The sequence below is a fragment of the Vidua macroura genome (assembly GCF_024509145.1).
Source record: "Vidua macroura isolate BioBank_ID:100142 chromosome W unlocalized genomic scaffold, ASM2450914v1 whyW_random_scaffold_30, whole genome shotgun sequence".
Classification (NCBI taxonomy): Eukaryota; Metazoa; Chordata; class Aves; order Passeriformes; family Viduidae; genus Vidua; species Vidua macroura.
In genome coordinates, this window is record NW_026530534.1 from 585,092 (window position 1) to 729,270 (window position 144,179).

Sequence of the window (144,179 nt, forward strand, 5' to 3'; positions counted from 1 at the left end):
AAAGAAGTTAGCCGGATTTTGGGAATTACTTGGGATCTGCATACACCTTATAGACATGAAGCAAATGGTAAAGTTGAACGTATGAATGAGACTCTCAAAACACAAATTAGCAAAATTTGTCAAGAAACATCCATGACATGGGTTCTGGCTTTGCCTATAGCTTTACTGAGAATCCGCATACAATGGGATAACGTCAGTCTCTATGAAATACTGTATGGCAGGCCATATCAGATTCCACATATTCCAGGTGAAATTCACATGAAGGGGAGACTTGATTTGCAGAAATACCTAATGGCTTTAGGTTCCACTTTGCAGAAGCTCCAGAATTACATTGTGCTATCCAGACCCATAGGACTGGACACACCTGTACATCCCTTCCAACCTGGAGAATGGGTCTATGTTAAGTGGTGGGACAGTGATCCTCTACAAGCCAAGTGGAGAGGACCATTCCAAGTTCTACTGACCACCCTCACTACAGTCAAAGTCACTGGCAAAGGACCCTGGATTCACTACTCCAGAGTTAAGAAAGCTTCTGCTCCTGAAACAACTGTAAAAACAGACACTAATGCAGATGATAACCTATTTTAAATTATTCCTTTTCTGTGCCCAAAGAACTGTTCACAATAATCATTATTCTTCTTTGCATGATACCCGACTATGCAAGATGTGGTAGATAGGGACAGGTGAATGGAAGATTTCGGGATGTAACGGAAAGCAAGACCCTTCCCCCCTCATCCTGCGATATGTAATCAATCACCCCTGAAGCATGCAGCCCCTCCTAACTCCAGTAGTTTTCCACTCCTTACTAACCCTAGCCAGACCCACCGCCCCCCTTTGACGTAGTAAAGCCCCCTTGACTATTTAACCTCACGAGATAAGGTAATAAACGCCATTTGACCACCCACCACATTGGTGTCTGTGCATGTCAGTGGCCCGAGTGACCCGGGCGAGGCCGGGTCGCCGTGCTGTGTCTTGAAACCAGGTCGCCTGCCTTCTCAGCAAAAGGCAACAGCAAGATATTACTGTTGTTAGATGTTTATCACTGTTTATTGTTGTTTATTATTAATATCACTAGATACTTACCTATTATTAGATATTTACTGTCAGATATTTATCCAGTATTAGAGGTTTATTTACTATTAGATATTTATCTGTTATTAAATGTTTATATTGTAGTATGCTTATATTATAGTTGTTTATTATTGTTAGATACTTATCTGTTATTAAATACCTATTATTAGTAAATATTTACAGTAGAGACTCGACAAGGTAAATGCCTTGTCGAGCCTCTAAAGGAGGGAAAAATGATACCTCGAGTTTTAGCTTTTTATTTTTTTCAGTTCTGTGCTGCTTTGGTGTGTGGGTCTGGGTTTCATATAAGGGGATAGTAAGCTCTCTTCACAGAGTAGGTAAACACAACAATTCCTTCTCTAGCTGGGGACCCAAGGACGGCCAATTTGCATCTCAGGCCCAAGAGTATAAAAAATGGTGGACTGAAGAGAGAAAAACAAGAAGGATGGGACTTCATGGGCTGGGGCTGTAATTGGACAATTAGCTCCAATATGCTAATGGATCAAAACTTATAAAAAATGTGAGATCTTGTGACCAAGCCCTCTTTTGCTTCCATCTTGGAGCCATCCAGGCAGAGCCATGACTGTGGCTCTGGTACTGCCAGGGTGTGGCCTTTGAAGGTTCTTCAATAAATATCCTCTTTATTCCCCTTAACTCTGTCTAGCCTCTGTTCTAGCTGCTTAAGGCATCACGGGCAGTGGTGTGAGGCATAGGGAACATCTCCATCCACCCAGGGGTTGTTTCTACCATTGTAAGCATGTAGTGCTTGCCTTGGTGAGTTTGCAGGAGTGTGATGTAATCGATCTGCCAGGCTTCCCCATACTTATATTTCAGCCATCATCCACCATGCAGAGTCTTTACCCACTTGGCCTGCTTGATCGCAGCGCATAATTCTCAGTTATGGATAACCTGGGAGATAGTCTCCATGATTAAGTTCCCCTCCTTGACCATGAGCCCATCTGTTGCATCTCTTCCCTGATGACCTGAGGAGTCATAGGTCCCCTGAATCAGAAATAATTCATGCTTATGTTGCCAGTCCAGATTCACCTGAGACACTTTAATCTTGTGTTGTGGGTTGATGCTGGCCAGATGCCAGGCACCCACAAAGGCCGTGCACTCACAACCCTCTGCAGCTGGACAGGGGAGAGAAAATTAATGAAGGGTTCATGGGTTGAGATAAGGACTGGGAGAGATCACTCATCAAATACCTTAACGGGCAAAACAGACTCAAATTAGAGATCTGAAATTAATTTATTACTAACAAAATCAGAGCAGGATAAGGAGAAATAAAATAAGCCCTTAAAAACACCTTCCCCCCACCCCTCCCTCCTTCCCAGCTCTACCTCCCCCCCCAGTGGAGCAAGTAGACAGGGAATGGGGGTTATGGTCAGTTCATCACCTGTGGTTTCTCCTGCTGCTCGTGGAGAGAAGTTGCTTCCCCTGCTGCACTGTGAATTTCGCCAACACAAGTCCATCTCATGAGCAACAGCTCTCTGCACTGTTGCAGCATGAGTCCATCCCACAGGCAACAGTACCCATCAAACTGCTGCAGTATAGGTCACTCTTCCACAGGATACAGTCCTTCAAGGACAGGCTGCTTGTCTCAGTTTAGAGACAAGTTTAGAAAACGCTCTGGAATAAGTGCTTCCTCTAAAAAAAAAGGGTTCCAACAACCCCTTTACATCAATAAGAAGTGAATACTAGTGCATGAAAGTGAATCCCACCATCCATTTATTGACCAACAGAGTGCCCACACAACACAGTAAAAGGTAAATAAATGCTTGATATTGAATTGTCAGATTGTCAGACCTTCCCCTCCCTCCCCCCCCCATTGGAACAAAACCCGAAAATGTCAGGGAAAGGAAAAAAAACCCAACCCCCCCCCCCCCTTACCACGTGGAGGGGAGGGGAGGGAGGGGGAAAGATGGTGCCGGCTCCTGTCTCAGGGTAAAAAACCTAAAGGTTCATGCAGCAGCTCTGGCAAACAGATGGGAACCTGGTGAATCTCTGGTGTTTGTCCCCTCTTCACAGCAGATGAAGCAGGTGGATTTGGTGTCCTTTCTCTTGCTGGTTCAGCTTTTTTGGAGAAGAGGGGCCGAAATAGAGTAGCCCCTCGCCTTTCCTGTCAGTTGTTCGCTCTGATCTCAGACCAAAACCAAATTGTTCAGGTCACTTTGAAAAGCCAATGAAGGATGGATCCTGCAGCCTCTCCAAGGCCAGGGAAAGAAGAAAAAAAATCCTGTCTGGGCTAACAAAAAACCCCAAGCTAGCCAAGCAAAAAACCCAGACCGCACAGCACACCAGATGCCTGGGGAATGAGGCTTTGAAAAAGAGTGACCAAGAGCCCTGGGGATCCCCCCTCCCCCCCGGACCTACCTTAAAGTTACAGTAATCATTTTTGGGCATACAACAGACTATCAGGGAATAGACTAATCATCACAAAATCACCCCAAGACACTGTTCCAGCATGGGAGCAGGGTGCATCTCTCCACAGGTCTCCCCTGGGCTCACACCCTACTCTAGGCATCCAACTGCTCCAGTGTGGAGCTCCTCCACGGGCTGCAGGTGGATCTTTGCATCCTCCATGGACCTACATGGGCTGCAGGGGGACAGCCTGCTTCACCATGGGCTGCAGAAAAATCTCGTCTCTTGTGCCTAGAGCACCTCCTCTCCCTCCTTTTTCACTGACCTTGGTGTCTGCAAGTTGTTTTTCTCACGTGTTCTCACTCCACTCTTCTCTGGTTGGAATTAAAACTGTGCCACCACTTTTTGTTTCTCTTTCTTCTCAAATATGCTATCACAGAGGCGTCATCACTATTTCTAATTGGTCCAGCCTTGACCAGCGGCACTTTCATCTTAGGAGCCACCAGGGATTGGCTCTGCTGGACATGGAAGAAGCTTCTAGCAGCTTGTCACAGGAGCCAGCCCTGTAGCCTCCCTGCTACCAAAAACCAGGTCATGCAAAAACAATACATCTTGGCAGCGTGATCCATGTGTCCATTATTGTAATGTTCTTCAGTAGCCTGACCCTTGGGTACATGTGCATCTACATGACATACTTTTACAACCAGCTTCTCTAACTGGGCAGCGATGTCTTGCCACAATTCAGCAGCCTAGATGGGTTTCCCTTGGCACTGCCAATTGGTCTTTTTCCATCAGTCTAGCCACTCCCACAGAGCATTTTCTACCATCCACAAGTCAGTGTAGAGGTAAAGCACTGGCCATTTTTTTAATTCAGTGATATCTAAAGCCAGCTGGACAACTTTCAGCTCTGCAACCCGACTCAATCCTTCTTGTCACTCAATAGCTTCTGCAACTCGCTATATACCACTCCATATGGCAGCTTTCCATTTTCTATGTATCCCTAGAATATGGCAGGAACCGTCAGTAAAGAGAGTGTATCACTTTTCATTTTCTGGTAGCTGATTATATGGTGTGGCCTCCTCAGCATGAGTCAGCTTTTCCTTTTCCTCTGATAGTCTGAATTTTTCTCCTTCAGACCAGTTCATGATGATTTCCAAGATCCCTGGGTAATTTGGGTTACCTATTCAAATTCGCTGTGTGATCAGAGCAATCCACTTACTCCATGTAGCACCAATGGCATGGTGTGTAAAAGGGACTTTCCCTTTGAACATTCAGCCCAGCACTTGAAGTCAGGGTGCCAGGAGGAGTTGTGCTTCAGTGCCAATCACTTGTGAAGCACCTCAAACCCCTTCATAAACTGCTAGGATCTCCTTTTTAGTTGGGGTGTAACAGGCCTTAGATCCTTTGTATCCCCAACTCCAGAATCCCAGGGGTTGTCCTCAAGTCTCTCCAAGTACCTTCTGCTAGAGGCTCCAGGAAGGACCATTCTCCCCAGCTGTGGTATAGTGTTTTTCTCATCTTGTCCTGTCCTGAATGGCCCAAGGGCTACGCATGAACAATCTCCTGCTTAATCCGTTCAAAGGCTTGTTGTTCAAGACCCCACTTAAAACTGTTCTTCTTCTGGGTCAGGTGAAAGAGAGGTTTTATAATCTGACTGTAATCTGGAATATGCATCCTCCGAAAACCCACAGTGCCTAGGAAAGCCTGTGTTTTCTTCTTGCTGGTCAGTGGGGACATAACTGCTATTTTGTTGACCATATTTATTGGAATCTGAATACGTCCATCTTGCCATTTTACTCTGAAAAACTGAATTTACTGGGCAGGTCCCTTGACCATACTTTGCTTTATGGAAAAAATGGCCTTCAGGACAATCTGGATTATTTTCTCCCCTTTCTCAAAGACTTCCTCTGCTGTGTTCCCCACACGATGATGTCATCAAAGTACTGCAAGTGTTCTGGAGCATCACCCTTTTCCAGTACAGTCTGGATCAGTCCATGGCAAATCATGGGGCTGTGTTTCCACCCCTGGGGCAGGGGGTTCCAGGTGTACTGGATGCCCCTCCAGGTAAAAGCAAACTGTGGCCTGCACTCTGCTGCTAAAGGAATGGAGAAAAACGCATTGGCAATGTCAGTGGTGGCACCACTTTGCTGCCTTGGATTCCAGTTCATACTGAATTTCCAGCATGTCTGGCACAGCAGCACTCAATGGTGGTGTGACTTTGTTCAGGCCACAGTAATCCACTATCAGTCTCCACTCTTCACTGGACTTATGCACTGGCCATACAGGGCTATTGAAGGGTGAGTGACTCTTGCTAACCACTCCCTGGCTCTCCAGTTCATGAATCATCTCATGGATGGGGGGTCACAAAGTCCTGGTTGGTGTGATATTGTCGACAGTGCAGCGTTGTGGTAGCAATTGGTACTTGTTGTTCTTTGACCCTCAGCAGTCCCACAGCAGAAAGGTCCTCTGAGAGACCAGGAAAGGTATTCAGTTGTCTAATTTCCTCTGTCTCCAAAGCAGCTATACAAAAAGGCCAATGATGCCTTTTCAGGCCCTTGAAATATCCTCTCCTGAGGTAATCTATGCCAAGGATGCACAGGACAAGTCACAATGGGATGTTTTTGCCATTTGTTCCCAGTCAGGCTCACTTCAGCTTCCAGTACAGTCAGTTGTTGGGATCCTCCTGTCACCCCAGAAATAGAGATGGATTCTGTCCCTACATATCTCGATGACATCAGGGTACATTGTGCACCAGTGTCAACTAAAGCCTTTTACTCTTGTGGGTCTGATGTGCCAGGCCATTAGATCCACGCAGTCCAATAGATCCGATTGTCCATTTCCTCCACCTGGCTAGAGGACTTTAGTCCTGGTTATAGTACTCGTTGCTCACTTTTTGTACATATGACCTGGATGTCTTTTCAAGAGGATCACAAGTGACATCAGCCCTCTGTATTGGGTCTGACTGAGAGTTCATTTTTCCTTAGCACTCTCCACAGTTCTGTGTTTTGCATTGGTAGTGTTTTGGCTATTGCTGAGCAGTACTGACCCTCTAACATTCCTTCCCCCCCCCCCCATCAAGGAGCTGGGAATGGGTGTGGCAGCAGATCTCTGGCCACAGAGAGAAACAGACAACTTTCCCAGGCATTGTTCTGGGGAAAAGTCTGTGAGAAGATCAGAGAAAAGAATGAGAAACAATTCTTATCTTCACTTGCTGCACCTGTTGTTGTGAACATGTGGAATGTGTTATGGAGATTTGTTTACCAAAGGGTGGTTTCTTAATTGGCCTATGGTGATGGTGTTTGGATTCAAGGACCAATTAGGTCCAGGTGTATCGTAACTGTCTATAAAAGCAATGGGTTTCTTAATAATGATAATATATAATAAAGAGATTGATCAGCCTTCTGTGAATCATGGAGTCAATGCTAATTATTACTCAGCTGGGGATGCCCTGCAGCAACAAGTGGGCAAGATTCTGGGAGGGGACGCAACCAGGTCAGCTGACCCAAGTTAACCAAAGGGATATTCTATACCATATGATGTCAGCTCAGATATAAAAGCTAAGGGAGGGAGGAGGAATGGGGATGTGGGTGTATTTGTGATTCTACAATGTTTGCCTTCCAGAGCAACTGCTGCATGTGTTGAAGCCCTGCTTTCTGGGAAGTGGCTGAACAGTGGCTCACTGATGGGAAGTAGAGATTAACTTTTCCCTTTGCTGATGTGCATGCAAACTTTCACTTGTTTATTTCTTTGCTTTTGTAAACCACCTTATCTAAACTGCCTAGCTGTTTTCCATCTTATTCTCCCTCCCGTCTCCCACTAGGAAAGGGAGTGATAGAGCAGCTTAGTGGGCACCTGGCCACGGTCAAACCACTACATCCTCCTCTTCTGTCTGAGGACTTGCCCATTGGAAACTGGAGCAGCATTTATCCTTGAAGGATTTCTTGTGGTCTGTACCCTTTCTCTTGAGCAGGGGGCACTTTCTCCCAATAGCAGAAACTCTTTGTACTAGTAGGGCATGGGATACTTCTTTAAATTGCTGGTAGTCCTCTTTAAATTGATGGAGGTCCTTGGACAGTCTTTACACAGACGAGACACACGCCCATATAGGGTAAGAGATACTTTCTTCACATTGCTGGAGTTTGGTAACCAAATTATCCACTCTTTGTTCTCTTTCCTTCATTGACATCAATGCCAATGAGTTGATGCATGACAATGGTACTCTCCATAGGCACTTCCGCTGCACGGTTTGTGTACATTTGACCATATCTGGATTTATAGGGGATTGCTCATTATTTGAATCCTTAAAGAGTACCTCCAGCACAGCTAATTCTCTCAGGTGCCGGATACCTTGCTCCATGGTGTTCCACCTGTCTTGGTGCACTACTAGATCATCCTTGAAAAGCTATCTTTCCCTCAAGCTATACAGGAGTTGCCTCCAGAGGCTGAGTTTCTATTCTTTTCACAATCTCCTGGTCAATGCTCACATCCTGGGACAGGGATCCCAGTTGCTTGGCTTCACTACCATCTAATTTCATATTGTAGGCCATGATATCCCAGCATCAGAGCAACCAGGTCACCATGGGCTCACCCAACTGGCAGTTGAAATTGTTTTGCATACCTCGCAGCTTACCCAGGAATAGGGATTGGATTATTATCTCTGGCCCTGCCTCTTCCTTCTGCTGTGAGGGCCCTACTTCTTCATCCCTAAAAGAACTGATTTTGTCTTGGCTTTCTTCTTCTGTACAGGGGCAACTGCTACCAGCACAGGTTGTACCTCTGGTTCAGCTGCAGTTTGAGTGGCCATAGTGCCTGTTGGTCTGCTTTCCTCCTCCTCCTCCCCCTGAGGGTGCTGTCTAGTAATGGACAGTGTCCAATAAATAGTAGCCAGGGCCTAGCACCTTCCATAACTTCGTGCCTCTCTAGAACTGCCACAGCATTTTTCTTTCCAATATACTGCACCATTATCAGGGTCCTGTAGTTGTTCAGGGGTGAACTTCCAAACCATTGGAGCAGAATTGTCCTTCAAAAGCTGGCTGATTTTCTCCCACCTTCCATGCCACTCATGATTATCCACCCTCAGGGCAGATCTCTGAAAGACCCTCCTAAAAATCTCTTGTAACTCTAAACATGGTGTGGACTTCACTGAGGAGACCTGGCAGACATAGCAACAAGAACATGCTTTCCTTAACACCCAAAAGGAATTCAAAATTCTCAAAACCTGTTGTAACAGGCCTGAAGGAGGAAAAGGGGATGAAAAGCTGGGGAAATTCATCCTCCCCTGTCCCCCCCACAGGCTGGGTACAATTATTAAAGGACTCTTAGAAGTAGTATGCAAGGTAAGGGCAGAAGGGAAGCACTGAAGACACATCCCAAATGACCATTGCCCTTGATGTTCTGTCATAAACCAATATCACACAGTACATCAACAAAACACTCCTGATCCCTCTCCCTGTTCTGAAAATCATCATGAGGAGCACATGTTGCATATACAGGAATATATACAGGGTTAGGTGCCACAACCACATGAACAGACCAAGCAACATTGTGACCAGTGGCTCTGAACCTAATACAACAAATGCTTAGATCAAATTTGGTTCCAACCCACTCTGGTAAGATCTGTTGTTATCTCAATCCTTTGAGCCCCAAATTGGGCGCCAAATAAGGCTGTCATGGTTTAGGAATGATATTCCCCAATTTAGTGTTCCCACTGAAACACTCCAAACCATGCACTGCTCGCTCACTCCCCCCTTTCCCCTGTGGCAGGCTGGAGAGGAGAATTGGAAGCACAAAAGGTAAAGATCATGGGTTGAGATAAGAACAATTTACTGGAAACAGCAGTGAAATAAGGAAACAAACAGTAATAGCAACAATATTAATAACAGAAGTGTATGAGGGAGATGAACGATTCACACAGGATTTGTTCACCACACAGAGCCTGGCAATATCTACCCACCCACCATGCTACATGACCCCAAAAGGACCCCTTCCTCTGTTCCCAGAAAATGACGTGAACTTGTAAAGAACAGCCTCTGTGAGCTAGCCTTGCCCCATCCTAGCTACTGCAAAAATTAACCCTGTCCTGGCCAGAACCAGGACAGGCAGATATTCCTACTTTATGCATTTAAATCAGGCACCTCAGCCAACAGCCTAGGTTCTCTACCAGAGAGCAATTCAGAGCCCCAAATTCAGACTTTACCTCTCTGTTCTGATTATACAGGTAGTCTGAAATTAAACTATTTATGCTGCTTGCCTTCAATCAGTCTCAAGGAGGTTAAGTTCTGATTAAGCACAATGAATGTCCTGAATAAGAGCAGGAAAACACCACAGCTCTCACTGCTCTAGATTTATATAACAGCACCTGAAAGCCAAAGTACTCTGCAAGATGCTAAAGTAACAGTGGAGAATTCCTGTTGCAGAGAGCTTACCACCTAGATAGGAAACATGCACTAAAGTAAAGGGGAAATACACAGAGAAAATGCTCTACTATCAGTTCTCACAATTTAAAGCCACAAGAGTCCAGGCATTTGACATTGTTCTCAAAGCCTCAGCCCTGAAACAACATCAAAATGAAATCAGGTTTTTCTTTGGAGGGAAAAGGGTACTTAAATGTTAGCTCAGCATACCCAAGTTGCCAAAAGGCAACTCAAAAATAATTTTTAGGCCTGGGTTTTTACATCAGCTATCTGATTTTTGATTACTTGGCTTTGGCAATACTATGAAAATCAAGCTCAGACAGGGCTAGTGACAAGAGAGAGATCAGAACCCAGGGTTACAGAATCACAGTCCAAACTTAAGGTACCAATTACATGCAGTTTTTCCAGCTTGACAATACAGATAAGCAGATGGCTACCCATACTTTAAGCATCTCCATTTGAGTACTTCCGGCTTGGTAACTATTTTATTTTACAAAACAGCCTCACTAAAAAAAAAAAAATCACTTTTCATATGTACTTTGGACATCAGTACTTTGGCAGAAGAGGGATGAAGTCGCATTCCTTACGTACCACAGGCATTCCACATTAAGATGCTTGAGCGGGCACTGGTCAGATTTTGAAGAGCAGAACAGCAGTGGGATAAGTCAGAAAGGCACTGGATTAAGAAACAGGAGTAGGTAAAGTTACTCAAGAACTGACAAAAGAATTTAAATGAAATACAGGCAAGCAAATGTTTCAAATGCAGATAAATTCCCTTGTGCCACTATGCTGTGGCTGAAACAGCAATCGCAGGAGACAATATCTTAGTGGTACTAATAGAAGTTAAAAAAAACGACCTACATAGACTGAGATGGCCTTGCATGCAGGTAGCACCACAGGTCCACAGATAATGTCTGCGGTGTCCTTGTCTACTTGGAAGTGCCCACCAAAAAAAGGGTACAGTCAAGGTTATTAATTACAATATTCAAGGCAAATCAAGTAATATTGCCATAACTGAAAGAACACATACAGAAATCCACAGTAAGGGGACTACAGAATTAGACCATCCAACTGATTCAAGTTGCAAACTGCTCATAAATGCAGTGGGAGTCTTTCACCCAGACAAGTCGCTCTTATCTGTTTCACAGGTGAAAGTAATCATCTGAGCTAGTAGGATGCAATTTGATTGTGGTAGGAAAAAGCAACTGGTTTAATAAATTTGATTGAGAGTAGAAATCTGTATCACTAAACACCCATAGATCCAGAACCTGCACAACAGCTGTATGAGAAGTGATTTTAACATCTAAACTATACCTTTCCAGCCACAACATGCAGGACAGTTGTGCCATTTATTTGGGTGGGTTAGAATGACTCCTAACCTTCAACAGAAAATATAGACAGCAATTAATAAAAACCCAACCATCATGAGAATTAAAAGTTTTATTAGTGTATTCACATGTTAGGCAAATGCAACACACATGCAGCTAATTTCTTAGGTTCACAAGTTCTACCAATACATTAGTCTAGTGGTAAAACTAGCATAAATTGCTAACTTCTTTGCCAATTTTTGAAAGGTGTCCGTCCCACTTTTTCAAGGCTTGATTTTTGGTATTGTTTCTATGCCCTAGTCATTTTGGCATAAAAATATCCATCACTATTGTCAATTCAGTTAACAGATTAAAAGCTGTAACACTTGCCCCATTTTTGTTCTAAAAGCTATCACTAGCTGTACTTACAAAGTACAGTACTAGTGTAATGGATGAAACAATGGGAAAGAGACAAAGACAATCCTGCTACTGCCACAATAACAAAAGAATGACAGACAGCTAGATCACAAAGCTCGTTAGTAAGATATATATTTTTCAAGTCAGAATAACCCTTCTATATAGCTTCCCAACCCATCCCCAACCCAGACTTATTTGTAGAATATATTTCAGAATATTTTTATTATGGTGCAGCTGTAGTGTCCAAGGGTTCACAATAACATGCACTGTAACAAAGAACCTAGAAGTCCTCCTTTGCTGGTCATACCTCAGCAACCACTATCCTAGAGGTTTTGCAAAAGCACTACTTTTAATAACAAGACCCATCAGGACATAATGAATGTGTATGATCTGGTATGCAAATAAGCTATACAAAGCCACACAGATCAGAAATTTAAATTCTGTTACTGATATATATTAAGAAGATGCATCTATTTAAGAAGATGCATCTATTTAAAACCTATATGAAAGAGTAGTTTACCTTGGGGAAGAGTTTTTCAAGGTATTTAGCTATAAAAACTAAAACCCACGATTTTTAGTGACATCTGTTCAATGAAAAATACAGATGTAAGGGGTAAGTCAATAACCTTGTGTACTTAATCCAGTATCCAATGCTACGATAAATTCTCATTCCATGAGAAAAAAAACACTGACTTCAATGATTCAAGGTAAACAAAAAAGTCCAAAATTACAGCATTGTCAGCAATAATGCTGGCACCAGATTCATCAACTCAGATGGGTAGAGAAAAGTAGATTCTCAGTGTGATGGATACTTGGAATTTATAATATGAATTGATTTAGGTCCCATTAAGTATATAGTGTCTTAAAATTTCACAGATGAATCTCAAAACATTTCTTTCCCTTCCAATGGAGGGTTTTTCTTTTTCTTTAAGAAGGCAGCAAAAAGTTGAGCTTTTTATGTTTAGGACAACTCAAAAATCTTCTTATATAAAAAAGTATAAAAGAATAAGGGAGTAGAGTCTTGGAATTTTATAAGAGATTTACCCAAATCAAAAAAACCCAAGCAACTATTTATGGGAACTAAAATGTAGAACAGCAGAATACTGTGATATTTGTGATCATTATGTATTACCTGTACATATACTTAGTTATTCATGTTATTGATAAACCATTAGGACACTCAATTATATACCAAATAAAAACACCATTAAGAGTCTTGAGAATGGCCCCATCTTCTTTCTGAAGAAGGCATTTCTATACACTAAATTTTCATCTAGTAGCAGAGTATAGGAAACAGAATCCACAAGGTGCTTTAATTGATAAGACCTCAAGTGCTGTTTTTCTTTTTTTTTTTAAAAACCCTTTTTAGATAGAAAACAGTTCATGGGGACCACACACAAATACTATGACAGATGAGGTGTTATATTAAGTCTGTTGATTAGCCTTGATATTTAGCCCACTGGTAACAGAGGAAGGAGTTTTACGACATGCTGGAGCAGCGTACTGAAGGGGAGCCCATCTGAGTCAATACTTTGTCCAACCATTGTAGAGGTCCATTCAGATGAAGTTCAATCCAGCAAGGAGTGCTTGTTACTGTTTGCCGCCTAGAAAATAAATAGGGAAGTCAGAAAGCAGCTTTAGCTACCATAAAGTTCTCCATAATATTATCAAATCTGTTTCCATCTATATCTCATACACAGAAAGATAAAAATCCACAACCATTACCATAACTGTTACTAAACTTTTTTCAGACAGTCTTTGAAGGAAAAAAACCCAACAAAAACTCCAAATCACTCCACATCTGTAAGACACATCAATAATTAGATGCTTGTCCATAATACATAGAGAATATTCTGCTCTGGAGAATAAGAGTTTCAGCATTTGCTTCAAGTATGCTTCAAGTACCACACCAAGAGCTTTACATCTAAAAATAAATTCAAAACTGAAGATTGTCCAACCAATGTGGTGTTCAAGTCACAGCTGTGTGCAGCTGCATCGCAACCTTCAAAGAGTCTGCATGCATAACTGGGTTTGAATTTTGTAGACAATTACTGAGAAATACAAACTAGAAACCCTTGATTCTGCATTATTAGCATGGTCAAAAAGCACAATGCTATGATGATCATAAGGTCTGGCTTTTTTGGAGCAAATGACAAGATAAATGTATAAGGAAACTGCTAGATGTCAGAAATATTGTCAAAACACAGTGTGTGGTTATACTGTGCTAACTGATGCTATCTCAAAGGAACACTAAGCTTTTATCTCAAATTTTCTGTAATCTTACATTTCTACATGTGTTTTGCACTGCAACATCCTCACAAAAACAACCAAAGTAAAAATTGTGTTTCCATTGTCTTCAATATAAACTTACCGATAATTTTTCACAATAGAAGCCCTTAATTAAACACCATATCGCAAGTCTCAGTAAAGCTGAAGGGCTGACAATCAAAAAAGTTTCATTCACTCTCCCATATATTGTTGTTTCAGAGACCTGTTGTTCAAAAATTTTCCTTTTAATCTCCAAAGTAAAAAAATCAGTATCAGACATACTGTGCCTGAAAAATCCTGTTTTTTTCACTATACCTGCTCCAGGCATGGGAATTTTCCCAAACTCTACTGCCAAGACTACTGTTGCTAAGCCAGTTTTTCCTAGTAATTGTAGCTATCCCAAAGTCAAAGCAAGAAGGCATTAAGATTCAAAGGCAGCAGATTAGACACAAACCCAGCCCTTTCATTTTTACTGTTGGCACTGCAACCCTTCGCTTTAAGTAAATCTATTTATATAAACAGATGAACTGAAAAGGCAGAAAAAGTAAGCCAGAGAGAAGATGAATTTCCAAAGTTGTTGGTGATTTCACATTTTCTAGGAAAAGAAAGCAGCTGGGGTCTGTGCACTCAGCACTCTAAAAAACATTGTTTATCTTAGCCCCAAATGCCTATGTTAAAATAAAGTGATCCAATAGAACAACCTAAATCACAGGAAATAGAATTCCATTTAGTCTCGAATCCTTTCCCAAAGAAGGAAGTTCATTATTCCAGTGTTGCTAACTCCCCTACAATGTGTTCCACAACACACTTCCTCAGAATTTTATAACTGGTTCTGTTCAACAATCCTAGCTTTGCACTACACTGGCAGAAGTTGATAAAATAGCAACAGTTGCTTTGCAGCTGTGTCAAAGCTAAAACTCAGCCTCTTCTACCCACAGATTTACAGCTCACATATCACTGTTTGCTGTAATTACATCTCTACTGAACTCTCTTCAGAAGATGATCCTAGACCTGGATAGTTCTTGTGATAACGTGAACACTTGACTGCTGATCTGAACTTCTACCACCATCCTCAATTCTAGCCAACATGTGTTGAGCAAAAAGTTGTAAACTATTTTGTCTACCAAGCTTATAAGCTTGGTAAATAAACAAAATGTATCACTTTGCCATACCTGTGCATTTACCCACATAGCATAAAATGTAAGTAATGCTCTGGCTTTGCCCAAGCCCATTGTATAAGAAACCTTTTTTGACATAATGATGAAGCACAGAAATTTTAACAAGAATGATGGATTTTACAGTGCCTCCTGGTCTATTTTGTGTCTTGGTTTGAAAGATAGGTGTCTGTTAAGGAAGGCAGGAGCCTCCCTTGGAATGGAGAGTGTAAACCCCTTCCCTCCAAATTATTATAATTTTGAAATTAAGGGGCTCTCAGTCAAAGATATGAGGATAGGGATAACAGTTCTTTACTAGTATGTAAAACAAGACAAACAAAACAACAATAACTATGGCATTAACAACAAACAGAACCAGGGACCCAGAAACAGCCTTCTCAGCCGCCGGCACTTTCCCCTTTGGTGCAGTTACTGTCACAGCCGGCAGGAATGAGCAAAAATCCCAGGGTGATGGACGAGATGTATCAAAAAGTCCACGGTGGTAGCTGGAACTCCAGGACGGTGCTAGCTACAGTGTGGAGAAACCCAGAGCAGCACCAAAGAAACAGCAGGGGCGGGGCAGTGACGGCCGTCTCTGAGAAGAGCAGGGAGAGGCGAAGTTCAGGATTTCCCAGGGCACACAAGCAGATGGTGATAGGTCCCTCAGGGCTAAGCTCCAGCAGTGCCGGTGAATTCTCCCCACAGTAAGCGACAGCCTGGCTGTCCTCCTCCGATGCCAAAGAGCAAGAGAGAGAGTCCCCAACTCCCCAGCCCTCATATTTTATCTGCCTCTATTCTCTCAGTATCTTTGTTGTCCCATCCTGTCCCCATCCCATCGTGTCCCCGTCCCCCCCTTCCCCCAGAGAAAACTCCCAAAAACCAGAGGAATTCCATTCCTGCCATCTCAAGCACTCAGTCATCAGTGTTTCTTAGCAACTCAATGGGAAAAAATTCCACAAGTAACAAGGAAAGAAAAAGAAAGGAAAGAAAAGGAAAGAAAAACCCAACCCCCAACATTTTGACAATTCAGACTGTAATGAACAAAGTTCCCAGTGTTCCTGGGGGCGCGGGCAGGGCCTTCCTAGTTCCCATGGCAACACTGGAATGGCTGCTGGCTCGAGCTGAGTACCCATATTGAAATGTTAATTAGCTAATTGTTCTGTTTGTTTTCTCTAAACTACCTGGAGATAACCTGCCTCCCCCCACCCACGCCAACATTCTGGGACTAAAATGCAAATAAAAACCCTTGGGACCATAGGAGTGTTTTTTAGGGGATAAAGACACCCATAAGTAAAGAACTAAACACAGTAGAAGGGGCTAGACAAATGCCCTAGCTGAGGAAGAGGGAAACACATCCCCTGATCGACTTTTGCCCATCACCATCACCTATAAAAGAATAGACTAGAGTAGGCTGTAGGAAGCAAAGACGAAGAGATGGAATTTCCTGGTGTTGCCACAAGGAAAGGAGAGGGGACAGCTGTTGTTCTAGACTTCAGCAACAGACTCTGCACGCCTCCTCACCCTTCGGCTACCAGTGTGCCACAAGGAAAAGAGAGGGGACAGCTGCTGCTCTGGACTTCAGCAACAGACTCTGCACGCCTCCTTCCCTTTCGGCTACCTGAATAAGCTACAACAGCGGGGGCGAGCTCTGTGTTGGGCCCCCTGCCCACCTGATCTTGTTAATAAAGAGTTTAACATTAATAAAGGCATTAGCCCTGTTCATTTCACAGACTACATTCATTTAAATTCAAGGTTGTGTTTGCAGGAGCAACCTTGTCTTGCTTTAATCACAACTGCAGCATAAGTTACAGGTTTTGTGCATCAATACTTTATTAGCAGAATTTTAAATAGAGATGCAAAGAAACTAGTTCAGCATTATGCCAGTAATCAGTTTCTGTGCTGTTCTGGCAGTGTCTGCACTGCAGCTTTTTTAATCCTATGATCTCTCAACACTTTATAGACTACTAACAACCAACATTCTTCCTCCTTAGAAAAAAATTTACCAAAAGGCTCCTCACTGTTTTAATTCAGCACTTACACTCCATTCACTTCAAGTTGTCTCCATATAATCTGACTTGTTAAGCCTCTTCTGTTCTGATTTGAATATTGTATTTAAGTATGTGTAAGTGTATACATACTTCTTTTGAGACAAATCTGAGAGGAATGAGAAATTTGTCTTTACAAACAAACTGTGGGTCTGCTTGTAGATAAAACTAGCACTGAGAGATAAAAGAAACGATGGGAAGGATTCCACTGATTGATGAATGGAAAAAGATATTTACCTTTACAAACAAACTATAGGTTTGCTGATAAATGAAATTGGATATTGAAAGACTGTGAAAAATGCATATTTTATGATTGGCTTTTCACAAATATTACAATGAATATTATATGTGTAATGTTAGAAAGTTATGCTATATTTTTTTAGGTTATAACACAATGTTAAAATAGAAACTATGCTATGTAAGATACTTTTTAACTAGCTCAAAAAGCAGATGAGATAATCAAGAAATTCTTCGCACAGAGATAACAGCAAAAGGGCACATAAGGAGTTACTGCCTCCTTATCGGAAAAGGCAAACATTCTTCCACCTTCTCTCCGTCTTTATGGAACCACCAGGATTAAGGGGAAGAAGTTGACAAAAACCAGAAAAATACTTAATTTGCAAGGAATTTATGCATCATGTATGAGATATATGAATATGCAACAGGCTACTGCTTTTAAGGGTTATTCCTTTGTTCACAAGGCATGTTTTTGGCAGCTTAGTGCCCAAAAACATCCGGACGTCCGTAATTCTTTGCTTTTTACTGTCTTGTAATTGTCCTAACTCTAAATTTTTATTACTCTAATTGTATTACTATTTTTATAACCATTTTATTATTATTAAACTTTTAAAATTTTAAATACCAAGTGATTGGCATTTTTCACATTCGTTATCAGGCGTTCTGGGAAGTCTGTACTTCTCAAGTACCTCAGCCAATGGGGAAAGAGAGAAGGGAAATGTGGCTGGGAAATTAAGATAAAAAGGAGGCTGCGTCCTCAAGAAATTTGAGAGAACCCAGGGAAATGCCCCATGGCCTCTCCCTTTATTCAAATAAAGTAAAAAGGACTCCTCTGTCTCCTTTTTGGACATAAACTTCTGATGTTTGTGGATTAATTTTCCTGACAACTGGGGGCTCGTCTGGGATCTTTCCGCCATCGGGGGCAGCGGGCAGCAAGCAGAGCTGAAGGCACGCCTCACCCAGTTTTGGTGATCAGCTCCCCTTCGTGGTGGCTGGCACTGGGCAATTGATTGGGTTCCTGAGACTGTCCAGAAGACAGATGAGTGGCGGACCACGCGGGGTCTGTGAAGAGTCCACAGGGAAGGACCACTGAAAATCTCACCAGTGAGTAAAATGGGATCTCTGGGGAGCAAACTTGGGAGGGCAACCATGGAGGGTAGCACAGGTGAAACAAGGCACCCATTGAGGGTTGCAAGGGTAAAGCTGAGAAGGGGCCCCAGAAAAGGGATGACGATCCCATAATACCCCTGGAGAGTCCCTTGGGGAGTATGCTGAGGTCTTGGAACAGATTATAAATTCACCCACAGGTGACTATGGAGATCATGGTAAAATACTGTTATTTTGTGTGGCCAGAGTATAAGTTGCCAAAGGGGCTTATATGGCCACCTTATGGAACAGATAGAATTCATTTGTGTTGAATTTTGTGGAGGTTTTTAGAGGAGAATTGGAAAGGATGGATTGAAAGGGAATGTGGATTGATATTGTTATGTGTAACAGGTATAATTCGCGTCGTTTTAGCATGATATAATATTAAATATTTGTTAGAATGTACCCTTTTGTATTAGAAGCCCCCCCACCCCCCACCCTCTCAGGCAAAACCAGGTGTGTGTTGAAACCCGATTTACAAGAAAAAGGATGTGGCTCGCCAGGAGATGGGCCTTATCTGAAGCGATAGGGAGACACCCAGGAGCTGATCATCGCATGAACGACCCGAGATGGATATCAGGAAAATCCCTCAGGCTGATACATGTGAATACTGTGTTCCCATAAATTTCATCAAGGGTCTCAATGACTCCGGACTTTGAATTGTTCTACCTTGTCGCCAAGAAGGAAATCTCATCAACTTATGGGACTTTGAATGAAACAAAGGACTGAATGCCGAAATCCTGGCCTCAGGCAAAATTTTCCCTATAAAAATCGCTTGTACCAGGATGGTGGTGTGTGGGCATAGAGGAAAACCTCCGCTGAGGCTGACTTCTGTGTCTCGCACCCAGCGCCGATCCCGGACTCGGCGCTGCCCTCTTCCTTGTGGCTGGCTATTTAGATCTCGATTGCTAAAATAAATTTTTATTTTTATTTTTAATTTGGCTGGATCATTTTTCATTTATAACAATATGGATTAGACAAGGAACAGGAGAAATCTATGTGTTAAGAAAAAAAGGGAGAAGAAGAAAATGGGAAGGAAAATGGTGAGGATTGGGATGTTTTTCAGCACCTTCTCCCATCCTGTCCTGCAGTGTTGCCAGCTGACCCAGGGCCAGCTGCAGGTCCCCTGCATCCTCAGCTCCCAGAGCAAGGGGATCAGGGAAATGCTGTTCCTACAGCCCCACCTAAGAATAATGATAGTGTAGGGGGAGGGGAGCAGCATATCGTATCTCCCCCTAGAACCAGAAGAGGAACTCAATTTAGGACATCAGAGATGTCCTAACCCAAGAGACAGGGGTACACCAGATGCCACTCTGCCAGGTTCCTTTGGAGAGTTCAAGGGGGAGAGTTTGGGTTTGTAATTGTACCACTTATTACCCAGGATATAAGAGGGTTGAAAAAAAGAATTACCCCCATATTTGGATGATCCCATAGGGGTGGGGGAAAAGATAGAGGAATATTTGGGAAATGCAGATTATACATGGAAGGACTGGGATTTCCTTTTGGGGATTTTGTTTGGGCAAGCTTTGCAGAAAATATTAAGAGAGTTTACTCCACCCTCAGGAGTTAGGTTGTTGCAGTATGTGGATGATTTGCTTTTATCAGGGGAACAGGAAAAGGCAGTTGAGGAGGCTAGTGTAAAGATGCCTAATTTTCTTGCTAAAAAAGGACTTAGAGTGTCCAAAAAGAAGGCACAGTTAGTAGGAAAAAAAACCCAAAAACAAAGAGGTCAAATATTTGGGACACATTCTGACTAGAGGGTTACGGTGCATTGATCCAGAAAGAATACAAGAGATTTTATAAGTACCATTACCCCAGAAAAAAAGGGAGCTACAGCAGTTTTTAGGGTTGGTGGGATACTGCAGAGCATGGATTGAGGATTTTTCTGTTGTGGCCAGACCTTTATATGACTTTTTAACCCAAGATAGTCCTAATGTCATGGTATAGACACCAGAAGGAGAGCAAAGCTTTAAAAAAATTAAAAGACAAATTGATTTATGCCCCAGTCTTAGCTCTTCCAGACTCAGAAAAGGAATTTGAACTATATGTGGATGTTAAACAGGGTTATGCTAAAAGAATTTTGGTGCAAGAGCATGGAGGAACAAGGCGGCCTGTTGCTTATTTTTCTAAACTTTTAGACCCTGTGGCCAGAGGCTGGCCCCATTATCCTCAGAACTGTGCAGCCACAGCTCTGATGGTGGCTGAGGCTGGAAAGCTGACAAGGGAAGGGTATTTGATAGTGAAAATTTCACAGCAGATTAAAGCTTTGTTAACTTAGAGAGCCTCTAAGTGGATGACCCCCCCCCGAGGGCGGGGCAGAAAGAAATCCATTACTACATTCAAGTGATAGATCTACAGACCCAGGCTAGGGAAGATTTATGAGATACTTCCTGGCCTGAGGGAGAAAATGTGTTTATGCTGGGTCTTCAAGGGTGGTAGAAGGGAAACTATTTACAGGATACTCTATCGTGAATGGAAAGCAATTAAAGGAAGGGGGGAGGTTACCGCCCACCTGGTCAGCTTGATAGTAAAAGGCTTCTGAAATCATAGGGAATTCAGGGATTTGGAAGGAAAGTGGGGCTTGGTAGGCCCTGGGAAAATGTTAGGCCTTGTCTTTGCTATATCATGTGAAAATGCACCTGTGTAATCATTATATTATAAATGATATGATTGTTAGATGTGATGATTGCTTAGAAAGTAGGTATAATTATTGTTTAATCGTAACAAGAATCATGAGAAATTATGTTCAGGGGTTTGGGGGGGGATCACGAGAAATCCATGCTTGGATGAGATCAATGTATACAATATAACAATATAAGTTTAATAATTAATATGTAGTTATTTAACAATGGAATATAAAACATGTTCAGCTCAAAACCATGTTGGAGTCAGATTTGGTCTGTACCCCTGATTCCCAGAGCTCTTCAAATAAAAGCACGTGCATATAATCATATCCCGTGATTATGTGTTCCTGAATGCTAATAAGCTCAAGACAGCGGAGCTATATGCGATTGTGAAAACCTGTGAATTATACCAGGACAAGACAGTGAATGTTTTTACTGCTTATAAATATGCATATGGGGTGATACATGCATTTGGGAAAATATGGGAAGAAAGGTTTATTAACCTGCAGGGGAAAGACATTAGCTCATGAGAACTTAATCTCTCGCCTATTGGAGGTGGTGAGCTTACCAAAAGAGGTTAACGATAATACACATCAAGGCGCACCAGACAGGGTGCTCGGAGGAGGTAATAGGAAACCGAGGAAACCGACTGGCTGATAAAGAAGCTCAGAAAGCTGCATTGCTGCCAGAAATCTCTAAGATCCTCCCTTTGCTCCCAGTAACTGCCCCACTAACAGAGAAACTGTCTTTTCCACCAAAGGAACTTGAGATAATTAAAAAGAGTGGGGCAGAGGAAAGAGGGGATAATTGGCTTACAAGGGATGGTAAGCAGTGGATACCAAAAGCTCTGGCCTTACAATTGTTAAAACAACTTCATGAAGGGAGTCATTGGGGCTCCCGAGGACTGGCAGAAGCCTTCCTCAAAACGTATGCTGCTGTGGGTCTTTTTATTCTGGCTAAATGAGCTATTGAGGGTTGTTTGATTTGTGCTAAAACCAATAACAGAGTTACAAAGAAACTTGCCAGGGGAGGGAGGCCTTGGGCTGTACATCCCTTCCAGAGATGCCAGGTGGATTTTACTGAAATGCCCTGAGTGGCAAGATTTAAATATCTTCTGGTAATAATATGTCAGTTAACAGGGTGGCCGGAAGCATTTCCAGCTGTTTCAGCAACTACAGGATCAGTTATTAAAGTATTTTTAGAACAAATCATTCTAAGATAATGGATTGTGGAAGCAATAGACTCAGGGGAATTCATTTTACAGGAAAAATTCTTCAAGGAGTTGTTGTAGATGCTGACAGTCTGGTCAGAGAGGAAGTCAGATAAACTTTCCCAGGCATTGCTCTGGGGAGTTTTGAGAAAGCTCAGAGAAAGAATTAAAACAATCCTTAATCTTTGCAGCTGGTGTTGTTTACTTGTAAGATGTTTACAAGAAGGGTGTTGTTCCTAATTAGCCAATGATGTGAGGGGTGTTGATTGAGGACCAATCAGGTCCAGCTTTGTCGGAACTGTCTATAAAATAATGTGATGGCTAATAAACTCCGCATTTGCCTTCTGAGAACATAGGAGTCTATGTTGCTTCATTCATCCATCCCAAATACAACAGCGACATCTGGTGGACCTATTACATTCACTGCAGCCAAGACTGACGAACAGGAGTCTGGTAACCTCCGAAGACATTCATTGCAGCCAAGACTGATGACTCGGAGTTGCCCTCTGATAAGAGAGGTATGGTGATTTTCCCCACGCCCTCCCAGAGGGAGCTGGTCCTTTGTGACCAATTGGTAGTGGAACCGGCCTAGTAGCTGGTTGGGACGGGTCCCCAGCACGCAAGAGTTTGTATTCCAGAGCAAACCACTGCTTTGGCAGGCTGCTGGGGAAAGGTTCCCTACAAGATGGGGAATCAAACCTCTATAGAGGAACAAATCATGCTTTCTGTATGGAAGGATGCATTAGCGCCCATGGGAATTGCTATATCAGATCATTCCACGTGTGCCCTGCTCTGCTGGGCAAAGGGTCATGCATTTTTGGTAGACGCCGGGACCGCTTTTAGCCTAGACACTTGGCAGTCGCTAGGAGACCGGCTGTGGCAAGAAATCTCCAGCGAAGATAAGGATGCATTTGAATTAGCAGTTACCTGGGGCACTCTTTTTAAAGCATTACAGAACGGGACACCCGAAGAGGGTGAAACGGATGTTGAGGACGCAGAGGGTGAGGACAATCCTTCTATAGACACTGATGTGCCAGAAGGCGAGGAGGCTCAGGGAGCTGCTGATGGCTTTCCCTCGGCTCCACCTGGACCCCTGAGAGACACCGAAGTTGCTCGTAAAATCTATCCCTCACCGTGAGATTATGTCCCCTCGATATATCCCTCTCCCTGTGACTTTGTAATGCCAAAGTATCCGTCACCAGTGACGCAGCTCGCAGACGCTTCGTTAGCCAAGCCCCAGTTGGAAATTGTCAAGTGTCCTCCCCCTTTTGCCCCCCCATGCCCTCCTCTCTCTGTGTCTCAAGTGATGGCAGCAGAGCCTTTGCGGCACACAGCTTTGTTTCCCCCCTCGGACCCTCCTTCCTCTGCATCGCAGAGGGCGGTGGGAGTGCCTCCACTGCAGACAGGTGATGCAGTCAGAGCCGTTGTCCCTTCAGCCCCTCCGTTCCCAACTGCAGGGTCGGCGCAAGTGTCTGCACCAGTGTCTGCACCACCTCCTCCCCTAGCCTCATGCGGACCCTGTGGGTGCTGTGCCTTCTACTTCTGCTGTATCGGCGCCACCACCCGCACCATCTGCTATGGCTGCCCCCCCTGCCTCGGTGCTTCAAGCCGGTCCACCCTCCTCTGCTTCCTTCAGTTTGTCCCACGTGCCACTGCCCCGGGACACGGACAGTGACACGGATGGAGACCGACAGCTTGTCCTGCAGTGGGGGAGTGGCCTGGTAGCTGAGTCAGCACTGATGTGCTGCGAGAACGCCCCAAAGCCACCTGTGGACATTGCCAATGTGTCAGGTGACCGTGCGACCAAAGCACCCGGGATGTTTTTGGGAATTGGGACTTGCTAGAGAAGATGGGGATGCCCAGGGGTGGCATTATCAAGATTGTAGATGAAGGGGGGGAGACACAGGGAGACATCAAGTAGTTGTTCCAGCATCTAAAGAAGGTATGCAGGTGAATCAGGGAGGCAGTGTAACCCCACAAGGGGGTGTCCAAGCCTTTCCTGTGTTTAAGGCTATTCCAAATATGTGACAAGTCAACAAGCATGATGTCATCACATGGAAAGTCGTACAGGATTTGCAAGATAAAGTAGCAAAATATGGGCTTGGTTCTTCAGAAGTTATGCAAGTTATCAGGGTGTTAAACACTGATCTGCTTGCCCCATTTGATATTAAACATCTGGGTCAAGTATTGTTCCAACCTGTACAATTTAGAGTTTTTGAGGACAACTGGAGGCAGGTGCCTGATAAAACTGCAGCAGATAACATGCGATAACAGATATGGTCCAAGCATGCTCTAAAGTGGGCTCTGTAGACTACAAAATGTCAGTTTTGGCTGCTACTATACAGCCAGCCCAGTCAGCCGGCAGGTGTGGACAACAGAGACAGGTGAATAATAAGTGCAAGCAAAAACAGGTAACACAGAAGCAGAAAGGAAATAAGGGTCATTTCTTGTGTGCTAGATGCGCGAGGCCAGGTCATTATGCAAACCAATGTAAGTCTAAATACCATGCCAATAGTCAGCTTTTGGCAGGCTCGGGAAACAGGAGGAAGAGCACAAAGGAGAGCTGCGCTCTGACACAAATGATTCCCCAGGGCGTGGTACCGGCACAGGCTTACTCAGCCAGCTTAGGGGTAGTACCCAAGGAGCAGCCAGGGTGGATGTATACACCGCAGCAACAGTCATCTTAGAATCTTGTTGTGTAGATAAGGTTCCTCTGGATGCATTTGGACCTTTGGGTCAAGGATTGAATGCACTGCTTGTGGGGAGATCTAGTGCGACCCTTCAAGGACTCTTTGTGCATCCAGGAGTCATTGATGCTGACTTTACAGGCCAAATTTCTGCCATGGTTTCCACACCCACCCCCGTGTCACTATCCCTGCAGGGACTCACATTGCTCAACTTGTGCCTTTTCAGTCATGCGTCCTCAGGACTGACCAGCGGAGTCATGGGGATGGCAGCTTCGGATCTACAGGACTGCCACAAGTTTTCTGGACTGCAGATATTTCTACTCAGCAACCACAGATGACGTGTACCCTGATTCTACTGGATGCCAGCCCACCTCAGATCCAGCTTCGAGGTTTGATCGACACAGGAACTGACGTAACAATCATCTCCTTCTCTACGTGGCCTCCTACGTGGCCTTTGGCTTCCACGGGTTCAGCCATCAAAGGGTTGGGAGGAACTACACAGACCTTTGTAAGCCAACGGTCTGTGCTGGTCAAAAATGCAGAGGGGCAGACGGCTACAGTTCGGCCCCATGTCACTGCAGCTCCAATCAACCTCTGGAGGCAGGATGTATTAGCAGCCTGAGGGGTACGGAATGGGCACACATTTTTGATGGAGGCCACTGTGCTGAAGGGTGCACAGTATCCCACGCTGCCTTTGCAGCGGCTAGTAAACACACCCATCTGCCAAAACCAGTGGCCCCTGACAAAAGAAAAGTTGGTTGCCCTTCGTGAATTAGTTCGGGAACAATTGCAACAGGGACACATTGAGTCTTCTACTAGTCCCTGGAATACTCCTGTCTTTGTAATTAAGAAAAAATCTGGGACATGGAGGCTGTTACAGGACCTCCGGAAAATCAGTGCAGTGATGGAAAGCACAGGGGCATTGCAGCCTGGTATGCCCTCACTCACCATGCTCCCTAGGGGGTGGAAATTTTTGATCATTGATTTGAAGGATTGTTTTTTCACAATTCCTTTGCATTCTGATGACAAGCCAAAATTTGCCTTTACGGTACCTGCAATTAATAATGCAGAACCTGTGCAGAGGTATCAATGGAAATTTTTGCCGCAGGGCTGCAAGAACAGTCTGACTATTTGACAATGGTATGTGGCTCAGGCCTTGTCTGGAGTCTGTGAGCAGTTTCCTGAAGCATATTGCTATGACTATATGGACGATATCCTGGAGGCAGCATCCACCCAAGATGAGCTGCTGAGGATACAGCCTCAACTGTTCTGCATTCTTATGGGCTGCAAGTAGCTCTGGAGAAGGTTCAACAGCATCCTCATTAAAAATATTTAGGAGTAAAAATTTTGGATCGCACCATTCAACATCAAGAGGCACAATTAATAGATTCTATTAAGGCTCTGAATAATGCCCAGAAATTGCTGGGTACCATCAGTTGATTACGTCCTTATTTGTGGCTAACCACGACACAATTGTCCCCGCTGTTTAACATTTTAAAGGGGGACCCTGATCTGAATTCACCTTGGAAATTGACTCCTGAGGCACGACAAGCGCTGGAGGAAGTCCAACAAGCTATTTCTACTCGTCAGGTTTATCAAGTAGATCCCTCCACTGATATCACTGTTTTCATTACTGATCCAGATTTTCATCCTACAGATATCATTGGCCAATGGAGTGAAAAATGGTCCGATCCTTTGCACATTTTTGAATGGGTCTTCTTGCCCCATCAACCTAAAAAGCACCCATGTTGTTTGAATTGATCGCTCATTTGATAATCAAATGCAATCAACGGTATTTGCAATTAATGGCAGCTGATCCTGCAAAAATTATTCTTCCAGTAGAGTGGGAAGACTTTGAATGGAGCTTTGTTAACAGCGCTCCTTTGCAAAGTGCACTGCAAAACTATTCAGGTCAGATTGCTTATCATCTGCCCAGTCATAAGTTATTGCAGTTGGCAAAATCAACCAATTTGTCTTTGTGCCCAAAAAATAGTTGGGTGGCAGTGCAAGGGCTCACCATCTTCACTGATGGCTCAGGAAAAACAGGGAAAGCCATTATTACTTGGAAGGATAAATCTGAGTGGCAGGTGGGGAAGGCCACGAGTCAGGCTTGGACCAGTTGGTTGAATTGAAGGCTGTTGCCATGACATTCCAGTGATTTTCTCAGGTACCTCTGAAATCTGGTCATTGATTCTGCTTATGTAGCAGACATAACCAAACGTTTGGATTGTTCACTTCTGAAAGAAGTCAATAATGCAGCTTTGTTTCACTTATTGAAAACGTTGTGGTGTGCAATTCAGGCCTGAGTTCATCCATATTACATCCTGCACATTTGGAATCACACCAATTTACCAGGTTTCATAACAGAAGGTAATGCCGGGGCTGACAGGTCAGCTAACTCTGCATGGGTAGCGCCTCAGCCTGACAAAATTGTGCAAGCCAAAGCATCGCATGATTTTTTCCATCAAAGTGCACATACTTTGCAGAAACAATTTCAGTTAACACCAACTGAGGCTCGTGACACTGTCAGTTTGTTGGAATCCTGGATGCTAAGAATTTTAGACTTTCTGTGCTGAAAAGCACAGACCCACAAGAGAACACTGCATTTGACCTGAGGCTGTAGAGAAGACTTTAAACGTTGATTGATAGTACTGGGATTACTGGATATGTAGTTGCTTAGAAGTGTGTAATATCACAGGGTGGAAAACTTAAGAGTTTGGGATTTTAGAATATAGAAATAAATATGAAGCAAGATGGAGGTTTTAGGGTGGAGGCAGGTTGTTCTTCTTTACCTTCTTCTTCCTTCTTCTTCATGGGTTTGGGTGATGCTTTGTGATTGGACAGAAAAGTCCGCATTGCGGACTTCAAGGGATCAGTTATTGGGTTAAAAGGGAAAATAATCTAGGTGTCATTTCTTAATTGGATAGTTTAGTTTTAAAAGACCTTGTAACAAGAGTTAGTTAGCCATTTTGTGCTTTGCTAATGAAAAAGCTGCTGACCTCACGGTAGTGAGACTGTAACATTGTCATGGTTTGACATGGAAGTGAATTTTTTCCAGGAAGTCGGGTCAAACCAATCAGTGGTCAGGTTTGGATATTGGCACCTGGAGTGACCACTGAAAGTATGGACACGCCTCTGAGAACACAGGGGGTTAAAAGCAAGAACTCCCAGGAGAACTCTCTCTTTTTGGTTCCGGTCGTCAGAGAGTGCAGACTCCCCCCTGCCCAGCCTTAGGCTGGGTGGGGGAGGGGAAGCCACGCGGCCTTGTCCAGGTAGGCCGAGGGGCTGAGGGTCTGGAACCGAGCCAGCTCCTGTGGACGGAAGGGTGGAGAGAAGTGGAGATGCCTTTGTTCCCCCCCCCCCCAAGAGGGAAAGAGACAGAGAGCCTGGCGGCACCTGGAAATTTGCCGGCAGAAGAGAAGGAGAAGGGGGGGGAATGTCCAGCGTGGGAGACGGAACACCGGACCGAGATATCAGCCATCCAGGGAGTCTGAACGTTTAACCCTTTCTAAGAAATGAGGGCTTTTTAAAAGTATTACTGCTCCTTGATTTGTAGTAGAAGAGAGATAGTCTGGGACCTGAGATGTTAGAAGAAGAAATATTTAGGTGGGAGGAGATGATGAAGTAGCTTTTGGCTGGACTTTTCTTATTAGCCATGGACTGAACCAAAATCTCCTGCAATAGAGACTGCATTTTAGGGGGATGCAGTGGTGACCCAGAGAGACCTGTTTCAGCTTCGAACAGCACAAGAATGGCGAGAAACGAAGAAAGCTGAAGAGGGAATGGTGATACCCTCTGTCTTCGGGAAGAAGATTAGTCCTGTTTTTGGACCCCTCGGTCCCAGGGGAAAATGGGGGGGACTGTAGTCCCAAGATGAGAAACTGAACTGTTGTATCTTTAGGTCCGTGGCAAAGCATCCTTAAAAGAACCCTATGAGCAATCTGTCCATGTACGGTAGTGAGAACACTGTGACATAGAATAGAGAGTGTCACACTGGCAGATTTTTTTTTCCGGGAGGTTGCCATGTGTGTCAGGGAAACACAGGGTGGCAGCTGTGTTTCCTGGGGAGTCTGTAGTGCAAGAGAGACTTCTCTCTCCCTTGATAGTTTGAGTATAGATTACCTGAAGGGTGGTAATTTGATCAAGAATCCCGGGTGATGTTTCATAGCTGGGTGTTTTTGGAAATTAGGAGGAGGAGGGGTGTTTTAGAAGGTCTTCATCCTAGATTTAGTTTATGTGTTTTCTGTATTAGTAGTAGTTTAATAAAGTTTTTTTCCTTTGTTATTAAGCTTGGGCCTGCTCTACTCTGTTCTGGATAACATCTCACAGCATTTATTTAGAGAAGGTGCATTTTCATGGGGGCGCTGGCATTGCGCCAGTGTCCAACCATGACAAACATAGATAAGAAATAATAAACACCTGAGTCCGAACATGAAATACCGTCTCAAGTGCCTTTCAATCCCAACCTCGAGAAACCGATAGTTCTTGTTCTGACTGTCATGGACTTGCTGCACCTTTACCAGTGGGGGTAAACCCCAGAGGCCTAAAAGTCTTGCAGCTTTGGCAAACAGATGTCACTCATATTGCCAAATTTGGCCGACTTAAGTATGTGCACGTGTCTATTGACACCTTCTCCTCTGCCATGTGGGCATCTGGTCACACTGGAGAAAAGGGTCGTGATGTTATTGCCCACCGGAGGATGGCTTTTGCGATCTTAGGTATACCTTCTTCTGTGAAAACTGATAATAGTCCCAGCTACGTCTCGCAGAAGACATGGCAGTTTTTACGTTTATGGGGACTGTCACATGAATTTGATATTCCGCATTCTCCAACTGGTCAAGCTATTGTTGAACGCGCTCATGGCACTTTAAAGCCTGTTCTGGAAAAACAAAAAGGGGGGATGCCTGGAGAAACCCCGCACAGTCAATTGGAAAAGGCTCTATATACAATTAATCACCTTATAGTGCCACAAAATTCAAACAATCCTGTCATTTTAAATCACTTTCTTTCATTGCAGTCTTCAGACAAGATGCACCTGCCTTGAGTGAAAGTCTGGGTACAGGATCTAACCACTAATAAGTGGTTATCACTTGGGGTTGTGGGTATGCATGCATTTCCACAGATGCTAGGGTACGGTGGATACCTGCAAGGTGTGTTCACCCTGATTTGCGACACCAAAAGCAGAGTGTAGCCAACAGGCAACCTTCGAGTGATCATCAGGATGCCAATCATCAATCGGCTGGTCTCTACAAGTAGAGAATGAGCATTCTATCTTTTACTTTGTTTCTGGAGTAGTGAATGTTGACAAGTTAGACTTCCACTTCTTTGAGCAGACTAACGATGTTCTGTTTACTGTATTAGAATTAGTAACTGACTTCTTACAAGAAACAACAAGACTTGATGTTGGTGCATGGACGTGATTGTGAAGAATTCGATGGCATGTGCTAGAGAATCTCCCAGACCATTCTAATTTAGTGTCTGGTTGAGGTTCTAGTTGGTAACTGGCAAATTACTAAAGGGACCTCTTGAGCTGTGTTTGTTCTCCTTCCTGCAAAGGTCCCTGCACGGGATTACAAACACCGCCTTCTTTTTCAAAACAAAAAGGAGGAATTGTGGACACTGACAGTCTGGTCAGAGAGAAAGATAAACTTTCCCAGGCATTGCTCTGGTGTAGCATCCCATGAGCTCTCTCCCCTCAGCCAATTCCCAAGCACATTGCCTTGGAAAGACTTATCATAGATTTCATTCCACCTGTGGGAAAAGACAAGATTCCCCCATGGAACTCAGTCTCACTGATCCCTATGTTTCACAACCTACCCTGGTTTCTCCTTTCCCTGTTTCCTCATTGGTTGAGTACCCCTGGTGGCTGCCCCCTCTCCCCTGGAGACCAATCGCCTTTGCCCTGCCCTTAGCTCCGCCCCCTCCATCCCTTCCCCTTCTTAAGCCATCCAGAGCATGTGCTCTCACTCTTTTGCCTGGGTTTCCTTCAGCCACTACATGTAATTAACCTCGCTGGAATAAAATGCTGCAACGAGCCTTCTGCCTCTCTTGCTGAGCCAGCTGTGGTGAGTGTTGTGGGTGGATCTGACTGTGTTGCCTGAATGTTAACTCAACCTGCTTTTCTACAGGAGAGGTTTGTTGGGAACAGATAATAGGCAGCAGCACCCACAATCCTACTCCCCCATTTTTAATTGGTGCACAACTGGGCCCTGACCTTGAGGCTTCTAGTTAGCCTTTTGAAAGCGTCTCTACTGGATCTCCACTGGATTTTAAGTTGCAGTCACCATTCCAGTTCCCTGAGAGAAAAACCCCCAATTTTCTAGGCAATTTCTCTGGGGGCGGCTGACAACCCTCGAGGCTTCGAGGACCGGCTGAATCAGCGAAACTTCTTCTGAGATTTTTTTTTTTCTGACACACCAAGGTGGTGAGTATAGCCCAGATACAGTCACCTTTTTTTTTTTTTCCCTTTTTTTTAATCTCTTAGGAGAAAGAGGGTTCAATGGGTATGAAACTAACCATTAAGGAGAAAGAAGTTTACTCTCAAGTTTCTAATGCCCTATTTAAATATAATGTTAAATTCTCTAAGGGTGATCTGAGGGTTATTTTTCTTTAGGTTTTCAAATTCTTTCTGGGTGCTACAGCTGAGTCAGTTTTGTCTGTTGAGTCCTGGGATAATGTAGGAAAAAAAATGTATCAGCTACAAACTGAAGGAGATTTTTGGGTTGGGAAGTTCTATCCACTTTTTCACTCTATTTGTAAGGTAATTCAAGCTTTAGGAGAGGGTTCTAAAGATTCTAAAAGTTCTATATCCCAGTTGTTGTGTCCCAACCCCCCTGTCCCTGTTCCTCTGTCCCCTCGGGATAGGTCTAGATATGGAAACTGCCTAAAACAGGCACAGGAGAGCCTCTAGTCCTCTCTCGTCCCCTTTCCCGACTAGTACTGGGCATGCTAGTCTGGGCTCTTTCCAAACCCTTTCTCCTAAATGCCTCTAGGCTTGACTCCCATTCACTGCTATGGAACAAGATGGCACCAGTCACATGGCCGATTCCTCCATTTTAAAATACCCGCCCTTGGCACTCAGGATGGTGTCTGAGATCCTCCTCCTCCCTTCCCTTCCCCCACCCCACCTTGAATCCCCATCCCCGCAGCAGGTGCCACTCCCGCGCTGGGCGCTCACCCCAGAGCGGACGCTGCCCCCGTTGCTGCCCCTGTGCCGAGTTTCCCCACCCCCACGATTCCCCCTCCCCCTGCGACGGCCCCTCCTCCCGTCACCTCCCTGATCTCCCCGCCCCCGTGTCGGGTTCCCCCGTCCCCACGGTCGCTCCTCCCCCTGCGGCTGCCCCTCCTTGCGTCCCCGCCCCTACATCTGGCTTTCCTATCCCCTCTCCCTATCCTTCCCCGTCCGCGCCTGATTCAGTTTCCGTGCAGGGCACCCCGTTCTCGGCAGCAGTTTCCATGGTCCCAGGGCCCCCCCCATTCCCCGCGGCTGCGCCTCCCGTGGTCCACGTGCTCCCCCCCCTCCCTTTCGGCAGCAGTTTCTGTGGTCCATGTGCCCCCCTTCCCCGGTCCCGTTGTTCCCTCCCTCCCTTCCGGCTGCGGTTTCCACAGTAACCCAAACACACCCCACCCCCCCCCCCCCCCCCCCCGCGGGACCGGCCGTGCCATTGCTGCGCTGGCGGCAGCCACGCCCATCCCACCGGGTACCCTCGCACCCTTCCCGCCCCTGCCAGCAGAGGCACTTCCCCCCGCGCCTGCGGCGGCGGCTCCGCCGGCACCAACCCCCCCCCGCCGTGGCCCCGGGTCTCCTCCTTGTGGCTCCGAGTCTCGCCCCTACCCCAGCTCCGAATGTCCCCCCGGCAGTAGCAGCCTCCGCCCCGTCTACCCACTCGCACCAGCTGTCCCGGCAGCGGGGATTCCCTTCCCCCCATGTCTCCTGAGGGACCCCCTCCCCTCTGGGTCCTTCTCCCCCTCCCGCTGGCTTTCTCCTCCCCTCCGCTGGGTCCCGCGGTTGCTCCCGCGGGTCCCCCTCCACACCTTACCAGGAGGGAAGCTAATCACAAAAACCCCTCCTGTTTACACACCAAAGGCTTCAAGCATGAAGTGTACCTCGGCTGGAGCTCTGGTGCAGATTCTAGGAGATCTGCCTCTACCTCAGATGACAGTGATTCCTCAGATTCAGACGATGAATTTGAGGATCCCTGGGTTCAAATCAAAAGAGAAGCAGCTCTGGATAAGAACTGTGAGTTCACTGAAAAATTAAAAGTCCTTGCTGCCCCAGTTAGATAGAAAAGGGGGTTCCCCCCCAAATGGAAAGCCATTCCTTATAGTGAGCTCAGAGAGCTTTGCAGAGCCTCCAAAGATTTTGACTGCTATTCTCCATATTTTAAAAATCTCGTACAAGTAACCTTCTCAACTCATGTGCTTGTCCCCCATGATCTCCGACATGTTATATCTCTCCTCCTATCACCCACAGAGCTACTTCTGTGGGAATCAATTTGGAAAAAACAATTAAAAACATTGATACAAAATTACCAATTGGAGGCCAGCCGAGCTTATCTCACTGTAGACCACCTGAGCGTGGAAGGAGAATATGAAAATGCACAAGCCCGAAATCTATCCGAAGCTGTTTTAGAGGACATTAAAAATCCTGCCCGGAATGCTTTATTCCAAACACCTGATGGTATCACTCCACAACAAAGTTTTGCTGACATTCGTCAGAGCACTGATGAAACATATTAAATTCATTGACAGATTAAAAGACACTATTGATAAGCAGGTCAATTGCTCAAGGGCCAGAGAAGAGCTGCTCAATAAACTAGCAGTGTCCAACGTGAATGAAAATTGCAAAAAAATTATAAGGGCACTCCCTCCAGACCCTGAACCCACCATTCATCAAATGGTGGAAGCCTGTTCCCATCTCACAACCACTGAACATATAGTAGCCATGGCAGTCAGCAAAGGAGTAGCTGAAGCCTTTGTAGCACAAAACAAACAAAATATGTGATGCTACAAGTGTAATGAACTTGGTCACCTCAAGGTGGAATGTGATAAGGACTTTGTGCAGAGACACCCCTCCACTGGTTGTTCCTCTGCTGCATGCTTAGACTGTAAAGAACATTTTAAATACTGTCCCCAGTTTCGGTATCACCAGCAGATCCAGCATCAGCCCTCTCAACAGCAGCACCAGGGAAACTTCCCGCGAAGCACAGGACAGACCTGCGCGATGACACCAAATGCCAAGCTGTTCTGTAGCCCTTTCCCCACCATCCTGGAAAACCAGAGCACCAACAGACCATTTGTGACAACAAGGAAGAGCTCCAATTCTCCGAGGTCTACCAATACATTCAGACAGGGACACGACGCACGCTGGTAAGCACCCTTTCCATCCAGCTTGAGGATAAGGAGATCTACCAAATTCCAACTAGTAAATTTGGACCCTCTAATGGACCAAGGGACATTTTAATCATAGGGGACTCTAGTATTGGACCAGACAATTTGCAAGTATTACCAGAAGTCCAAACTGTGGGACCAAGGGACAAAATTACTGTGACTGTCTCATGTGTACACCCACCTTGGTATTTGTCTAAGGGTACACCCATTGCCCAAGCCTTCCTCATGCCCACCTGGACTGACATTTTGCCAGAAAACCCTACAGTCTTGTGGGCAGAGACTGTGGGCTCAGACAGACCTATTATAGTGTGGTTTGTTTAACAAAGGGGACAAAGTTTATCTTCCAGGTGTAGCAGACACTGGAGCGGACATGACCATCATTTCCCGCTCCGAGTGGCCACAGGGCTGGGAACTAGTGCCAGCCAATGGAGTCATCAATGGGATTGGAGGAGCTGCCACCTCTATGCGAAGTAAACAAACAATCCTTATTCAAGGACCTGAGGGTCAGGTAGCCACAGTAAGACCTTTCGTGGTAAGGGCACCTATCACCTTATGGGGCAGAGACCTATTGTCTCAATGGGGAGCAAGGCTAGAAATCCCCTCACCACCGCAGGATTTTCAATCGGGGCCACTGTAGATGTAGAGCACCCAACCACACTGCTCACCTGGAAAACTGATGAACCAGTGTGGGTTGATCAGTGGCCCCTCTCAGATGAAAAGTTAAGGGCGCTCGAATCCCTAGTGGAGGAGCAATTGTCCAAGGGCCACACAGTACCATCCATTAGCCCTTGGAATACCCCTGTCTTTGTCATTCATAAACCAGGCAAAGACAAGTGGAGGCTCCTGCAAGACCTCAGAAAGATCAATGAGGTCATTAAGGACATAGGCCCTCTGCAGTCTGGCCTACCCTCACCCTCAATGCTCCCCCGAGATTGGAAATTAACAGTCATTGATATCAGAGACTGCTTTTTTAACATCTCGCCCCATCCCAGAGATGCCCCAAGGTTTGCATTTTCTGTACCATCAATTAATAGACAAGCTCCTCTCAAAAGGTATCAATGGAGAACTCTTCCTCAAGGCATGAAAAATTCCCTGGCTATCTGCCAAATGTTTGTTGCCCACGTTCTCTTGCCCATTCAAGAGAAATTCCCTTATGCGATAATTTTTCACTACATGGATGATATTCTAATTTGCACTGAGACTGACTATTATTTAGAGACTGTTCTCAAAAAGAGCATTCAGGCCATCGAAGGAGCAGGATTTGAAATTGCCACCAAGAAGATTCAACGGACTTGCCTGTGGACCTACCTAGGACTCCGGATCAGTGGAAGGACCATCGTACCCCAGCAGCTCACCATCAAGGACAACCCGAGAACTCTGAGGGACCTACATCAGCTATGTGGGAGCATCAACTGGGTTCGTTCACTGCTAGGGATCACAACCAAGGACCTCGCGCCCCTCTTCAACCTCCTGCAAGGCTGCGATGACCTCGATTCAGCACAGACAATCACGCCAGAAGCCCGGGTAGCGATCCAAAAGGTATCAGAGGCACTGTCCACGAGACAAGCCCACCACGCTGATCCCACCTTGCCCTTTCAATTTGTCATTTTAGGTGAGGCACCAAAGTTTCATAGTCTCATTTTCCAGTGGGACCCCACTCTGAAAGATCAGCTGTTAATTATAGAGTGGATGTTCCAATCACATCAACCACATAAGACTATCACTACACCCCAGGAGCTGATGGCTCAGCTCATCATAAAAGCCAGATTATGCCTCAAAACCTTAGTAGGGTGTGAGTTCACACATTTACCTCCCAGTGAAATCAGGCAAGCTGGAAGCTCTGCTCCAGACCAATGAAAACCTTCAGTTTGCTCTTGACAGCTACCCAGGTCAAATCTCTATCCACCTACCAAAACATAAACTATTTAATGAGTGTTTTAATATGGTCCCAAAATCATTAAAAAGTAGAACTCCTCTAAAGGCACTAACTGTTTTTAATGATGGCTCTGGAAAATCTCACAAGTCAGTTATGACATGGAAAAATCCTGATGCTCAGGAGTGGGAGTCTGATGTTCAGATTGTTCAGGGGTCCTCACAAATCACAGAATTAGCAGGCATTGTCAGAGCCTTTGAGAAGTTCAAACAACCCTTGAATCTGGTTACTGATTCGGCCTATGTTGCTGGGATAGCTGAAAGAGCAGAACATTCTTTGTTAAAGGAACTCCCAAATCCAGATCTATATAGTTTGCTTTCGAAGTTAATGTACCTCCTCTCCCACCGAGAACAACCATATCACATTATGCATGTGAGGTCACACACTGACCTCCCAGGACCAATTACAGAAGGCAACTGGAGAGCAGATCTCCTAGCCATGGCAGTGCAGACCACCCTACCTGACATTTTCAATCAGGCCAAATTGAGCCATCAGTTTTTCCACCAAAATCTGCCAGCCCTTATCCGGATGTTTAAAATCACAAAGGAACAGGCAAGAGCAATCGTGGGCTCCTGCCCCAATTGCCAGGATTTTGCTTTACCCTCCTGCTATAGGTTGATAGGGAGGTGAGTTTTTTTGGGAAGTTGTAGTTAAACTAATTAGTAGTTCGTTTTAAATATTGATATTTGGTGTAACTATGAAAGACTTAGATACGCTTTTGAGAATATACAGAGTTAAAAGTAGAGAATTTTTAGAGGATTTTTTTTGTTTGTTTTAGTTAGTGAAGAGTTTAGATTTTTTTAAATTTAATTATAAGTTAGGTGGGGGAGGGGAAGTTATGTGGTTTAAATTAAAGTAAGTTAGGAGTTATAGACAGAGAAGGGTGTGAAGAGACTAGAATTGAGTTGGTTTTTATAGGATGGAAGGGTAGAGAAAAATTGAAATGTTTTTCTTTTTTTTTTAGAGGGAGAGAGAAAGTTTGTATTACTTAAAAATTTGATATTATGTGTTAGTAATATGTTGGTAGAGGAGAAAGAGAAGGGCGGGGAAGGTGTTTAGTTGTGGGAGTTTTGGGTAGTTGAGATTTTAGGTTTTTTTGGAGTTTGAGATTTTAAATTTTGTTTTAGGTAAAGAAAGTTTTGTGAAATATTATTTTTCTTTGATTTAAAAAAGAAGATAAACAATTTAAGACTTGAAATATTAAAAGAAGATAGAAAAGAAATTTTAAGTAAGAAGAAATTATAAAGTATCTTTTAGTTAAACTTTTTTTGTATAACTATAAACTAAACTAATTCTCCTCATTACAGAGATTACATTTAAGAGAATGTAATGACTTAAACTAAAAAGTACAAGAGTAAAAGTAGCCTGCTTCAGTGAGTGACGTCATGTACAAGAATAAACAGAGAAAGGTTAAAGAAGCTATAGTAGTACTCTGTCTTTAAAGAAGATCTCTATTCTGAAAACCCTTAACCCTAGAAGAAAAGAAAATAGGGGGGCTGTTGTCCTAAAATAAGAAACTTATTCTTTAGTACTTAGCAAAGCATCCTTAAAAGAACCCTATAAGCAGTTTCAGTCCATAAACAGTAGTAAGAGAACTGTACATAGAAAAAAGATATCACAATAACAAATTTTCTCCAAATAGTAACCATGTGTAACATAAAAACATTACAAAGTTTCAACTGTTTCCTGTAAAAAACTATAATACAAGAGAGACTCCTCTCTCCCTTAATAAACTAAAAATTAATTATTTAAGTAGTAGTAACTTAATCAAGAATCCAAAGTTTTGTCTCACAGTGTTTTAGTAGAAATTGAGTAGAGGGAGGAGGAATGTTTCAGAAAGTTTTCATTCTAAATTCTGTGTGTTCCTTTTATTATAGTTGTAAGTTAATAAAGTTGTTTTTCCTTTATTTCTAAGCTTAAACCTACCCTGCTCTGTTTCTAATCACATCTCACAACACTCATTTGAGAAAAATATATTTTCATAGGTACACTGGCATTAGGCCAACATCAAACTATGACATTTTTGGTTCCCTGACTGGGAATCAAACCTTAAGCAAGTAATAAAATGAAAACTGTGAGATAAGATCAAAGAAGAATAAGAGCAAAGCATGTATTAAGTTATAAAGTTAAGGTAGATTAATAGTGAAAATCCAGGGGTAGAGGTTTAGTGTAAGTTATTGTTTTAAGTAGAAGTGTGTTAAATGTAATTTTGATAATAATTTTAGAAATGTGTGTTCTCAGAGGCGAAGGGTAGAGTGTCATAGGTTGACAGGGAGGTGAGTTTTCTCGGGAAGTTGTGGTCAAACCAATCAGTAGTCAGCTTTAAATATTGACACCTGGTGTAACCACTAAAGACCTAGACATGCCTCTGAGAACACATAGAGTTAAAAGCAGAGAACTCCCAGAGGGACACTCTCCTTTTGTTCCAGTCAGTGAAGAGTTCAGACCTCCCCTACCCAACCACAAGCTAGGTGGGGGAGGGGAAGCCATGCGGCCTAAACTAAAGTAAGCCAGGAGCCCCACACAGAGAAGGGGGTGAAGAGAATAGAACCGAGCCAGCCCCTACAGGACAGAAGGGTAGAGAAAAACTGAAATGTCTTTGTTCCCCCCCCAGAGGGAGAGAGAGAGACAGAAAGCATGTACCACCTAAAAATTTGATATCATGTGCCAACAATACACCGGCAGAGGAGAAAGAGAAGGGGGAGGGGGGGAAGGTGCCCAGCTGTGGGAGTCCTGGGCAGCCAAGATTTCAGTCGTCCTGGGAGCCTGAGACTTTTAACCCTGTCTTAGGTAAAGAAAGCTTTGCGAAACACTACTCCTCCTTGATTTAAAAAAGAAGAGAAACAGTCTAAGACCTGAAATACCAAAAGAAGATAGAAAAGAAATCCTAGGTAAGAAGAAATGATAAAGTAGCCTTTAGCTAAACTTTTCTTGTATAACCATAAACTAAACATCAAACCATAACACCTCCATGGGGGCCGGGGTTAATCCCCGAGGGCTCAAAAGTTTACAGCTGTGGCAAACAGATGTCACACACTACGCACCTTTTGGGAGACAAAAATACATTAATGTGTTCATAGTTACATTCTCTGGGCTGTATTCGCATCTGCCCACTCAGGAGAAAAGGCCAAAGACGTTGCCAAACATTTTTTTCTAGCCTTTTCCACACTAGGCATCCCCCAAGCCATCAAAACAGATAATGGTCCTGCTTACATCTCCAAAAATTTCAAACAGTTCCTAGATCAATGGGGGGTGAAACACACCACTGGCATTCCTCACTCTCCAACAGGGCAATCTATTGTAGAGAGGGCTCACTGTACACTCAAGAGAATCCTTGATCAGCAGCGCGGGGGAGTTGAAACACTACCAAATGTAGAAAGATTATGTAAGGCTCTCTATATTATCAACTTTCTTAATGATTCATTCACAGAGCCAAACCCCCCCATTATCAGGCACTTCTCCAACACTAGCAGAGCTCAACTTACTGATAAACCCCTGATCAAAGACCCAGAAATCAAGCAAATAATGGGTCCATTTCCATTAGTTACTTGGGGCAGAGGCTATGCTTGCGTGTCTACAGAATCTGGCCACAGGTGGATCCCCGGAAAGAATTTCAAGCCTTTTATCGAATCGCCAAGTGCAGCTCCCAGAGACACTTCCCTAGAACCTCAGAGACAGGAAAGAGACCAAACTCGGGCAGCGTGGAGGAGGAGAAGGAAAAAGACTGTAAACACAAAGGTCCCTCACAGAAGAAGATGACCCTCCACTGCTCCTGAAGACAAAAGACTCTGTTGAATTTTATTCACTCATTGTTTGAACTGTTACCTCTCTTTAGTTTGCTACACTGTTATCCCCCCTTGTTTTCCCACCCCTTTTCTGCTCAGTAAAAACTGAGGGGATAAGAAGGGAAGGTAGGAGGGGCTGTTAAGGTTATACAAATCTAAAAAAAATCCATTTTCTCAAACTCACTGATCAACTCATCACCCCCAAGCATCATGATATGTCTCCGGCAGCAGGGAACCTCCAACTGTTCCAGATAGGATTTTGGATGCTCCTCACCTTTCCATCAGTTTGTGCGTGGATCGTCCCTCAGCCCAGTCAGAACATCTGGGTCACACTAGCCAAGACTTTACAGCAAGACAATCTTTGCCTGTCTATGGGCAGCGTGGGCAACCCGCTGTCCACGTGTCTAGTAGGGATTCCCTTGGTAGCAGATGACTGGCCTATCACTAACTCAGATCTCTTCCGCACCACAGGCAAGAGGCCAAATCCAGTAGACACTTGGGATGAGTGGACAAAGATTCTGCCAAATGCTATAGAGGAACCCCAAGAATTGGACTTGCTGGGGTCCTCCAAAGCAACTTACTGTGTCAAATTTTACTTTAGATGACCGAGTCAACATTGGCCAGAAATTGACCCAGCAAAAAACACATACAGAAAAGACATATCACCAGTTAACAAAGGCTATAATAATCGAAATTGGTGTAATTACACCAGTCACATACTCTGTGTCCTCACTCCACCCCAAAGTGTTACCCCGGGGAATGTTTTTTATCTGTGGTGACCGAGTGTGGGCTGGGATCCCCTCACGTCTCCAGGAGGGGTCCCTGTAGCCTTGGCAGGCTTTCTACCCTCACTCCAAACATTACATTATTACATAACTGGAAACAAAAAAGCAAATTAGCACGCCAAAAGAGATCCTATTCTGAATTCAATGAAAATTGCAATAGCCAAATTTATGATTGGAACAAAGGAAAGAGAGTCGCAGTCTCACTTTTCTTACCTTGGGTGGCTGCAGCTAAGGCTCTTGGTGAGCTTTCTCACCTGGAGTGTTTACTTAGTAACCAGGCAAACGCTACCACCACTGCACTGTGACCTGCTTAGTGACAGTGAGGCTACCAGGCATGCACCATTGCAAAACAGAGCCGCCACAGACTTTTTACTGCTTGCCAATGGACATGGCTGTCAAGACATTGAAGGGATGTGCTGCCTCAACATCTCTTCACACTCAGAATCCATCCACACAAGCATCCAGAAGCTGAGGGAGCAAATAAAGGACTTAAAGGTGGAAAAATACCCAGATTGGATCAATGAACTTTTCGGAAAGTGGGGTTTCACAGGATGGGTTGCATCTTTTGTTAAAGGAATTTTTTGGATTGTGATAATTGTTTTTATCATTTTAGTCATGTTTCCCTGTCTAGTTAAGTGTATGCAGAAATCCACTGGGAAGGTCTTTTTAGTAAGAAAAAACAGGGGAGTTGTAGCATCCCATGAACTCTCTCCCCTCAGCCAATTCCCAAGCACATTGCCTTGGAAAGACTTATCATAGATTTCATTCCACCTGTGGGAAAAGACAAGACTCCCCCATGGAACTCAGTCTCACTGATCCCTATATTTCGCAACCTACCCTGGTTTCTCCTTTCCCTGTTTCCTCATTGGTTGAGTACCCCTGGTGGCTGCCCCCTCTCCCCTGGAGACCAATCGCCTTTGCCCTGCCCTTAGCTCCGCCCTCCCCCATCCCTTCCCCTTCTTAAGCCATCCAGAGCACATGCTCTCAACTCTTTTGCCTGGGTTTCCTTCAGCCACCACATGTAATTAACCTTGCTGGAATAAAATGCTGCAAAGAGCCTTCTGCCTCTCTCACTGAGCCAGCTGTGATGAGTGTTGTGTGTGGATCTGACTGCAGTGCCAAAATGCTAACCCAACCTGCTTTTCTACAGGAGAGGTTTGTTGGGAACAGATAATAGGCAGCAGCACCCACCATCCTACTCCCCCATTTTTATTCTGGGGAGTTCTGAGAAAGCTCAGAGAAAGAATTAAAACAATCCTTAATCTTTGCAGCTGGTGTTATTTACTTGTAAGATGTTTACAGGAAGGGTGTTGTTCCTAATTACCAATGATGTGAGGGATGTTGATTGAGGACCAATCAGGTCCAGCTTTGTCGGAATGGTCTATAAGAGAATGTGATGTCTAATAAACTCCACATTTGCCTTCTGAGAACATAGGAGTCTATGCCACTTCATTCATCCGTCCCTAATACAACAGCAACAAGTTGTGACTGCTTTAGGGATACAATGGAACCTCCATACCCCCTGGTACCCCCAGAGTTCGGGCCGGGTTGAAAAGATCAATAGAGAAATAAAGAAACACCTCCTGAAGCTGGTGACAGAAATTAAGATGCCATGGGTACGGCTCTTGCCACTGGCTTTGGCAAGAATAAGGGCCAGACCCAGGGGAGAGATTAAATTATCTCCCTTTGAATTGATGTTTGAAATTCCTTACCCTTGTAATTCTCAGCCTAGTGGGGGGGTAGAGATAAGTGATGTATATTTGAAACAATATGTGGCATGGATTCTTTCTCTTGTGAAATCTCTTCAACAGGAAGCTTGGCTGGCACAGACCCAGCCTTTGGACTTTGCTGTTCACAACATCCAGCCAGGAGATTGGGTCCTAGTTAAGGATTGGAAAGAAGCACCACTGGTGACCAAGTGAAGTGGACCTTTCCAAGTGTTGCTGACCACAGAAACAGCTGTCAAGACAGCTGAACATGGGTGGACCCATCACACTCGGGTCAAGGTGTCTGAGGCCCTGGAGATTTGGACATCTCAGCTGGAGGAGAAGGATGGGAAGCAGCGACTGACACTCTGCAGGAGTGGACTGGAGCAGCAGCCAGTGCGTCGACATGGGGGGAAGCCCTATGTGCCTACCCACAGACTGTCTGCTGAAATAGTCTGTGTGGGCATCCCTCCTCTCGGATCTCCAGTCATTGGGGGCCAATCCTCGCTGCCATTGTTTTCTTTATGTTAAGCTGTTTCTGTGCCTTCTCTCACCACAGGTGGTGCGGAAGACAACGTGAAAGTGAAAATTAGGTTAGGAGATTAGATTACACCGTTAGAATGTTTCTCTTAATATAATCTTACCCTTATATTCTCAGTTAGGTTGGGGCCAAAAGTGGGAAAATAATTTTTTAACCTTGGGAGAAGAAGTAGCAAAAACCTTTAACCTTAGGAATTGTTGGGTCTGCGGAGGGACAGGGGGATCTGAAAGCTGGCCATGAGTGACCAGCCCAGTTGAGCCTAAATGGTGGGTTAGCATCCTGAGTGAGGTCCATAATGGAACAGGATTTTGGGATGAAGAAGGAAGTCCATGGCAGCTTCATTCTTCTGAAAGGGGCATTTATTGTCTAAATAGAACAGGAAACATATATGTGGGAAAAAGCATTTGTGACTGGACTTTATCTCTGGGTTTAGATTGTTGGACCCCCAACTGTTCTCCTTATGATTGTTCCATATATCAAGGCAGATGGAATCAAACGCATGTTAAGCTCACCAGTGGTAGCTGGGTACGGTGTTCCTTCCATAATTACCAAAAAGATTTTGAAGGCTGTAAAGCAGTGGGGAAGGATACGTTTTTTGACCCCTTATTTTTAAGCTGCCCCCAAGATAATTCCACAAGTAGGACACGTGTTGTCCGTGACTATCAGTGGAAGTGGCAACACCGGAATGGAACTCGAGCCCTTTTTAATAGGTTCTGGTCCAGATCTAACAAAACAGATCTAGGATGTAACTGCAGGTGGAAACCTCATGTGGGAGCTTGGAAATGCAAATACTGTGATTCTTATGGCAGGGCAACCATTGTCAGGGGACCACTAGGCCCAGGAAGCAAGCTGTATTTTGACCCACCAATTGATGATGAAAATTGGAAAGGTCCCTTTGCCAATGGGACCTGGGCTTTAAAAGGGCATTACTGGATTTGTGGCCAATATGCTTACTGCGGGTTACCTCCAAACTGGTCATGGATATGTTATGTAGGGTATATTAGACCATTGTTCTTTCTGCTACCACAAGTTCAGGGAAATCAGTTAAGAATCAAGGTATATGATAATCTAATTAGAAAAAAGCAGTCAATTGATGTATCCCTGGCTGGAGGGAGCATGCAAAAGTGGGGTGAAGATGAATGGCCACTTGAACTAATTATACAACACTATGGACCAGCCACATGGAATCCTAATGAATTAATATCAGGTGCCAGAGAACTCATTCATAATTTAAATCAGATAATTAGGTTACAAGCTGTCTTTGAAGTAATAATGAACCAGACATGTGCAGCTATTGACCTCCTTGCTGACCAATCTACTCAGATGAGAAATGCAATATTTCAACATTGGATGGTATTAGACTATTTATTAGCAGAAGAAGGGGGAGTGTGTGGCAAATTAAATGATTCAAACTGCTGTTTACAAATGGATGACAATGGAAAGGTGGTGAAACAAATAAAAAAAAAGAATAAGAAAGTTATCTCATGTATCGGTCCAAACATGGAAAGGATGGGAATGGGACATGTTTTCGTGGTTACCTGGTGGACTATGGGTTAAACAAATGCTTTTCTTCCTCTTATATGCTGTAGCAACTCTAATCTTTTTACCATGTATGATCCCTTGCTTAATACAACTTATTCAACATAGGGATTCAAAGGGATGAAGGTAGTAGCCATGCCTAATGATCCAGAGATGGCTACAAAAGGACAGAAATTGATGTCACTGCAAATAATTGCAAAACCAAAAAGACCCAGGAACAGGAAATTAAGTCAATGATAACTAAAGTTTGTAAAGACATTTAAAAAAAATAAAAGACGAGGGATTGAGAGGAATGAGGGATTTGTCTTTACAAACAAGCTGTGTGTCTGCTGGTAGATAAAACTAGCACTGAGAGATAAAAGAAACAATGGAAAGCATTCCACTGATTGATGAATGGAAAAATATATTTGCCTTTACAAACTGTAGGCTTGCTGATAAATTAAACTAGATATTGAAAGATGAAAGAAACAATGGGGAAAACCCCTAAATTCCATAAGAATTAAAAATTAAAAAAGGAGGGTTATACATTAGAGGGAAATCTTCGGTATCAGGTGTTTCGGGAAGTCTGTACCTCTCAAGTACCTCAGCCAATGGGGAAAGAGAGAAGGGAAATGTGGCTGGGAAATTAGGATAAAAAGGAGGCTGCGTCCTCCAAAAATTTGAGAGACCCTAGGGGAATGCCCCATGGCCTCTCTCTTTATTCAAGTTCCAAAATATTTGTCAACCCTTAAATGCATGTTCTCCAGCTGTTTCATTTTGCAAAATGCACTCCAAATTACTTCAGTTCTTTCTGTCAGATACTATCAACTGCATCCCTCACCACAACCTAATGAACTCATTATACTCCACACAGAACAGGACAGAGACCAAAATTACTGTACATCTAACAAACAGCAAATAATCTCACAGCACAAACTGTGAAACTTCTAGGTATTGTCAATGATTTTGCCATAATAAGCAAGCAAGCAGAACCAAGTGAGGAAACAACTTTGACAACATTCCTTGCTCAACAGCTGACTGTAATACTAAAATCAATTTCTGGTCTTTATAACTTAAAAACTCAATAGCTGAGAAGGGAGAAAAAGGAAAATATGGGGTTCAACTTGCAGACAGCATGTCTACAGTAGCACTAAGAAGACTGTAGGTACAGCTTTCAAACCAGACAGAAACAGTGCATTAGTGAAAGAAGAAAAATTAACTTTAAAATGAAAACCAAAAGTTTTTTACCTGTATTCAGCTCCCCATCCTTTAACAAAACTCATTCTTATGGTACACATTCTAGTAAGCTGATAAACTGCTTCAAAACCTTGATTCACAGATTGAGCCAGAAGAGCAGCAAATTCTTGGTTATTAAAGATTTTTAGGTTGCATCCTATAAAGAAAAAAGTCCAAAGAGTACAATCAATCAATGAATATTTGTGTTTGCTACACAGAAACCCAAAACTATGAAGAAACTATGAAAAGGAAAGCAAATGTCCAGTGAATACATTCACTGAATATTTTTACACAAGACCTTGAGTAAGCTACTAACCTGGTGGAATTTTGCACACAGTTGCAGGATGCCAGCCATATCTTTGATTACAGTTGGGGCTCTGAACAAAAATTGCGCTATCACTTAAGCACTCAGCAAAAACTTCTCCACCAATGTAATAGAGACGTACTCCCCTTCCTGTAGCAAAATTCAATAGAACTCTAGTTATGATATGACCCAACAAGATTAACAAACAAGAGAGGATTTTGTTTCAGAGAAGGCCAAGGTTTTTCTTTATAACAGAAACAGAAATCAGTTATCTACAGAACAACACTGCTGGGCTGACAGCTGTAGCAGGAGCAGAACACAATTAACTTGCATTTTTCCTCCCACAAACTCAAAATATTTGAAGGAGAAGTAGAATAATTTTTGGTCAAGAGTGAGATAGAATTTTCTAGCCATGTAATGGCTTATAACCAAATCAAAATTATAAAGCCGTGTTCATTACCAAATAATTTTTTACTTAAAGAAATACCAGAATCAAAATTAAAATATTAGGTTCAAGAGAGTGCTAGTATTAAGGTGTTGTATATGAAGCAGCACAGGCCACTATGGCAAAAAAGGAAAACACAGTGTACCACTTCACTCTTTGCTTACATGCACCCATACTATTTCACAACCCACTGCATACCCCTTTCTCTGTAGTACTTGAACAAAATCAACAGGACTTAATTCAGCCCTATTACGAAAAAAACCCCATAAGAAATATTATTGTTCACTTTTAAAGTGTGGTTTTGTTCTCTCTCTCCGAGTGGAAAAAAACTTGTATGGCTTATTTCTAGCAGAAGATAAGTAATGTACAATTGAGCTCTCAAAGGAAGCTCTTTATAATTAACAGGTTCTTTAAAGGCCATAGTTTCTATTTTCCCTTTTCTTTAAAATAATTTTTCAAACAAAATGTGAATTGCTCCATTAAAAAAAAAAGTGAGAGTTCCTTACATTTTTGCTTTTCCTCATCATTGATCATTTTGATTAGTTAGCACAGGTATAGCCTGGGCTTCTGCACATCTAAATTTTTATTAGACAAGCATTTGGATTTGGCATAGAGGCACTCAGAAGATTCTATTAAAGAAGTTGAAATTTTTACTAAAAATCAAACCAAAAAACCTCATAAATGTTGCTAAATAAAATAATCCAGAAAAAAAGGCTAGTTTATTGAAGAACCTAAAGCCAAGACACTGCATTGTTGTTGGGATGTTGGGGGACACGAGACAGATGATGGACTTTGGACCTTATTAGTATAAGAGATTTGATAAACAAAATACCTTGGCAAAAGCAAACGAAACTTTGAAAATTAGATCTAGATTGCAAGAAGATTAAATCAGACAGGTTTACCGGAAAAAGAAAATCTGATTAAACTCTGCAAGCAAGAGATGTTGTAATATGCATAAGTTTGTGTATGTGATTTTAACCTAATCATTGTACGACACATTACTAGTCTCCCTAAAATAGTATATATGCATTTGTATCCCACAATAAATCGGATTCTGATCACCGAATCAGTCTTCCCCATCTCTCTTCATCGCCAAAACATTGTAGAAAACAATATTCTTTGCTAACCATTACAAAGGAAATCTTAATAATGTCAAAACAGCATGTTATCTCAACTGCAGCTTTTCCCATTTCAGAAAAGCATTCAAGTGCTACCAATGTTCATTCTGCATTTTATAAATTAGAATAAACTAAGCAACACGCTAATATTTTGCAATTAAAGCTAAAATTTCAATTATAAGCAACTCTGAATATAAATGCTACTTAGGGCAGAGCAGTCCAATGAGGAGCCTGAAAGCCAAAAACCTGCCCCTTGGGATACTTTGATGCATCATCTTTTTCCAGAAGGCAGAGAACAGCAACATAAGCAACAGAAATCCCCTAGAGTTGAGTGGCTTCCTCCTGTGCCACTTGCATCCTGACAGTTGTGTGACTGCTGCTGCCATCAGCTTAGTGACTACTGATTGAGGAAAGGGAGATCCTTTCAGCTGTAGCTATCACTACATCTCTTCCCAATTGCAACAGGCTGTGGTAACAGAAGCAGCTATATTTCTCCTCAATTTCAGAGGCAGCGACCTCTCTACCTTTCGACTTCTGTCCTTAGCAAGAGAGATCAAGCTCCTCTTGGCAGGCCCCAAGAGAGAAGTTCTATGGCTGGCTGCACAAGGGGGAAAGGAACCCAAAACACAGATCTGCCCATCCTACCTGGATCATTCCAGATAATTTAATGTCTAAAATGAAATTAAAGATCAGAGATCTTTACCTATGTGTCGCCTTGTCATTTCCACTGTAGCATTTCTGTTTACGTTGGAAAGCAAACCTAGACAAAATCGTTCTGAATTTGATGGATCTGTAAAGCCATCTACAGTCAGGGAAGGCTGGGATGCATGGAAGGTTTCTCCCACTCTCTGATTCAATTCATAATATGCTATTGAACACCAAAACGCAGGCTCCGAGTAAGTAACTGGTTGCAAGTCTATAAAAAAAAATTTAAAACAAGCTTAATACAGAATTCAAGGCTGAAAAGAAATCTATCTGCCCTGCTACTTGTCTCTCCCAGAAACAACAGCTGTTAGTCTCCACAAATTATATTTTACTTGCTGTCATTTTTACCTACTCCAGTAAACATAATGGAATTTAGATTTTCACACAAAGGAAGAAGGAGGGGAAGAGGGGGTGATCTAATCTGACCACAGCTCATTTAGTTCAGTACTTGCATTTTGCTTGGCAAAATTATTAAACTAATGCTGCTGTGAGTGCCAGATGTTGAGACATTTCTGTTGCTTTTCTATAACTTACAAACATTTTGGCAATGTTAAAAAAAAGATTAAACTATCAAACACTGAACCACACAAAGGAAAAAATATTAATATGAAAATGATATTTTCTTATATTACACTAGATCTTATACCATCTCTATCTAAAAGTTGTTCTAAGGTCCTTTTACTCTCCCCTATGAGAGCTCAATATCTTCCCTGTGCATCTTCAGCTTTTCCTGAGCTGCTTCCCCTTTTTACCTACCCTCATTACTTACTAAGTGTTCTGAACAGCATTTTTCTATCATCATTCCTTAAACAAACCCAGGGGAATCTGATCTTCCTGAGGCATTTATACAAATACACAGCAATAGCACCTGATCGAAGCAGGTGGGCAACTAATGTGGGAGCAATGATTGTGTTGCGGTTACAGGTGAAGCAGTACAAGAGAAGAGTAGCAGAACAAGGGAGTCAGCAAGTCTAGGCAGCACTATGGATTGGCTAACATCCTTTAAACTATTTATTTTATAAATGCTAGTCCTGCACACACAACCATATTATTCTTTCTCTTTGCTAGGAACTCAACAGTTACAGAAATAGAGTAGTAGTTAAGAAGTTATTTACCCAGCCCTATTATGTTTATCATCAGGAAGCCAACCCAATAGTCTCCTCCTAATACAGTTCTTAATTTTTTTAAAGTACGTTTTCAGTTTTAATGTAATATATACATAAAGAAGAGTCATCACACAGAGAAACAATTACAAGAATTTCCAGCTTACCCAGGCTATGATTAACTGGAGAAAGACTACTAGGAGACAGCTCTGCTGGAGATCCTGTTGAAGCAATACAGATTGTTTCAGAGCAAATGACTCTCATTATTTCAGATAAGTAGGAATAACCATTATCTAGATATAGTTTTACATTGAAATTCTTCGGAATAAGAAACCTCAGAAATACTAACACCACTTTTCCAGCATATCACACACTTATTGTGAATTAAGACTGCATTTAATTTTCCAGACTCATGGGACCCTACTCCTCCTCATAAACCTAATTAACATCTTAGTGTTGTATTTGGCAGAGCTTTCACTTCATGCACACTCTATGAACATAACTTTATGTGCTTGTCACAGAATCACAGAATGGTTTGAATTGGAAGGGACCTTCAAGATCATCTAGTTCCAATCCCTCTGCCATGGGCAGGGACATCTTCCACTAGACCAGGTTACTTAAAGCCCCATCCAACCTGGCCTTGAACACTTCCAGGGATGGGGCAGACACAACTTTTCCGGACAACCTGTGCCAGTACCTCACCACATTCACAGGAAAGAATTTCTTCCCAATATTCCATCTAACCCTACTCTCTATCAGTCTGAAGCCATTCCCCCTTGTCCTATCACTCCATGCCCTTGTCCAAAGTCCCCCTCCAGCTCTCCTGTAGCCCCTTTAGGTACTGGAAGGTGCCCTAAGGTCTCCCTGGAGCCTTCTCTTCTCCAGGCTGGACAACCCCAACTCTCTCAGCCTGTCTTCATAAGAGAGGTGCTTCAGCCCAGTGAGAAGGTAGTGACTTCTTCCCAAATTCAGTGGAAAAAAAGCTAAGAAAAAGTGGATGAGACAAGCAAGATATTGCTTCTATTCTCAATGGAGAGTGTTTATCTCTAGAAGAACAACCTGGATTTCCTCATTTGAGATTATTCTTTCCTGGAAGAAGGAAGGAAAAAATTTAGAAAAACATGAACTCTCCAACACAATTTGTGCACTTGTAGACAAGATACAAAGAGGCTTTGCACAGAATCATTCCTACAATATTTGCTGATATCAGGCTTTTTAAATTAAGGTAGCCATTATCACACAGTGGGAAAATATTGCAGTTCTTTTGGAAACTGGTGCAGTTGATTCCAACTAACTGAAAAAGATTGCTAACATTAGCTAACCAAATATATTCAAGTCTGCCAGCAGATAGTAGGATGTTCTTATCCAGCACATTAACTGTTTTTTGACAGTCTAAAGCCAACCACATTCTCTAGAAATTCTTTCATACAAAGGCACAGATGCTTCATATTTCTACTACTCTTTCAATAGACCTTTCTATATAAGAATTGTTTTGAAACATGGCAGAAGTGATAAGGTGCCAGAGGTAAGAGACAGGTTCTCAAAATTCAGAGTCTGAAACTTGTTTAGGCAAACAGACACATTGCTTCAACGAACCTGTTTCCAGAAGGTAAAGTTGGGGATGTTTAAAACAAATCAGCTATTAAAATCTGATGAAGACTTAATTAGACCTGTATGTTTTTATTACAAAACAAATGTAATGTACTTAATATGGCACAGAATGTTTTAAAAGCATTCCCCTAACAAAATATTAATTTGTTCACTAAAGACTGAAAGTGATATTTTAAGCAGAAAACACCAGGTTGTACAGAGGAAAACTGCCATAATCTTTTAGGCTGAATTCATGCTGCTATTCAGAGGGATCACAGCTAGTGATCCCAAGTTTCGAAAGTAGTTACCTGTATCCATGCTTTGGTTCAACTGCTGGTCATTTGTTTCTCCATCTTCACTGATATATCCTGGAGGTGGTGTTTCTGTCAAAAAAAAAAAACCAACAAAACACCTAATGGTTCAATGACTGAAGAAATTAAAATACTCCTCATGAGCTCCATTCAATACTTAAATACTTTATTAGAATGTCATTTTGCCATCCATTTCTCCTTCCAGTAGGTCTTCAAACACATTACCTGCCTTAACTGTCTATGCAAAATGTATAATCTCTTTTATGCCAGTCAACTGTTCAAATGTGTTATATAATTAACAGATAATACTTGTCTTTTCCATTTAAGACAAGATACTTTAACTAGAATAAGTAACAGTTTTGTAATTGTGATCAACAGCTTTCACATTTAGTAGAATTACAAATGAAAAAAACCCCACATCTGGTGACTTGCACAAAAAAAAATATCATGTGAGCTGTCTTAACGTACTATAATGTACTATAACCATCAGATCCAATACCCTCCCATGCCTTATAGATTTGAAGGTTACTTTTCAGTTCAATTCCCAAATCCATTTTCCTTCATTATCTAAAAATTTCACTCAATAATAACCATATTATTTAACTAGTTACACTGCACAAGCTCTATTATCATTATTACTTCCAAGCTCTATTAAAACAATCATCTATTCTTTTAACTAGCTTTCTTTAAAGATGGAGTTTCAGTAACCAAAGCAAATTCAGAAAGAAGTTTGAAGCATTCTGATACTAGAAACTTTGCCTAATTCAACAGAATTGTCTTCAAAACCCAGAAGAGTATGCATGTTCCTTTTCTCCATTCAAAAGGTACTTTGTAATCCAGATAAGTTAACCAATTGCCTTTCAGGAAATAATTTTCTTTGAACTGGGCAAATGTCTTTTCCTATATGGAGTCAGACTTCGATGATCCTTGTGGGTCCGTTCCAACTCAGGATATTCTATGATTCTATATATTAAAGGCAAAACCTGGATTGCTTTAGTGAAAGTGTTTGAAGCTAACTATGTCTACAATTGCCTTAGAATTGTCTCTGAGACATCTGAGGGATTAAGTACATTTAATTACATTATTATCAAATAGCAGAAATTTAAAGCTTTTTGCCTAAGAATTAAAATCAAATTATATCAAATATCATGTCTGAGATTTACAGCCATATATTAAGGTCAGAAGGAAGTCAGTGACAGGAAACTAGATTAAGTCAGTTGATTAAAAAAAATTAACCAAAAGAATTATCGTTCATTCACTGTAAAACTAGTGAGCTAAATATAGATGTGACAAAATTCAAACGAGAATTTAAAAGGGTGATTAAAGGAAATCTTCACTATCAAGAATTATGATAACAAAAATCATACTAATTTTGAACATTTTTATTGAATTCATTGTGATAAAGTGGACTCCACCCTTCTCCAAATTATTCATTATAGTTAAGGCCACAGCCATGGTAAAAGGTCAAAAACCATTTCCAATCCAACCCACGCCTCCTGTTTCCAGTTGCTAATCTAGAGTCTTTGGCACAGATTATTTTCCATAACTAATCTCTGTCTGAATAGAAATTTCCTCCACGTAGTAGTATTAATTGAACATACAGCCCCAACAGGCATCCTGCACCTTCACGACTGCCATCTTCCCAGTTATAAGTGAAACCAACCTCTCTGTAGACCATGTACTGAGACAGTATTGTGGTGCAAAGCTACCATGGTCTTAGTTTGGCCTACTGCTAAAGAAAATGCTTCTCTGAAGCAGGCTGTCAAGATACACAAGACTTATCAGAACCTAGCTAAGTGTTCAAGATTAAGTCAGCAAGGTCAAATAAAGTAAGATGCCATGAATACAACAGGAGGGTGTCAGTGACAAAGGAGGCAAGGTGTGGTTAGCTGCATAAACATTTGAAAATCATGTGAATACCCACAATCACCATGAACAAACTTCCTGCAAATAACTACCTAGCTACTTTAGCTCATTTCCATAGCACTGGATTTGCAAATGGTAGCTTTCCAGTAAGTTGTTAGGAAATGGTATCAAAAGCCCTCAGACTGAGTCAAAAAAGGCATACATCAGTTAGGAAAGCAGCACCAATTTCTATCCCCTTAAATTGCTCTTTAAAGATCTGCTGTCCCTAGGTGGCCCAGATTAAACAGATGAGAACAAATTTATTGCATTTTTTAATGCCATTTCAATTCTTGGATACATTTAAAGAAAACACAAGCAATGACCTGCTTAAGACACACTGATACAATTTCTATATTGCACATATTTGAGTTTCAAGTAATTTTATTCTTCAAGAGAGTCTAGATCTGAATTTTCAGCTTGTTCATAACATAGCTGCATGAAACATTTATGAGAAAACTTCAGCTTTACTTGGTTTTACACTCCAGGCAACTTCCCAAAGGGACAGGAAACACAAAGTTGGGGCAGGAAACAAAGTTCACTGATTTTATGTTTCAGTAATAGTGCCAGGTTTTGGGTGCACTGTAGGAGGTTAGTCTTGGGGTAGGGAAGGGGCAAAGAAGAGAAAGAAGGAATTCTTTGATTTCAATATTGTTAGGTTGCTCTTTCATACTAAAAAGACAAAACTGTGCACACAATAGTAACAAACACACAAAGCAGACCTTGATCAATTGTGGACTACAGATCAAAACACTAAGTCACTGATTTGCAACTTAAAGTTTCTCCACAAACTACATGTGGTGAGATTGAGTAGTGAACTGCTGCTCAATCTCCAACACACAGCATTTGGCAACCCCTATATGCTTGTAAAACAGATTGAAAGCATAATACAAAGGTCTATTTTTCACTCATTAGCATTCTGAATCTTAAATAAGCTACTGAAACCAAGTAAGCAATATAGTTTCACACAAGATCGTGTTCTGCAAACAGCAATGTTCAGGTATTTCCATTGGAACTAATACACAAAATCAACTAGATCTAACTTATTGTCACATCTTGCAATTAATTTGATCACTTAGGAGCATAAAATTACCATCTTTGTTTCAGCGGCACAATGTCAAACATACTGTTTACAGTGAAAGTTAAGAAAATACCTGGTATGTAATTGCTCTGTGGTTCAATTCCAGCTGGAAAGTTAGTGTTTTCAGGAATGGAATGGGTATAGTCATCAAGAGGCGGCAGTTCTGTTAGAATCTCAGTGTGCCGTGGCACTAGTACAGGAGGCAAGACTGGAAAAGCAAAATTCGAAGCATTGGTAAGACCCTCAAAATGCACGCTTCTGTGAGCTAAAAGGAAAAAATATCTATCTAGACCATCTAACAATTTCTTCAGATGTTTTGAAATTTTCTGAATCTCAGTACTGCTAGTATTACGATTGTACTGCTAGTGGTAGAAACAGATTCCTGAAGTGCCTCTTGAGTAAGACTATTCCACATTAGCAAAGGTGAGTCATCTCTGTTCTCCTTTTAAGTCTGGGTCATATTTAGCCATCTGGAAACCACTAGTGGTCCTGGAAATGTTTATCGGGATAAAGGTATCTCCACATTCATAAAGATTTTTCAGTAATTTTACTATTAAAAACTATCAGGTGGTTTTCTCAAAAGCTGTATCCCTAAGAATCTTGTACTTTTGGCAAGAGAAAGCATTTTTCTCTTCTTCACTTATAACATGCTGATCAAGTACGTACAGATGCTATACAAAGTCAGAAGTATTCTTCCTACCTGGCGTCTCCACCCTCTGGTAGTGGTAAGGGTTTACACATACTTCATCCTTTTTAAGATTAAAAGCATATTCACAGTTTTCAATTGCTTTAAGTTCATGGTGACTGTGAAGATCTGGCCAGCGCCACAAACGACAGTAAATAACATGTGGCAATCCTTTACGATGAGATACCTGTAGACGGCCATCGAGAGATCTGGAGGGAAAATATGTTAAAAAGTTTTTACAGACTGCATGTTCTTAGCCACTTAAGCAAGAGTGTACACACATGGGATGGGTAGTTTATTCATTCTCAGAATTCAGTAGATTGATACTGCTAGTGACATTTATACTCTTGTTGAAAGGCTTCAAATGTGATAAAAATGATCATATCAGTAGTCTCTTAACTTGTATTTGAGTTGCTCTAATCAAGTGGCAGTTAAATTTAGAATTCATTACAAGCCACTTTACCTCCAACCAAGTATTTAGGATGATTGCTTCATATATTTTTTAAATGCAGAAGAGAGTTGTTAAAAAAAAATCACACACTTAATGGTCCCTTCCACTACTAAACCTCAAAGCTTTGCTGTGGCATAGATGCTTTATGGCTTTAAGAATTCCAACAGGACTGTAAATAAGCCTATAAGCAGTCAGCTGCCCAAGTGATCCACATGGCAGTATAACTGCAATGCAAAATGCATGAATGCACATCTTTTAAGGACTGTACAGTTTATCTTCTTGACTTCGTCTGCCTTACTACCAGCTGAAATAATTTTGCTAGTTTTAAGACAGACTGCATATGCTTACACAAATGCAGATGTTTATGATTGTTATGGGATGGGAGACAAACCTCAATACATAAATCAAGTAATGTGACATGAAAAAATAAAGACCCTGTTTAGAATTTGCCTGCCATTAACTACTGAAGAATTTACAAACAATTCTTTAGTAGCTCATATCTGAGCCAATTAGCAAGATTTAACTGAAAGCTTGTGACATACAAAGCAGTTTAAATACTTTGTAAGATTAGGCCTAAAGAATCAAGCTTCCCAACGTTGTTAATATAAATACCAAATCATATTAGAGCTTGCATTTAACAAGTCTTCCCATTCTTTCAATAGCACTGTCATGAAAAATCAATATTGCAGAATTAGAATTTCATTGGTCAAAACATCAGCTGATAACACTTGGATTTCTACACTGGCAAGCAAATATCTTAAGATGCTGTACCATGAAAGGCCTAGGAAGTATTTTAGTCTATTTTACAGCTAAAGCATCCCATTACAGACCCTCCAAAGCCAATCCCTCCCACAATATTTCTATGATGCAAGAGGGCAGAATATTCACCTGGTTTGTTCAGAGAAGCTGTAAATGCCTGTTGTATCCCACTGATCTATCGTGTTTGGTGTACTCAGTCCCCAAATTTCAGAACAAGTGCTGTGCATAATAAATTGAAAACAAAAACAAAAAATTGATATGAATATGGAACATGGTTATTCAAAACACTATGGTGTCAAACATGGAAAAACATACAGAATACTTCCTTTCACATAGAAGATAGAGCATTGTTAGACTTGCATTTAGACTGACATCTCATGCTGTATTTTCTATATGAAGGAGGCTATCAAAATGGAACAAGTGATTCAAGGTAAATGATAAATGTTTTTAAAAGTTGAACAAGTTCTCCGCTTTTAAGTAGTCAGTACAGTTGTAACATTACTTAAAATAGGCTAAACTTCTTCAGCCTAGCTCTTAAAAAATTCAGTTTTAAAGGGTAGTTTCTGGGATTGTTTCTTGGGGGTTTTTTGTTTGTTTTTAAACATAAGCTTCCCTAAGACTTCAAACAAATGCCATGTATATCTGAAACTGAACATCACAATCTAACTTTCAGATACCACCACTTAAGCACTAATCTCATTCTCCATGCACATACTAATTTCCTGCTTTCCCCAAAAGAGGAAAATTCAGACTTTAAAGAAAAGCACATCGTAGCTAATACGTCTCATTGTTTTCTGTACTCTCCTTGATTAAACAACTAAATATTCTTTTCCACAGTATACAAAACACAGAATGCTTAACACAGTTTTACAGTATAGCATTTTAGGATTCAACTACAGGATAACAAACCTTTAATTGCTAAATCAAGAAGGAGGAAAAGAGAGACAACTAAGTTTTTACCAAACTGGTTCAAGGACAAGATCACAACAGCAAAGAAAAAGAAGCCTTCAGTCAGAGGCACAAACTAAAAGAAGCATCAGATTTAAACAAAGCAAGAAAACAGCATGGGTTCGTAAACAGAAAGCAGACTCAGAAGCATAAATCCAGCTCAGCTCTATCACAGACTTGCTCTGTGATCACTAAAAATGGACAGTTTATTTTTATATGTGACATACAACTAGACTTCGCACCTCAGAAATTATGAGAATTTGGTTCACAAGCAACTTACATCTCTATTTCCTAATTACAGAGCCTGAAGTTTGACTGTCTGCTACAGTCCCTTTAAAATAAATAGCCTCTGAAAAGTTGCAAGAGAAAGAAAATAATCCAAGTTCACCAAACTCCTGGTTTTAAATATAGGTGTTTTGATTTAAACTACTAAACTTAGCTGATGCAGTCGAAAGTTTGTATTGAGTGCTTAAGGGAAGAGAAGTGGGTATTTTTATTTCCCCTCCCTACACAGGGAAAATTCAGTAGTGTTATGAAACAAGAAGACATAAACATAAGTGTGGGCTACTGATGAAGGGAATTAATGGTTCTTGTCCCCTTCTTGCCTGTCCCAAACACCTCACTTTTAGTGCCATTCCAGGGAGGCTGAAATGTTCATGCAATTGAGCGGCAACCCAAATCAATCAACTGGCTATCTGACCACAGAACATACATGGCAGAAAATTTAACTTTTGAGAGTTACTTTTCATCTAGATCACTTCTATTCACTGTAGAGCTACACGAACACTACAAATCAGGAATAAGACTATAATTGTGGACAGCAACCTGCATTTATCACAAATAAAATCGTCACATAAAATATGGCCTTTGACATTTTACTGATTACGGACACAAATAAAATCTTGTAGTAGAGAACATTTGTCTAGTAGAGCACAGCAGAGTGTCAGACGAGAAGGCCCATTCTCTGATTTAGATCCAGCTCTTCAAAAGAGCCAACTCTCCTGAACAAGTTACATCTATCTCAGACACAGGCAGCATCACAGATCTCTAGAAAGTGGGCAAAGAGGGATCCTGAGCATCACTATATCAGCAGAGCATACAGCCTCTTTTTCACATTCCTAAGATGTCTCTAGGATGGTAGACTGCCAGAAGCTGCGTAATGATTAAAATAGTTGCCCTGAAGACACATAAGGTGCCTGTGGGATGCCAGGGAGCATTCCAACACTGTACTGTGTCCTTAAATAGTCACCACTGCTGCTTGTAAGACAGACCATCACATACATTAAATCAGAAGAACAATCAGCAGACACAAAGCCTGCTGCATATTAATTGACACAGTCAGCTCATCACCTTTGAGCAATGGATCCTTTATACAAAGCAGTGCTCCAAAGCTGACACTGTTACAGATTACACATTCCCAAAATTGTTGGGTGCATCACTGGTGAAAGCATGGCATGCCACACATTTGCTGCACAAGACTTAAGATAGCACATGCAAAAGTAAAATTTCACAGTTCCTGACAAAGCATGATGAATAGGAATAGTATTTTATATTGCTAACCTCTTATCTCTATAAATATTCAAACTATCAAAGCCGACAGCATATTTCATAACCTACAGAAAGACAAACAGTATCCTGAAGTGACTGCAACAGTCATAGGTTACAATGAAGCTCAGGACAACATGGAGGGAAGGCAGGCCAGGAGGTACAGAAAAAGTGAACAGTTAGAAGTTAGAGCAAAACTGCTCTAGCCTACAGCAGCTTACATGACATGCTATCTTCCAGAATGTGTCTGCTTGGAGTTAGGATTAACAGAAATCTTTTACTGGTTCATCGACATTATGACTATACTCAACTCCAATAATCCACAATCAAACACAGAAGAGCCTACAGGAAATCAACCCATACGAACAATAAAGTTAGCTCAAAATAGCTTTTACTGTTCACTGAAAGAAACATCTGAGGAAATAGAGTGGTCTCTCCACTCTCCTGCTCACATAAAAGATCCATTACCTGAGATGCAAGACTGTCTCCCCACTACATCACCCAGACAGTAAACAAGGCCTCTTAATATTCACACACATACACACTAAATCAGAATTAAATTCCTCACAATCCTAAAAAGCATACTTCATGCACAGCACTTCCATGAAAGACTACAATATGTTCATTCATATGCAAGCAATAGCCTGACAGAGGGCAGACACATCTATTCATCCCAGAAAGGTGGTGCTGGAAAGGTGACTGCATTCTAAAAGATGTTTAAACAACCACTGTAAACAAACACTAAAACCCTCTGAAAGGGAAACAGGAGTACAGAATTACTGTCCCAAAATAAATAGGATGCATTCTCTCCTAAACCTACCATTCTGAAGCATCCAAAACCCCTTGTGAAGAGTCCTTTCTATTCCTTATTCCATAAAGAATTTAGGAGAATCAAGGATTAACATCTGTACTCATAAGTTAGAGTCTTGTCTGGAAATATTCCCATGCCCTGGAATGTGATAATTTATGCTAGAAAGCAGCTAGGACATTCCCCAGCACTGGGCCATGCCAATTACTGTTCTTCCACACAATTTCCAGGTTTGTGAATGGCACATCATCAGAACCACTTCAAAGATATTTACATATGAAGTACCAGAAACTCTATAGAGAAGTTGCTAAATATAATTTTCTTCTTCTTCAGTCTCAGAAAGCAGAATGTAAAGGAGCTTAAAAGGCACCAAGTTCAGTTGACAGCCTCCTCTTTACCTGAAGCGGTAGCACTAGAGAAATTGCAAATAAAACCTGAAATGCAAATAGCATCACACTTGTCAAAGCCCACATTATACAGAAATCATTACAGAATGGTCTTGGATATTCAACTTTCTTATTTGTGAAATATTACACTGAGCCACTAACATTTCTACTGAATGTTTCACATCTTTTAGAATCTACAGCCACAGAAGTTTGCCAAGTCCACATTCAAGGCAATCATCTCAATTTGGTTTTTTTCCTGCATCCTATAATCACAAGTGTTTCTTCTGTTTAATCTGTCTACCCCTACATTTTCTGAGGCATTTGTAGTGCTGTGACTAAAACAAAAAAATAATTTTAGTAAACCATGACAGTACCCCATTTATTTGTTTTAAAGTAGGAGATGAAACTTTTCAAATTCTAGACTTGTTATGCAAAATCTTCCCTATAGATGTGAGCCTGACATTTGTTTTTACTCACATTTTCACTGAAAGACTAAACAAGAAAAATGCAACAAAAAATATGATCAGGTTTTCACTTGAACTGGAGAAGTTACTTAGCACAGGGACACAAACCCCTTTATACCAGCCTAACATTTACAGGACTTACTACCTTGACTTACTAACTTTGTCAGGGGGGGGTAGAAAAGTGGTGCAGAATTTGCTTTGAGAGCTACACCAAGCTATCAAAACAAGAGTTAGAGCAGTAAGAAATGACCACTAGATTTATAGAATCCAATTTTCTCACAACAAATGGGCAAATGCCAATGCATTAACGTTGCTCATGGTTGCTTGTGTAAAATTTGCCTGAGAAAACAGGTTGAAGTCTGCAGATTGAAGATCTGTACCTTGTATACTAATTAGTTTTTGTTTGTGTGGTTGAGGGTTTTTGTGGGGATTTTTTTGGTTCATCACTGGTGAAGCTCCTGTGAAGACACTGTCCCATTACACTCCACTGATACTAACTTTGAGAAAAGGATCAATGAATTGATGTATGAAAGAACAGAATCCTTCCTCTCATACCAGTTATCTTCTTTCTGATACACCTAAGGTTCAAGAACAGCTGGGAGGGAAACATACCAAACCTTTGGAACTAGTTCAGAGAGGGTCTCAAAGACAACAGTAATAGGAAAGCCTGATTTGACAAGCTTAGGTATAATACAGATGAAACAAAGCTATTAAAAAAGTTCATTGGCTTACATACAATATTGTATTCAGCACAGACAGTTCCTACCAAGTCTGCCAAATTCCACCTTGGACTTCTGGCGGGCAGTCTTTGGCCTGTTTAGGACATTTACTGACAGAGTACCTGGGGAGTCAGTCCTGAAGGGCAAAGGTGTTCAGGAAGGCTAGATGTGCTTTAAAAAGAAATTGTTAAATATTCAGGAGCAGGCTGTCCCCATGTGTAAAAAGACAAGTTGTTGGGGAAAGACCAGCCTGGTTAAACAGAAAATTTAGGCTGGAACTTAGGGGAAAAAAAAAGAATCTATCATCTCTGGAAGGAGAGACAGATAACTTGGAAGGACTATAAGGATGTCATGAGGGACATATATAGGGAGAAGATGAGAAGGACGAAAGCCCAACTAGAACTTGATTTGGCCACTGCAGTTAAAAAAAAAAAAAAAAGTTTCTATAAATACATTTGCAGCAAAAGGAGGGTCAAGGAGAGTCTCCATTTATTGAATGCAGAGGGTAGTGTAGTGTCAGGGTATGAAGAAAAGGCAGAGGTATTTGATGGCTTCTTTGTCTCAGTCTTTAATATCAAGACAAGTTGTCCGCAGGATAACCAGCTCCCTGAGCTGGAAGGTAGGGACTGGGAGCTGGGTGAAGCCCCCATAATCCAGGAGGAGATGGTTAGTGACCTGCTATGCCAATTAAATACCCACAGGTCTATAGGCCCAGAGGGGATCCACTCCGGAGTAATGAGGAAACTGGCAAAAGAACTTGCCAAACCACTCTCAATCATATACCAGCAGTCCTGGTTAACCAGAGAAGTTCTAGCTAATTGGAAATTAGTAAACGTAATTCCCATCTACAAGAAGGGTTGGAGGGATGATCCAGGGAACTACAGGCCTGTCAGCCTTACTTTGGTGCCAGGCAAGGTTATGGAAGAGATGATCCTGAGTGCCACTACATGGCACATGCAGGGCAATGAGTGGATCGGGCCCTGGCCAACATGGATTTACAAAAGGAAGGTCCTGCTTGACTAACCTGATCTCTTTTGTCCCGGGTAACCCAAAATGTGATTGTATTCCATATCTATCTGTGCCAAAAATTGTTACTGTCTCTTTAAGACCCTGCAATGCAACGGTGGGGCAGGGGGTGCCCGGGGCTTTTAAAAGTTGGAGCATGCAGGGAGCCCTGTCTTTCTTGCCATTTTGGCTCTCTCTCTTTCGCCTTGTAGCTCTTGCCCAAGGCAGAGGCTCCCTTTTGTGGTTTATTTTCTGTTTCTCTCTGGCCTCTGAAGGGGGTTGTTTCAGGCAGGTTTCTGGACTCACAAAAGTAGCAACTCAAGAAGCTGCATTTCATGATCAAAAACTGTTTGAGAGTAAAATTTGCAACACCTGTCAGCAGTGTGAAGTCTAAACTGGTCTGGGTTTGGGCTGCCATGCATCAGTGCCTGAGAGTCCATTTTCTTCCCCCTCCATGAAAGCGGGGATCCAAGACAGCAATGCCACCACTGGCAAAGTCCAGTGGGTGGCAGGCAGCAGCAAGCAGTAGCACTGACCCTCACAAACATCAGCAATTCCCATCTGCCACTAAACTGCTTCATAAGCTCCTACCTTCCTGGTTTTTTTTCTTCCAGGAGCAAGGGTGCACCAAGCGGGGTTAGTCTGCCATCTCCCTTTTGTCTCACAGACCACACAGGCACCTGAAGAGCATGTAATCTTGGAGGGAGGGCTGCCACTGTCTTTTCCCTTTGTCTCTCTACACACGTGGCGAGCACCCTCTTGGGGAAGGAGACACCTTGCCATTTGGGGTTTCTCTATTCACAGGGAGTCTGTGGGATTTCAGCAACTTTGTAACTAGTGTCTATAACTTATTTTTTGCCTGTTGCTGTTTCATTTTTTAGTAAACTTATTTTTTCACTTATATCTACTTGTATTAGTTTCTTCTTATTGGTGGGAAGGGATTCATTAAAACTAAAGAGGTAACTCATTTGCGTCCACCTTAAATTGTCTTAAAACAAGACACTTTCTATGACAAAGTGACCCACTTAGTAGATGAGGGAAAGGCTGTGGATGTAGTCTATCTAGAGTTCAGTAAAGCATCTGACACCATCTCCCACAGCACCCTCTTAGAAAAACTGGCTGCTTGTGGCTTGCATGGGTGGACCCTTAGATGGGTAAAAAACTAGCTGGATGGACAGGCCCAGAAACTTATGGTATATGGAGCTAAATCCAGTTGGTGGCCTGTGGGTATTCTCAGCTCAGTCAGAGAAAAAGAGAAAGGTTTTCTAACCAGGCAAGAGCCTGGGAAGCAGTTGGGAAAGAATGTAAATAAGTCTCTAATCTACCTTGTTATTCACATTGTTTATAGATATGTTCTGCCACTGTGCGTCATTCACTGCACACCAATGGTGTGACATGTTTTTACTCTAAGACCAATGAAATTAGTCTTCTCGATGTTCTCTATATATAGAGCGGTACATTTGAAATAAAGGAGATTTCATTTTCTTAGCCTTCTGGAGTTCTCTGTTTCCGTCCTGCTCAACGGCGTCAGTGGCCTGTCACTAGCTGTGTTCCCCAGGGCTCAGTTTTGGGGCTGGTCCTGTTTAACATCTTTATTGATGATTTGGATAAAGGGGTCAAGTGAATCCTCAGTAAATTTGCAGACAATACCAAGTTGGGTGGGAGTGCTGATCTGCTCAAGGGTAGGGAGGCTCTGCAGAGACATCTGGATAGCCTCAATCAATGGGCTGAGGACAACTGCATGAGGTTCAATAAGGCAAAGTGCTGGGTCCTGCACTTGAGTCACAGGAACCCCATGCAGCGCTACAGGCTGGAGGAAGAGTGGCTTGAGAGCTGTTTGGCAAAAACAGACCAGGGGGTGCTGGTTGGCACTTGGCTCAATATGAACCAGCAGTGTGGCCAAGAAGGCCAATGACATCCTGGCCTGTATTAGAAATAGTGTAAGCATCAAGACTAGGGCAGCGATCATTCCCCTGTACTCTGCACTGGTGAGGCCGCACCTTGATTACTGCGTTCAGTTTTGGGCCCCTCACTTCAAAAAGGACATTGAGGTGCTGGAGCATGTCCAGAGAAGGGCAACAAGGCTCGTAAAGGGTCTAGAAAACATGTCTTATGAGGAATGGCTGAGGGAGCTGGGGTTGTTTAGTCTAGAGAAGAGGAGGCTCAGGGGGACCTCATCTCTCTCTACAATTATGTGAAAGGAGGTTGTAGTGAGGTGGGGGCCAGTCTCTTCTGCCATACCTGCAGTGAGAGGACCAGAGGAAATGGCCTTAAGCTGAGACAGGGGAGATTCAGATCAGATATTAGAAAAAAAATTTCACTGTTAGGGTGGTCAGGCATTGGAATAGGTTGCCCAAGGAAGTGCAAGAGTCACCATCCCTGGAGGTGTTCAAGAGGCATCTAGATCTGGCACTGGGAGATATAGCTTAGGGGTTATATTGATGGTGCTGGGTGGTGTAAGGACTTGAAAGGCACAGTTGCCCATCTCAAACACTGTCAAGGCCACAGAAAAAACTTGCCAAAAGCCACAGGAACAGGAACTTGAGATAAGCACAGAGGGGAGGAATTTGTGACAGGAAGGTGCTAATTCCAGGCTGGGCAGAGGTGAGATCTGGCTAGCACATGCTGGTTTAATGCATCTGGACAGAAAATCCAACCATGGCAAACTGTGGTAATGTCAAGACTCTCAGTTCAGTCAAAGAGATTCTCCCAGGCTTCAGGCCTGGGAAGCTTAGAGAGAAAGAATGAAAACAATTATTATCTCTCTTCTTGTTCATGTTGCTTATAGATATGATTCTCCAGAGTGTGCTATTCATAGTTCACCAATAGTGTGAAAGGTTTTTACTTTGAGACCAATCAGGTTTCACTTTAGCAAGTCAGATTATAAAAGGACTTGCTACTTCTTAATAAACGCTCTCTCTTTTTTGCCTTCTGATCATTGGAGTCATTCCATCCTGTCCCTGACTCAACAGTGTCATGGTAAAGGAAGCAACTGCTCATACACATATCACCCCAAGTTTTAGGAATGCCATTGTGATCACCCCATAGATACCCAAAACTTGGACTGTGTAAAGTTGGTACCCCCAGAAGAATGACTCTGGGACCCCCACAACAAAGTCCAGGGTGAAGGAGAACTCAGAGGATGCTGTTAGATCCACAGGTGGTGACTGTCTTCTGCTCTCTCCTCTTTTTTCTCCCTCTTTCTACTTCTACTTTCTCTCCCTCTCTCTACTTCCACTTTTCTCTCCCTCTCCTCACGCATCCCTCTTTGTCTCTCTTTTCTCTCTCTCCTCCCTTCTCTCCCATTCCCTCTCTCCTCCTTTCTCCCTCTCTCTCCCCCTTTCTCTCTGTCCTGTCTCTCTGTCGGTCCTTTCTCTCTCCCCCTTTCTTTCGCTCTCATGAAAGACCTTTTGTTGCTCAAGGCCCCACTTGAAGAGGTTCTTTCAGGTCATTTGATAGAGGGGGCTCAGAAGCTGGCTATAAACCTAGAACATGCATTCTCCGGAACTCCACAAGGCCTAGAAAAGCTTGTGTTTCCTTCTTGTTAGCTGGTGGGAAAAGTTGCAATTTTGTTAACCACCTCTGTAGGCACATGACAGCATCCACCCTGCCATTTTATTCCCAAGGTCCCTTGGCCTTCCTTTTCTTTTTGGCAAACTCAGTTTTCCAAAGAATCTGAATTATTTTCTTCCCTTTCTAAAGCACTTCTTCTGCCTTATTGCCCCACACAATGTCATTATCAATATATTGTAGATGTTCAGGAGCATCACGTTTTTCCATTTCAGTTTGGATCAGTCCATGACAAATAGAGCTATGCTTCCACCCTTGGGTGTGTGGTGGGGCCGGCGTGGGCTCCATGGCCAAGGTGCATGGGGGTTGGAAGTTGACTCCGCAGGGGCAGCGGGACCTGCATCTCATCGCCAGGCAAGTTGCCACCGGCAGCAAGAACCACCGAGGAAGCCAAAAAATCATCCTCTAGATCTCTTATTCTTGAAGCCTGCAAGGCTTTAGAGACAATTACTGATGCTCTGCAAAACAGACAAGCACATCGCTATGTTCCAGATAAACCTTTTTTCCTTGCAGTTTTAGGAGAAACGCTGAGACTGCATGGACTCATTTTCCAATGGGACTCCTCTCAAAAATATCCTTTGTTAATAATCGAATGGATTTTTCTTTCTTACAGGCCACCAAAGACAATCTTCACATCTTCAGAGATGATATCTCGGATTATTATCAATGGCAGAGCTAGGCTTCTTTCTATAGCAGGTCGCGAATTTGCAATCATCTGTTTACCTAGGATTAAAACCTACTTTGAATGGGCAATGCAAAAGTCAGAAGATTTGCTGTATGCCTTGTTAGATTTTCCAGGTGTTTGCTCCATTCATTATCGAGCACACAAATTGATCAAAGCTAAATTATGCTACAAAGAGAAACCCCTTATCAGTGAAGAACCTTTAGATGCAGTTACTCTTTTCACTGATGGGTCAGGACAAACACACAAGGCAGTAGTTACATGGCAAAATAAAGATACTAAAGCCTGGGAACAAGATGTTAAAAAAGTTGAAGGTTCTCCTCAGATTGTTGAATTGGCAGCAGTTGTAAGAGCATTTCAGCTCTTTCCAGAACCTTTTAACCTAGTCACTGATTCAGCATATGTTGCTAATGTTGTTAAGAGAATTGAAGGGTCTGTTTTATAGGATGTTAACAATGACAAGTTGTGTCTTTGGCTTACCTGTCTTTATCAATTTTTGTTATACAGAACTAATCCTTATTTTGTTTCTCACATCAGAGCTCATTCTGGTTTCCCAGGATTTATGGCAGAAGGAAATGCACATGCTGATGCATTGGCATCAGCAGAGTCTGGGGAAAGGGTTGCAGCAGACATTGAAGATTCCACTTCAGTGCTTCCTGCAGCTACCTTGCCTAACATTACTGAACAAGCTAGATTGAGTCATGCATTTTTTCACCAAAATGCACAGGCACTCAAATGAGATTTTCACATCTCCCTAGAGCAAGCACAAGCCATTGTACAGGCTTGCCCCAACTGCCAGCTTGTCCAACCTATCCCTTCTACAGGAGCAACCAACCCATGGGGGTTGGAAAGTTTGCAGAAATGGCAAACAGATGTCACAAAGTACCCTTCTTTTGGGAAATTTAAAAATATCCATGTCTCTATTGACACATTTTCAAATGCAGTTTTTGCTTCTGTACATACAGGAGAAACAGCTAAGTATGTTTGCCAGCATTTTTCACAAGCATTTTCCTCATTGGGTGTCCCTCAAGAAATCAAAACTGATAATGGTCCTTCATATGCCTCACAAGAATTGGCCACATTTTTGAATGACTGGGATGTTCATCATACAGTTGGTATTCCCTACTCTCCCACAAGTCAGGGAATGGCAGAAAGAACACATCAAACTCTAAAATGCATTTTAGATCAGCAGAAAGGGGGAGGAGCCCAGGACACACCTCAAAGGAGGTTGAATATATGTATGTTTATAATTTTTTGAACAGTTCTGCAGAAGAGCCTGATCATCCTATTTACAGACATTTCATGAACAACAGAAAAGCAAAACTGAAAGAGCACCCCCCAGTTTTAATTAAAAATCTAGAATCAGGACAAATAGAAGGACCATATGATCTTATAACAGGGGGGAAGGGGCTTGCATATATTCCTACAGATACAGGACTCAAGTGTCTGCCAGCAAAAAAACGTGAAATCGTACCACCCATCAAAGCCCATTGACGCTTCCACATCAGCCAGTGACCCCACGAGTGGAAGTTGAGAAACAGGCACCCAAACGTGAACTACACAGAATCACCCAGAGAAAACTGTCTGCCAGAAACAGTTCAAGAAAAGAATGGAGTTGCATTATTATTTGCGTGGGTGCATGCTACTTTTACTCTTTTGTTTTTATTTTTGCAGTGAAGCTTTACCTGTAACTCAACCAAAGACAAATGTTTGGGTTTCTTTAGCCAAGTTCACAGGCTCTGACACCATCTGCTTATCCAACACTAGCTCTGATAAACCTTTTTCAACTTTAGTTGGAGTGCCTTTCCCAGAAGGTTTTGATAATGTCACTTTTGATAAATATTGGCCATATGATGATCACCACATTTCCCCAACTCCCAGTCCGAGACACCAAACTTATATTGATAATTTTAAAGTTGATAAATCTGACCTTTAAGAATTAGAAATTTTAGGCTCATTAACTATGGACACTTGTTATTTGTTTCATTTCGTGGGAAAAAACAGCCCTCATCTAAATGTTACTCCTTATCACCCAGTTTATAGTAATATGACTTCTTGGTGTCATCAAATTAAGCTTCTTACATATGATGAACCTCACACAGATTGTTTTAACAAACTTCCAATTCGATTTCCTAAAGGAATTTGGCTCATCTGTGGAGACAGGGCTTGGCAAGGTATTCCCTCAAAACTAGATGGTGGCCCTTGTGCCCTGGGACAACTTACAATAATTGCTCCCAGTGTCAAAAAAGCAATCAAAAAGAAAAAATAGAAAAATAAGATCTTCCTTGGGGCATCATTATGAGGGCAACTGCGATAGTCATTTTCACCATTGGAACTCTGGAAAATCAATTGTTACAAGCTTTTTTTTTTGCCTCAGCTAAGTTCTTCAATTGCATTGAAACAGTTAAACAAATTAGGGTGTTGGCTCAGTAAAGAAGTAAATGCCACCTCTGCTATGATTAGTGATTTGCTAACTGATGAAGAGGCAGTCAGACATGTCACTTTACAAAATAGAGCTGCTATTGACTTTCATTTACTAGCACATGGGCATGGCTGTGAAGATTTTGAAGGATTGTGTTGTATGAATTTGTCTGATCATTCTGCTTCTATTCTTAAACAGCTGCAAAACTTAAGAGATTTAGCTAACCAAATTACAACAGATGAAACATCTTGGCTACATAGTTTGATGGTTGGAGCTTTGCACCTTGGCTGAAGGAACTTTGTAAAATAGGCTTGATTGTTTTAGTGGTGATAATTGTAATTATAGTAGTGGTACCCTGTGCACTTCAGTGTGTGCAGAGAATGATGAATCTAGTTCTAGCATCTTTGTTGTTCATCAGAATGGAGGAGATGTTGGGAAGGATGAAAGTTTGACAAGAAAGTTTAACAGATATGTATGCTTGGCAGAAAGATCTTTGAATGTAGAATCTGAGAATGAAATAGAGATGGAAGCAAGTTCTGATACAGAAGAATAATAGATGTGTAGACTGAGGTTTGCTGAGCCAGTCTTGCTGGACAACTAAGAAGGCAAAGGTTATGTTGACTTGGAAAGAGGTTTTATGACTTAGAGCAAAGGATAAGCTGACCACAAACAACAGGATGTTTTTTACCAAGCAGAAAGATACCACAGGCAAATAAGACATGTCAATGTGGCAAGTAGGAAAAAGGTCTAAAAAATTTCCACTGCAAGAAAACTGAAAAACAACTTTAAGCTTAAACTGTAACATACTAACTCATGTGACTGGATAGTATTAGCCATAATATGGTAATGATAGTAGTTATGATAGGCTACAGGTAAAGGTAAAGGTTCTTATCTATTAAGATGCTCAGCAAAGAAAAGTATATAATGCAATGTAACCAAAACAAAAGTGTCTTCAGGCTTCTCTGAAGCTGGAGCTGACAGCTGCAGGCGCAGGCTCTGTCACCCACGACCCTGGACTGTCATAACATCTTGGATACAATAAACTGCATTTTGAAGAGCCGCCTGAAGTCCCGCATCTCTCGTTATGGCTCTTACACTTGAGGCAGTCAATTCCAGGTGTATTGGACACCTCTCCAAATGAAAGTAAACTGTGGCCTGCACTCTGCATCCAAAGGAATAGAGAAAAATGCATTGGCAATATCAATTGTAGCACACCGCCTGGCTGTCTTCGACTCCAGTTCATATTGGAAGTCTAATGTCTGTTACAGCAGCACTCAGTGGTGGCGTTATTTCATTTAGGCCACAATAGCCTACTGTTAACCTACACCCTGCATCAGACTTTGGCACTAGCCATATGGACTATTAAAATGCAAGTGAGTCTTGCTGATCACTCCTTGGCTTTCCAGTTGATGAATCAGCTCACGGATGAGAGCTAGGGAGTCTCAGTTTGTGCAATATTGCTGCCAGTGCAATGTCCTGGCAATTGTCTCCTGCTGGTCTTCAACCTGCAGCAATCCCAAGATGAAGGGATCTTCTGAGAGGCCTGGCAGGGTGGATAATTGTTTGACCTTCTCTGTATCCATTGTAGCTACACCAAAAGCTTATCGATACCCTTTTGGATCCTTGAAGTATCTTCTCCTGAGGTAGTCCATGCCAAGGAGACAGGGGGCCTCTGGGCCAGTCACAATGGGGTGATTTTGCCATCTGCCCCCTGTTAAGCTCACCTAAGCCTCCAATACAGATAATTCTTGGTATCCCCCTATCACTCCAGAGATCCAGATGGGTTCTGTGCCCCGTACCCTGATGGCATCAGTGTACACTGTGCACTGGTATCTACTAAAACTTTATACTTCTGTGGATCTGATGTGCCAGGCTATCGGACCCACACAGTCCAGTATACCCGGTCATCCCTTTCCTCCTCCTGGCTGAAGGCAGGGACCCTCTATTCCCGTTCCTGGTCAGAGTACTCACTGTCTGACCTTTGCAATGCCACACCAGATGTCCCCTCACCAGGGTCAAAGGAAGTGATTTCACTTGTGTCTGGGAGATGGCTGATTGTCTTCTTGTCTCTCTGCAACAACTACACTGACAGCCTTCTCGGGCGGCCCCTTCTTAACAACTCTCTTCCCTCTCAGTTCACCGACACAGGCTTCCAGCTTAGAGGTGGGTTCACCATCCAACTTCCTCATGTCCTCCTTCTGGTCACAAAGAACCAGAGTTCATTATGTGGCCTGCACTTGGGGCTTCCCTCTGACCGGGGCAGGAGAGAACTGATCTCTTGGGCTGCCCCTAAAAGCTGAGGTGCTGGCCTGTAGGGATGTGGAAGTACCCAGAGTTTCTTCTAAGTTTCAGTGTCTTCCTGGCTCCATCTCTACAGTTGGCATATCCATTTTCAGGTAATACATCGCTACCAAGTTGCTGGAATATGATGCAGGGGAACTTTGAACCACCTTCCTCCACAGGGCCATTGAGCAAGAGACATCCTCTGGATCTTTAGGGACATTATTTTTTAGATCACTATAGACAACTTCCAGCACTGCTAATTCTCTCAAGAACTGGATACCTTCATCTGTAGTGGTCCACTTCCTTGGGGATTTCACAAGATCTTCTTAAATTGATATCTTGCCCTCACGCTTGAGAGAAGCCATTTCCAAAGGTTGCAAATTGCTCCTTCCTTCCCAATTCCTCTTTCAATTTCCTGATCCTTAGCAAGGGATCCCAGCTGTTGGGCTTCATGACCTTCTAACTACTGACTGTCAGCCCATTACCCCAGCATCACAGCAGCCATGCAGAAATCCGCTCACCTGGTTGGCAGCTGTAATCTTTACACGAGCCTCGAAGTTCTGATGAGATCAGGGACCGAGTAACTTCAGTTTCCTGTTTGATTTGCCTCACTGCTTTCAATTTCTGTGTTGAAGGAGCAGCTTCTTGATCTAACCCCTCCTTTGCTGATTCTCCTTCTTCCTCCTTCGTTGGATAGATGGGCAGAGTCCAGTAAGATGAAGTTTAACAAGTCCAAGTGCCAAGGCCTGCATTTTGGTCACAATAACCCCCTGCAATGCTATAGGCTGGGGATGGTGTGGCTGGACAGTGCCCAGGCAGAAAGGGACCTGGGGGTACTGGTCGACAGCTGGCTGAACATGAGCCAACAGTGTGCCCTGGTGGCCAAGAAGGCCAATGGCATCCTGGCCCGTATCAGGAATAGTGTGGCCAGCAGGACCAGGGAGGTCATTCTTCCCCTGCACTTGGCATTGGTGAGGCCACACCTTGAGTATTGTGTCCAATTCTGGTCCAATTCTGGGCCCCTCAGTTTAGGAAGGACCTTGAAATGCTTGAACATTTCATGGGAGTTTCAAAGGCTTGAGGAACATTAGCATTCAAATAAACAGTTATATGTCTTCTTGCTGGAAGAAGAGCTGTTTAAATCCTTATTGGAATGTCTGTGGTTGTTGGTCAAAACATTGAAGGCTTCCCACATGATGAAAGACACGCTGACACTGGGCTCAAGACAGACTATTATAGCATTTTTTAAATGGCTGCCACCAATGCAGCCTGCAACAGGTACAAGGCCTTCTGTTCTCTTACTACATTCACCTAATTTTAGATGCATAGGTGACAGCAAAACATTGATTTTTCGTTACTAACTGTGTTTAGACAAGGCCTCAGTCTGTAAGACAGGTACATGGGACAAGCAGAACATTAGACACTCAAAATTTAAATCCAAAGGAACTAAAAAGGTATTTTCATTTTTAACTTTGTGGAATTCATCAATATGGACACACTTGAATTCTTTCCCTGATATGGCTGTTAAGTTTATATTCAAGTGTGTCCCCCCCCCAACAGAAGAGGAAATTTATCACAGAAAGACGGTAAAGAACTATCAATAAGCTTTGGTGATTAGAAGCTGCACTGCTGTAGGCTTATACTAACACAGCAAGGTTCAGAAGCCAATCTTGGAAAATGTAGTTGGAGTCCATGAAATCAACACTTGAGTTATGTATTAAACAGAAAAGACTTCAACCAAACACCTGAGAGTCAAACATTGTTTCAAACACAACTTTCTACAGCACAAAGCTGCAAGATTCCATGCCAGTTGTCAGCCTCTCTTCATGTTCAAAATTGCAAAACTACAGCATGAGGTACAACTATTTCAAATATCAAAGGAACATGATTCGTACCCTCCCACAAAACTAAGAGGAAGCAAAGACCAGCTCTGGGATGTAACTTGCCAATTCAACTAAAAAGTAACTTTTAAATTGCACATTTAAGCAAAACCTAGAGTATGCTTCTTTTGCATCAGGCTTTTCTCCATCCAATACCCAAGAAAAGGCAACCCAAGCATTCAAAGAAATGGTCAGTTTATCTACAATTACAGGCAGATTCTAAGTGAAAACTTTCAATTCCTGACTGATATGGGAAACATATATGTTTATGACAATTCAGAGTTTTAGAAACATAACATATTTAGACAGGTAGAGGGAAACAAGTTTGCAAAAGTACAGAACACAGCTTGTAACAGGAATGTAACTTGTTAGATAGAAACAATTTGTAACAGAACACATAGGAATTTAGTTGCTAGGTAAAAGCCATAAAAATAAAATGTATGTTGTCTAAGCTCAGTAAAGCAAGACTTAGGTATTGTTCAAACCCATAAAGCAGAACCCAAACCAGCAAGAACCAGGCTCCTGGTTTTGGCCAGGACATATTGACCTAGGAGTTGGCCAAACCTCCACGGCACATGCCCAGAAATGAAGGTCAAGTAGCGAACACCTGAGGAAGACTTCTTATTTCATTGAAAGAGCCCTGCCCATGACCCCCAGAAGGCATAGCACCACAGAAGACTAATTATAATATGAAGTGCAAGGAAGCAGAGAATGGGTGGGGAATGGTTGGACAGGGAGGTGTGGGCTTGAGGGATCAATGTGCACTGAAACCTGTCTTGACCAGGTACGCATGTATGGTGGAAATATGCCCCATGTGACCCAGCTGGAATAAAACATACCTGCTTTACAATCTTCATTGTCAAGTCCTAATTCTGCAACTCATTGACCTACTAAAATTTGCTTGTACATTTCAGAATAAAAATCCACAATTTGGGGAATCTTTTCTGAACAAATGCTCAAGTCAGATTACTGTGCAGCATTTGTTCAAGTTGATTTTCCCAACCTCATTGTTCTTCTGCCAATTTTTAAGCATATGCAGCAAGATGCAAACTTACTCCAGCTCTCGATTGTTCTGTTGTATCCTGCTGGTCAGCTTCAAATAATGCAGCATGACAGAACCCAAAGAAAGTTGTTCATTATGAGACTACAGCATTTTATACAGTAAATTTTCGTTTTCCACCAATCAGCACTGCAACTCAGAGTAAGTAAACAAAAACAAGTAGTAAACAAAACATAGGAAGTCACCTTTATTAAATTAGCAGGTATAGATTACAAGCAGGATTAAATCAGTAGGGAGCCTATTAACTAGCTATTTGTGTTCAAAGTTGTAGCAGTAAAAGAACTGCAGTATGTTGTTTATCCTAAACATTTTTGGTAAGCTAACTGCCTGAGCAACACAACCAGGAAGGGTTTTTTTCTGTAAAGTTGCTCTGGTTGTCATAAAACGTTCACATCAGTAAAAACAGCACTCAGGTGTTTTGTTACAGTACCAAGAAAACTAAATTGGCTAACTTCTGCAAAAGAAAAATATAAGGAGGAGAGGAATCTTTGTTACATTGAATAGCTGGCCTGATATAAAGGCAATTTACCACAGTAAATCAGAGAATAGTTTAGAATTGACTGAAGCCAACTAAAGTCTTGATTTAATTACTGGAGGGAAAATAAGTACTATTTATGAGATAATTTGGGGCTCATTGACAACAAAGCACAGTCAATATTTTCTTGAGTGACTAATATGTCTTCTAAATGGCAGCATGAAGGGCCAGATATAGATATTATTCTAACTAGTTAGAGCTTTATACCAGGATTCACTGAGCAGGTAAATCACTAAAGTAATCACAAGTAGCTCTTTTTTATTTGCTTAAAACTCAGCAGTCCTAGCATCAGTTGTTAACCTGACAAACAATAAATGGCATATAAAAACCAAGCAAGCTTTAACACTTATTTTTGATTCTGATTCTTCCTGCTTACTATTAAGACAATCCTAATGAGGAGCAATATTAACTTAAACTTGCACAAATTCCAACATTTTTTCACCCATAAACTTGCTTTCCACATCACTGATACTCCAATGGGAACAATACCTTAAACTTACACCCTAAACAAATAATACAGCTTATACCACTGAGGTGAAGAAATTGCATTATCCTACACCTTACAAAAAATCGTCTAAATTTATAGACTAAAAAAGGACAGCAAATTAAAAACTTGTAAGGTTACCTGAGAAAAAGCAGCAGAGCCAAAGCCAGAATCCACATCCCCTGAGCCTTTATCCAGTGCTCCAGTTAATATACAATATAGTCCCCAAAATTCAATGGTTTTTTCCTCCTGACTTGAGAGATAAGCTCCTTTGAACTATACAGCATTTTGCTACTGGCTAAGTATCTTGTACATTTATATTTTTACATGTTGATCTACCTCAAAAGACATGCTGATACTTTCTGCTTGACACATCAACTCTAACAAATTACGTGGTTAAGTTACATGGCTTTCTGAATTGCGCAAGCTTCAAACTGGTAGCCCTAAGTATCTTTAATACTCTAAGACTTCCTTTTTCAGGATGACATCATTATAAGATGCTGTAACCTGAACTATGCCTACACTAAAGCTTAACCTTAGTTATAGCAATTCAGTCCTCATCACCAGCTGTGCAACAAACCAAGTCTTCTGGTTTGAAAGCAAAACCAGTGAGAGACTCCAAGTCAGAAATACAATTTGTTGAGAAAAAAAAAAAAAAGAAGACAAAAACACATGCAATGATACAAAAGGAAGACCACTGGCAAAGTCAGAATACAACCTGACACTCCTTTGGCCAGCGTGCTGGTAGCAGTCCAAATTGGAGTGGCAGATGTGGTTGCTGTGTCTTCTCGGAAACTTGTGGAAAGGCTGCTTTTCTGTCTAGAAATGCCTGGATTTATCCAGGTGGGAATGCCTAGCTTCTCTCCCTGGGCGGAGCATCTCACAATGGGCTGATGTTATTTTGAGTCACAAGGTGTGTTCTTATTCACCTGTTAAACAGAACTGGCTCCTGGAGAGTGTTATCTCTGAGTCATGTGGCAAGACATTGATGGGCCCATTAACAGGAGATAAGGAAAACTGTCCAGATGTAACTGCTACTCGGATGGTAATAGGAAACACCTTGGTGCTCAGTCTTGGACATTATCCACCCCTTTTCCTATTTCTATCTGCATCATGATGAAACCTTACACGTAGTCCTCACTTAAGACTAAGTTTCCTTGTGGTACACAACGGGTTTCCCCATCCTTCTGTATTACCCACCAAGTATAACCGGGTCCTTGAGCAAAAACAATCCCACGGATGGGTTTGTCTTTGCCTGGGGTGGGATTAATCCAAACAGTGTTTCCTAAAATACCTTTCATATGTACTACAGGGACTTTATTCACTGTGTGCAAGGGTTCAGATTGGGCAGGACCAGCTCGATTGATGGACCCTCGGGTATTGACCATCTAGGTAGCTTTTGCTAAGTTCAATTCTCAATTCCTGAAGTTTCCCCCACCGAGTGCTTTTAGGGTGGTCTTAAGCAGTCCATTGCATCGTTCAACTTTCCCGGTAGCTGGTGCACGATAGGGGATATGATATATCCACTCAATGCCATGTTCTCTGGCCTAGGTGTTGATAAGGCTGTTCTTGAAATGGGTCCCATTGTCCGACTCAATTCTCTCAGGGGTGCCGTGTCTCCACAAGACCTGCTTTTCTAGGCTTAAGATGGTGTTCCGGGCAGTGGCATGAGGCACAGGGTAGGTTTCCAACCATCTTGTGGTTGCTTCCACCATGGTCAGTACACAGCGCTTGCCTTGGCGGGTTTGGGGAAGCATGATATAGTCAATTTGCCAGGCTTCCCCATACCTGTATTTTAGCCATCGCCCACCGTACCACAGAGGATTCATGCACTTGGCCTGTTTGATTGCAGCGCAGGTCTCGCAGTCGTGTATGACCTGTGAGATTTTGTCCATAGTAAGGTCTACCCCTCGGTCACGGGCCCATCGGTATGTTGCGTCTCTCCCCTGATGAGAGAAGCATCATGGGCTCAACAAGCTAGGAATAATTCTCCCTTATACTGCCAATTTAGGTCTACTTGTGATATTTTCACCTTGGCAGCTTGGTCTACCTGTTCGTTGTTGTGATGCTCTTCAGTAGCCTGACTTTTAGGTATGTGTGCATCTACGTGTCGGATCTTCACGGTCAGCTTCTCTACTCGGGTGGCAATGTCCTGCCAGATCTCGGTGGCCTAGATGGGTTTCCCACTGCGCTGCCAGTTGGCCTTTTTCCAGCGACTCAGCCATCCCCACAGAGCATTAGCTACCATCCATGAGTCGATGTAGAGATAGAGCCTCGGCCACTTCTCTCGCTCAGCAATATCCAAAGCCAGCTGGACAGCTTTAAGCTCTGCAAGCTGACTTGATCTACCTTGTCCCTCAGTAGCTTGTGCCACTTGTTGTATGGGGCTCCACACTGCAGCTTTCTATTTCCGACTAGTGCCTATGATTCGGCAGGAACCATCCGTAAAAAGGGCATATTGTCTTTCAGTTTCCGGTAGCTCATTATATGGTGGGGCCTCCTCGGCACGTGCCACTTGCTCTTCTTCTTCAGAAGACAATCTAAAAGTCTCCCCCTCAGGCCAGTTTGTTATACTTTCCAGAATCCCAGGGCGATTCGGATTTCCAATACGGGCACGCTGAGTGATGAGGGCAATCCATTTACTCCATGTGGTGTCTGTGGCATGATGTGTGGAAGGAACCTTTCCTTTAAACATCCACCCCAGCACTGGTAGCCGGGGTGCCAGAAGCAGCTGCGTTTCGGTGCCAATTACTTCTGAGGCAGCTTGAACTCCTTCATAGGCAGCCAAGATTTCCTTCTCTGTGGGAGTGTAGTTTGCTTCAGAGCCTTCGTAGCTCCAGCTCCAGAATCCCAGTGGTCGACCCCGAGTCTCCCCAGGCACTTTCTGCCAAAGGCTCCAGGACAAACCATTGTTCCTGGCTGCAGAGTAGAGCACGTTCTTTACCTCTGGTCCTGTCCTGACTGGGCCAAGGGCTACCGCATGAGCGATTTCTTCCTTGATCTGGGTGAAAGCTTGTTGCTGCTTAGGGCCCCAGTGGAAATCATTCTTCTTGCGGGTGACCAGGTAGAGAGGGCTCACAATCTGGCTATACGCGGGAATGTGCATCCTCCAAAAGCCTATGGCACCTAGGAAAGCTTGTGTCTCCTTCTTGTTGGTAGGTGGAGACAGCAGTGATTTTGTTGATAACTTCTGTTGGGATCTGACGACGTCCATCTTGCCACTTGACTCCTAGAAACTGAATTTCTCGAGCTGGTCCCTTAACCTTGCTTCGCTTAATGGCAAAACCAGCTTTCAGCAGAATCTGGACAATTTTTTCTCTTTTTTCAAAGACTTCCCCTGCTGTGCTCCACCACACAATGATGTCATCAATATACTGTAGATGTTCGGGAGCCTCATTCTTTTCCAGTGCAGCCTGGATCAGTCCATGGCAGATGCTGGGACTGTGCTTCCACCCTTGGGGCAGTCGGTTCCAGGTGTACTGCACGCCCCTCCAGGTGAAAGCAAACTGAGGTCTGCATTCTGCTGCCAAAGGAATGGAGAAGAAGGCGTTCGCAATATCGATGGTCGCATACCACTTTGCTGCCTTGGACTTCAGCTCGTACTGAAGCTCCAACATGTCTGGCACGGCAGCGCTCAGTGGTGGTGTGACTTCATTCAGGCCACGGTAATCCACCGTCAGTCTCCATTCTCCACTGGACTTGCGCACTGGCCATATAGGGCTGTTGAGAGGTGAATGGGCCTTGCTGACCACCCCTTGGCTCTCGAGTTTACAAATCATCTCATGGATGGGGATCACAGAGTCTCTGCTGGTACGATATTGCTGACAGTGTACTGTTGCTGTGGCAATTGGTACATGTTGTTCTTCAACTTTCAGCAGTCTCACAGCAGAGGGGTCGTCTGAAGAGATCGGGTAAAGTATTCAGCTTTCTGATGTCTTCTGCCTCTACAGCAGCTATTCCAAAAGCCCAGCGATGTCCTTTTGGGTCTTTGAAATATCCATTTCTGAGATAGTCTATGCCAAGGATGCGTGGGGCCTCTGGGCCAGTCACGATGGGGTGTTTCTGCCACCCATTCCCAGTTAAACTCACTTCAGCCTCCAATACAGTCAGCTGCTGGGATCTTCCTGTTACCCCAGAAATAGAAATGGATTCTGCTCCTACATATCTTGATGGCATCAGGGTACACTGGGCACCGGTGTCAACCAAAGCTGTATATTTTTGTGGTTCAGACGTGCCAGGCCATCGAATCTACACAGTCTAATAGATCCGATTGTCCCTGTCCTCTACCAGGCTAGAGGCAGGGCCCCTCTATTCCTGGTCATGGTACACGTTGCTCTCTTCCTGTAAATAGGTTCTTGAGGTTCCTTCAAGAGGATCAGTTATATCATCATTCCTATATTGTCTGGAATTCTGTGTGTGAGAGACTGGAGCAGAGTTGACTCTAGATGAGCTTTTTGTGTTAGGTGTTCTTTTTAGTTCACGTACTCGGGCTGCTAAAGAAGAGGTGGGTTTTCCATCCCACTTCTTCATGTCTTCTCCATGCTCCTGAAGAAAAAACCAGAGGTTTCCTCGTGGAGTGTATCCTTTCTCCTTGGCTTGGGAACGCCGGCTCCTAATGGCAGAGACTCTTGTTGGTTCTGGTGAAATATGGTAGACTTCTTCCTTAAGTTCCTTTTTTAGTTTCTGATGACTCTCTTCAATCAAGTCCCGGACTTACTCAGCTAACCTTGTTTCTACAGACGAGACATGGGTATGAAATGGGGCGGTGACAGTATCCTCGTAAATTCTTAATTTATTAGCTAAGACGCCCACCCTGTCTTCGCCTTCCCTCCACTGCAGTGTTGCCAGGTAACGGGAGTACATCTCTGGTCCGAGCCGTGCAAATCTCAACTACATTTGCGCTGTGCACTGGACACAGTCTGGACTCTTAGGAAATCTCTCGTCTTCTGAAAAAATTATTTCCAACACAGCCAATTCCCTCAGGCATCGGATACCTTGTTCCATGGTGTTCCATTTTTCTTGGTGCACCTGGAGGTCTTCTTTACAAAGGTATCTGTCCCTCACACTTGCAAGCAGTCGCCGCCAGAGGCTGAGAGTTTCTTGGGTTCTCCCGATCCCCTGGTCAATGACCACATCCCGGGACAGTGATCCCAGTTGTCTGGCCTCACTTCCATCCAGAATGGTGTCATTGGCTGCAGCATCTCAGATGCGGAGCAGCCAGGTCAGGATGGACTCATTTGTCTGGCGGGTGAATTCCCTCCGCAGGTCACGCAGCTCACCCAGGGATAGAGAGCGAGTGATGATCTCTGGTTCTGTTTCTTTTGCTGGGTGCGAAGGTCCTGCAGCGTCCTCATCAGTCACTATGTGGACTGATTTGCTCCTTGATTTCTTCTTCTGAACAGGGGCAACTACTATTGGTTCAGGCTGCTCTGGTTTGGTGATGGTTTGTGTGGAGATGCTGATGGCGCTTTCGGTTCCTTCCTCCTCTGTGTCGGTCTGTGTAGGCATAGACACCCTTGTTTTGCTTTTGGTTTCCTCTTCTGTGACAGTCTGCGTAGACACGGACACTGTTGTTTTGCTTTTGCTTCCTTCTTCCTCTGTGACAGTCTGCGTCGACATGGATGCTGTTGTGGCATTTTGTACAGACAGGGACACTGCTGCTTTGCTCCTTGTTTCTTCTTCCTTAAGAAGACGCTGCATCACACTATGTATGTTTTGCTGCATCACACTATGTAGTGTTTTGTTTCTAAGCATGTTGCAGACTGTGCAGAGAAGACAAAGTAGAACTAACAACAACATTATGCTGTCTTTGGCATCCAGAGGGAACTTAACATTTTCAAAAACTGCTGTGTCAAGCCTGAAAGGTTGAAAAAACTCAATCTTTACCCCTCCCCCCAGGGACTGGGTGTGGTTGCCGAGGCCTCAGAAATAGCAGCCTAGATTAGGACAAGCAAACAGAATTGAGTACATATTCCAAATCATGTTCATTGCCTCGGAGGTTATAATGTGATAGACATAATAGATCAAAAAAGCAATTCTTATACCATACCCTGGTTTACACATGAGCATTACAACTGCCAGATAATTCTCCACGTTTGGGAAAATATAGAGAGCTAGGTATAAGACCCAAAAAAACATGTTAAGCATCATAATGAATAGGTACCCTCTACAATACAAAATTGTAATTCTGACTTCTCTCAGTACCTTCTTGCCCCACGTTGGGCGCCAAAAAATATGTTCTGGTTTGAAAGCAAAACCAGTGAGAGACTCCAAGTCAGAAATACAATTTGTTGAGAAAAAAAAAAAAAAAGAAGACAAAAACACATGCAATGATACAAAAGGAAGATTACTGACAAAGTCAGAATACAACCTGACACTCCTTTGGCCAGCGTGCTGGTAGCAGTCCAAATTGGAGTGGCAGATGTGGTTGCTGTGTCTTCTCGGAAACTTGTGGAAAGGCTGCTTTTCTGTCTAGAAATGCCACTTTTCTGTCTAGAAATGCCTGGATTTATCCAGGTGGGAATGCCTAGCTTCTCTCCCTGGGCGGAGCATCTCACAATGGGCTGATGTTATTTTGAGTCACAAGGTGTGTTCTTATTCACCTGTTAAACAGAACTGGCTCCTGGAGAGTGTTATCTCTGAGTCATGTGGCAAGACATTGATGGGCCCATTAACAGGAGATAAGGAAAACTGTCCAGATGTAACTGCTACTCGGATGGTAATAGGAAACATCTTGGTGCTCAGTCTTGGACACCAAGTTATCAGCTATATTTTAGTATTTATACTTAAAACTCAATTACACTTGAACACAATCGCTATTCTTAACTTCAATCAACACTGTTAGAAGGCTAGAAAACGTAAATCTTCAAATTCATTTTCTAAAGAATGACTGATTTGCAAGGCCCTAACTGCTGTAATACAGAGTGTCTGGGCAGTGCCCTACTGATGCTCATACGTTCTTCTGTATACAGATATCAAAATGATTTGGGTCAAAAAGGACCTTAAGACTGTCTAGCTTGAACCCCCCCACCATGGGCAGGGACACCTTCCACTAGACCAGGTTGCTCAAAGCCCCATCCAACTTGGCCTTGAACACTTCCAGGGAGGGTGCAGCCACAACTTCTCTGGACAACCTGTGCCAGTGCCTCACCACCCTCACAGTCAAGAATTTCTTCCCAATATCTAATCTAACCCCGCCCTCTATCAATTTGAAACCATTCCCCCTTGTCCTATCACTCCATGCCCTTGTCCAAAGTCCCTCTCCAGCTCTCTTGTAGCCCCTTTTGGTACTGGAAAGTTGCTATAATGTCTCCCCAGAGAGAGGGAGATATATCAGAATATATCAGAAGGGTCCTGCTGTTAATCAGCCATTCAAGTAGGAAGTTTTGGTAAAAGAAAAATATGCTATTAGAAATCCTGCATCCTACACTACATATGAAATACACTGAAACTATGAAACAGATAGGAGAAAGCAAACCATTTAACTTTAGGCTATAATTCGGAAGTTATGTAGAAATGGTTAAGGGAACAATATTTAACTTCTTAGCTTATTCTGCTTTAACCATTCACTGCACTCTGTTACACATCCATGATGGCTCCTCTCAATGAACAAGGACCTCAAGACTGTTGACCAGTTCACAAAAAATTTTACTAGAAAATGCTTTTTACTAAGAAATTACTGTTTTCACAAAAGGCTTCAAAAAAGCATTTTTTTCAAGTCAGTTTCTGAAGACAAGCACCACAGACATCACACAGTTAGCCAACTCCTTCCCTGAATAAACATTTTTAAAAAATAACAAATCAGGAATACTACTGCCAGAAAAGGTAATATTTCCATGTGGTTAGTTTGTCTGAACAGACTTTTTTTTTTTTCACCAGCTCAAAAGAATTTGAGAGTGACCACCAGTTCTCATTTTTAAATTTAATTTGGTAATGAAACATGAACTAAATTGACTTTTAAGATATTTTTTTTAGTTAAAAGAAATGCATAAGAGTAGTTTGCAAACAGATGCAGGGAATCTCACAACACTGTCTTATTGATTGCTAACATCAAGCTTAGAAATTAAGTTTCATAGAGACTTGAAGTCAAACCTGACATGAATTTTTATTTCCCACTGTATGCCCATACAGCATCTAAAAGTGTTCTGCAACCTAGAGTTTGAACATGTCATTTTACACATATGTAATTAGGGCCAGCATCCTTGTGTCTATAACCACATCATCCTGAAAATTTAGGAACTAAGAAGAGCTGGAACCATTTATCTTTGGGTGCAAGATTGTCTTGGAAAACCAGGTGCCATCTTCTGCCACTCCAGCTCTGCAAAAGGCTCCAAGGAAATTAGTAGAATCTCTCAGAGCACTCTCATTCTCTCTACACACTAATCCAGTCTGCACTACAGAACATGGAACAGCTGAAAGTGGTCATTGTAAAATTATTGAAAGAAATGCTTAACACCGATTAAAAGACACTACAAAATGTCAGAAAAACACTCCTAAAGTCAACGGCTTCTCACTCACCACTTTCAGAAACAACAGACTGCTTGTCTCACAGGATCACCTTACATTTTATGTTCAGGCAATGCAGGTGGACTCTATTCACCAGACAAGCAGTTGCCTGGCTGTTTCCTAGGCTGGAAATTCAGGCTGCACAACACCATTTACTAAGAGGAAGTCAGGAAGTTACACAGTAAGCTGCCAAAGGAGTACATACACATAGGGCCAACTCCAAGATGAAGCAATGTCACATGCAACAGGAAGCTACTGCAAAGCACACCATCACTCTGTCCTTACTGCCCTGTGGAAACCAAAGCCTGGTGCAACACACTTAGAAAGCACCAAGAACTTTCTTTAGTCTTTTACAAAGAACATAGAGACAATGTTCAACTCCCACCATAATTACAGAACTGAGAAACGGAAGGACAATTTGATCCTCCTGCTATACCTTTCCAGTTAACACAGCCAAAGTCTTCACAGCACCAGCTATCATAAGGAGGATGAGGGGATTTTGAAGCTTGTTTTGGCCAACACTCCCCAAAATATCAACTATCTCTTGCCATATTTCCAGGAAAGATCTCTTTGGCTTTCTTCTAAAGCATTATTTTAATTGAAATTCCAACAAGAGAAAAATCACAGGGAGCTCTGCTTCATCCTCAATAATCCTGTCATAAGAAAAGGGAGTCAGTTTATAAACAATCAACTTACAAGCACATTCTTCCTGTAACCTCAGCAATAAAAATAGTATATTCTGATGCACTGTTTAAATAACTATACTTATTTTAGAAAGCTTAAGATGTTCAACTACAGTCTTCAAAAATTCATAGAACCAATTTACAGCTAAGTGAATGCATCCAGACTGAGATATGGTATATGCCATGAGAACATTCTTTATACATAGCAACTCTCAACTTGTGAGCTATGATTAAGAATCAGTGTCCATCCCCAACTTGAATAGTGAATTATCCCAGCTCTGCTACAAACTAGCAGACAGTGCCAAGTTCTGCTTCTGGGAAAATAGACTTCACCTCTGTCTGGATAGTAATGTTCTTTTAGGATCTACTGAGTCAATCCACCTGCCTGCTGTTGTCCCCTTACCTAATGCACTCATAACTCAGCAGCAGATATTGGGAACTCTCCTAAAACAGTTTCCAGAGGAACTTTCCCTTCTCCCCAGTGTAATTGTTGAAACCACCCGTTTCCTATGGCTTTAACCTGTATTGCTATACTCTAAAGCAACCTATTTTGGGGAAAGATGCTAAAGCTTAAAACAAACTATTCTAAAAGCCACATTAGCTTGACACCTCTGTCCTACTGTTGATCAAAAGCATCCCTAAAACTAGGTTATTGCATGCAGCTATGTGATCACTTTCCTGACAAATATTCCCAAGGAATTAAAGAAAACATGGTAACAAGTAGCACAGGTTATATTCAAGAAAAACTGTGCCCTTTACACCTAAATTAGAAATTATTTTTTATTCAGTTATGAGAAGAAAAGGCCTCAAAATGTCATAATTTTAAAAGATTTTTTTTTGTTCGGAAACAGCAGTTCCAAGCCAGTTATCCCATCTTTGCCTAGTTTAGCTCTGCTGTTAACTCCTTTGTAGACACTGTGATCAGCACTAAAGTTCCATGTATGGAGGCTCATATTAACTAATAAAGAGAGTGAGCCTTCAGAAAACAATTTTAACATGTACCTTAAGCTATGCCTAGGCTGCTTATCTTATCCTTAGTGCCAACTCACTGCAGGGAATGAAAAAAAGGGCTGCAGGACAAGCAAGCAAAGGAATAACATTAGTATATTAGAGAAATTCATAATTTCTTTAGAGAATTTTGACCATATAAAATGGTCTTGCTTTCACATGTTTGATGAACTTTCACCAGATTCTGCAGTTTTAGTAGTAATACTTCATACAAAATAAATCCCTAATACAGTCATCACATTATACAAATGTTTGCATGGAAGCAGAACTCAACCTGTGGTATGGATGCACTCAGTTACAGCTCAGGAAGGATACAGTCAGTTCTGCACTAGGTTTCAGACATATGCTCTAGAGGAACACAGGACATCACGAAGGAGTCTAAACTCAATGCTTCCCTTCGACTAGCTTTTTTTCAGTTTTAAAAACATAGCAGTTACAACATTCCAAGCCAACATTATCCCAAACCTGCCCCAACTAAACTCTTATTAGTTATACATTATCAGGCATTTTACAGAAGCAAGTGCATTTAGCAAGTCTATTTAAAAGAAGCAAGAAGAAGGCATGAAGCATATCTATACTCTTTTAATGACAGAAAAGCCACACAGCTGATCACACCAAAATACTGAAATGATGAAACTAGTTATTTGTTTCCCTGCTTTGGATTCCAATACTCTGTACTGTCATCATTGAAAGAACTTTTAAAATAATGAAGATAAACTATGAATATGCCATTTGACTATTCACTATGTGGCATGGTTTGGTTTGTTAAAGGCTTGGATTTTAGCTCCCACTAATTACAAAGTATTTATGGACAGGGCTTTGAGCAACCTTGCTTAGTTAGTGGAAGGTATCCCTGCCCATGGCAGGGAGGTTCAAACTAGGTGATCTTTAAGGTCCCTTCCAACTCAAACCATTCTGTGATTCTATTTCAACAGAGCAATCCATGATAATAAGGAAGAAACTGCTCCATTAGAAGACTCATATAAATGGTGAACTCACATGCCAACATTTAGTTTCAAGATACTCAGGGATTATGTGATTAAAATCCCACTGGCTTGCTGGGAGGATTCAGCAAGATAACTACAAATTACTTAGAGGGCTAGTGTCAAAAGGACCTCTGTACTTATTTAGCCTCTGCTCTAGATTACTGACCCACTTATGAAGAGCTAAGCATCCCTGCTGTGCAATGCCAACACCCACTCCATCTGTTTGCTTCTGCTTTCTCAGAACCTCTATTAGTCTGCATAAAAAGTTCTGTTAATTACAACATGAGCAGCTTTTGCATAGCACACACAGTAACAGCCTCACTCAGTATGTAGTCATCTTGACAAACAGCATAGCAATCCTAATTCAAAAGGATTATCAATGACATACAGTAATATATAATATGCAGATTTCTGAAGAGGCAATTTAATACAACCTTTGTCCAATCTGCTTTCAGTTTTGAGAAAAGCTTGTAGGTGTTTAGTTGCTTTAGGTTTCAATGATGAAAAAGTATAATAAACTACTGTATCAAACTTTCTGGAAATCTCCAAGGGGACCAGAAATTTGTGAAACCACAAATGAAACTTCGAGGAAATAATGCAACAGTGGGAAAGAGAAACATCCCACATTTGTCAATATCTACACTGAGTATTAGTAAGTAAATATAAAGGAAGTTTAAAAAACCCACACAAAACCAAACACAAAAACCTTCCCCAAGCAAAACAAGGTTTGAAAAGTTAGCCCAGCTGCCACATCAGAACTACATCACAGCATCTTGGAACCTCAAACTTTCTGTTGACTAGGAAGGAAAAAAGTTCCAAATTCAGCATTTTATTATTTATCCCGGCTGATCTGCAGATTGTTAAGACATTCATTAAATAGATCTCAATCAGCAGTGTCGTTAACTTACTAAATCCAAGAACAAGAATCCTCAGAAGTCATTATAGTACTGAGTTGACATTTGTTATTTCCTGGGAACCCAGACTCCTGCTATCAAAGTGAAATAATATCAACAATCCAAAACCTAAATATGAAACTCAAGAATTCTGGCAACCCTGAAATAATCTCACCCCTTAATACCAAAGCCATTTCTTAGTTTAAAATTAAACCTTGTACAATTGCCAACATCACTTCAAGAGCTCTCTAGCTACTAGCTTACTCCTAAGGTAGTTAAGAAAAGTAAAACCTAGGTCCAGTACTTTTAACAGCTTACTGTAGGACAGAGGAGAACAGTATATCACAGCCCAGCAAGAACTACTGGTCACAACATGGAGGCTATGCCGAGTACCATAGAGCTTTGTATTCAGTTTTAAAGAATTATTTAGTATGTCACACAAAAGATCATGCAAGGAGAAGGACATACCCAATGTAGACTAGGAAAACAATGATATATTAGCATACTGTTTAAATCCTCTAGAAAAATTAGACAACTGTTCTTTTGAAATATGAATATTTACTGCCCCAGTACCCTTGCAGGAGAGCTCTAGAAGATAGATACACACTTTATATCAAGTGAATCTCTATATGGGATATTTAGCTTCTGTCATATGAAACACCTCGCAATTAAAGCATTTTGTCTTTATCATAGTAAAGACTTGCTAAATACATAGTCATCTTATGTCAAGTCAAGAAATACATACCCCTACAGGTTCCAATCTTAGTCTACTGATATACACCAAGACAAGAAAGAGCTAATATTTTATTTCCGATTGTTTTCCAGCCAGCAAAAGGAAGAAAGCAGAAGGGAAACCCAGAGAATTTTGGAACTGCTCTAGGGAAGAAAATACAAGCAGAGGGCAACATTAGAAACAAAAGGTGGATAGAAAAGAGAAAACACAATTAAAGTAGTCATTTATTCAGAGCATACTCATGATTTTCCCAAACAGCTGTGTCAAATCTAAAAGAACACTAGAACCATTATAAGAGCTATAATACATTTGATATATGGAAATCATTAGTGACACCAGTCAAACCTAGTTTGTGCTATGATTAATACAAAGTTTAAAAGTAGTTGGGATGAACGTTTTAATACAGAAATTAGGGTCATAAACCAGATGCAGTTTCTCTCCCCTAGAAATTATTTTAAGTGTCAAGGCACTAAATGCCCAAAATATTCCCGTGTCACCAGATCTTCTTTTTCATAGAAAAACACACCTGTGAAGTGATTCGATACTTGTGTTGCACACAATGAGCTTGCACAGGCACCTTAGTGGTATTTTTGTACAACATGAATGGAAAACAGACCACATTATACTTACAAACATAACCCTTGCCCCTTGCACAGCAGTTGCGATGAATTAAGTTGAGAAAGACAAAGTGGTAGAATGCAAGTTATTTACCTAAATGTATATACATATCAAGAGTGGAAGAACAGTTCTAGAAATATTTCAAGTTATTCAATAAAAAAGCATTTACATTAACCAATAACAAAGAATTAACATGGTCTTCAGACAGTGTGCCTCCAAAGACAAAACTTCAAAAGGGAGAATGGATACAGCTTGTACAATTTAACTGAAACTACGAGACACAACAGAAAATAAATAGATGACTGAAGTGTTGACCAAGGAAAAACTAGTCTTATTTTTAAAATGAAAGTTCAAGTATGCTCCTCTGATTATAGACAGGGTTATTAAATAAAACCATAAGGCAGTGCTACAAACTAAGAACTGTGCCAGGTACCACCAGAACACACAGAATCTGAATCTAAGTAGCAATGAAAACTGAAACAAAGATATTATTAGAAATTGTAACTTTACAAAGCATGCAATTCAGTTATGAGCAAGCACTATATAAAACCAATATAGGTTTTAAAGAATTTGTAAAGAATCAAAGCATGCAACGGATTTTTTAGTCATTTGTTCAGCTAACCTAAACATCCATTTACTTATTTCCTAAGTGGTTGTAACAATTTTAAATACAACAGCACTTACCTTGGAATTGTCACACATTTTGTACTGCAATTCTGAGTGGTAATTGCCTTCTCAAGCTCATCCAGCTGTCCTGTTTTCTTTAGCTTCTTGACCAAGCTTTTCACTGCTTTTTCACACCACTTTTCATCCTGACCATTCTGCTCACTACCAGCAGCCCCTCCAGAGCCACCAGCAGATTTTTTCCACCCCAGAAGTCTCTTCACAACTGGTGGAGTGAATGGCAATATGGATGACATGGCTTTCACCAGACAGAACACTCAGCAAGCTATAAATTAAAGAGATTCCCGTCTGATCCCTAAAAACACAAACCAAAACAGACACATTAGCACTGAAGTTTCACATGAAACAAATACCTTGCTTTGAACTTTTTATTACCAAATGCCATAGGACCCTGCATCCTAGAATAAGTCAGATAAGTCTGCATAAAGGTTAGGTACTTCACCAATAAAATTCAAATGCAAGTTTGCTGCAGACTCTTCAGCAGTTAGCACAGACTAAGGTTACTGTTGGATTAGACATTTAATTTTTCCTCAAGTCTTTCCTGGCTAAATCCAGAAAAAAACCCCAAGTTAACTTTAGTCTAGCTTTGCACCTAGGCTGGCTGGATCTATTAATTTATTAAAATTTTCCGCAAGTGATATGCACATTCTGCCCATCTCCAAATTAATTTAGCAAGCAAAATTGTGTTTGAAATGTCATTTAGTCATGACAGCTTGACAGAAGTCTTCCAACAGCCAGCCATTTCACAAGCCTTTTGTCCTTGTTTGTCATGCTTTAAATAACTACCAATTTTTGGTATACTGGGGACACCAATTTGAAATTCACCTATAAATCTGGTAATAAGCTTATTCCCATCTTTCAATCTAGAGTTCAATGGCTTACAGATAATTAATCTTCTCAACTGGCAGTGCTCAAAATCATCAAGTCTTTCAAAATTTATTAAAGGATAGTTAAAATCTTAGTTTGCAGATACATGGGTAGCAGACCTGCCCATTTTCAATTTTGATAGCCTTTCAGTATCAACTACCTGATCAGGATGTTTATATGAAATGAAATATTAGAGGATATGCTGAAAGTTGGGCTATGTTTAACATTCACTACAACTTGAACTTCAAATAATTTAAAAGAAAAATTATAGCCATTTAGAAAAAAAAAATCTTGGTTTTGGAGCTTCTATTAGACTAGTTTTATGTATTAAAATATAAGCCCCAAACCAACCACATTATTTCAGGCAGACAGCTGTTAGAAATTGCTCAAGTACATAATGGTCTTATGGATAGAAGTATGGCATTGAAGTCAAGAACAATCTTATTTCCAGGCAACAAACTCCAGAAAGTTCCCTTATTTCCAAGCTGTATAAATTAGTTCAGTCAGCTGAAAAAAACTTGTTTTAGCTAAAACTTAACACTAGATTCAGTCTACTCAATTTGAGCTCTCAAGGCAGCTTACATGTCTCTACATCCTGTACAGGTACATTCCTCACTTCTATCCAGAATACACCAACTTAATCTTACTGAAGTTTCCCATCTGCAAAACAGCATGGTTGATTTGGGATACTTCAGGCTACAGTATTTATGGCTAATTTATGCCTTGTCATGTCTTTGCAGTTTCACTGAGAACCAAGTCAACAGACACTATATAATATTCTACAATAAATCATAACTTTTCAACTTCTGCAAAACAGAACATTTAGTAGGCATGACATTTCAGTTTCAACTACATTATACCTCCATAAACCAGCTTCTGAGAGCACCTCAAAACACAGGTGAAGCAAGAAATGTAGTTTTCTCAGATCTGGGAGACAGAGGTTCCAATTAACAGGGTCTCAAGATTTACACTGGGAACTTTATGCAAGTCATTCAAAATAATCTATCCTAAATAAGTGAATCATAGAAATTTTCAAATTAAACACTGACTAGGACACTCAGGGTACAGTTTCATAGGGAGGCAATCCAACCCAACAGCTTCCTGCCACAGGAAGCACAGGTCTCCTTTTCTTCCCTGTGGCACCACGACCACTACCACCTCTGCATCTGTGCTAATACTTATCCACAAAGACTCAGCTAGATAACCAAGTAAAAACTGATCCATTTAGGGGTGGCTTTTGTTTTATTTTTTGCTGAGTTATTTTTCTTTCAGGTTAACAAGATGCAGCAGCTCACACAGAGTACTGTGAGTACTCCAGCTAATGTCAGGGGAGTTACAGGAGTATGTATGGAGGACTCCAGTCCCAGCCTTCAGCAGCCATTGTAGCATTGACTGCTGAAAATGCAAATCTGGGCATGTACTTTTAAATTAGATCATTTATTTTGGTGGCAAAGCCAAATAGTCAGTCTTACACTCCCTCTTTTTCGCATGTTCTGAACTGTTCACAAGCCTCAAAGTGAAACATGTTAGTCCCCTAATGCAGTACACAGTGTAACTCCAGAGATGAAACAGGAGGCTTGCATGGCCTCTGTCTTAACAAACTCTCACACTAGGTTTCTGAAACAGGGAATAGCAGTCACTCTGAGTGTTATAAAAAGACTTCAATATTTGAGCAAGGCCAACATTAGATGCTTCAGAGGCATATGCAAGAAATTGAAAAAGACCAAATCAAAGAAGATAACCTCTTTTGCCATTTTAAATACTAGCAATTAATGATGTAATACTTGAACATTAAATTGAGTGTTGAAAGGTGTGGGCAACCAAGTACCACTATCACTGTTTATCCACACACCATTTTTTCTCCCCATCTACGGAGCTCACTGAGATATACGTATTTCCTGTTTAGCTTCAAATTTTTTACCTTTCATTGCCCCAGAATACTCCTTTGATTGTCAGTCTTATAAAACACACACTTCAGTACAGTCTCATTTAATACCAAGGTAAATTGCCTATTCTTCCAGGCCCTCTAAACATTCTCAATGCTTTTATCCAATTTTTCAGCTTTACAATACTCCTTGTGATGAGGTGTCCAATTTTGCAATATTCTCTCCCTTAAGACTGATCTATGTATCATTTTCTGTATTCCCTGGCATTCTTTTTTAACAAGATTTGCCTTTCTGCTTCAAATGCACATTTGAATAATTTAAGCCTCGCAGCAGGAAAGATTTTAGAAGTCCCATACATTTCAGTTTTTCTGTATATTTGAACTCTCACACTATTTTGACATACTCAGAGGGAAAAAAAATATAAATCATTCTTTTCCCACTTCCAAAAGACTGTAAGCTCAGACCTAACTAATTGGAAATTTCCAGATATGATACTTAGTTTTAACCAGTTCCCTTATAGATGTGTACTCACCCAGCTTCTCTAGAAGCTCTCAGTGTTTGATCTGCTACCCCAGTGAAAAGTAGCTTTAAAAATATATAAACCACAAAGGGATACACTTAAAGAGCCCTTTATTACAATGACTATTACAGCTTAGCATCTATTTAAAAAAAAAAAAAAAGACACAAAAAAACCCACAACATATACCACAGCTGCAGACTAAGTCTGGGAGGTTTAAACCAGCTTCTTCTTTCTAGCTATTGTTTTGCCATGTCAGGGATTTGCCAGGAGTATCAAAAAGAATTTCACTAAGTTATTCCAGTAGTGGCCCTGTATCTTTCAAAGGGTAAGCAGAGAAAATATGACACAAGTAGGACAGGACTTCATTCATCTTAATACTTCAGCCAATTGTGATGACTACTCACAGGAGAGCAGCACTCTGCTCCAAGTCTAGAAGAGACAGTGCAAAGTACAAGGCATGGTTAGGTTGAATTATGAGCAATTTAGATAAATGCAAATTATTCAAGGAAAAAGTAGTAATAAAGAAATTAATAAAAAATACCCTACTCTGCCAGGAATGGTACATCCAGCGTAGCACTCCATTTCCAAAGGTGGCAAAAGGACATGCTACTCAAGGAAAGCACAAGAACCTGGCTCTTTTCTGAGCCTGTTCTCATAATTCTTCAGCATCTTAAACTGTTACAGCAGTAAATTAAAGGCTACATGCCTACCCATTCCCTTTAGTAGACATTTATGGACCTCCTACCCAAAAATTCATCTAACCACTTTTTGAACCTGTCTCCACCACATTGTGGCAGACTGCACCAGAATTTAACGGCTCACTGTTTAAAGAACTACTTTTAGCTATTTTCTTTATCATCTTAGTTTCAAAAAGTGCCTCTTGGTCTACTGTTGCAAAATGTGGAATATGTAAAATTTTCTTAAGAAGGGATGTTCTTTGATCTTTATATACTATTAAGCCTAATCAACAAGAAGGGAGATTTAATCCATGAAACAGAGAGCAGCTAACAAGCTCTAAGTGATGTCCAGGTGTTACAAAGACAAACTACTTCTTGGTAGAATTGCCTTGTTAAGGTTTAGAGTGCCACATATTTCAATGATCTCAGACATAGGGGGAGGCTAACAAAGCTTGGCAAGAAAGATGCACCACTGATAGTGGACACAAAGAATGCAGAATTTACAGGCCACAAGGACGTTTGGCAGACCTCCCAAGATAGAGAAACTAACAAAGCAAATTCAGCAACTGTGCTGAATCAGCTCCAACTGGGTAAAAGGTAATTCTGGCAGGGGGGGATCACAACCACAGACTCACAAACCACTGACTCAAGAGAAAGACTGAGCATGCAAAATAATTAGCATTAGAAGCAAGGGAATCATTAACCAATAGAAGATAGAATATTAATTAATAAGAGAACTATGTAACTTGCAGCCAATGAACACTAATTCCTTTGTTTGCTAAAATGTATACATAGTAAAAAGTTTTAATTGTTGGTCAGCTTGATTTGTGGAATACCACTGAGCACCCAGGCTTGTGCAACTCTGAAATAAATAATCAATGTCTCCCTCGAGTGTGTAATTATTGGCTTGTTGTATGCCAGGTAATGAATCTGATTTTTGAGGACAACACTACCACTGCAAGCTTTGCTGAAGACCTGTTTGTATTCATCTTTCCTGCAAGCTTCATGATTCTGTACATTTGAATCACATCCCTCCCTCAAATGGAGGGCTATCATCAGCCTTTTGTCACAAAGAAAGTATCTGAACACAGCTCATACAGTTTGGGATGCTCCTCTGGAGAGATGCCAAGCCTGAAAGCTTTACTACTTCAATTAAATTACAAATGCTCAAAGACATTGCCTAAGGACTGACCTAAAGACCACAGAAAAATTGTATCAGTCTATGGTTATCTTCTCACTTATCTTTTTGGTCATATTATCCTAAAGCTCTCAACATTATAATTTAAATAAAAAGTACAAAGACAGAAATCTACACTTCATGAGGAACTGGACATAGAAGGCAGAGTGCATATGTGATGCTGAATATCTGGCAGAAGCACAAATAAAAATGAGGAGCCCTACACCTGTGTTGGGTTCTAAATATCTACCCAGTCTCAGACACTATGTTTATGGTAACAGGTTTAGGAGTCACTGTTGCAGCTTATTTTTGACCAGTAAATCCCATTTCAATTACTCAACTAACTTTTCCCTTCAAATTGATACAGTAATACAGGTTTTGATCTTTGTTCCTAAAGAATCATCCTCTTATACACTGCCACTGTTGATACGAGCCTCTTGCTAAACACATTCCTCTAGTTCTTTTGCCTTGTACATTTTCTTCATTCACAAAAAAAATATAAAATGCTTTTTCCTCAAACACACCCAGAAAACAATCTTTGCCAACAATGCAAGAAACATTTCCATGTTGCTAAATTGGCTTCAAATTAAATACATGCTAAATATGTAATACCCCCTCTTCCTTGCCATACGTTTTTTGTGATTTCCTTGTAGTCTACCACCAACCATCTCAAAAAAAAATGAGTACACATTTACAGCCTTTGCTTCTAAGGATTTTAAGTGTGCTTCACAATCACATATTTTTACTGCCTCTTTCTTTGCTCACTCTCTTCTACTGAGGCCCAACACCACAGCCCAAATCTGATTTTTAATTCCCATGTACTATTTTCAATTTCCACTACAACACACCAACATACAGGGACTCTGAGTAACTGCAGAGAGATTTTTAAGATCCCTTCCTGAGCTCAACTATAGGTGAACTATTAGTATCAAGGCAGCAGTGCAATATATAGCAGAAAACTTCCACTATTTTATCCCTTTCCACATTCTCTGGATTGTGCTTTAAAACTGCAGCATTGAATACTCAAGGTGCACTCACTGTTGCCCAGAGAGGTACAAGAGTTTCTTTAGATTGATGGAACACAGGGAACACATGCTGTTATTCCCAATAGATTAATACTGGAAAAGCTACAAACTGCCTAGCTCTGGTGATATTTATTTAATCTCTACCCCCATAGTATCTCTGCTTCTTGATGCATACGTTTCTATAGTGTGTCAAACAGTATCATAGTTGGGCAGCTTCTAAAGTCACAGCTTGAGTCACGTCTGCTATTTATTTCATTCTGCTGTGGTCCTCTGGAACAAGTATTAAGCCCATTATCCCAGCAATAACTAAGCATAAAATACAAAGTAAACCTTAAAGACAGCATGCTATCAGACTAACATCTTCAAAAGAAATTTTCCTTTCCTGAGTAACTGGAACATACTATAAACATACTGGTGTTACCAAAAGTATCAAAGTGCTTTCTGGCTAATTTATTCTAAAACCTTATGCAACATATTTCATATCAGTCTGCTTATTCATCTTAAACTTGAAAATAAAGAAATCTGATCTCTCTTAGTTTTACTAGAAGTATTCTGTCTTAGAGGAATTTCATTTGCAAGAGCTGTTCTGGAATAAAGAGTATGTAAATTAAGCTCCTAAGGAAAGAAGATCAAGGAAAATAATTAGTGGTATTTGAGAGAGAGTCTACAAGCTCATTTCCTCACAATTTTAGTCCCATTTCTGAGATTTTTTTAAGGCATTTTTTTTTTCATTACTCTTGGAATTTGGACAAAATTCTTTATCAATTTCACCAACTGCACAACGTTTCAGATCTTTCAAAAGACAAGGGTATATCCACCCTTTCCCTTCACATGTGCCCAAGTGATATTACTGGTTTCACAATAAAGTGACATTAATTGAAGCATAGTCTATTTAAGGCAGAATCAAGACCTTAGGTTAAACAATAGTGGGAGTTGAAGTTTTAAAAGGCATAGTTTATGCAGTACTTGCACATCTCCTATATTAAGTCAGTCATTAAGACTCGGAAAAACAATAAAACAAGTATTTCATCTTGCATTGAACAGAAGAAAAAACAAAACTAATTTATTGTCTGCTTCTTGATCCTTCAGGCTGTGTTATTCCATCCAAGGAGACAGTTTATTCTCTGTGGAATCTGAGAACATTAACACAGAGAACTTTCTCAACTTGCAGGAAACCTGAATTTTGCATGAACTTCAAACTAAAATCAAAGCCAGTTTTTTCCCTTTCAGATAGAATACACTCTAGTTAAATTACATAGTGTAACAGACAAGAGAAGACATTTCACTTCTATTGCAGCCACAATCCCTCCAAAGACTGCCTTTTGCAATTCCACAAGGGCTAATTCTTTCTCTACAAATGAATATTAGACACCTGGTTTTGTCATACTGGAGAAGCTCAAGCCTACTGCCACATACATACTTTTCTGAAAAACAACCACACAAGAAAATGAGATGGTGCTCATCTTCTCATATTTCAGTCATAGTAGGACAGATTTGAGTATTCCCTTACTAGGTTTTGGGTGTTAGGGTTTTAGGGTTTTTTGCTTTGGAGGAAGGGGAATGCAGCCCTACTGAGCAATGCCCTCAAATCTAACTCCCAGTTCAGCTTTTCAGCCAATTAGCCCAGCAGTGGGGAGTGGCTCTGAAGAGCTCCCTCCCGACGGGCTCCGTCTGGCCAGCTCACAGCCCTAGGTTCCAAAGAGTAAAAAGCCATGGCCCTGGTTGAGCTTTGACATGAGTCAATGAGGCAGGCTGCTTGTGATCTGGGGGGACAGGAGCAAGGAAAATTCTTGCTCTGGGTCAGCTTTAGAATGAGAATTTCAAACATGCCTACAGAGACTCAACATACTCAATTTTTAAGTATACTATGCTCTAGTATTGCAATGCATCTTGAAACTGTATAACTGTAGTACCTTTAGCTCACTGAAAACAGAATTACCCACCTACTTTGAAAGTAGACTTTTTTCCTCTCACTCTCTTCATGAAGTTTGTTTATTAATCAAATGATAAAACTCATATTTCTCATACACAGAACTAAAATAAGCACAATCATGACCTTATGAAAGCTTCAGAAGTTGGATTTTTTTTTAATTACTAAGGACTACTGCAAATGACATCCAAATGTAGTAACGAAAAGCTATATTGCTATTAGAAAATTGCACTCTATGTAACACATTCATTCATAGTATACTAAAATTGCATGCAACTGGAGACACAAGAAAGATGTTCATTTTACTAACCTTTGATGAAATTACTAATAGGACCGAGGTATTTTAGCAACTCCCCTAGAATTACAAATGAGGAAAATTACAACTGTGGTCAGCCAATTCACCTGTTTCTGCAAAGCAGCAAACTTCTTCCACTTAGTGTTATGAACAGCCTAGCAGTATTGCTCCTTAAAACTAGAAGGCCATAATAGCCCCACAAAAGCACCAAAGAAGCACTCCAAACCACAGCAGTTTAAGCCCCTACCTCATTAATTTTTACTAAAATTTTTCATGTGTAACAAAGTGTCAACTTCATTATTTTAGAAAATAAATACTCCTGGGCTAAATTTGACAGGAATAGTCACAGAACTGATTATCAGGTACCTAGGTATCTGTTTCAGTTTTTATCTGTATAGCTTAGCAGCTTCTCCACTTCACTAAACCCCAAACAATTGAATTTAACAGTTAGTTAATGCAAGATCACTTTCAATACAGGCCAAACATAAACATTTCTCAAACAATCCCCCTTGTTAAGCAGAGTTCACTTTGCATCAGCTCATATTGCTCCAGTGTAATTAAATTTAGCTTGAGTTCCAGACTAAACTGATAGGACACCCAGGAACTGCCCTCTCAGTCTCTTCTTGGTGTTACTTGACCACTTATGGCTGTCGCCCATCATAATAATAAAAAGTCATATGGAATGAAGCCTTACTGTTTGTAACAGTTTCTCTATTGAAAGTGGAGAGGAACGTTTAGGAAGGTTTTCTGCAGTAGCCCAGAGTACTGAACACAGGGCTGTCTGTACTCTCCATTCTATTACAAAAAAAAAACTAATCCCATCGCATGACCTGCAGTAATTCAGTTTAACAAATCAACAATTACAAATATTTTAGCAAAGTAAGCTTAGGTATTGTTTGCCTCAGCACACTTCACAATCAGTTAATGGCTTTATGATAAAAGTAATTAAATCCAATCTGAAAAGCAGAATTTACAGCTCACTAAGCAAGTCAGGCCCATAAATGTGCTTTCAATTACAGGGCATTTATATGCACAATCATTAAGGCAGCATTGAATACATTTGAAAGCTCAAAAACACTTTTGATAATAATTAAAACTTTTGTGCGCTGTTCTTTATACAAACAAAACTTAGGAATTCATTTCAGTCTCAAGCAGAGATCAGTCATTATCCAGGCCTGTTCTCACAGTACTTTTGTGGGAAAAGGATTACAGAGGTGGAAAGAAGTTTTTTAAAGTTCTCTTTAGTAGCAGAGAATTTTTTGGAGCTCAAATAAACTCAATTATATCAACTGATGCTCAACACTTCTGAAAGATCAAGTAGAACAGGAAAACAGAGGACCCAGAAGGGGCTTTCATTTGGAGATTCACTGTAATTATTTGATATTGTTCTGGGTGGAATAAAAGAAGAGATCGATTAAGAGATCAATGATTTTAACCGCATTTTTCCAATTGTGGTGCTCTTTTTATTCATCAAGCAGAACCTCAGGAAAGCTGACAAATTCTTCTCCAAGATTATACTACACAAACCCAGCTTCTTCCATAAAGAAAACTGGATCTTCAAACACTCTCATTCCTTTTGGTGACTGTCAGTGTAGTCTGAGTCTGACCCACACAACGGAAGAACAACTAGCAGGTTACTCTATTAAAATCACAATATGGTCTTAAGTATGTGTTTAGACTTATCTTTCATTATGATAGTGTTAAGCAAACAGGGGAAGGGACTTCACAAACCTCCTGTTTACTTCTCATTCTCCTCTAATTCACTCGTTTGTAAGCATTAAAGTTTTAAAGCTATACCTCAGAACAAACACACAGTCAATCTACTCACACAATGCAAGCTCCAACACTGCAGTGAAGCATAGGAAAGAAGAACAATGTTGCTGTATAGACTAAGGGAAGCCTTTCACTTTAACAAGAGGGGGTTTTGTTGGTTTGATTTTTTTTTTCCAGTTTGGAGAACAGAGCAAAAACTAATCAGTCTCCCACTAGAGAGTCCAGTCTCCACAGAAATAATGTCACAAATCAATCTGAAAGTACAGCTCTCCAGGCTAAGAAGAACACTTAAGACAAACCTGCTGTTATGTGCAGTTTCCTAATAAGCTATTATTATAAAGTTTTTGTTACATATGGAATCTGACTCATTTATAACCATGAACTGTGATAACATGAGCCCTACACAGGTTGCAGCATTTACTAGCGCTATTTTCAGAAATAGTTTGATGGTAAACCCAGTAAGCAAAACTTTTTCTTAATGCTATCCACTTGTTTGTAAAGGATTTGAAAAGAGCACAACACCCCCGTTGGGGTTTTTTTAGTCAAAAACTGTGACAGGCAAACAAAAATACATGGGACTAGGCTGCAGTATGAATTCCAGCTGTTCAATTCAACAGCTCCCCAAGACTATCACAAGAGCTCTTCATTCACCCACTTTTTAGCCTTCTTTTATTTCCCCAGAATGAAGACTAAAAGACTATTGTCACACTTTTTCTCTTCCCCTCCAGCCCCTACAAAAAAATTACAAATAGAAACTCCACAAAATTACAAAAAGGAACTCTGCAGTAACACCAACTACTTGCATTTATCAGAACACAACTTTTTCCATGTGCTTATCTAGGTAGATGACATACTTAACACATGATGTTTGTTTACATCTTACAATGCATGTATAGCCACTGCATTAAAACTAATACCATGAAGAAAACCACTAATCAATTCGCATGTACATGTCTCATGTAGACTGTGTATATTTCACATCCACGCCTCTGGAATACACAAAAGAGCAGTGGCTGAAGTGAAACCTTGCAATCCTAAACACTTCTTTCCAACTTGCTTCTAGCTTTCTCCACCACCCCAGCACGAAGCCTTGCACACCTAACCTCTGTAAGAAAAAAAGTCCAGGCAAGAGAGGGAGGAACAAAAAAAAAAAGAAGCATATATTCTTTTTCCCCCTTCCCCTCACCCCTCATACACACACCGAGGGCGCAGGCCAACCCTTCCCACCTTTCAACACCCCGCGTCGAGGGCTATTCCAGCGTGCGAAAAGCGGAGGAGGTGACAGCGACACCTCCCGCCCCGGCCCTACTTCCTGGGAGCAGACCCTGTGAGCAGCCAGCAGGAGCCGCCCCACACCCCCGCCGTCTCCCGCGGCAGTTTCCTTCCGCCAGGAGAGGCAATCCGAGCTGCCGCCGCCACTGGGGCCCACCGCGCCTGTTTGCCGCCCTCAGCGCCAGCAGCGCCCCACCACAACAAAGAGTGAAGAAGTGCACGGGGAGGAATCCCCGTCTCCCGCCGGGACCAGGCCGGACCTAATCAGCCCATACATCGCCGACGGGGCACTCCTTTCCCACAGCGCTCGTCGAAACCACCCCAAAACCAACCTCCTCCTCAGCAAGCAATCCTGCCGCCCTGCTCCCTCAGCGTTGCTCTCCCCTGGGCGCCCGCCCTCCCCACACCCATTGGCTCCCGCTCAGACCCGCCCCCAGCAGTGGGCGGGGAGGCGGCGCATTGGTTCGGCCATTCGTCACTTGAGAAAAAGTGGGCGAGGATTGGGCAAGGGTTGCCAAGGCCCGACCCCAGCCGCCGATTGGCGCATTTAGCCGCCAATCGAGTGCACGCGACCCGGAAAAAAAAAAAAATAAGGAAAGAGAAAAAAAAAGAAGCGAGGCGAAGAGAGATGGATCCGGCTGGGTGGGGCGGTGTGCTCCGCGCGGCGAGGGCGGGGCGGCGCTTATTGATCACTCCTCGTTCCACGAGCCCATTAAGGGTGGTTGATCAAGAAAGGACAATCAGAGCGGAAGTTTGAGCTACCCACAGGCGCGCGGGCGCACCGAGGATGAGCGCACGCGCGCCGCTGCCTTAGCATTCCGTGCCGGGCGCAGGTGGGAGCTGCAAAAAGCAATGCGCTGTTTCCCGACAGAAATTACCTCAGGAACCGCGGCGGACCCGGCACGGTGATGAAGCGATACGCGGAATAAATAAATAGACTCCGTAACCTGGGGTAGTTATGAAGTGGGTATGTATGTCAGCGCCCGGCACAAGTGAGATAGCTCTCCAAAACTTGTGCGCCGAGCCTCAGTCTGACCCACACCTTTATTCCCAAAGATGTTCCATATGCAATACATCGCACAACTTTTGCATGCATATTCAACCCCTGGCCCCGCCTGTCCTCGCCTCTCATGCTAAATAAGTCCACGCCCTTTTGGGCACGCGTGGTTTGCTGTGGTGGTCGTACGGGGGTCTCTCGGTGGTCCTGAGGCTGAAGATTCTGGTCTTCTTCATGGCTGAACTTTTGAACTTTTCCTCTCTGAGCGTGCGCTTTTGGTCCTTTGGTGCTTATCTGAGTACGCTTGTCAGTCTTGATAGGCTTGGAGACAGAGGAGCTTCTTTATCTGGGTTCTTTGCCTCTTCTGGTATTGTTCTTTATGCAAGAAGCTTCAGAAATTTGCATTTTCTTATGCTCTTTGTACTAGGCAAAGGTTTCTTAAGTAAAAGGTTAAAATTCAATACATACCTCTACAAGCTAAATTATAAATGCTTAATTCATTTTGTTAACTTAACTCCAAAAATCTCTGTTTCAGTGGCACCACCCCCCGCTCCGTTCATCCGGACCTCCTGCCCTCAAGCGGCCAATAAAGCCGTAATTAAATCGAGGTTTAAATGTTCCTTGGATAAGGGAGGGCAAAACCTCTTCCCCCAGAGTCCGGGTACGGATGGGAACCACGGTGACCCCTCAGGGGCACAATACTGCACAGTCCCCGCAGCTATGGTGAGGACAAAATGACCTGCACCCCAGCCCTCACCAGGCCCCTTTTCCCTGATCACATCCTGAATCTTTTGGTCGACAGCAGCCGAATATGAACCAGCATGTGCCCAGGTGGCCAAGAAAGCCAAGGGCATCTTGGCTTGTATCAGCAATAGTGTGGCCAGCAAGACGAGGGCAGTGACCGTGCCCCTGTACTGGTGGGGCTGCACCTGGAGTACCGTGTTCAGTTTTGGGCCCCTCACTCCAAGAAAGACATTAAGGTGCTGGAGTGTGTCCAGAGAAGGGCAATGGAGCTTGGGAAAGGGGCTGAAAAAGTCCTATGAGGAACAGCTGAGGGAGATGGGGGTGTTTAATCTCGAGGAGGCTGAGGGGAGACGTCTCTCTATAACTGCCTGAAAGGAGGTTGTAGCCAGGTAGGGGTTGGTCTTCTCTCCCATGTAACAAGTGACAGTGTCACTGAAATCGCTGGGATAAATGAGACTCCCTAACACTGTCTTTTTGATGTTGGCAAGTAAGATATTACTTTATTCTTGGCCAAGAGGTGTGTGTGGGGCTGACAGAGTTCTGGCCTCCACACAGATGCCTATACAAAATTTTTCACTTATTTATGCATTTTCAGCAAACAAATACATTAATATTTATCGGTTCTAAGTTACATAAATCTTTTCATTAATTGGTATTCTATCCTCTATTGGTTATTGATTTCTCCCTCTTCATGTTAATCTGGTGCACATTCTTTAATCCTTTTGCTATCTTTTTCTCAGGTGGGGAGTCTCCAGTTTTCCAGGCCTTAATCTCCTCTGTATCTTCTGGTGTTTTGCCAGTAGGCAGAGTCGGCACCAAAGACACAGACACAAACTTAAGGAACAAGTGTAATTTACTATAATGCAAACCTGCAAAGAATTGCAAAAGGATAAGCTAAGCAATGCACATAATCATTGCTACAAAACATTGCCTATAGTGATTAAGATACATCACCAGTTACCCTTGTAATATATGATTTAGAATAAATTCATGCTCAGGACTAAAAAATACAGTATCCTCTTTAATGGAACCAAGTGATGGGAAAGAGCAATATACACAGGATGAATTCCTGTCTCAAAAGATAGTTATTCTGAAGGATTATTCTGTCTAGAAGATACGCCTTGAACGATAAGATGAATATTCATCACCAGAGCAAGATATTCAAGGGGATTACCGACTTACAGGATTTCAGCAATCAGAGTATTCCGGGAAAACCTCTGTTTAGAAGCACCACAAGAAAAGAACATGCATGAATATGTGAAAAAGGACAAAAGGAAACAGGAGGAGCCCCCCAGAATCCCGCTAAGTCTGGAAACAGTATAAAAAAGACCCTGTGAAATCAGTACCTTGTGAACTGCTAGGGTATGGTTCTGCATTAGTCCAGTCCCAGTTCACCCAGCACCGATCGCCTGGCTCAGTGCTGATTTGCTTGTGGCTTTTCCAATTTTACATTGATTTAATTTAATAAATTCCTTTTAGTATTAATTTGACTGATTCATTTATAACAATTTGGTGACCCCCGTACGTGATCCAACTCTGAGTTTCACGGCTTCTCTCCCCATCGGGGGGGGCGCCCCACTGGTTAAAGCGGCCCCGACAGTGTGAGTGAAACCGAGAGACCCTGTTGGAAAAATCAGCCAGAAAAATCAGCCAAAGCCACAAGCAAAAGAGAAAACGAGCTCGGAAGCTCCCGAAAGACTCACAAGAGGGGAGGCCCTCTGGAACCACGGAAAATTTCACTCGTAAAACTCTAAGTCCACGACAGAATCCACATGGGAAGATGAATCATAAGTACTACATGGTTGAGTGGGGTGGTCAGGCATGTGGGATCCTAAAACCCATTGCACACGTAAAATCCAAAACTCGAGGCAGGTTTGGACGTCGACCACAGGAAGGCAAGGGGAGGAAAGGTGCGCCCTCAGGAGTCGGGGGACTGGTAAGCCTACCTTGTCTAGGACCAGGAAAGGCCCAGGGGAGAGTTGCAGGATGGAAGAAATAAAAGGGAGCTTTTACCAGATTGAACGCCGCGAAACGATTGATTCGCTGGACGCTGATCGGTAAATCTGTAAAACTGCTCAACACAGTTGAGAATAAGTGTGAGAATGCGTGAGTGATTGAGACGCAACAATAGTTGCAGAGTAAGAGAGGACCTCCAAGTAGTGCATTTCCAGCCATCCACGAGGGTTCTGGTCACGGATGGAGAGAAGTGATTGAGAAATAATACCGTAGTACCTCGTAAAATGGGACAGAGGAAAAGCAAACCTCAAAGGGAAACCCAGGAAAAACCCCTGGGAAGAAAGGAAAGCAACATACCAGATGTGATAAGTTGGAAAGGACTCTTTGTTCATCATTAAGGAAACCGCAAGACAGAAAGGAGAAGACTTGTGTAGATAACAGAAAACCGCAAGACAGAAAGGAGAAGACTTGTGTAGATAACAGAAAACTGCAAGACAGAAACTAGATAGTATGTTGATTACTTAAGCTAATTGTGCAACTAGAACTTAGGTGCATATAACTAACCTTACATGGAAAAGATCATTACAGGGCTGTGAACTTTCACCGAGGAGGAAGAGAGGAGCCTTCCTCAAACGACCACCAGAGAGTAGAAGAAGACCCCCTAGCAACAGAGGGCTCAAGCGCAGAGTACACCCAGAAATACCACGGACACAGAAGAAGAAAGAGTATAAAAGACTGTGGGAAGGGGGAAATGGTGTGAGCCGTTGGCAGAGCGCTGACTCCCCGGCTGCACCCAGCGCTGTTTGCTTGCCATTGCTTGCTGTAACCAATAAATTTCTGATTGACTCTCGAAAGGCTGAACAAATTATTCGCCTCAATTTATAACAATCTGGTGCCGTGACTCGGATAAGGGCTATCCATTGGAAGCTCCTCACGGGGAGGCGTCCTCACTGCCTTGGCAGCGGGCCCCGCTCAGGAGTCTTCCCTCTGGGACCCTTACCGACAAATGTGGATATTCTCAGCTCAGTCAGAGAGAAAGAGAAAGGTTTTTTAACTAGGCAAGAGCCTGGGAAACAGCTGGGAAAAAATGTAAATAATTCTCTAATCTATCTTGTTATTCACATTGTTTATAGATATGTTCTGCCACTGTGCGTCATTCACTGCACACCAATGGTGTGACATGGTTTTACTCTAAGACCAATTAAATTAGTCTTCTCGATGTTCTCTATATATAGAGTGGTACATTTGAAATAAAGGCAGAGTTCATTTTCTTTGCCTTCTGATCTGGAGTTCTCTGTTCCCGTCCTGCTCAACAGCGTCATCTAGTGACCCCGACGTGATTGCAGCGTCGGCTGAAGCCCCGAACCACAGCGTCTTGCGGGGGGGCTTTGCAGCGCAGCTCCACGCCAGTAGCCTGGAGGCTCTGGCCGGACACCTTTGGCCTCCTGAGAGAGGTAACGCTGAAACCGTGTGCCTTCCGGAGAAGGCTTGGTCCTGTCTGGACCGCGGGTCGGCTCTTAGAAGCCGAGAACTGAGTGGGACGGTTTTCCCTGAACTAGTGGACTGTCTGTCTCTTGAAGTGGACTTCTGCTAAGGGAGGGTTTCCTAACAATGGGGAACCAGCCATCTACGGCTGAACGGGTGGTCTTGGCCGCTTGGCAAGGCTGCGCCCCACAATTGGGGATCCAGGTCTCGGATGATGACTTCATCAAGCTCCTGGGTTGGGCTCGGGACAATGGATTTCCTGCAGATCTCAGACGCGCCTTTGATCGTAAAGTTTGGAACGATTTGGGCCGGTGCCTCCTGAAGCAAATGAGGAAAAGGGACGCTACAGCGTCTGCTCTGTTTGCAGTCTGGGGATGCATCTATACGGCCTTGCCTCGTAAGACCCCGAGGAGCAGTGACTCCGAATGGGAGCTGTCTGGAAATGAGGATGCCGCTTCGGTATGCAGCAGTGTCTCGGGAATCAGTGGGCGACAGGCGGGCGGGGCGGTGCCGAGGCCCGCCACGGCACAGAGTGGGTCTGCGAGAGACGCTGGGACGCCCTGCGGACTTTACATGTCGCCGGGAACTCATGCTAAGCCCAAGTATTCCCACCCCTCTGACTACGTTCAGCCAAGATATTCTTTGCCGACAGATCGGCCACTGATTGCGCAGCACGCCGTGCCGCCACAGCCCGCGGCTCCGCAGCCCCCCCCCCCCCCCCCGTTTCCAGAGCGCATTCGCGGGGGGTCCGGCGCAGCCCCCCTGACTCCTTCGCTGATGGAGCCTGCGCAGATGTACCGGTCCCACCCTCTGGTACTGGCACGCCCCCCGCCGCACGCGGGGGCTTCGGCTTTGCCAACGGGACAGGAGCAATTGCCTCCCGGTCTGCCTCCCTGCGCACCGAGCGGACCGAGGGATTTGATATCCTTTGAGATACCAGCGCCTGCCGTGGCGCCACACCTGCCGGCAGCGGGGTTCGCCGCCCCGCCTGCCGCTCCACCCACCGCTCTGCCTGGAGCGAGCCCGCCGCGACCGCCAGCGCCACTCTTGAGAGAGCTGCCGCCGCGGCCCCCCACCCCGGGACCGACAGCGTCGCCGACCCCGGGACCGCCAGCGACGAAAGACGCTGCTGAAGCCGCGCCGCCCGCTCCGCTTGGGCTGGCGGCGTGCCACGCCGCGGGGGAAACTACACCCCCCGCGCCGCTCGCTGCGGGCGGGGAGCGCCCGCAGGGCACAGCGGCTCCCATCGCCGCGCTGCCTGAAGCCGACTCAGCAGCGACTTCGCTCTGTGATCCACCGCCGCCGGCAGAAGCAGGCAGCCTTGTGCTGGACACCACATCCAGCCTGTTTGTTTCAGAGCCTGCATCCAGCCCACCACTCCCTCCGCTTCCCCCAGACTCCCCCGAGCTCTGTCCCACTGAGGCAGAGGCAGCGGGAGGGAACTCCGGCTTGGTCCGCAGCAGCGTCACTGCTGCTGCTACCGTGGCTGGGGATGGGGGTGGGGCCGCGATTCAGTCCATTGTATCCCGCGGCAGGACGGACACACTGAGAGCGAGGAGCAGCCCCTTGTAATGGGCAGGCATGAGTAGTGCCAAGATCCCCAAAATCAGTGTGAAAAACGCCAATCACTTGGTTTTTAAAATTTTTAAAGTTTAATAATAATAAAATGGTTATAAAAATAGTAATACAATTAGACTAATAAAAATTTAGAGTTAGGACAATTACAAGACAATAAAAAGCAAAGAATTACGGACGTCCGGATGCTCTCGGGCACTTAAGCCACGACAAGCATGCCTTGTGAACAAAGGAATAACCTTAAAAGCAATAGCCTGTTGCATATACAAAACACTTCATGATTATGCATATATTTTATTTAAAACAAGAAATTCGTCTGGTACTTGTCAAAAAGTTTCTGTTAATTCCCAGGCGCCTTCGAGTCTAAGTCAGGCTTGAAGAAGTTCGTTTCTGTTGATAAGGAAAGCCATAAATTCCTCTCCTCTGGAAAATTTAGAGGTTTCTGTAATTGTTATCTTTGTGCGAAGAATTCCTTGATTATCCCATCTCTTTCTTGAGCTAGTTATAAAGTATCTTACATAGTATAGTTTCTATTTTAACACTGTGGTATAACCTAAAAATAAATTCAAAACACTACTTGAGAGAATTAATACAGCATAACTTTCCTACATTACACATATAATATTCATTGTGACATTTGCGAAAAGCCAGTCATAAAATATGCATTTTTCACACCAGGATGGAATTTTATATTCCCGGGAAAACCTCCCCTGCCCGCGTCCCGCGCGTCCTGCTCCTGTTCGCAGAGCGGGAGAAGCGGGGTCCCGTGAAGCTGTGGCTTCATCCATGGCCAGGTGGGGTGGGGGGAGGGCGAAAAGCCGGAGGAATTGCCGGGATTCTTGCAGCCTGGTGGAGGCGTGCACGGAAATATAAAGTTAGAATAGGTCGTCCATCTGTGGGTGGCCATGGAGTGTCCCAGGGACCCCAGATTCAGGGTCCCCAAATGATACCTATGAGAAGCTGGGGGGAGGGACCGAGCCGCGTGGATCCTGGCTCGGCAGAGAGCCTGGGCTCTCCGCCCCCCCGGCCAGGTGTGGGACGCTTGGCTCGGCCCCCTGGACCGGGTCCTCCGCCTCGCAGAACACCGCAGGGTCCTAGAGCCCGCAGGTGCTGCTGGTTTTTCAAAAAAAAAAAAAAAAAAAGGGGGAAAGAGCTAACAGCTCAAAGTACTGGAAAGCCACGACAGCCTCGGCCCAAGTGATTGAGTTAAGGGCTGTGGCCATGGCATTTCAGAAATTTCATGGCATTTCATATGTCACTCAAGTGGTTCATTGAGGACATGACTGCATGGGCCAAAAGCCTTGCATGATTCTTCTATCAAGTGCACACACCTTGCAAAAGCAATTTGATGAATGCCAACCAAGGCTTGACCTGCTGCACCTTACTGGCTGGGATAAATCCCAGAGGCCTAAAGGCTTTGCAGCTGTGGCAAACAGATGTTACTCATCTTGCCAAATTCCGAATTTGGCTGATTTGGGTATGTGCACATGTTTGTTAATGCCTTCTTTTCTGTCATGTGGGCATCTGCTCACACTGGGAAATGGGTTTTGACAAGTTGGACTGCCACTCCTTTGGCAGACTGACAATGAGTTGTTACTATCTTGGAGGTGGTAACTGATTTCTTGAAATTTATACTATGAGTTTGGAATCTCTTCGACTGTTCTGAGTCAATATCCAAATTGAGGTTTTGATTGATTTGAGTTGATAAGGCTCTTGAGCTGTGTTTGTTCTCTTTCCTGCAAGGGCCCTGCAGGAGGGCACAAACACCGCCTTTTCTTTTTCCTTTTTTCTTTTTTTAAACAAAACGGAGGAAATGTGGATATTCTCAGCTCAGTCAGAGAGAAAGAGAAAGGTTTTTTAACCAGGCAAGAGCCTGGGAAACAGCTGGGAAAAAATGTAAATAATTCTCTAATCTATCTTGTTATTCACATTGTTTATAGCTATGTTCTGCTAATGTGCATCATTCACTGCACACCAATGGTGTGACATGTTTTTACCCTAAGACCGATGAAATGAGTCTTCTCGATGTTCTCTATATATAGAGTGGTACTTTTGAAATAAATGGAGAGTTCATTTTCTTAGCCTCCTGATCTGGAGTTCTCTGTTCCCGTCCTGCTCAACAGCGTCAGACAAACCCAAATTCAGTGACAAGCAAAGAATAGCCAGCAACCCCTTAATCTTTGTGCATGAAGTCCCAGGCGAAGACACAGGATTGTGTAAGTACCTTTCAGTAGTCCTTCGGGGCTACTGAGGTTGCCCCGTTTAAAGGGAACAGGGGCCGCTCGGTTGGGGTTGGGATCCCGGAGTGTGATGAGTGAGACGTCTCTGTGAGACGACGCGAGTGTGGACCTCATAGTAGTGCATTTCCCACACCCGGCGACGGGCTGGGCCACGAATTGAGGCAAGCGTGGAGGTGTATGTAAGAAGGCACTCCAGAAGATGGGACAGAGGAAAAGCAAGCCCTCTGGTCCCATGGGTGGGGGAACCCCTGTAAAGCTTCCCCAAATATAGCCCATTAGGACTAATGATTAAAAATTGGGATGCCTTCCCCTCCAGGAAAGGAAAGGACAAGGTGAAAATGGTGCACTACTGCATGGAGGTTTGGGGAGGGAAACAAATAAGAGGGGACCATTTGTATTGGCCAGTGTTTGGCTCACTTGAGGATTGAATATGTCAGGCTTTAAATATTTATGTGAATTCTAAAGAGCCCTTTAACTTAGAGGAAAGTGAGTATGCCTCCCTCTGGATAGTGGGGGAAACTCGCACTAAGTTGTTTGCACTTAGTACTAGGGAGAAGAAGAAAAGATCGAAAGAGGATACAGACTTATCCGATTCCACCCCTCCACCCTACATACCTCCTCCCCCTCCACCACTTCCCCCCCCCCGCCCCGTTCTCCTCCCCAGAACCTTTACCCACCCCTACCTCCACATTCACCACAACATCCTGAACCCTCTGCCCCGGTACAAGATGACTCGGAGGGGGATGAGTTGAATGTTGAGCTCCAGGGGAATAACCAGTGGGTAACTAGAAGCCAGACTAGGAAAAGGCGGGAGGAGGGGTCATACGAAGCAGGAATGTCGACAAAGGATGTCTGATGAAAAACAGTTTCATGAAGACTAGGGGTGTCAGGGGCTTTATTGGCTGGGGACACGGGAGAGAACGGATCCCCTGGTAAAGGTTAAACTAGGTCCCCAGCAACAAGAGTATGAGTTCCTTGTGAACTCGGGGGCAGGAAGGTCGACTGTCCAAACCCTTCCCCAGGGGTGTAAAGTATCATCCGAAACAACACAGGTAGTCGGGGCCAAAGGGGAACCTTTTGGAGTACCTGTAATAAAAGATATTTTTCTTGAAACCCATTCTAAAGTAGGGGTGGGCTCATTCCTACTAGTTCCAGAAGCAGACTATAATCTCTTGGGGCGAGATTTAATGGTAGAATTAGGAATTGGAGTAGATATAATAGAAAATAGGTTAAGTGTTAAATTGCGCCCCTTACGAGCTGTGGATAAAGCAAAGATAAACTCTGAAGTTTGGTATACCCCTGACACGGTGGGAAGATTGGAAATTGAACCCTTTGAAGTAACCATTAGGAACCCTGAGGTTCCCGTAAGGGTCAAACAGTATCCTCCATCCAATGAAGGGAGACGAGGATTGAAACTGGAAATAGACAGGCTCTTAAGGCAAGGATTGCTTGAACCATGTATGCCCCCTTTTAACACCCCCATTTTACCAGTAAAGAAACTGGATGGCAGCTACAGGTTGGTACATGATCTGAGGGAGATAAATAAGAGAAATACTGAGAGATTTCCCGTGGTTGCCAACCCCTACACACTTTTAAGTCAATTGGGACCCGAGAATCAATGGTATAGTGTAATACATTTGAAAGATGCTTTCTGGGCTTGTCCCGTTAAAGAAAATTATAGAGATTATTTTGCTTTGGAATGGGAAGACTCGGACACACATAGGAAGCAGCCATTGAGATGGACTGTGCTTCCCCAAGGGTTTACTAAATCCCCTAATTTGTTTGGACAGGCTTTGGAACAGATCCCAAGAGATTATACACTGGGGGAAGAGACAACTCTAATACAATATGTAGATGATTTATTAGTTGCAGGAAAGGAAGAAGAAGCAGTAAGGCAAGAAAGTATAAAATTGCTAAATTTCCTTAGCCTAAGAAGACTAACAGTATCAAAATCTAAATTACAATTTGTTGAAGAGGAGGTGAAATATCTAGGACACAGATTGACTAAGGGAACAAAAAAAGACTGGATCCTGAAAGAGTCCAGGGAATACTTTCACTTCAGGCGCCCCGGACAAAAAGACAAGTAAGGCAAATATTGGGACTTTTGGGATACTGTAGACAATGGATAGAGAATTTCAGTGGAAAGGTTAAATTTCTTTATGACAAACTAACCAAAGACGGATTATTAAAGTGGTCCTCAGAGGATGAGGAATGACTGAAGGTCCTTAAGACCAAACTAGTGAACGCTGCTGTCTTCGGTCTTCCAGACCTTAAGAGACCCTTTTATTTATTTGTTGATGTAAGTGAAGGGACAGCACATGGGGTTTTGGCCCAAGACTGGGCTGGAAGTAAGAAACCCGTGGCATATTTATCCAAAATCCTCGATCCCGTTAGTCGGGATTGGCCTACCTGCCTACAAGTAGTAGTAGCAGCAGCTCTTTTGGTGGAAGAAACAGGCAAGATTACCTTTGGGGGAGAACTGTGAGTTATGTCACCCCATAACATAAGAGGAGTATTACAGCAGAAGGCAGAGAAATGGATTACAGATGCTAGACTTTTAAAGTATGAAGGTATTTTGATATCGTCTCCTAAATTATCCATAGAAACCACAAATTTGCAAAACCCTGCCCAATTTTTGTATGGGGATCCAACCTCTGAGCTTGCCCATGATTGCCTCCAACAAATAGAGGAGCAAACAAAGACCCGACCAGATCTAGAAGAAGAAGAATTAGAGCTCGGAGACCGATTATTTGTAGATGGGTCATCCTGGGTTGTAGAAGGGAAATGAAAGTCTGGGTATGCTATAGTAGATGGAAAAACCTTGAAGGTAGTTGAATCTGGTCCCCTAAGCCCTAGCTGTTCCGCTCAGGCATGTGAGTTATATGCAGTACTTAGAGCATTAGAACTATTGAAAGGGAAGGAAGGAACCTTTTATACTGACTCTAAGTATGCTTGTGGGATAGTGCACACCTTTGGGAAAATTTGGGAGGAAAGAGGGTTAATAAACTCCCAGGGAAAAGGACTGATTCACGAAGAATTAATAAAGGAAATTTTGCGAGCCCTACGATACCCGAAGAAAATAGCAGTGGTACATGTGCGAGGGCATCAGGCAGGGATAGGAACTATAGTAAGAGGAAACAACCTAGCTGATCAAGAGGCGAAAAGAGCAGCATTGCTGACGCTAACATACAAACCAGTGATTATGCGGAGGGAAGATTGTACCACCTGTTGAGAAGATCTAGAAACAACACCTTGCTGGTCATGTTGGAAAACGTATGGAGTAGATTCCATATGATGCGCCTGCGGAAATCCTAAAAAAAAGCATTGTTGGTTTCATGGTGTAAAATATATCTTAACATTCACCACACAAGAAAAAGAAAGATTGGATCAAATGGGAGTGCGGGAAAAAGAGGAAGGCAAATGGGTTTTACCCGATGGCCGAGAGGTGCTCTCTAAAGCAACGGCCTTAAGGATATTGCAAGCAATACATAATAAAACTCATTGGGGAACTCAGGCGTTAATTGATCAGTTTGCCATTAAATACATGTGTATAGGGATATACAACTTAGCTAAACAGGTAACACAGCAATGTTTAACATGCCAAAGGGTAAACAAACAACAGCAAAGAGAGAGGGTGATGGGCGGAAGGGAACTAGCTCGAAGACCTTTTTCACACGTACAAGTGGATTTTACAGAGCTACCTAAAGTGGGGAGATATAAATACCTGCTAGTGATGGTAGATCATTTGACTCATTATGTGGAAGCGTTTCCCACAGGAAGGGCCACCACGCAGGCAGTAGTAAGACTACTCTTGGAGGAGATAATCCCCAGGTATGGACTAATAGAAATAATAGATTCAGATCGAGGCCCCCATTTTGCATCTAAAGTAGCAAGGGAGGTCTTTACAGCCTTAGGCACTCAGTGGAAGTACCACACCCCCTGGCACCCACAAAGTTCGGGAAGAGTAGAACGAATGAATGGGGAAATTAAGAAGCCATTAACTAAGTTGATGATGGAAACCAAAATGTCTTGGGTAAAATGCTTGCCCCTAGCCTTGCTAAATATTCGTACACAACCCCGAACTGATGTGGGAATCTCCCCCTTTGAAATGTTATATGGTATGCCATATGATTTGGAAGCTCCTGTTGACCATCCTTGTATAGATAACTCACAGATCAACAATTACCTTATACAAATTATGAATAGAAGGAAGGAATTGAGGGAAAAAGCACTTCTAGTTCAGAGACCACCCCTGGACTTGGCAATGCATAAAATTAAGCCTGGGGATAAAGTACTTATTAAATCATGGAAAGAAAACTCTTTAACACCTCGTTGGGAAGGCCCGTATGTTGTCTTGCTTGCTACAGAAACTGCGATACGAACTGCCGAAAAAGGGTGGACTCATGCGAGCCAAGTAAAAGGACCAATCACTTTGGACGATCACTGGAAAATCACAAGTCAGCCGGGAGATACAAAGGTCACTCTGAAGAGGAACTAATGGACTCAGTACCGGTAGTACAGACTAACCATATAGGAGACCAAAAAAGATATACCTACCCCCTTGTTAGTGATTATACGGTTGTTTGCGAAAGAACAGACTGTGAATGTTACCCTTTTGTATGCTTTATTTGTAAAATTTGCCAAGAACGGTGGTGGGTCCATTGCCAGAACGGGAGACCACCTACCGGAATCTGTAAAAGGTGTTATCAAACCGAGAGGGAACTAACGGAGTGTCATGGTTGGACACTGGCGCAATGCCAGCATCCCCATGAAAATGCACCTTTTCTAAATAAATGCTGTGAGATGTTATCAGGAACAGAGCAGAGCAGGCCTAAGCTTAATAACAAAGGAAAAAAAACTTTATTAAACTACTACTAATACAGAAAACACATAAACTAAATCCAGGATGAAGACCTTTTAAACCACCCCTCCTCCTCTCAATTCTAAAAACACCCAGCTATGAAACATCACCCGGGATTCTTGATCAAATCACCACCCTTCAGGTAATCTATACTCAAACTATCAAGGGAGAGAGAAGTCTCTCTTGTACCACAGACCCCCAGGAAACACAGCTGCCCCCCTGTGTTTCCCTGTCACACATGGCAACCGCCCGGAAAAAATCTGCTAGTGTGACACTCTCCATTTCATGTCACAGTGCTCTCACCACCGTGCATGGACAGACTGCTCATAGGGCTCCTTTAAGGATGCTTTGCCACGGACCCAAAGATATAACAGTTCAGTTTCTCATCCTGGGACTACAGTCCCCCCCATTTTCCCCTGGGGCCGAGGGGTCCAAAAACAGGACTCATCTTCTTCCCGAAGACAGAGGGTATCACCATTCCCTCTTCAGCTTTTTTCGTTTCTCGCCATTCTTGTGTTGCTCGAAGCTGAAACAGGTCTCCTTGGGTCACCACTGCATCCCCCTAAAATGTAGTCTCTATTGCAGGAGAGTTTGGTTCAGTCCATGGCTAACAAGAAAAGTCTAGCCAAAGCTACTTCATCATCTCTTCCCACCTAAATATTTCTTCTTCTAACATCTCAGTTCCCGGACTATCTCTCTTCCACTACAAATCAAGGAGGAGTAATACTTTTAAAAAGCCCTCATTTCCTGGAAAGGGTTAAAAGTTCAGACTCCCTGGACGGCTGATATCTCAATCCAGCATTCCGCCTCCCATGGTGGGCATCCCCCCCCCCCCCCTCTCCTTCTCTTCTGCCGGCAAATTTCCAGGTGCCGCCAGGCTCTCTGTCTCTTTCCCTCTTGGGGGGGGGGGGCAAAGGCATCTCCGCTTCTCTCCACCCTTCCGTCTACAGGAGCTGGCTGGTTTCCAGACCCTCAGCCCCTCGGCCTACCCGGACAAGGCCGCGTGGCTTCCCCTCCCCCACCCAGCCTGAGGCCAGGCAGGGGAGGTCTGCACTCTCTGACGACCGGAACCAAAAGAGACAGTTCCCCTGGGAGTTCTTGCTTTTAACCCCCTGTGTTCTCAGAGGCGTGTCCATACTTTCAGTGGTCACTCCAGGTGCCAATATCCAAACCTGACTACTGATTGGTTTGACCCAACTTCCTGGAAAAAATTCACTTCCATGTCAAACCACAACACTCCACCCTTCGCCTCTGAGAACACACATTTCTAAAATTATTATCAAAATTACATTCAACACACTTCTACATAAAACAATAACCTACACTAACCCTCTACCTCTATATTGGCACCATAACTTAATACATGCTTTGCTCTTATTCCTTTTGATCCCATCTCACAGCTCTCATCTTATCTTCATCTCATCCTGCCCAGAATTCGATTCCCGGTCAGGGAACCAAAAATGTCATGGTTGGACACTGGCGCAATGCCAGCATCCCCATGAAAATGCACCTTTTCTAAATAAATGCTGTGAGATGTTATCAGGAACAGAGCAGAGCAGGCCTAAGCTTAATAACAAAGGAAAAAAAACTTTATTAAACTACTACTAATACAGAAAACACATAAACTAAATCCAGGATGAAGACCTTTTAAACCACCCCTCCTCCTCTCAATTCTAAAAACACCCAGCTATGAAACATCACCCGGGATTCTTGATCAAATCACCACCCTTCAGGTAATCTATACTCAAACTATCAAGGGAGAGAGAAGTCTCTCTTGTACCACAGACCCCCAGGAAACACAGCTGCCCCCCTGTGTTTCCCTGTCACACATGGCAACCGCCCGGAAAAAATCTGCTAGTGTGACACTCTCCATTTCATGTCACAGTGCTCTCACCACCGTGCATGGACAGACTGCTCATAGGGCTCCTTTAAGGATGCTTTGCCACGGACCCAAAGATACAACAGTTCAGTTTCTCATCCTGGGACTACAGTCCCCCCCATTTTCCCCTGGGGCCGAGGGGTCCAAAAACAGGACTCATCTTCTTCCCGAAGACAGAGGGTATCACCATTCCCTCTTCAGCTTTTTTCGTTTCTCGCCATTCTTGTGTTGCTCGAAGCTGAAACAGGTCTCCTTGGGTCACCACTGCATCCCCCTAAAATGTAGTCTCTATTGCAGGAGAGTTTGGTTCAGTCCATGGCTAACAAGAAAAGTCTAGCCAAAGCTACTTCATCATCTCTTCCCACCTAAATATTTCTTCTTCTAACATCTCAGTTCCCGGACTATCTCTCTTCCACTACAAATCAAGGAGGAGTAATACTTTTAAAAAGCCCTCATTTCCTGGAAAGGGTTAAAAGTTCAGACTCCCTGGACGGCTGATATCTCAATCCAGCATTCCGCCTCCCACGGTGGGCATCCCCCCCCCCCCTCTCCTTCTCTTCTGCCGGCAAATTTCCAGGTGCCGCCAGGCTCTCTGTCTCTTTCCCTCTTGGGGGGGGGGGGGCAAAGGCATCTCCGCTTCTCTCCACCCTTCCGTCTACAGGAGCTGGCTGGTTTCCAGACCCTCAGCCCCTCGGCCTACCCAGACAAGGCCGCGTGGCTTCCCCTCCCCCACCCAGCCTGAGGCCAGGCAGGGGAGGTCTGCACTCTCTGACGACCGGAACCAAAAGAGACAGTTCCCCTGGGAGTTCTTACTTTTAACCCCCTGTGTTCTCAGAGGCGTGTCCATACTTTCAGTGGTCACTCCAGGTGCCAATATCCAAACCTGACTACTGATTGGTTTGACCCAACTTCCTGGAAAAAATTCACTTCCATGTCAAACCACAACACGGAGGTAGTGCTAAAATTAGGGGAATTGGCAGGGGAGTGGGTACGATTTGAGACTGGGATGTGGTGGGAGGTTTATTCCAGAGGATTACATCCAGAAAATTTCTGTTTCCACCCTAGTGAGTCCTCTCCCTTCGTTGCCCAGATTACAAAGAGGTGCTGCCAGACAGAAATATAGAGGGTTCCATGCGACTCAACCCCAATAAAGGATAAAAACTGGGAGCAGTATAAAGTTAGTAGGGGCAAGGGGTTGGGTGCACTGGCGAGTACCGCTGCTGCCGAGAAGATGGCTTACCCCGCGGCTCGAAGCACCTGAGTCGGCGGGCGAGGCAGAGGGGAAAGAACCAGGCCCGCCCCCCCCCCCGAGTGGAATAATGCTGAAATGCTCCAATTACTGCCAACTGAATACTGATCTCCCTCCTCAGGATGGCTCAGTCGTCCCTAAAGCACCTAGAGGGCAACGAATCCAGAAAAGGGAAATGACTACCCTATTGTCCACAATTGCAGGGCCCCTAATTTTGCTGATTTTAAGGCTAACCTTTAGCCTGTGTATTTTTATTAAGATAGTAGACATAGTAAAGGCCCTCATGTTGATAAGGGTGTTATATGTAACAGGTATAATTCGCGGCATTTTTTTGCATGATATATATATAATATTAAATAGTTGTTAGAAGGTACCCTTTGGCATTAGAAGCCCCCCTTCTCAGGCAAAACCAGGTGTGTGTTGAAACCCGATTTACAAGCAAAAGGATGTGGCTCGCCTGAGGCGATATGGAGACACCCAGGCACTGATCATCGCGTGAACGACCCGAGATGGACATCAGGAACATCCGCCCCCCCCGCCCCCCCCCGCCGGGCCGAGACATGTGAATACTGTGTTCCCGTAAATTTCATCAAGAGTTTCAACGACACCGGACTTCGAATTGTTCTGCCTTGTCGCCGAGAAGGAAATCTCATCAACTTATGGGACTTTGAATGAAACAAAGGACTGAATGCCGAAATCCTGGCTTCAGGCAAAATTTTCCCTATAAAAATTGCTTGTATCAGGATGGTGGGGTGGGAGCATAGAGTGAAACCTCTGCTGAGGCTGATCTCTGTGTCTTGCACCCAGCGCCGATCCCGGGCTCGGCACTGTCCTTTTCCTTGTGCCTGGCTAAGTTAGATCTCTATTGCTAAAATAAATTCTTTTTATTGTTTTAATTTGGCTGGATCATTTTTCATTTATAACAAGGGCCAAATATGAACCCATACCAGAGGATCCTGAGACTAATGAAACCTTAGCCCTTAGCTTACAAGAACTAAAAAGGTTTGATGAACAAAATAAAGAAAAAGAAAAGGGGGGACTGTGATAAGTTAGAAAGGACTCTTTGCTCCTCATTAAGGAAATTGAAAGACAGAAAGGAGAAGACTTGTGTAGATAACAGAAAACCACAAGACAGGAACTAGATAGTATGTTGATTACTTAAGCTGATTGTATAACTAGAACTTAGGCGCATATAACATACAGCCTTATATGGAAAAGATCATTACAGGGCCGTGGACTTTCACCGAGGAAGAAGAGAGGAGCCTTCGTCAAACGACCACCAGAGAGTAGAAGAAGACCCCCTAGCAACAGAGGGCTCAAGCACAGAGTACACCCAGAAATACCACGGACACAGAAGAAGAAAGAGTATAAAAGACTGTGGGAAGGGGGAAACAGGGTGAGCCGTAGGCGGAGCGCTGACTCCCCAGCTGCACCCAGCGCTGTTTGTTTGCCATAGCTTGCTGTAACCAATAAATTTCTGATTGACTCTCGAAAGGCTGAACAAATTATTCGCCTCAATTTATAACACCAGATATTCCCCCAGAGAGTTCCCTAGGTTTTTTACTGGAAAACTGGGAAGAATGTCATTCAAGAAAAGGGAAATCGAAGGAAAAAATTATCAATTTTTACATGGATGTGTGGGGAGGAAAAGAGATTAGGAGTCATTTGATTTTAGCCCATGTTCGGGGCATTTGAGGAATGGGTGTGTCACGTCCTGAAAGCTTATGTAAATAGAAAGGAACTGCGGGATCTGGATGCAAAGATCTGGGTGGGATCAGCAGTTCGGTTATTTACAGTAAAAATCAGGAAAGGAACAAGAACTCAGACCCCTTAGACTATTGGCTGTACAGCAGGCACGGCAACCCCACCCAATACCAGCGCCCCCGCCCCTGCCCCCGCCAGCTCGGGCACCACAGCCTCGGGCCTCACATCCGGTCCCTGTGCCCCCGTCCCAGACCATGCAGGTGCAGCTGCCCCGGCCTCCATCCCAGCCTGCGGAAGCTGCGGGACCGGCTGCCCCCCCACTCCCCCCGCCTGGGGTTGTTCTTTCTCCTCCTGCAGGAGGAACACAGAGTAAAACGGGGGAGGGAATCGATAGCGAAAGCGGTGGGGGTGAGGAAGAGAGAAAAAGGGAGCACAATCTTCTCCCGTTGAGAAAAATACCAACTGCACCAGGAGTTATTGGATATGTAAATGTGCCACTTAACACCGGGGGCATCAGAGCCTTCAGAAGAGAGATGGGTAGCTTAATAGATGATCCCCTAGGGGTGGCAGACGGGTTAAAGAAGTTTCTGGGAACCAGCGTTTATACATGGGATAACATACAAGCCAGATTGAGAACTTTGTTTACTATTGAGGAAAGAGAGATGATAAGGCAAGCTGGCATACAGGAATGAGAACACTGAAATCCACAAGATCTACCCGGAGATCAGAAGCAGCCAAACCAAAGACCTGTGTGGAAAGCTCAAACAGAAGAGAGTCAGCGAAATGTAGTAGATTTAAAGAACGTTATAATAAAAGGAATTTGAGAAGCAGTGCCCCGAGGGGAAAACATTAGCAAAGTATTTAGAAAGGGCTATAGGAGAGACGAATCTCCTACAGAGTAGTAAGATTAAGAAAGGGTTTACAAATGTATTCAGGAGTGGATCCAAATTCATCCGTAGGAGAAGTATTACTAAAACCACAATTTGTAGCGAAATCTTGGGGAGATACACGGAAGAAACTTGAGAAACTAGAAAACTGGCAGGAGAGGGGATTGCAGGAATTATTGAGAGAAGCACAAAAGGTTTATATGAGGAGAGATGAAGAAAAACAGAAAGTAGATGCACGGGTGTTAGTGGCAGCAGTAAGAAAAGTGCAGAAGCAGGAGCAGCGTCCCCAAAGCCACATGAGGCCAGCACAAAAAGGGCAGCCTGTCCCGTGAAAAGGGACATGTGAGAACACAAAGAACAAACGCCCCGAGTGTTACTACTGCAAGCAGGAATTATTGCATTACCTCCTCCACGATCAAAAAAGGAGGTTAAGCAGCTGAAATGAACAGGGCTAATGCCTTTATTAATGTTCAGATCTTTATTAAAAAGATCAGCTGGGCAGGGGGCCCGACACGGAGCTCGCCCCCACTGTTGTAGATTTCCCAGTTAGCTGAAAGGGAAGGAGGCATGCAGAGTCTGTTGCTGAAGTCCAGAACAGCAGCTGTCCCCTCTCCTTTCCTTGTGGCAACACCAGGAAATTCCATCTCTTTGTCTTTGCTTCCCACAGCCTACTCTAGTCTTTTGTAGGTGATGGTGATGGGCAAAAGTCGAGCAGGATATGTGTTTCCCTCTTCCTCAGCTAGGGCATTTGTCTAGCCCCCTCTACTGTGTTTAGTTCTTTATTTATGGGTGTCTTTATCCCCTAAAAAACGCTCCCATGGTCCCAAGGGTTTTTATTTGCATTTTAGTCACAGAATGGCAGCGTGGGTGGGGGAGGCAGGTTATCTCCAGGTAGTTTAGAGAAAACAAACAGAGCAATTAGCTAATTAACATTTCAATATCGGTACTCAGCTAGAGCCAGCAGCCCTTCCAGTGTTGCTATGGGAACTAGGAAGGCCCTGCCCACGTTCCTAGGAACACAGGGAACTTTGTTCATTACAGCAGCTATTAGGACTTCTGGGGTACTGTAGTGTGAAAAACGCCAATCACTTGGTTTTTTTTAATTTTAAAAGTTTAATAATAATTAAATGGTTATGTTATAAATTGAGGCGAAAAATTTGTTCAGCCTTCCGAGAGTCAATCAGAAATTTATGGGTTACAGCAAGCTATGGCAAGCAAACAGCGCTGGGTGCAGCCGGGGAGCCAGCGCTCCGCCTACAGCTCACACCGTTTCCCCCTTCCCACAGTCTTTTTATACTCTTTTTCTTCCGTGTCCGCGGTATTTCTGGGTGTACTCTGCGCTTGCACCCTCTGTTGCTAGGGGGTCTTCTTCTACTCTCTGGTGGTCGTTTGACGAAGGCTCCTCTCTTCTTCCTCGGTGAAAGTCCACGGCCCTGTAATGATCTTTTCCATATAAGGCTGTATGTTATATGCGCCTAAGTTCTAGTTACACAATCAGCTTAAGTAATCAACATACTATCTAGTTCCTGTCTTGCGGTTTTCTGTTATCTACACAAGGCTTCTCCTTTCTGTCTTGATGAACACAGAGTCCTTTCTAACTTATCACAGTCCTCCCTTTTCTTTTTCTTTATTTTGTTCATCAAACCTTTTTAGTTCTTGTAAGCTAAGGGTAAAGGTTTCATTAGTTTCAGGATCCTCTGGTATGGGTTCATATTTGGCTCTTATCAACATGAGGTGAGCGGCCTCCAATCTCCCCTTTACTATGTCTATGATCCTATTAAAAATACAGGGGCTAAAGGTTAGCCTTAAAATCAGCAAAATTAGGGGCCCTGCAATTGCGGACAATAGGGTAGCTAGCCACGGGGAACTGTTGAGCCAGGTTTCATACCAGCTTTCTTGGGCTTCTCTTTCCTTTTTTTGTTTCTCTAATCCTTCCCTTAGTTTTGTCATTGTATCCCTGACTACCCCTGTGTGATTTGCATAGATGTAACACTCCTCTCTGAGCGCTGCACATAGCCCTCCTTGCTGTAGGAACAGGAGGTCCAATCTTCTCTTATTTTGCAAAACCACTTCAGATAGGGATCTTACTGATTTCTCTAAGGCTGATGTCGATTGCTCTATTCGCTCTAAGTCCTCATCCACTGCTACCCTTAGAGAGTGAAATTCTTTCGTTTGTTTTACTAAGGAGGCCACTCCCGTGCTTACACCCGCTCCCCCCATGAGCATTAAAGCAGCCACTGTAAGTGCAGTAAAAGGTTCTCGTTTTTGTAGATGGTGTGCTGGGGTAGTTTGTAGGTTATATACATAGTCTTGAGGGTGATAGATAATTTTTGGGATTGTGACTACTTGTATGCAGTAATCTGAGGTCTCATTGAAAATTTCCAGGGAGATGCAGGGTGGGAGTCCTCCTTTTGCACAGATCCACTTTGTGTTTTTAGCAGGGAGTAATCACTTGGCTGGCTTATCCTCTCATTTTGCTGTAGTCATTGTTTCGCACAGGAACTCTATGTGCTGGGGCACTTGGCCAATGCATCTCCCCTTCCCTGTTACTGAGGCTAATGTGATTCATTGCTTCCACGAATCTTTCCAATTACATGAAGGGGGGTTACTGCTATTTGCATGTCTTGCCTTTTCTGATATTCCAACAGCTTCATAAAATGGGGGTTTAACATCAAAGCAAAGCCAACAATGCTCTGTAAGCCAGGGGTTAGTTACATTCAAGACCCGGTACACTCCCTCTACCAGCTTCTAAAGGGTGTTAAATTGAGAATCTTTGCTAGGGGGTACTATTGTCTGGTTATCAACAGTTGAATTGTCCATTCCTGAGTTACTTTGACTACTGATTATTTCAACATAACCTGGCTCTCCATCTTTGGCTATTACTGGGTTAGGGCCTACTGGTCGGGTATCTGGTGGGATAGGCTCCTTCTTTATGGTGAACATGTTACCTCTGTCCTTACCGGGTTCCACGTACCAAAAACCCCATGTTCGTCCCACTGTCCATCCTGGATCTGATGGTTTAGTTACATTCAGATACACAAATTGACAATTCCCCTGATTGACTATGCTGCCCGACCAGTCCTTCTGCGGAGCTTTACAGCCGTGGGGTCCCCAAGAAACAGTAAGCCATTGATCTCCTTCTACTGACCAATCTGATGCTATTGTTTCACAGCCCCAATGCCCACAGAAGTATTCCCCGGGGTAATTGCAATATCCCTTTCCTGGATTTGATGCTGGACACATATAGAAACCTATTTTATTTAGACATGGTTTGATGGGGGCCAATGTACATAATGACGATGTAAAACTAGGAGATCCGAACGATATCCGAGTTTGAATTTCCTTCCCATCTACTCGGGTTAGTATCCATTTAAAGGGTTGATGTGAAAATTGAGAATATCTTCTTGGCAATAACATAATCAGAATTACAATAACGATAACTTGCCAAGGAGGATGGAGTCCTGGTTTTGCACTTAACTCATAATTCCCTACCATTCCCCTTTTAGCTTGTTGCCCTTTTTGTCTACTCGGGGTGGTTGAGTCAGTACCTTTGGGGAGATTATCAATACCCAGTCGGTAATATTTGGAGTATTTCTGCATTATTCCACTTGGGATTGGGAAGAGCCTAGTTTTTTCCCCTCTGCCTCGCCTGTCGACTCGGGTGCTTCAAGCCGCGGAGATTACCATCTTCTGGGCAGCAGCGGTACTCTCCAGCGCATCCATTCCCTTTTCCCCTTCTAGCCTTATACTGCTCCCTGTTCTTATCCTTGACCAGGGATGAGTCACACGGGATTTCTTTCAGCTCTTTCCGACAACACCGGTTTACAATATGGGCAACAAGGGGGGCAGGTTCATTCAGGTGGAAACAGAAATTCTCAGGGTTAACCCCTTTTCTGTAAACTTCCCACCACTCTTCTGGTTTGAACTTTACCCACTTATTCTCCAATTCCCCTAACTGTAATATGATTCTTGTTAATCCTCGCTCTAGCTTGTAGCAGCTGGAGCAAATCCCAGTAGGGGGCTTTCCTTTGCGGCAATGGACCCACCACCGTTCTTGGCAAGTTTTACAAACAAAGCACACAAAAGGATAACAATCACAATGTATTTCTTTACACACTACTCTATAATCATCAGCTAAGGGGTAAGTGTATATTTTTTGTTCCCCTTCTTGGTCTATCTGGATTACCCACACTGAGTCCGTTAGTTTTTCTTCAAGGTGACCTTCAGGTTTCCGGGTTGGCTCCTTACTCTCTAATGGTCAGCTGTAGTGATCGGCCTTTTAACTCGACTCGTGTGGGTCCATCCTTTCTCGGCGGTCCGAATTGCTGTCTCTGTGGTGAGTAAAACAACGAAGGGGCCTTCCCAATGAGGTGTTAAAGAATTTTCTTTCCACGATTTAATGAGTACTCTATCTCCAAGCTTGATCTTATGTATTGTTAAATCTAATGGAGGTCTTTGAGTCAACAGCCCCTTTTCCCTCAATTCTCTCCTTCTGTTCATAATTTGCACTATGTAGGTATTGATCTGAGAATCTTTCAAACAAGGGTGATCTACAGGGGCTTCCATGTCATAGGGCATTCTGAATAGCATCTCAAAAGGGGATATCCCCACATCAGTGCGGGGTTGAGTGCGGATATTTAATAGAGCCAAGGGCAAACACTTGACCCAAGACATCTTTGTTTCTAGCATTAATTTAGTTAACTGTTTCTTGATTTCCCCATTCATCCGCTCCACTCTCCCGGAACTTTGCGGGTGCCATGGAGTATGGTACTTCCACTGGGTCCCCAGGGCGGTGAGAATATCTTTTGCTATTTTTGAAGTGAAGTGGGGGCCCCTGTCAGAATCTAGTATCTCTATCATCCCGTATCTAGGTATGATTTGTTCTAAAAGTATCTTAACTACCGCATGAGATGTTGTTCTGGCGGTGGGGAATGCTTCTACATAGTGTGTCAAGTGATCTATTAATACCAATAAGTACTTTTATCTCCCTATTTTGGGTAGTTCAGTAAAGTCCACTTGTATATGAGAGAAAGGTCTTTGTGCTAACTCTCTCTCACCCATTGGTCTCTCTCTTTGTTGCTGCTTGTTTACCTTTTGACAGGTCAGGCAGTGTTGGGTTACCTGTTTAGCCAGAGTATAGATCCCTATACACATGTATTTGATGGCAAACTGATCGACTAAGGCCTGGGTGCCCCAATGGGTTTTATCATGTATAGCCTGCAGGATTCTCATGGCTACTCCTTTCGGGAGTACTTCTCGACCATCGGGTAATACCCACTTGCCTTCCTCCTTTTCCCGTATTCCCATTTGGTCTAATTTTTCTTTTTCTTGTACTGTGAATGTTAATAAATATTCCTTTGAGCCATTATACCAGCAATGTTTCTTTTGGGGGTTATCACAGGCACATCTGATGGAATCATCTCCAAACATTTTCCAACATGACCAACACGGTGTTGTTTCTAAATCATCCCCACAAGTGGAGCAATCCTCCCTCCGCGTAACCTCTGGCTTATGTTTTAAAGTCAGTAGCGCAGCTTTCTTGGCCTCTTGATCAGCTAAATTGTTTCCCCTAATGGAGGCTCCTATTCCTGTTTGATGGCCACAGACATGCACAACTGCTATATTTTCTGGATATCTGAGAGCTTGTAGAACGCGTCGGATTAGCTCCTCATGTATTAACCCCTTTCCTTGTGAGTTAATTAATCCTCTCTCTTCCCAAATTTTACCAAAAGTGTGGACTACCCCATAAGCATATTTAGAATCAGTGTAGATGGTTCCGGATTTTCCTTTTAACAATTCTAATGCTCTGAGTACTGCATATAGTTCACATGCTTGTGCTGACCAGCTAGGGCTAAGGGGGTCAGATTCTATTATCCTGAAGGTTTTTCCATCCACCACAGCGTATCCGGATTTCCTCTTCCCCTCAACAACCCGAGAGGATCCATCCACATATAACCGGGCCCCTGAGGCTAGTTCTTCCTCTTCCAAATCTGGTCGTATTTTGGTTTGTTCCTCAATTTGTTGGAGGCAATCATGTGCCAGTTCAGTAGTTGGTTCCCCATATAGGAATTGAGCAGGATTTTGTAAACTGGTAGTTTCTATAGTCAATTTAGGGGATGATATTAGGATGCCCTCATATTTTAGCAGCCTGGCATCTGTTATCCATTTTTCAGCTTTTTGTTGCAAGACTCCCCAGATGTTATGAGGGGATAAGACCCGCAGCTCACTTCCAAAGGTTATTTTCCCTGCTTCTTCTACTAAGAGCGCAGCAGCTACTATTACTTGTAAGCATGTGGGCCACCCTCTACTAACAGGGTCTAAGAGTTTTGACAGATACGCCACTGGTTTCCTGTTCCCGGCCCAGTCCTGGGCCAGCACCCCATATGCAGTTCCCTCTTCCACATTAATAAATAGGAAGAATGGTCTTTTTAGATCAGGGAGACTGAGGACTGGTGCATTTACCAATTCAACCTTTAGGGCTTTTAGTCAGTCCTCATCCTCAGGTGTCCACTTGAGTAATCTTTCCTTAGTTAATTTTTCATACAGAAATTTAACTTTCCCACTAAAGTTCACTATCCACTGTCGACAGTATCTAAAAAGTCCTAACAACTGCCCTATCTGTCTCTTATTCTGTGGGGCTTGCAATGAGAGTATACCTTGAACCCTTTCAGCATCCAATTTCTTAGTTCCTTTGGTTAACTTATGTCCCAAGTATGTAACTTCTTCTTCTACAAACTGTAGCTTATACTTTGAAACCTTAAGTCCCTTCAAACTTAGGAAGTTTAGTAGCTTTATGCTTTCTTTCCTTACTACCTCCTCCTCCTTGCCTGCGATTAGTAAATCATCTACATATTGTTCTAAAACTGTTCCTTCACCTAAGGAATAATCTGCCAATATTTGTTCTAATGCTTGTCCAAATAAATTAGGAGATTCTGTAAATCCCTGAGGGAGGACAGTCCATCTCAGTTGTTGCTTTCGATGGGTATCCGGGTCTTCCCATTTAAAGGCAAAATAATCTCTGGAGGTTTCTTTAAGAGGGCAGGCCCAAAAAGCATCTTTTAAGTCTATTACACTGTACCATTGATTTTCAGGTCCTAATTGACTTAAAAGTGTATACGAGTTAGCTACTATGGGAAATCTTTCAACAGTTCTTTTGTTAATTTCTCTCAAATAATGAACTAGCCTGTAACTACTATTCGGTTTCTTTACGGGTAAGATGGGTGTGTTAAAAGGAGACATACATGGTTCGAGGAGACCTTGTTTTAAGAGTCTCTCGATTTCGGGTTTTAACCCTTGCCTCCCTTCTTTAGACAGAGGGTATTGCTTTATTCTCACGGGTCTTTCAGGGTCCCGGATGGTTACTTCAAAAGGTTCAATATTCAATCTTCCTACAGTATCGGGGGTGTACCACACTTCTGGATTGATTTTAGCTTCATCCGTGGTCCGTAGAGGACACAGTTTTAGGCTCAATTTCTCCTCTATTACTTCCACTCCTATTCCTAATTCAGTCATCAAGTCCCATCCAAGTAGGTTATAATCCGCCTCGGGAACTAATAAAAAGGATCCCACCCCCAATTTAGAATCAGTCTCCAAAAAGACATCTTTTATCATAGGTACTCCAAAAGGCTCCCCTTTTGCCCTGACTACCTGTACTGTGTCAGATGAAATTTTACATCCCCGGGGAAGGGTCTGGACGGTTGATCTTTCCGCCCCCGAGTCCACAAGGAACTCATATTCTTGCTGCTGGGGACCTATCTTTAGCTTTACCAGGGGCTCCGTTCTTTCTCTCGTCCCCAGCAGATAGAGCCCCTGACACCCCTAGTCTTCATGAAACTGTTTTTCATCAGCCATCCTTTGTTGACATTCCCGCTTCATATGACCCCTCCTCCCACAGTAAAAGCAGGTAATTCCTCTTTCCTCCTTCCTCTCATCAATCCCATCAGTCCGCCTTGGAACTCGCTTATTTCCCCGCACGGCTGCCCCCTTCTGTAAAGGGGAGGAGGCAGTTTTCTGTCCTTCCCGAACTGCCGCTGCCATCATCCTAACTTGCTTTTTATGAGTTTCATCCTCCCTCCTTAGATAAACTATTTGCGCCTCTCGCAATAATTCATCCAATCCTCTTCCTTGCCAATCCTCCAATTTTTCTAGCTTCTTCTGAATGTCCACCCATGAGTTCGCTACAAACTGTGTTTTTAGCAGGGCCTCCCCTACTGGGGTATCAGGGTCCACTCCAGAGTATAACTGAAAGGTTTTTCTCAACCTTTCCAACCATTCTGTGGGGTCTTCATCTTTTTTCTGCTGTTCCCGAAAAGCCCTGTGAATATTCTGTCCTCGAGGGACAGCTCTTCTTATTCCTTGTATTATAATGTTCCACAAATCTACCATATGGGCTCTGTGTTGTGGATCTTGGTTGTTCCAGTCAGGGCGTTGCATAGGCCACTTGGTGTCTGTGAGGGGCCCTTGTTGGTGTTCATCATCCCATATTCTCATCCCTACATCTCTAATCATCCTCCTTTCCTCTGAGGTAAATAATATACCTAAAATAGATTGTATCTCATCCCAAGTATAAACGTTCGGACCCAGAAATTGGTCTAACCTTTCGGCAACTCCAAGAGGGTCCTCTAAGAGGTGTCCCATTTCCATTTTGGACTCCCTCACATCTCCCGAGTTCAAGGGTACAGACACATATCCAACTCCTAAGATGTGGGCTGGTTGCCCCGGTTGTCCTGCATTAGGGTTAGGGACCATACCCATTCCTGCTTCTCGGAGTGGGAACAATCCCAATTCCTTCCGCCTTTTCCTAGTCTGCCTTCTAGTTACCCGCTGGTTATTCCCCTGGAGCTCAACATTCAACTCATCCCCCTCCGAGTCATCTTGTACCCAGTTACCTTGTACCGGGGCAGAGGGTTCAGGATGTTGTAGTGAATGTGGAGGTAGGGGTGGGTAAAGGTCCCGGAGAGGAGAATGGGGCGGGGGGGGGGGGGGGGGGGGGGGTGGTGGAGGAGGTGGTGGAGAGGGAGGAGGTATGTAGGGTGGATGGGTGGAATCGGGTAGGTCTGTATCCTCTTTCAATCATTTCTTCTCCCTAGTACTAAGTGCAAACAACTTAGTGCAAGTTTCCCCCATTATCCAGAGGGAGGCATAATTGCTTTCCTCTAAGTTCAAAGGCTCTTCAGAATTCACATAAATATTTAAAGCCTGACATATCCAATCCTCAAATGAGCCAAACACTGGCCAGTACAAATGGTCCACTCTTATTTGTTTCCCTCCCCAAACCTCCATGCAGTAGTGCACCATTTTCACCTTGTCCTTTCCTTTCCTGGAGGGGAAGGCATCCCAATTTTTAATCATTAGTCCTAATGGGCTATCTGGAGGAATTTGGGGAAGCTTTACAGGGGTTCCCCCACCCATGGGACCAGAGGGCTTGCTTTTCCTCTGTCCCCTCTTCCGGAGTGCCTTCTTACATACACCTCCACGCTTCCCTCAATTCGTGGCCCAGCCCGTCGCCGGGTGTGGGAAACGCACTACTATGAGGTCCACACTCACGTCGTCTCACAGAGATGTCTCACCCATCACACTCTGGGATCCCAACCCCAACCGAGTGGCCCCCGTTTCCTTTAAATGAAGCTACCTCAGTAGCCCCGAAGGACCACTGAAAGGTACTTACACAGTCCTGTGTCTTCGCCCGGGACTTTGTGCACAAAGATTAAGGGGTTGCCGGCTATTCTTTGCTTGCCACCGAATTTGGGTTTGTCGGTAAGGGTCCCAGAGGGAAGACACCTGAGTTGGGCTCGCTGCCAATGCAGCGAGGGCGCCTCCCCGTGAGGAGCTTCCAACGGATAACCCTTATCCGAGTCACGGCACCAGATTGTTATAAACTGAGGCGAAAAATTTGTTCAGCCTTTCGAGAGTCAATCAGAAATGTATTGGTTACAGCAAGCTATTGCAAGGAAACAGCGCTGGGTGCACCTGGGGAGTCAGCGCTCCGCCTACGGCTCACACTGTTTCCCCCTTCCCACAGTCTTTTTATACTCTTTTTCTTCCGTGTCCGCGGTATTTCTGGGTGTACTCTGCGCTTGCACCCTCTGTTGCTAGGGGGTCTTCTTCTACTCTCTGGTGGTCGTTTGACGAAGGCTCCTCTCTTCTTCCTTGGTGAAAGTCCACGGCCCTGTAATGGTCTTTTCCATATAAGGCTGTATGTTATATGCGCCTAAGTTCTAGTTACACAATCAGCTTAAGTCATCAACATACTATCTAGTTTCTGTCTTGCGGTTTTCTGTTATCTACACAAGGCTTCTCCTTTGGTTTTCTGTTATCTACGCAAGGCTTCTCCTTTCTGTCTTGATGAACAAAGAGTCCTTTTTAACTTATCACAGTTATAAAATTAGTAACACAATTAGGGTAATAAAAATTTAGAGTTAGGACAATTATGAGACAATAAAAAGCAAAGACTTGCGGATGTCTGGATGCTCTTGGGCACTTAAGCCACGACAGGCATACCTTGTGAACAAAGGAATCACCCTCAAAACAATACACTGTTGCATATTCATATATACTTCATGGTTATGCATACATTCTATTTAAAACAAGAAACTCTGTCTGTTGTATGTCAGCTGTTTCCTTTAATCCCCACGGCGTCTTCGCATCTGATCAAGGCCTGAAGAAATTAGCTTCTTCTCATAAGAAAACCATAAATTCCTCTTCTCTGGAAGATTTATGTGTTCTGTGATGATTACCTCGAAGCGAGTATCTCATTCCTTAAAAAAACCCCACATACATACTTTCTATTTTAACTACTAAAGCTTCATTTTTACTACAAAACTACATTTACCATACTATTAAAATGTTAATACAGCACAACTAATCAATATAACATAATACATACAGTAACTATCTGCGTAGAGCCATATAATATGCATGTTTCACAATTCTCCCTCTTTATAATTAATTTGGCTCCAGCAATTTTCATTGTTTTCTAGCTTTTATTCTTCGCTTGTTTTCTTCACAAATCAATCTTCCTTCTTGAAAGGGGTCTTGTATATTATTTTGTTTCTTTAATACCATAATCCTTTGCACCCTTTTTGTTGTATCTAACTTTTGATCCATGGTCACTAATTGCATGCCTTGGACTACACTGGGGATGAGCTGAATGAAACAGAGGATCAAACAAGGAGGAAATATTAGACCAGCAGTAGTGCATAAAAGGAAGAAGCCTAACTTTTTCCACCATTCTATTCCCAACAAGTTATCCCACCAGCTAGTATTTAGCATTGATTCCCACTTTTGAACTGGTACATGCGCTATTTTTCTAATATCATTGACTATATCTGAGACAGCATCCCCATTGTCATCTATTTTTAAACAGCAATCTGATGTATTGAATTTTCCACAAACACCCCCTTCTTCAGCTAATAGATAGTCCAAAGCTAACCTATTCTGATACACAGCTGCTCTTGTTTGGGTCTGTTGCCTTGATATTAATTCCATTGCCTGACCAGTTTTGTTCGTTATTATCTCTACAGCGGCTTGGAGTCTTATAATTCAATTTAGTATATAAATTGGGGTTTGATATCCCCAACTCCCATCTTGTGCCCATGTGGCTGGCCCATACATTTCCAATATACATTCAGGGGGCCATTCCTCATCTCCCCATTTTTTAAATCCTCCAATCAAGTCTCTTTTGTTTCTCTTTAGATCCTCATAAACTGGTATCCCTCAGTGACCCCCCTCAGGCCCTGGTAAAAGAAAAACTCCTGGCTGTATGATTCCCAGAGTACAACTCCCTTTCCACTGAGAGGGAAGTTTTGGCTATGCTCTTTTTCCACATATCCAGAATAAGCCATCTGGAGCTTTCCAATAGTCAGATTTTTGCTGATCTATATTCTCCCAAAATGTGTAAATTTCTGGGATGCCAGTGTAAAGATTCTTCCCTGTATCATTACATTGAAAAAGTCTGATTTTATTATTATACTTACAATTTCCTTTCTTTACTTTTTCCTGGGTCCAGTACATGGTAGGTTCTTCTGGGATCCACCATACAGAAGTTCCATTACTAACCTTATATCTTTTACAAGGAGTTTTTCCTACTTCATGAAGGAACTTCTTCCCATTGCGCCAGAGGCATTCTTCCCCTATGACTATTGAACTCAAAATCCACCCCTCTGGTCGGTTTTCTCCACTTATACTTGTCTGGTTCTACTTCAGGAGCTCAATTGGGCCTAAGCTACTGCCTTTTCATGGCCATTCTTCTGACATCAAAGCCCCTCCACAAACCCAACAACTGGTTATGTTAAGTTCCCTAATTATTCTTTCCCACAACTCCACAAACTGATTTTTACCCATTCTTGAAATATCTATTTCTTTCTCTAATTGCTGTTCAAGTTTTTTATGCAGACCATCAAGTGAGATTGGCACAGGTTTAGGTGGTGGTGCTGGCTTAGCCTTTTTGTTTATCAATTGCTCTTTTACCAAAACTGGTGCTTTATTCCCAATAATGTATGTGAAACAAATACATCTCTCCCCTTTTGGGCATTCACTTCCCATCCTGTTACCACTTATTCCTAAATTCTCCGCAATCCAGTACCTTTGCCCATTGTGCATGCAATTGCCTAAATTGGATGGGTTATAACAGTGACTGTTGACATGAGTGTGAGAAATAAAAAAGGAACCTCAGTGTCTTTCCATATAAAGCTTTCGGTAGCACCTGTAGCATGGCTTTGTTGATTTCCCAAAAGGGAAAAGACAAAAAAGCAGTGAGAGAAACAGGAATTACAGAGGTCTAGTATGGCTTATACTCCCACCTCCCATGCCTATGGGGTTGCAACCCACAGCAGGTGTATTCGTTCTTCTTGGTGGCGAATACAGAGGCCAATCTGGTCTTGCCCTCTATCCCCTTGTCACTTTCTGTTAGCTAATTTCCAGGCAAATAGTTTTTGATACTCCTTAACCGTGGTTTCCCACCGTTCCTCAGGTATCTCCCATTCAACAGGCACTAATAATTCCCATCCACAAAACAAAGTTATTATTTCAGTTGCTTCGAGTTCTACCTGGATAGGAGATCTATTTGGCGTTCGACACTTCCTGCAACAAGGGTGTCAATTGTGTGAACTACAATACCATTTTTTTCCACAATTCAAACATTTGCATTTAACCCAACTAGAATGTCCAGTATTTGGGTGAGTCAAACAGGGTATATTATGTGGCACCGATTGAGGTTGTAACTCACCCTCCTCTTTGTATAAATCACAGGCTAAGGCCAAAATGCAAGAGTTTTCTGTCTGAAACAGTCCTGATCCTCCTGTTTGTAGTGGCAGTATTCCTTCCCAAGGAGGGTATCAGAGGCATCTCAAAATTTGTCCAGGCTGTATTTGAAACCACTGGTATAAGCTCGGTCTTACTTCCCAGTTAGGTGTGATCCTGTGTATGTTCCTTGTCCCAGTTCATTACCACCCAGTCCCCATTTAAGAGTTAGTTTTGTATCACCCAGCTCAGATGTTATCATCCACTCCTTAGGTTCTTCCACAGGTCCTTTGATTCTGCTGGCATGGATCCACCCTCGTTCCCTGGTCTGGATCGCAGCCTCAGTCGTCAGCAATACCTGAAAAGGACCTTCCCATTGTGGAGTTAAAGATTGTTCTTTCCAAGTTTTTACCAACACCCATTCCCTGGGTGAATATTATGGATTTTAAAGTCTAAAGGTGTGGTTTGAGGGATTATTCCTTTTAACCGCAAGTTTTCAAGAGTTTATGCAATGGTGTTAATATATCCTTTAACACTCCTTTCCCCTACCTCATAGGTACCATTTTCATGTTGGGTGGTCAAAAAAGGTAACCCAAACATCATTTCATAAGGTGACACTCCCAGGTCTGACCTGGGTTGTGTTCAGATCCTCAATAAGGAAAAAGGTAGACATTGTACCCAGGACATTCGGGTTTCAATTATTAATTTAGTCAAAGTTCTCTTTAAAGTCTGGTTCATCCTCTCTACATGATCAGAACTCTGTGGATGCCATGGAGTGTGTAACTCCCCTTTTATCCCCAAGGCTTGAACTATTTGTTGTAACACTCTTGATGTAAAATGCGTTCCTCTGTCCAAATCTAGCCTATTAACTGCGGTGTTCCTTTGTTTTCCCCGGCCGCACGCAGCTCTTGGGAGCCCGGCTGTGGTGTAGCTTCCACGTGCTACCGAGGTTTCTGCCGCGAGTTCCCAGACACGGCTTCCGTGTCCCGGGCGTGTGGGCTGGCCAGCCGCTATAACTGTGCGCTAGGGATCCGGCAAAGAAATAAGGAATTTGTCCATTTACTCCGTGCTTGGCAGGAACGGTTTATTGGTCATGCGGCGCAGTTCAGTGGAAAGACGCGACCACTCCCGGCACTCACATGGGAGAAAATGGCGCAGGGGTTCTGGTGGTGTAGGATTTTATGGGGGGCGGGGCGAGATGATCCACAGCCTCCCGTCCAGTAGAGGTGGCTGCCGTGGCGGTGATGTTGACCACAGCAACCAACTGAGACGGGGCTGGGACGGTCCCCGGGTCCCTGGGCTAATGGGGATGCGGGATCGGGGTGACTGGCGGGGAACTCTCTGGACAGGACAGGGAGTGTCTGCAGGAGTGATTGGGGTAAGCTCCAATAGCACACAGCGAGGAGCGAACCATCGTGGGGAGGGGAAAACATGGGGGGTCCGCGGGATTACAGAACTTGGCTATCTAACATAAATTAAAAAACCCCTAATCTAAACCCGAACCCCAGGATGCAACAATTAACCATTCCATATCTGGGAATAATCTGTTCCAAAAGGGTTTTACTTACCACGTTGGCTGTGGCCTTGGCAGTGGGAACTGCTTCCACCCAATGAGTTAGATGGTCTGTTACTACTAATAAATACTTCCATTTTTGAACTTGAGGAAGTTAAGTAAAATCTACTTGGATACTTTGAAATGGTCAAAGAGCTAGCTCACAACCTCCCAATGTGGTTTTCCTCATTACCTTTTTATTTATTCTTTGGCAAGTTATACATCTTTCCGTTACTTGCTTTGCTACTCCAAAAATCCCAATACACCCATAGTTTCTTAAAAAATGATCACACAAAGCCTGAGTACCCCAGTGGGTGTTCTGATGTATGTCTTCTAATATTCTCCTAGTAAGCAGTTTATTAAGTAATTGTCTTCCATCAGGAAGTTTCCATTTCCCTGATTCATCTTGTTCACCTCCTATCTTGTTTAATTCTCTCTTCTCTGCTTCACTAAACTTTGGAATTTCCAATTTTTCCTCACTTGGAGTTAATATTAGCATAACTCTTTCAGTTCCATTTTCTGCTGCATCCTTAGCTTCCTGATGTGCCAAATTATTTCCTCTTATTTCTGGGGTTACTCCCTTTTGGTGACCCTTAATATGGTACTATAGCTATCTCTTCAGGCAATTTTAGTGCCTCTAAAACCTCTAAAATGAGCCCCTCATGTATTAATCCTTTACCTCTTGAATTAAATAATCCTCTTTCTTCCCAAATTTTTTCAAAGGTATGTACCACTCCAAAGGCATATCTCGAATCAGTATATATAGTTCCTTTCTTGTGTGCTAAATATTCCAGTGCCCTTTTTAAAGCATATAATTCACAGGTTTGAGCTGACCAGTTTGAGGGTAATTTTCCCTTTTCAATAGTTTGCATGTTTTTTTCCATCAACTACTGCATACCCTGACATTCTTTTTCCTTGTAGACATCTGGAGGAACCATCCACATAGATTATTTCCCCTTCTGAAAGGTCTTGTTCCTCAAGATCTTCTCGAATTTTTGTTTGGTATTGAATAATTTCTAGACAATCATGTATTAGGTTATCTGCTGGTTCTCTATATAAGAATTGCGCTGGATTTAAACTTCTATTTACTTCTAGTGTCAGGTCATCACTGTCTATCAAGATTGCTTCATATTTTAACATTCTAGAGTCTGTCAACCATTTTTCAGCTTTTTGATTTAACACATTTCATACTGCATGAGGTGTGCACACAATTAGTTTACCTCCAAAAGTCAGTTTACAGCTTTCTTCTACCGGGATTGCAGTAGCTGCTACAGCTTGAATACATACTGGCCAGCCATGACTTACTGGATCCAACATCTTTGATAAATAAGCCACTGGTCTCTTTACTCCTCCCCACTCCTGAACCAGAACTCCATGAGCTACCCCCTTCTCTACATTCACGTACAGATGAACGGGTTTTGCTAGTGAAGGTAAGCTTAAAGCCAGTATTGAGGCCAGTTTTAACTTCAGTTTTTCTAGTTTATCATCATCTTCTTTCGACCATTTTATATCATCTCCCTATGTCAATATTTCATACATAAATTTTACTGCCTGTGTGTATCCCTCAATCCATAATCTACAATATCTCAATAATCCAAGTAGTTTTCGCATTTCCCTCTTTGAAGAGGGAGGGGGAAGGGATAAAATTCCTGCGATTTGGTCTGGGTTGAGCTTCCGACTACCCTTACTAATCAAGTGTCCAAGATATTTTACCTCTGATTTTACAAATTGCAGCTTCCCTTTTGATACCCTTAATCCTTTTTCCCCAAGAAAATTCAAAAGTTTTCTAGTAGCCTCTCTAACTTCAGCTTCAGCTTCCCCAGGTAGTAAAAGATCATCCACATATTGGATATTTTGTATTCCAGGAAGAGTGGGGAAAGTTTGTAGTATTGTTTCTAAAGCTTGTCCGAATAAGTTCGGAGATTCAGTAAATCCCTGTGGTAATTTTGTCCATCTTAATTGCTGTTTTCTCCCAGTTTGTGGATCCTCCCATTCAAAGGCAAAGATATCTTGGCTCTCCTGGGCTAATGGGCAAGCCCAAAAGGCATCTTTAAGGTCCACTACACTAAACCACTGATGCTGGGGAGGGACTTTACTTAAAAGAGTATAAGGATTTGGTACCACTGGGTAGCAAGTCCAAGTTCTTTTGTTAACTTCCATTAAATCTTGTACAAGCCTGTAACTCCCATCAGGCTTCTTTACTGGGAGGATAGGGGTATTATGAGGAGACATTCAAGGTTCCAATGTCCCATCCTTTATTAGCCCTTCTATTACTGGCTTTAAGCCTTCTCTTCCTTCTAAGGATATAGGATACTGACATACACGTATGGGACAATTTTCCATCTCAATTGTAACCCTTATGGGGTCAATATTTAATCCCCCCTATTTCCTTCCCCAGCCCAAACTTTCTTGTTAATTTTTTCGTCATACTCTTGGCCTAATTTTAAAACTGTAGCTGTCATCTTCCCATCTTCTGGGATAACCCCTATTCCTAATTTCACTTGTAAATCTCGTCCCAATAAGTTGCTACCTGCCCCTGGGACCAATAAAACATCCCCCATCCAAAATTTAGTTTCTCCCTCTGTTACCACATTTCTAATGACAGGAACTGTGAAACTCTCTCCTTTTGCTCCTGTTACTTTTACAGTACCTTTGCTTACACTATAACCTTTTGGAATATTTAACAGACAGGTTCTTTCTGCCCCTGTGTCTACCACAAATTCCAATTCTTCTTCTTGGGGACCCACTTTTAAAGTTATCACGGGCTCCAGATGGTATTTGTCCCCTAAAAGATAGAGCCTCTGACATCCCTATTTTTCCTCTGTGCTCATCTCTTTAAAATTTTCAGATCTTTTACCCTCTTAGGACCATCTCTCTTATAATGTCCTTTGCCCTTACAGTAAAAGCAGATATTCCTGGAAAGCTCCTGAGACTTGGTTTGTATTGGGTTTTTTTCTTTCCTGTTCCCCTGTCTCTACAACCATCATATCTAGGAGTAGTGCCTGTGTCTTTTTGATTTTTCTTGTAATTGTTTTCTCGCATGGTGACTGCCCTAACTTTTGCTTTTAGTTTAGCTTTTTCTTCATCTCTCCGGACATAAACTTTCTGGGATTCCTTTAATAAATCATCTAATGATTTATCATGCCAATCTTCAATTTTTTCTATTTTTTTCCTAATATCTGGCCAGGCATTAGTAACAAAGTTAATCCTTAACAAAGCTCTTCCCACATCAGTTTCGGGATCTATTCCGGAATACTGTTTTATATTTCTCCTAAGTCTGTCTAACCATTCAGTTGGAGTTTCTTCTTTCCCCTGCTGTGCCTCAAAAGCCTTTTTAGCATTTTGCCCTCGAGGTGCTGCCCCTTTTATTCCCTTGATTATTAAATTATGATACTCATTTGTGATAAGTTAGAGAAGACTCTTTGTTCATCAAGAGAGAAAGGAGAAGCCTTGTGTAGATAACAGAAAATCAAAGGAGAAGCCTTGTGTAAGATAACAGAGAGCCAAAGGAGAAGCCTTATGTAGATAACAGAAAACTGCCAGACAGAAACTAGCTAATATGTTGATTACTTAAGCTGGTTGTGTAATTAGAACTTAGGTGCATATAACATATAACCTTATATGGAAAAGACCATTACAGGGCCGTGGACTTTCACCAAGGAAGAAGAGAGGAGCCTTCCTAAAACGACCACCAGAGAGTAGAAGACGACCCCCTAGCAACAGAGGGTGCAAGCGCAGAGTACACCCAGAGATACAGCAGACACGGAAGAAAGAGAGTATAAAAAGACTGCGGGAAGGGGGAAACGGGGTGAGCCGTAGGCGGAGCGGGGACTCCCCGGCTACACCCAGTGCTGTTTGCTTGCCATCGCTTGCTGTAATCAATAAATTTCTGATTGACTCTTGAAAGGCTGAACAAATTATTCGCCTCTATTTATAACAATCTGGTGCCGTGACTCGGATAAGGGCTATCCGTTGGAAGCTCCTCACGGGGAGGCGCCTTCGCTGCCTTGGCAGCGAGCCCCATTCAGGAGTCTTCCCTCTGAGACCCTTACCGACGAACCCAAATTCGGTGGCAAGCAAAGAATAGCCGGCAACCCCTTAATCTTTGTGCACAAAGTCCCGGGCGAAGACACAGGACTGTGTAAGTACCTTTCAGTGGTCCTTCGGGGCTACTGAGGTTGCTCCGTTCGGAGAGAGCGAGGCCCGCTCGGTTGGGGTTGGGATCCCGGAGTGTGATGAGTGAGACGTCTCTGTGAGACGACGTGAGTGTGGACCTCATAGTAGTGCGTTTCCCACACCCGGTGACGGGCTGGGCCACGAATTGAGGGAAGCGTAGAGGTGTGTGTGTAAGAAGGCACTCCGGAAGATGGGACAGAGGAAAAGCAAGCCCTCTGGTCCCATGGGTAGGGGAAACCCTGTAAAGCTTCCCCAAATTCCTCCAGATAGTCCATAAGGACTAATGATTAAAAATTAGGATGCCTTCCCCTCCAGGAAAGGACGATGTAGGATACAGATCTACCCGATTCCACCCCTCCACCCTACTGTGATAAATTGAGGCGAATAATTTGATTCAGCCTTTTTAAAGTCAATTAGAATTTTATTAATTACAGCAAGCAGTAGCAAGCAAAACAGCGCTGGGTGGGTAGGGGTCTCCTAACCGCCCCTCCTGCAGTGTCCCACACTGCAGTGCCCCACACCCCACTCCCCTTATTCAGTCTCTTTTATAGTTTCTTGGAGGTTTCTTCATTCGCGTCTCTTGCGATAGCGGTGGGCGTAGCTTGAGCATCCCTCTGCATCGTCTCTGCGTTGTGTCGAGGCAGGTGATCATTGATTTTACAATCGGTTCCGGACAGTGATGGGCGTACCCGGAGCACTCCCACGCCGTCCACTCCGGTGGCCGCCGCCCGGTGGTCGCTGATTTCACAATCAGCTCCAGCCATCCCCCAACATCCTTAGCCTGTGTCTGCAAAAGAAGCTAAGAAAAGCTCCCTATATGATGATTAATCATACTTGTGGTCTTGCGCCTTGCAATATGTCTATAGCCTTGCGGTTTGTAGCAGTTGCTTGCTGTTTCCCAACTTCACAGATGCTTCCCCTATCTCTTAACAAGCAAGCTGGTCCCTTATACTTTAATTTTATATTTCCCCCTTTAATATTCTAATTCTTTTGATGAACAAACAAGTTACCACAGTTTATCACACTACATACCTCCTCCCCCTCCACCCCTACCTCCACATTCACCACAACATCCCTCTGCCTCGGTTTGGAGGGGGATGAGGTGAGAATGAGGTGAATGTTGAGCTCCAGGGGAATAACCAGCGGCTAACTAGAAGCCAGACTAGGAAAAGGCGAGAGGACCTCCCCAGCTGATAGCGCGGCTCGGGGAGGGAGAAATCGCGATTTTAGTGTGTTGTGTGTTGTGTCCCGATTGCAGTGTGGTGTGCCCCAGTTTCGGTGTGGTGTGTCTGTTACATCCGGACGTTCGTGCTTGTTTGTGTGTGTGTGTGTGAAGCGCGGTGCGGCATTACTAAGATACAGAGACGCTGCGCGGCGGTTCCGAAGAGCGCATGCGCGGGGCAGTTCAGCTACACTACCTGATGGAGCGGGTAGTGCACATGCGTGGCACGGGCTGTCCCTGGCGAGTGGGGGCAGCGCGGCGCGGGGCTTAAGTCGGGGCTTGTAAAGGTGCTTTAGGCGCAGCCTAGCTGATAGCGCAGCGGGCGCGCGGGCACAAGCCGCAGTTTGAGGAGCTGCTTTGAACGCCGCTAGCTGATAGTGCAGCTAGTGGGAGCGTGGTACAAGCTAGGAGTTACAAGCACCGCTTACAAGCATCGCTAGTTGGTAAAGAGCTTGCAAAAGTAGCCAGAGAACCCGGCTGGGCTGAGTTAAGTTTTTGTTATACAATAGCACTGCCCTTTAGTGTTAAAAGCTGTCACTGGGAGATCCTTTGCATTACAGGGCGAATAAAGGGGGGATGAATGTGTATGAATGAGAGGCGGGCTGGTTACCCCAGACCTGCTAAGCGAGAGCGGTAGTCTCCCATGCTGCGTTTCCGTCTTTTTCGCGAGAAAAGCGGCCAATAAAGAGACGAAGCGAGTGATAAAAAGAGTGAGAGAACCCCCCACCCCGGGTCTGAGTCTCAGAGAAAGAGTGGGACCCCTTAGTGTGTGTGTGGGGGGGGGAATAAAAGGTAATTAATTAGAAAAAAAAATTAATTAAAAGGTAAAAAAAGAGGGTTTTCTTGGCATAATATATTGGGGAAAAATAAAAGGAAATATGTGTAGGAGGGGCCCCTAAAAAAATTCTGCTGGATTGAGGGATAAGAATGCCCAAGAACATCCAAGATCAAACCTGCTGGATTCAGGGATTAATATTCCAAGAGCATCCAGGGTTGCTTCAAACCTGCTGGATTGAGGGATTAATGTTCCAAGAGCATCCAGGGTTGCTTCAAACCTGCTGGGTTGAGGGATTAATATTCCAAGAGCATCCAGGGTTGATTCAAACCTGCTGGGTTGAGGGATTAATATTCCAAGAGCATCCAGGGTTGATTCAAACCTGCTGGGTTGAGGGATTAACATTCCGAGAGCACCCAGAATTAAGTTTTGCTGGGTTGAGATATTAATATTCGAGAGCACCCAAAATTGAATAAAAATTTTGCCGGTTTGAAGATAAATCTGAGAAGATCTGGAGTTGGGAACAACACAGCTGGATTGAGGGGTATCCAAGAACACTGGGACTGTCCAGGGAAAACTAAAAGTGTAATAAGTGTGTTGAAAAATAAAAGGTACCTTGTTGTAATTGTTTTGTTGTGCGTGAGAGTAAGTGAAAAATAAAGTTAAGTGAATGTGGACGAATGAAAGTATATGTATGCATCCTGCCCTGTTAGGCAGCCTCACTGTACTCCCCTAGTGTGACCCACAAACGCAGGTTACGATCCAATAGACAAAAGGACTACAGCTGACCATTAGAGAGTAACAAGCCAACCCAGAAACCTGAAGGTCACCTTGAAGAAAAACTGTCGGGCTCAGTGTGGGTAATCCAGATAGAACAAGGGGAACTGTGGTAGATAGGGACAGGCGAACGGAAAATCTCGGGATGTGACGGAAAGCTAGACCCTTCCCCCCTTCTTCCTGCTATAAGTGATCAATCACCCCTAAAGCATGCAGCCCCTCCTAACTCTGTAGTTTTCCACTCCCTACTAACCCTAGCCAGACCCACCATCCCCTTTTGACGTAGTGAAGCCCCCTTGACTATTTAACCCCACGAGATGAGATAATAAATGCCATTTGACCATCCACCACATTGGTGTCTGTGCATGTCTGTGGCCCGAGTGACCCGGGCGAGGCCGGGTCGCCGTGCTGTGTCTTGAAACCAGGTCGCCCGCCTTCTCATTAGAAGGCAACATATGGTGCCGAAACCCGGGAATTAAAGAAGAAACCCTAGGGTAGCGGGTATCTCCTGGACGAGAGACAGCGGCCAGAACGGCTGGGCCGATTCTAGGCGGGGGAGACGTCCCCGGACCAGCGACGGAAATGGAAGCCATCGCGAAGGTCGTGAGTTCAATTTATAAGCAGTGGGGAATTAAATGTAAGCTCAAGGATTTTTACCTCGCTATTGCGAGACTCCTAGAGCTCGGGACGATTGAACGTCCCGTGGAAATATTACACCCGGAGGTGTGGGGGAGATGCACAGCCGCATTAGCCGAGGATGCAAAGACCTCAGGCAGCGGAAAAAGCCTTAAGGCTTGGGGAAAGGTCGAGCGGGCCCTGCGCGAGGCGCTAGAGGAGCAGGAAACATGGAGCGCGGCAAGCGCGTGTTTATTAGCAACACCCAAACTGGGGGTAGGAGCGGCAATGCAAACCGCCCCCGATAGTGAGGTACCCAGGAACGGGGACCCGGAGGGATCGGGCGCGTCCCCCCCTCCCCGAGCCCGAGCCCGAGCCCAACCCCCCCCGCGGGACTTCCCGAAAGACCCACAGGACCTCCCGAAAAACCCGCGAACCCCCCATCCGTCCCTTCACTGCGGATCGGCGACTCGGCGCCGGGGGCGCGGCAGCGCGCGCAGTCCTTTTGGGAGGAACTGGCTAGGGAAGCCAGAGACGCGGAGGTGCTGGCGGCGCCGCCGCCATACCCAGCCGAACATGGCGCCGACGACCACAGGGATGGGCGGGGTGCGGAAGCGCCCGGCGGGAAGAATCCAAAAACCCGGATTCTTGCTAGTGCGAATCCGCGAGGAAAGGAGAAGGAGGGGGGCGGCGGAGAGCGCATGCCCAATTGGGAGCCGCGCTCAGCGCAGCTACCATTTAAGGGAGAGACCTCCCCCTGCGGGCGGCAGGGCAAGCCCAGGGGGCAGGAACGGTACCACCCCCGAAGGGAGGGGGAGGGGCGGGGCCGGAGCCGCACGAAAAGGCACCGGGACCCGGAAATACGCTGGCATTCGACTTCCGGCTCTGAGTCCAGCTCCACCAGCTCCGACAGCCCGGGAGAGCTGACGGATGCTGACGGGGACTCAGAAACGGAAAAAGCGGAGCTGACGCGGTTTAAAACAAAAGCGAATAAAGCCTTAAGCCACATCGAAAGGCAATCACAATGCGAACCAGCCCAGTTTACCGACTGGGCTAGAATAAAGATAGCCTGTGCAGAGTGGGCTCCTTCAGGGGCAGTCAAAGCTTTCCCGGTTAGAATCACCGGACCGGAGGGGAACCAACAACGGATATATAATCCGGTAAACCCCAAAGACGTACAGGCAATTGTCAAAGCGATCTCAGAGAAAGGGATCAACTCGGCTATGGTCTCCACCCTCGTGGACGGCCTCTTTGGCAATGACGACTTGCTCCCCTTTGATATCAAACAAATAAGTCGCATGATACTCGGTGGTGCGGGAATGATCGTGTTTAAGCAGGAATGGGAAGATAATTGTACAAGAGCTCTAGCCCAGGCTTCTGGGGCGGGGCAGCCACTGCATGGTTCGAGCCTATCTAGGCTGCTGGGGAAACATGACGAGATGGTTACACCTCAGCAACAAGCCGCACAGATGCGGGCTGAGGAAGTCAGGGCCACCACTCGAGCTGCTAGGGAGGCTATTCGGGCTGCCTCTCTGGTCGTGGCCAAGCCGTCACCGTGGTCCACTATAAGACAGGCAGAGAGCGAAAGCTTCACACAGTTCGGAGACCGCCTGCAGGCGGTGGTAGACTCTT

The 144,179-nt window shown here is 43.3% G+C and overlaps 1 protein-coding gene across 1 annotated transcript; it reads right to left on the reverse strand.

Moving 5' to 3' along the window:
• Window positions 1-11,273: 11,273 nt before the first annotated feature.
• LOC128822722 (mothers against decapentaplegic homolog 2-like) lies at window positions 11,274-100,986 on the reverse strand. The gene is made up of 11 exons (XM_054004538.1): window positions 100,947-100,986; window positions 89,193-89,487; window positions 56,421-56,510; window positions 55,097-55,290; window positions 54,470-54,604; window positions 51,411-51,485; window positions 49,680-49,733; window positions 48,408-48,620; window positions 46,154-46,291; window positions 45,850-45,994; window positions 11,274-13,176 (listed from the first exon to the last, which is right to left on the reverse strand). The coding sequence occupies exons 2-11, from the start codon at window positions 89,426-89,428 to the stop codon at window positions 13,053-13,055; spliced, it is 1,404 nt and encodes a 467-aa protein (XP_053860513.1). The 5' UTR covers window positions 89,429-89,487; window positions 100,947-100,986; the 3' UTR covers window positions 11,274-13,052.
• Window positions 100,987-144,179: the final 43,193 nt, after the last annotated feature.

Bases quoted from the DNA above. Each gene is read 5' to 3' on its own strand.
- LOC128822722 (XM_054004538.1), bottom strand. From the start codon at position 89,428: ATGTCATCCATATTGCCATTCACTCCACCAGTTGTGAAGAGACTTCTG. The intron at 56,511-89,192 runs GTAAGTGCTGTT...TATTATGCACAG, and splicing joins AAATGTGTGACAATTCCAAG to CACTTGTTCTGAAATTTGGG. The intron at 46,292-48,407 runs GTAAAGATCTCT...ATTTTGCTACAG, and splicing joins AATGACAAGGCGACACATAG to GAAGGGGAGTACGTCTCTAT.